The 144,179-nt window shown below is 45.6% G+C and overlaps 2 protein-coding genes across 2 annotated transcripts; one reads left to right on the top strand and one right to left on the bottom strand.

Annotated features, from left to right (window-relative positions):
* Positions 1-116,437: 116,437 nt before the first annotated feature.
* Positions 116,438-117,294, bottom strand: LOC123442272. Its single transcript, XM_045118302.1, has 3 exons — positions 117,141-117,294; positions 116,800-117,053; positions 116,438-116,711 (listed from the first exon to the last, which is right to left on the bottom strand). The coding sequence occupies exons 1-3, from the start codon at positions 117,292-117,294 to the stop codon at positions 116,544-116,546; spliced, it is 576 nt and encodes a 191-aa protein (XP_044974237.1). The 3' UTR covers positions 116,438-116,543.
* An 899-nt stretch (positions 117,295-118,193) lies between these two features.
* Positions 118,194-118,784, top strand: LOC123442273 (protein CONSERVED IN THE GREEN LINEAGE AND DIATOMS 27, chloroplastic-like). The gene has a single exon (XM_045118303.1). It carries the CDS (start codon positions 118,194-118,196, stop codon positions 118,782-118,784), a length of 591 nt encoding a protein of 196 aa, XP_044974238.1.
* The last annotated feature ends 25,395 nt before the right edge of the window (positions 118,785-144,179 follow it).

Here is a 144,179-nt window from a genome sequence, read left to right on the forward strand (position 1 = left end):
ACAGCAAAAACTATAGCTCATGCATCTAGCAGCAAGCCGCACAGCAACAATGCACAACTACCTAGCAAGCACGGCCAAGCAACGAGCAGCAGACTAGCAACGGCGACGCTCAGCAAGACGGACAGCAACAAGAAAAGGCAATAGCAAGCAACAAGATACTAGCGGCGCTTAGCAGACAAGCACACAGCAGCTATCGCACAAGCATTAGCCATGCATCGGCAAAGCAGCAGAAGGAGATTCAACTAGCAGCAATAGCAAGCAAGAGCATCGCCGGCAGAAGCGGCAGAATAAAGAACATAGTAGGAGGTCTTGGCAACAGTAAACAACAAAGACGACACAACAAGCAGCATATGCACAAGAACTAAGCAACCGAAAGCAGCAACACACAAAATGCGGTAGCAGAGCCAACAGCGATAGCAACAAGCGGCGACATCAAGTTCACAGCAGCAGCAAATCGGACACCAACGACAGCAGCGAGGGGAACCGAAGGCGAGCACGAGACCTCCAGGCAGGGCCATGGCGGCGACCGAGGTTGTGGTCGAGAGGGCGCAGTGCGGCGAGGGCAACAGAGGCGACGGGCGCGCGGGGGGAGCATGAGGCCGGCGGCGACCGACGGGAGCGAGGCCATGGCGCGGCGCGGCGAGGCCGAGGAGGGGGGGAGGGGAGGAGCACGGGGAGATGGGGGTCTCACGGGCTGACTGCGCACGGGGAGACGCCAGGAGGATGAGGGGCTGCGCGCGGTTCGCTAGGGCAAGGGCTGGCTGGCCTGGGCCGGCTGGCCTGCTGGGCCTCTCTCCTCTCTTGCTCTCTCTTTCTTAAAAAAATCAGAAATCAACCACAAAAGAAAATGGTTTTAACAAAATAAAATAAATCCAGGTTTTAGGGTTTAGGTGTTCCTCCGTCTCCTTGAGTTTATGAGTTAGCGTCGCTATATGTATTTTATCTGGGTCAATAAACCCAATATTTAGGATGGTCTTACTTTTACAATCCAGAATCTTCATTCTGCATAATAGAGTACAAGTTATATATAGACAATGAATTGAAATAACTAAACAAGTTATATGTAGACAACGAATTAAAAAACTTACAGACAATAGCAACTCATAAGCGATTTGTCGAGGGCGTCGCCATTGTACATCTGGAAGAGTTCATCAAAGTCGATATGGATTTCTTCGAAGCGGCCGTAGTACTCCCGTGGGACACTCAGCACGATCAGCGTTCTCCCATTCTTTGATTCACTTAAGTACCATTGATGCAAGTAACGCATATTTGTTGGGAGATCATCTTTGCTGACCAAAGGCTCTCCCATGACAAACTGTGGCTTAGGGGCTACCACAGCCTTGGGTATCATGTCGTCTTGGGAAGCCAGCAAATCTTCAACCGAGATACCACATTCATCCGCCAACTCCTTTGCTCTTTCAAAAGCTTGCCCCTGCACTGGAGGGGGAACATTCTCGGTTAACACCTTGAGGGGTGGGATCAACTCGCTTGGCCTCGTTGTCCAAGCCGAGGAACGCCTGATTTTTTCTTGCTTGTAGTTGAACTTGATTTGCTCCCACTTGCACTTGCACGTGAGCTGCTCTTTTCACTTCCTTCCGCAATGTGCGTGTATAGTCATCAGCTTATAGTGTAAGTCATACCGTGATGGAAGGGTTATGAAGTCTTTGCCCGAGCTATTTGCTTCCTGTATTCCAGGCGGGTTCGGTTCCTTCTTTTTCATCCGCGCATCATGATGTTCCTTTGCTATCGTGGCGTTTCCTGGGGTACGATCATAAGGTCCGATAGGAAGATTATCATGAGGTACCTTTGGGAGGGGCGACCGCTTGCGCTTTGGGGGCTCCGCGCTTAGGAATCATCGCGAGCGTCTTCTGGTGGCACGCTCGCTTAGTATCCTCTCGCAGCGGCGGCGGAGACGGACGACCCAAGTTCGGCAGCGGTGATCGAGATGGACTCGTGTTGTGCTGGCCGCCGAGGGCTTTGAGGTAATGGAGGTGTAGGTGACCTGCGACGACTAGGAGGCGGTGGAGGGCTTTGAGGTAATGGAGGTGTAGGTGACTCGCGACTAGGAGGCGGTGTTGTCCTTGGGGCCGAGCCTGGAAGCTTGATGTAGTTCTTGTCCCATAGGATGACTCCACCCAGTACTTCTCCGAGTGTCCTCTCATCTTCGGGTCCAGCTATGTCCGGCTCCATATCATGAAACCCCGTCATGATTTCATCCACCCCGACTTTAGCAAAGCCAGCTCGAATCTCACGGCTATGCCAGCGTGCATCAGGGCCAGAAGGTAAAGCTTGTCCGACGGCCACCTTCATGGATATGTTCTTGAATTTCTGATGGAGTTCACATGATGTTGACTCCTTGATTCCATCCACGGGGTAGCCGGGACCGCCCTCTATCATTCTTCGTGCATCATCGGGCAGGGCCTTAGATTCAGCCATGCTGCTTTTCCGCTTAGATGGGGCGTCGGTAATATCAAGTGCAGGATCTTCCTGGCGTGGTACTCCTCTAAGCTCATCAATCTGCTTATGTTGCTCGTTAATCCTGACAAGCAACTGGTTGAACTTGTCATTCTCCTCATCCTACTGCCGCTTTTTTGCTCTCTCTTGGCTTCTGTAAGTGTCTTGGTCTCTGGCAAACCCAAGCCACCACGGGTAAGAAGGACCGAAGCCTCGCGTTCGTCCTTCATGTTCATCATTGCCGAGGACCAGTATGAGCAAATCTTTATCTCTATCTGTAGTGAACTTTCTTTTTCCCTCCTTAATTTCTTTCACTAACCTTTTCCAATTCTCCCTGGGTATCCTAAGACCGTCATTGCAGATGAGGTCCCCTGTTTTTTCGTCGTACGACCCACCATGCGCAAGGAACCAATTTCTTGCTCTCAATTCCCACTCATCATGGAGTGGTTTAGGTACGATGTCTTTATCTAGCAGATCTTGCTCTTTCTTATCCCACTTTGGGATGGCAGTCTCATAGCCCTCTGGCCCCAGCTTGTGGTGATATTTCTTTTTGTCGGCATTTATCTTGTTCTTTTCTGATAATGCCTGGGCATCTTCTGACTCCTTGTACTCTTGAAATGCCTTCCACTGATTCGCCTGCTTGGCTAGATACCCCTCAAATACTCGCACTTTCTTTGTCTTCAGATAGTTTTTCCATAGCTTCTTCTTCCAGCTACGGAACAGTTCGGCCATCTTCTTTAGAGTCCACTGCTTGACTTTAGCCCTCGCTTGTCTCATGCGGCGTCTTCATTCTCACATTCTGGCAGGTTGAAATGTGACATGAGATCATTCCAAAGATTATCTTTGTACCTTTCGGCGACATAGTCACTATCGGCGAACGCTGATCGGGACGTGATCCCTAACGAGAACTCCGCATTGCTTCTTGAATGTGTCAGCAGCATTCTTAGGAAGCTTGGGTTCGCCCGTAGGCAATATTACCTCAAAGGTGTAATGCGTCCGTGCATCCAACTTTCTAGTCGGGCCTCGTTTCGTAGTTTTGCTCGATGTGGAGGCCTAAGAGGGAGAAACATTCGTCAAATGAATGTATATGTATACAATATAGAGCTATCTCCAATATTTTTCACATATTACAAGTGATTGTCGAACTTCATATGTATACCTCGCCGGACTTTATTATTTCTTCACCGGCTTCTCCATGAGTGGAGCTAGCACCTTCTCCGTCATTGGACCTATCTCCTGCCCCATCGGCTTCATCTTCGTGTCGCTCGACCTCCATTCCAACGTCGTGGTTTAGATATGACGACGGAGATTCAGCTGGTTCAACGTCGGGGCCGTCTTTGATTATATCTTCGAGAAGTTCTTCCTCTTTGAGGTTCCTGATATGTGGATCCATAGTTCTGCAAAAAACGGATTCTCTTAACCTTTGTACCAAAAAAGAATTATTCTATCAGGAACTCCGTTCCAAAACAACTTTAGTCCCGGGTCGTGGCAAAACCAAATCGTAAAATAAAGTAGTATTCAAATTAGCATGCATTCAATTATAAGCAAATACATCATCTCTTTTGTCCGTACATCGTCGAATATTATCACTAATACTCCTCGAATACTATCATACATATAGCATCACTGATACATCTAGAACCGTAGCGCCCGACGGGTATCGGCGCGGGCGGTGGACACCCAAAGAGAAGGAACCATCACAAGATCATAGTTCCAGTGAGATCCCCGAAGAACCTGCCAGGTATGCTCGAACCTGCCCTCCAACGCAACCATGTAGCGACTCGACGTGCTCATCCTCCTCGCCGACACGGTGACGTACCACCTCCGCGGTGTCCGAAGCCTCGCACCTCACCGCCCACGCGACCGCCACCAAACAAGGATCGGGTCAACGACGGGCTGGCTCCTCACCAACCTACGCCCGAAGGCAGCACCTCCCAATACCGCCGAGGGAGCCACCTGACAGGGCCCTCTGATCAAGCAGGTGTCCTCCGCCGAGTCGACGACGAGCATGCGGTATAGGCATCGTAAAATGAACTAAAAAAATAAACTAGTTCTATTAACTTTCTTGCTAAAAATAAACTATTAACACTTAAGCATATACAATAGCAAAATTAAACTATTAACACTTAAGCATATACAATAGCAAAATTAAGCAATAATCTAAGAAACACTATTAACACTTCAGCATATACACTATACAATATTTCTTCTTCTTGTAACCCTAAACTAATTTTTCCTCTTCTTCTATTTCTCCTGTTCTTCTACTTCTTCTTCTACTTCTACTTCTCCTCTTCTTCTACTACTTCTCCTCTTCTCTTCTTCGACTTCTCCTCTCCTCCTCTTCTAATTTTTTCTCTTCTTCTACTTCTCCTCTTCTTCTATTTTTCCTCTTCTTCTCCTCTCCTCCTCTTCTTATTCTCTTTTTTCTTATTTTATTCTCCTCCTCTTCTTATTTTCCTTTTTCCTAATTCTAAATATTACTAACCCTAATAATCTAGAACAAACCTAATAACAATAGGAATTAAATGACAAAAAAATATTTTTCTTCTTTTCTTCCCTTTTTCTTCCTTTATTCTCCTTTTTCTTCTTTTCTTCTCCTTTTTCTTCTTTTCTTCTATTGGCCGGAGTGTTGGGGAGGAGGGGGCGGGGGGCTTACCGGCCGGAGGTGTCGACGGCGCGCGGCGAGGAGGACGGCACGACGGCGAGGAGGACGGCGCGGCGGCGAGGAGGACGGCAGGCGGCGGCGAGCAGGACGGCGGGCAGCCTGACGGCGTCGTCGAGTTCGTCGTTGTGTCGCGCCGGGTAGGAGAACGAGAGGAAGAAGAAGAGTAATGGATGATTTGGGTTGGAATTTTTTGAATTCCCGCTTATATAGGTGGATCTTTAGTCCCGGCGCGTGGCTCGAACCGGGACTAAAGACCCCCTTTAGTCCCGGTTGGAGCCACGACCCGGGACTAAAGGCCTCTTTTCGGGCAGACCAGGAGGCGGGAAACAGGGGGTCTTTAGTCCCGGTGCGTGGCTCCAGCCGGGACTAAAGGGGGTCCTTAGTCTCGGGGCGTGGCTCCACCCGGGACTAAAGCCCCTCCTCGGCTGCACGATAAGCTTAGTCCCACCTCGCCCAGCGAGGGGGACTAACACTTGTTTATAAGCCCCGTCGCAGCTTCTCCATCGAGCTCCTCTCTAAAGCAGGCTTACGGGCCTAAACTCACTGAAAATTGAAACTATATTCGAAATTATAGAGAAAATTTAATCAATTCAAAGTGAATTTAGATTGAATTTTCTCTATGAATGATCATATAATTTCAATTTTTTTTCTATTTTCATAATTAATAATTTTGACTATCCAAACTATTATCTATTTTGTTATTTTCAATTAAAACTATGTTTATTAAAAATTCTTTTTGCATATTTGAGACTTTGACAAAACTATGATAATAAAAAGTGTTTTAAATTGAATAAATAATGCAAAAGTATTTTCTATTTTCAAAAGTAATTATTTTGACTATCCAAACTATTAACTATTTTGTTATTTTCAATTAAAAACTATGTTTATTAAAAATTCTTTTTGCATATTTGAGAATTTGACAAAACTATGATAATGAAAAGTGTTTGAAATTGAATAAATAATGCAAAACTATTTTCTATTTTCAAAAGTAATTATTTTGACTATCCAAACTATTAACTTATTTTTTTTTGAGCTAGTTGACCCTGAAATTGAAAAGCACTACAAATGAACTCTGAAAATGTTGAAAGTTGGCATGCTATCATCATTTCACCCACATAGCATGTGTTAAAAAGTTGAGAGGGCTACGACAAAAACTGGATGCACTTCGTGTACAAAACGGACAATCTCTCTCGAAGTATCAGCGTTTCGAACGAGAACTCATCTCTTACAAAGGGATTTCATTTTTTTGAACTTATTTGAACTCCATACTTTTTGTGTGTTCAAAATGCACCATTCAAAGGCACATACCAAATTTTCAGCAATTTCTGACTTCATTTAATATTCTAAGTGCATTTACTTATTATTTTTTTTGAGCTAGTTGACCCTGAAATTGAAAAGCACTACAAATGAACTCTGAAAATGTTGAAAGTTGCCATGCTATCATCATTTCACCCACATAGCATGTGTTAAAAAGTTGAGAGGGCTACGACAAAAACTGGATGCACTTCGTGTACAAAACGGACAATCTCTCTCAAAATATCAGCGTTTTGAACGAGAACTCATCTCTTACAAAGGGATTTCATTTTTTTGAACTTATTTGAACTCCATACTTTTTCTGTGTTTAAAATGCACCATTGAAAGGCACATCCCAAATTTTCAGCAATCTCTCACTTCATTTGGTATTTTTCGTGCATTTACGTATTTGTTTTTGAGCTAGTTGACCCTGAAATTGAAAAGCACTACAAATGAACTCTTAAAATGTTGAAAGTTGGCATGCTATCCTCATTTCACCCACATAGCATGTGTTAAAAAGTTGAGAGGGCTACGACAAAAACTGGATGCACTTCGTGTACAAAACGGACAATCTCTCTCGAAGTATGAGCGTTTCGAACGAGAGGTCATCTCTTACAAAGGGATTTCATTTTTTGAACTTATTTGAACTCCATACTTTTTCTGTGTTCAAAATGCACCATTCAAAGGCACATTCCAATTTTTCAGCAATTTCTGACTTCATTTGGTATTTTTCGTGCATTCACTTATTTTTTTGAGCTAGTTGACCCTGAAATTGAAAAGCACTACAAATGAACTCTGAAAATGTCGAAAGTTGGCATGTTATCATTATTTCATCCACATAGCATGTGTTAAAAAGTTGAGAGGGCTACGACAAAAACTGGATGCACTTCGTGTACAAAACGGACAATCTCTCTCGAAGTATGAGCGTTTCGAACGAGAACTCATCTCTTACAAAGGGATTTCATTTTTTTGAACTTATTTGAACTCCATACTTTTTGTGTGTTCAAAATGCACCATTCAAAGGCACATCCCAAATTTTCAGCAATTTCTGACTTCATTTAATATTCTAAGTGCATTTACTTTTTTTTTTGAGCTAGTTGACCCTGAAATTGAAAAGCACTACAAATGAACTCTGAAAATGTTGAAAGTTGGCATGCTATCATCATTTCACCCACATAGAATGCGTTAAAAAGTTGAGAGGGTTACGACAAAAACTGGATGCACTTCGTGTACAAAACGGACAATATCTCTCGAAGTATTAGCGTTTCGAACGAGAACTCATCTGAACTCTGCCCTGGACTAAGTTGCGGAACTCACGCTTCTTCCGGTCCATGATTCCCTGGGGAATGTATCGAGCACGGAAAGCAGCCTTGAACTCTGCCCAAGTGATGATAGTTCCATCGGGCTGAGAGCGCCTGTGGCTGTCCCACCATTGAGCAGCGGGACCCTTCAGAAAGTAGGCGGCAAAGTTGACATAGCTCGCCAAGGGCACATTGGCAGACTCTAGCTCATAGGAAATGTCACGGAGCCAGTCATCAGCATCTAGAGGCTGAGTTGAGCTGCGGTAGATCGCAGGGTTGAGACGGCAGAAGTCTTGCAGTGTCACGCCTTGTGGTTGGTTCATGTTCGGCCTTTGGAACTGATCCATGAGCCCTTGCATAAACTGGCGGTTCAACTCAAACTGTTGGATCATCCCCGCCATATACTCAGGAGGCGGGGTGGTGCATCGCTGGTAGGCCACGCGGCGGCCAACCTGGTCTAACCATCCTGTTAAATATTTAGCACGGTAGTTTAGCTTAAAGTAATTGAAAGGCATCGCACGCATTCATGACGTAATCAAGCATAATGAAAGGAAATGCGATAGATACTCCATAGTAGTTGAGTTCGACATACGACTCCTACATAAGTTCGTTCACTAACGATTAAAAACTCGAAATTTGGCGATAGCCCGACGCATTTGACGATACCGGACTCACTAGGCGGCGCCAGCACGCGGTGGAAGAGTACCACAACGAGATGTAGCGATAAGGCTACATCAACGTCGGAGAGGACGATCGAATCCTGATCGGCGGTGATAGAAGGTAGGACAGGACCCGTGTCCCGCTGGACTCGGTGAGGGTACCGCATCCGTCGAGCAGCCGAGGTCCAAGTGCGGGGTTCTACCCCAACATCACCCACTCGAGAGCTGATGGTAGCTCGTCCTGCTCGGCTCGCGGATGCGCATAGGCGGAACCCTCGGACAGTGTGATGGCTGCAGCTGTCAACGCGTCGTAAAGACGAGCACGCGTAGCATACAACTCCACAGTCAGAGCTCGGAAAGCACGATCCATTGCCTCAGTGTACTGCACCAGAATCCGCGCGTCGTAGCGACGCGTCACGTAGGGGGCGCAGACAGCGACGTAGGAACGGTCGCTGCGCTCCCGAACGTCAGAAGCGTAGGCAGTGAGATCAGATCCAGTCTCATCCCCAGCAGGAGCATGCGGGATGTATCTGAAGGGGCTCTCCTCCAGGTGAGGGTACGCTCCACGGAGTCGGGTGATGGCGATGTAGGCCGCATCGTGACGGCCATCTCGACCGACACTCCAATACCACGAACACGTGGCGCCGAGGGTCTCGCCGCCCCTGGTCGAAGATGCGAACCTCAGCTGCAGTACTCGGTTATACTCGCGAAATCCTCGAACACAGTGTACTCGGGTACCCGATATCCCACTGGTCGGAGATCGACCAAAATGGCCGGGAACCCGTCGCCTCGTGGCCTCGTGTCGCGCACGTGCTGCCTTGCGGACGATCTGAAAATAAGATTGACGGATGTCAATGACAGGTGCGTAATACATATTCAGGAGAAAAGAGTAGATAGTCCAGCGCTCCGGATTGATGTGATTCGAGAACCTAATGTTAGAGTTAGTAAAATCTTTGACCCGAAAGAGAAGAGAAAGTAGAGCCCAGAGTATAGGAAAGGAGTAAAAGATACTAATACCACCCAATTGAGATGTGGGCCCGTAAGCCACAACATCAGTGTTAGTAAGTTTTTCAAACACTAGACTCAACTTCGGCCAAGGAGTTGGAAAGGGGGCTACCTACAGGCAGTTGGCTCTGATACCAACTTGTGACGCCCTCGGCTTAATCGTACGCTAATCATACACGCAAATGCGTACGATCAAACCCAAGGACTCACGGGGAGATATCACAACACAACTCTAGACACAAATAAAATAACATCAGCTTCATATTACAAGCCAGGGGCCTCGAGGGCTAGAATACGAAAGCTCGATAAACACACGAGTCAGCGGAAGCAACAAAATATCTGAGTACAGACATAAAACATGGGGTGCCTTAGAGAAGGCTAGCACAAAAGATACAACGATCGAACGAGGCGAGGCCTCGTGCCTGGGAACCTCCTAACTACTCCTGATCATCAGCGGCCTCCACGTAGTAGTAGGCACCGTCGGGGTAGCAGTCGTCGGTGGCGGGGACCTCCATCTCCTGGGCTCCATCATCTGGTCGCAGCAAACGGATCAAGGGGACAAGGGGGGAGCAAAGCAGCGGTGAGTACTCATCCGAAGTACTCGCAAGTCTTACATCAGAACTATTTTAATTATGCACCAGTATCAAAGAAGGGGGGGTTATATGTGGACTGACTGCAGCAATGCGAGAATAGAGAGAGAAGGCCTAGTCCTATCGAAGACTAGCATCTTCAGGGTCTTGCAGCAATAGACGAGAGTAGAACAGGGGTAACACATAAATAGTCATATTGTTGCAGCAATATTAAAGTGAGGTCACGCCTAAAGATCCTCCCTCGACTCCCTGCGAGGAAGCAATCCCGAGGCAAACTAATTCCAGTTAAGTAACAATTGTAGTTGTATAAGATCGGGGCACAACTCCAAGTCGTCCTGTAACCGTGGACACGGCTATCCGAATAGTTAATTTTCATCCCTGCAGGGGTGCACCACATGTCCCGTCACGCTCGATAACACTCGGCCGGACATACTTTTCGGTCCTGCCGCCTCGAATATCGACACGCCGCAGCCCCACCTAAGACTAATCGAGAGGCCAGCCCGCCGGTCTAAATCCTAAGCACAAAGGGTTCATGGGCCCAGCCCCTTCACGCTCCGCACGTGGCGTGGGCGGCCGACGCGCCCTAGCATCCCTTAATCACAAGCGCGATGCATCTCGGACCACTCGGGCGCGCGCCGCTACACGCCGGCATCCGAAAGCTTCGGCTGTACCGCGACGCCGAGTACCATAATTCTTCCCGCGTAGCGTTAGTGCGAAAAGGTCTCCGACCAACCCAAATCAAATACCCAAATCCATTAGCATTTTAATTAGGCCACAACACAGTCTCACGGGAATCCACCGTCTTACAACTAATCACCCATGATCCCATGAACATGGTTGAGTAACCGTGTGGTCGTAACATCGGGAATCCGAGGAATCACCCTCGTTGGGTCCCAACGATGTACCCGTCAAGGTGGGCTTAGAGGAATCACCCTCGGGGTCCCACACTCGCGGGTTGCACGACAGGGCGTCATCGGGAATGGTGAAAGAGGAATCACCCTCGATAACCACGACGGACTAGCTATACTACAGAGATATCATCGGAGTACTTAGCGAGGTGTCACCCTCGGTACCGATAGTATCGTTGTAGCGTCGTACCGAAGGGGGTGAATGTGCTCGTGTCGGGTCGGCTCTGCCGATCAAAGATCGAGATTTGGAAACAAGCGTGGCAACGATCTACGGGTCGAGGGGATGACCGCCCCACCTATACTAAGCAGTTAAAGGTACAGGATCGAAAGTAGCAATATCAAAAAAGGCTATGCATCGATATAGGAGCTAACTACAACAGAGCAAAATACTAATGCAAGCGAGGGAAGAAAGACATAGGCGATATAGGAATGATCAAGGGAGTTTGCTTGCCTTGTCGCTCGCGCAAAGGACTGATCGGCAGGGTCGTAGATGTACCCGGCAGCAGCGTCAGTCTCCGGGGTCTACCGGTAAGAAGAGGGGGAAGAAACAATAAATAATAGCACCGATGCAACACAAAGCAAGACATGGAAAGATGCAGGCTAGACATGAGCTAACGCAGCAACATCCGTCATAGACGGGTCGGAAGAATATCTGACGATATTTTCCGGGTCTCGGGCTACTACCGGTTACACTGGAAACGATGGAAAAGTTCCATGTTTGCTATGCTAGGGATGCGTGACAGACGAACGGGCCGTGTATCCGGGTTCGTCTCGCTTTGCTGATCAACTTTCATGTTGAAATTATTTCGATCTGACTTACGGATTATTTTATATTAATTTTCAAAGTTTTATTAATTATTTAAGATTTAAAAACAGATTTAAAAGATTTAATAAAATTTCATTATGACATCATCACGATGTCATGCTGACATCAACGTTTGACCGGTCAACTGACCAGCGGGTCCCGAACGTCATAGGCACAAGTTTTTATTTAAGATTAATTATTTATTAGTCAGATTAATTCAACGAGGGACCCACGTGTCATACTCTAATTATGTTAATTAATTATTTTAACTAAATATCTATTTTTTTATTTATTTTAAGAAAAACATTATTTTTATATTTTTATTTCAACTAACGCGTGGGGCCTCCCTGTCATAGACCCGGGTGCAATGGCCCCACCGGTAAGTGACCTAAGGCCAAATACACATTTTAAATCACAAATAAATAAACATACAAATGTCGTATCTCTCCACATGCCTATATACGCAAATACATACATAATACGGGTATCGAATACATACATACATACATACATACGGCATCTAATACATCAATTGTTTTTATTTCTTTTCTCTCAAAAACTCTCAACACTCATCTCTCTGTTAACACAGAACAACTCTCTGCTAACACAACCTAGAGGAACCAAAAACTCAAATCTTCCTACCGGAGTCTACCGCCGACGGATCGAGGCCCCGCTTGTCGGAACGAACGGGCGGCGAGGAGATCGACACGGTGGGAGGAGCCCGAGGAGGGCTCACCGACGGTGACGTGACGGCCCGGTGAAGCCGGAGTTCGCACGAGTTGACGGGAGACGGACGGGAGGCGGTGACGGCCGATGGTGGTGATGTGCCGACGAGGGGAGCCGGCTGACCCGGCGAGATGATGACGCCTCCTGCCCGGCCCTCCCGACCGAGCGGGAGATGGCCGACGGAGGCCGGGCTCGCCGCGGGAGGAGGAGGCCGAGGGCGGCCGGGCTCGCCGCGGGAAGGAGATGGCGCGCCGGCCGTGAGGGAGGGGGCCGACGGGAAGAAGGCCGCGGGGAGGCGAGGAGGCTGCGGGGCGGGGTCGCCGGGAGGAGAGGAGCCGTGGGGGCGCTCGCCGGCGTGGTGAGGGGACCGAGGGGGCGCCGTGGAGGAGGGGTCGCGACGCAGGAGAGGAGGCGGGTTGGGGAGGGGCGAGATGGGGAGGTCGGTGGGGTGGGAGGGTCACGAGAGGGAGTTACGGACGTGGGGGCTCTCGTGGGGTGGGGGTGGGGTGAGGCCCCGCACGAGGGGGAGGGGCTGGCGCGCACCGGGGAGGGAGGGAGTAGCGAGGGTGGGGGTCCGTCGCGGGGAATTAGGTTTGGCGTTGGGCCCTTTGCCTGCACTGGGCCGGTGCGCTTTTTTGATTTGTTTTGTTTTGTTTTACCTTTTTCCTTTTTATTATTTCTTTCTTTCAGTTTTCTTTCTTTCTTTTATCATTATTATTTCTTTAATACTTTCCTTTTATATATATATCCTTTTAATACTTGTAATGAACCGATAAAGTGCTCCCCTTTGCTTTCAAATCATCGATCCGGACAGACGCGAATCCACGCGGGTCTGAGATGAGAATTCGATGACGTGGCATCATTAGCGGTTGATCACTGTAGCTTAATTACAATCACTACTGTAGCAAAAGTCGAGGATGTCACACTACTCCTACTTCCCCTAGTGCATAACCAATATCTAGCACAAGGAGAAGAAGGAGAAACGACCCCCCACAGCAACAGTCGACATTCTTCTTCTCTCATGTATGATGGACACTCCCTCACCTGATTTTTCGGCCGTCGATGATGGTCACTACTCCTTCTTCCCCTAGTGCATAACAAATATCTAGCACAAAGAGAAGAAGGAGAAGCAACCCCCACAACAACAGTCGGCATTCTTCTTCTCTCATATATGGTGGACACTTCTTTTTGTATATATATGTGGTCGAAATGCATGATACCATGAAGTTAGAAAGGGCTAAACCATTCAAAAGTAGCAAATGAAGTTAGAATGGGCTAAACCATTCAAATTTGGAAACTATAATGGCACAAACAGAAACTAGACATATATAAATTGGTCCAAGAAGTACATGATACTAGTCCAAACAGTACATAATAATAGCTACCATAGATATATATACAAGTGTTCGACGTTGAGAACACTACTCGTCTGAATCGTCTGAATCAGAATGTCCACCTTCCTCGAGGTGACGCTGGCCATAGTTGACGACTCGAATCTTGCGGTACAACTCGTATGAAACGTATGCATCTTTTGCTGCATTCTCAATGTTGATACGATCAAGTGGTCCCTTCTCCCAAAGTTTATGCTGAGACTTTGGGAAACTGGTCTTCATATCACCATATTCCTCGTCGATCAAGGCAACTGCCATATGAGCCATCGAAGTCCTGACATGTCGAAGCCTGAATACTGTTTGGAGATCAATGAGGCAACCAGTTGGTATCTCAATACCGAAGTTGTGCCTCATCTTCAGCTTGTCGTTCCTTATGTCAACGCTAGCACAAGTGATGCCGCTGCGAAGGAAGTCCATGAGTTCTGGACAATGCTTGTCACTTCTGCAACAGAAACAAATTAAAATGGAACAAATGTTACATACTGCTGCAATAAGGAAACATGTTTCACTACAACTAAAGAGAAAATTATCTTTAGGATTCAAATAGAACATATGCAATGGAACCTAGAGAGATCACTATAGCTATCCAATGGAACCTAGAGAGATCACTAGCTATATGCAATTTTCATGACTATGACATATCATATTGCTATCCAATGGAACCTAGAGAGATCACTAGCTATATGCAATTTTCATAACCTTGGATCAAAGAACACCGCATAAAATTGTATCACTACAACTATGATCTCAATGGAACATATTGAACCAATCAGATTTTTTAGATTGTGGAACACTATTCCAATCAGATTGTGTTCCCTTCAACTAATCAAAATTGTTTCACTACAACTATTTGAAGCGAACCAACTATGATTCCAATGGAACATATTAAACACTAGTTGATTATAATACGATTTTTCAGATTATGGAACACTATTCCAATCAGATTGTGTTCCCCTTCAACTAATCAAAATTGTTTCACTACAACTATTTGAAGGGAACCAACTATGATTCCAATGGAACATATTAAACACTAGTTGATTCTAATACGATTTTTCAGATTATGGAACACTATTCCAATTAGATTGTGTTCCCCTTCAACTAATCAAAATTGTTTCACTACAACTATTTGAAGGGAACCAACTATGATTGAAACAAATAAACTTACAATGTCATTATCTTGGATCAAAGAAAGCCTCAAAACTTACCTCGCCCATTGGAAGATCAAGACATGGCGTGCGAAGCATAGTTGGATGACGGCAACACCGCGTTGATCGGTCGTGTACTCCAGATCAAGCCCCAAGAACTTCTCATGATCCATTGCGGCGTCAAGCCATTTTCACTTCAACTGCTCAAGAAAAAATGACACCTCCCTGCTCTCGTTCGTGTACACGACATCGAGCATGGTCGTGCCATGTGTGAGCACCTCTTCAAAGCAAGTTGGCATGGTGGAAGAAGAGAAGGGAAGAAGAGAGGAGAAGAACAGAGAGCAAGAGCGAGAGAGAAGAAGAAACAGAGAAATGGCGACTGTGCTTCGGTTCGTGCTTTTCATCGCCCGAAACGACGCGGGTGCAAACTGTTTGGGCCTTTATTTTGTTTCCCATGCGACGTTCCCCAACAATTACTCGGGTCATCTATTGGAATTTTAAAACACCTAAAATTTTAATAGCCTTTTGAGTAAAAGATATGATTTATTAATAGAGTCGCATACTAAAACGTCTCCTAAATCGTCTCTAGGTTAATTAAAATTATATACTATTTTCTAAATGGCCAATGATAAGCAAAAATTTGTGACGCTCTATAAATGTCTTAAGAAGCGTCTTTAGCTTGATACTGTTCATGTATGTAGAGACGAATACAAATAGCGTCTCAGAAAAAGCAACCATACAAGTCAGTTTTGTTGTAGTGGCAGTCTTGTAGAAAGCTACTAGACCGCTCGTCTCCCCACGATGGCGTGAAAATCGAGAAACTTTGTTACAATGGAACTAGCAAACTCATAACGCTAGGGATTTCGTCGATGACAGGATGGTTGCCGAACAAGAAGGGATGGAGGGACTTGCCTCGCAAGCGGAAGACTTCGACACACAAGATTGTTCGGATATACCTCGCCGTTGGAGGCTAGTCCGGGGGGTACTGAGGGAGCCCTGGTTTAAGGGATCCTCGGATAGCCGACCTGTTTCAGATGGGGCCGGACAATGAGGGCCGCTGGATGAGCATTGTATGATCAAGGGCCACGTCGCCAGGGTGGAAGTTTCAAGGAGCTATTGCATGTCCTCCAAGTTGTCGACAGTAGATAGGCCGGAGGGTTTAAGGTTGTACATGACAGAGAACTCATCTAGGGTTTTAGCTATTCGATCTCGATGTAGATCAATTCTGTAACACCTATACCATCAATATAATCAAGCAGGACGTAGGGTATTACCATCATAGGAAGGCCCGAACCTGGGTAAAACATCATCTTCCTCGTCTCCTGTTTGTTGTGGAACGTTGCATGGGAAACAAAAAATTTCCTACGCACACGAAGACCTATCATGGTGATGTCCATCTACGAGAGGAGATTAGATCTACGTACCCTTGTAGATCGCTAAGCGGGAAGCATTAAGAAATGCGGTTGATGTAGTGGTACAACTTCGTGGTTCAAATCACCGTCGTCACACGATCCGTTCCGATCTAGCGTCGAACGGATGACACCTCCGCGTTCAGCACACGTACAGCTCGATGACGATCTCGGCCTTCTTGATCCAGCAAGAGATACAGAGAAGTAGATTAGTTCTCCAGCAGCGTGACGGCGCTCCGGTGGTGGTGATGATCTCCTCCTGCAGGGCTCTGCCCGAGCTCCACAGAAATCTGATCTAGAAGCAAAACTATGTGGAATATGTTGAGTTGCACGTGGCAAAGTTGTGTCTCAAAACCCCTAAAACCACAAATATATATAGGAGGAGGGGAGGGTCTAGCCTTGGGGCACAAGGGCCCCAAGGGTGCGTCGGGCAAAGGGGGAGGAGGACTCCTCCTCCAATTCGGTTTGGGAAGGATGAGTCCTCCTCTTCCTTCCCACCGCCCTCTTTCCTTTTTTTCCTTTGGTTTTTTCACTTGAGCCATAGCCCTCTTGGCCTGGCTCCACCAGCCCACTAAGGGCTGGTCACTACAAGGAATATGGTAATACATGACGCTATTTTTTCGTCGCTACATCGTCACGATTTTTAATTTACGACGATCTCACGACGAAAAACCAAGCGTCGAAAACGGAGCGTCACAAATGAACAGCAGCAACGTTTTGATCGAAATCGTCGTAACTTTTACGACAATTCCTGGATCGTCGTAACCTTTACGATGATCCTAAATCGTCGTTGGCAATCAAACTCAGTCCTACGTGGCAGTCCTACGTGGCAAAATTACGATGAAATCAAAATGTCATGGTTGAAATCAGCCCAACCCATTTCAATTGATCACATGGGCAATCAATTTTATTTTGGGGCTTTTTCTTATTGGGCTTCTTTTTGGGCCTTAGCCTATTTACACCCACTTTAATATATTTTTAAATTTTTTTGTAACATTATAATTGGGCCCTGACCTTTTAGTTGCCAAATACATTTGGTCCAGTTTCAGTTTTGGCCTTTTTCATTTTTGAATTCAGCAACTTTTTGTTCCAGAACATGGTTTCATTTCTATTTGTTGGGCCTTTTCAACCCAATTATTTGTCCAATATAAAATCCAACACTATTTCATATTCAAATCAAGAAAACTCCAAGTCGAATTAAAATCATCCATCATATAATGTCACATAATACATCTCTCAAGTTTAGATAACACAATACATCTCTCAGGTTCACATAATACATCTCCGAGGTTCACATAATACATCCTCCAGGTTTACATAATACATCCAAACTCCAAGTCGTTGTCCTCCTTGGGCTGGATGGCGCCTGCAACAGCCACCTGCTTCTGCATCTCCTCGGTGATCCTCTTCGGGTGCTCCATGTTGTCAGGTCTGTAACAAATAGACAAATTTTAGAACCATGCTGGTGTTTCTTTAATGCTTCCTATAGTATCTGAACTGGGTGTTTGCCATGTATCTAAACTAAACCAACAAACAGCTAGGCTGGTTGTGCGTGTCTGCTTGTGCATGCATATGACCTGCTAGCTGCCTGTGTGTGTACTCATGCTAGCTGCCTGTGTGTGTACTCAGCTTCTCAACAAGCTCTCTAACTATGTACTCTAAGTACAAGATTATTACATGGAGATGCCGAAGAAGAGATAACAGTATTTTGCCCGCAGTGATAACCATGTACTCCCATTAATTTCATGCATTTTCAAAAAAAAATTCACAAACACCCAAGGACCAGTTGAGTTTGATGAACAAGAATGAATGCACCTGGTTAAGCTCAGATGCATCCAGCAAAAGGGGAAAATTAGTGTACCAAATCAAATAGGCATAAAACACAGGTCAAAGTGCAGAGCATAAGCATGGAATACTTGTATTGAACGATATTGTCGGCACTTAATTATAAAGCAACTCCAACTTGTACTCAACCATATATGCATAGCTCTGTTCAGTATTTGCACCTGGAACGATTCATGGGTGGGGGCATCTAAATTATCAACAAACTGAGAAACACTTATTTGGAGTTGGATATGAATAAGTACTGCTTTCACATATTCATTTCTTAACTGATAGTGATACAAATGATGTAAAATGCCAATAGAAGGGACTACTACAATTAAGAATTACGACAACGATTTGCTAGAGCACACAACTCATACCAGCAAACAAAATTCACCTTTGGGGTTGAGGAACTGGATGACGAGGTCGTCCTTGAAGATGTTGACCTCCTCGATGGTCGGGATGGTGTTGACGCCCACCCTCTTGAGCATGCTCTGCAGCCGCTTGTCGTCCGTGGTTGCCGTCTTGTGCACCGCCTTCTTCTTCCTGCACCGAGAACCACAAACCACATGTAATCCTTTCAGCTAGTGGCAGCAAAAGACATGTGCGCACCATCCTGATCCTGTATCTGTATGTATGTATGAGGAAATGTTAGCATGCCAATCAGCTTGCGTGGGGGTTGCACAATAAATAAGAAAAGGAAAAGGAAATATTGGCAATGTGGTACAATATGTTCTCTCCTGCATGAAAGGATTAACTAAAAGTTGATTCAGTAAAATATCTGCTCAGATGAAATTTCTTGGTCTGATCAAGTGAACCTATATATAAGATTAACTTTGCGAACACCCCATGTCTATAAGTAAATAGACTTCAAGAATTTATAATGTTATCTTTAAGAAATATGGTGTTGGAGGGGTACGAAATTGTTGTTAATATTGGAAATAAGTGATGACACAGAGAACTGCAGTCCTGAAACCACATACCATAGGAATCAAATTGAGAACCCTATATATTAATTTGCAATAGAGTTGTAAGCAAAAGCGCTGAAATAAAAAGGACCAGCTCCAAACCAGAAAATGATAGATGGCCATTAGAATGGCTACACATATTAATAAATCAAAGCTGAAGCTAAACTAATGTCTAATAGGAACAAAAGTATGAAAGAATCATCAAAACAGAGAACCACAGGCAAGCCACATCAAACTGCACCAATTGTTTAATTCTGAATTATAACAACTACTTCTACCATCAAGGGAATGTACACCAATCAGGATAAGGAATTCAACTTAGTTAATATAATAGAATTGGTTAAGTATAAAAAAAAGTATACATCCGAACATGACTTCAATGCTATTTCCAGCATCCTGATTTCTACAATATTTGTTATGTTTTACTGGAATGCATTAGCTGGATATTATTTTATTCTGGGACATTATTTTAACTTGTTATCTTGTGAACAGTAAAGGTATTCTGTAACTGATGATCCTGTGAGCTGGGACAATGATTTAATGGCTCGAGGTCATTTTAACGGCTGTGGTCATGTGCAGTTCTATTTATAATATCATTATTTCCCATGTATCGAATTAAATCAGTACAAAAAAAGCGCCAGCTCCATGGCAGAAGTGTAATGCTGAAAGCTGACTTCAGTATGTTAGTCAAATCTATGTCACTCAGTGCAATGACAAGTATGCAAAATAGATTACATTTCCAAACAGTACTTTCCATAGGATGCTGTGAATGAATGGTAAAATCCCCAGCAGTCATCGTTAAGTTGTGTTCTCTTCAATGTATGTTAAATATGCAAGAGGTAAATATAGTTGTGTTCTCGTCGACGCTTGGTTTTTCGCTTTACTGAAGGAATTTAAGCACTAACACAAGGAGTCAATGACACAATAATTAGCAGACATGTAAGATAATACAAAACAAGCTACTCCACATTATTGTGATAACCAAGTGCAAACCAGGGTGTAAGAACATTACCGTGAGCTATGATCTTAGAAAAATACATTGTAACAAGAAGATTACCGTGAGCCTTGATCTTAGAAAAATACATTTTTAATAAGAATGGTAAGTTAACAACAATACTATCCAAGTGTGCAACAAAGTGTAAGAACAGTACCGTGAGATATAAAATTTAAAGTTGAGCAGAACTAAAAATACAAAGAAACTATATGATACAATCACAGTTATAAAGAAACTATAGTACAACAACAGTTCAGTAGCGTGTGAATTTTTTAACAGATTCCACAAATCTATTGAAATCACACATGCCACCACAAAATCCAGAACATGGACCATACGGACCTGGTGATATACCATCAATATTCTTAGGTCCAAACTCCATGTGATATACCATCCTCGCCGGCGGCCAAACAAACTGCTCGCTCAGGGCAGAAAACAGAGCGACGTTTCAGCACGAACAGAGGAACACATAGGTTTCACGCAACCAATGTCAAATAAAAATGTTTTATTTTTTTCCTTTTCCAACTGAGTAATGGCCACACATGCACAACCCCCTTATTACATGGTCAGGGCCAACTCGACTCTATTAGCTGTTGGTTACACAGCAAACTGACATACAAATTCACTGAATATTAGCTGCCATCTACACAGTGGACTCACACACAAATTCACTGAATCCTGTCAAAAGCAATGACGCCTACAACAAGTTGCAGCATGTGCACACTTGCTCCATCATGTGCATTAACACTAGGATGACATGACATAATTCAACTATGCATCAACCCATCAACGTGGTGACAAATTAACACTTTTACACAATAACAAGGTTAACTTCTGACAGAGGCTAGATATATTTTAAGCTTCTATTATCCAAAAAATACACATTTGTTCTCAGCTTGGGCTAGGAACTAAAATTTAGTTAATAAGGGATTAATACACAACCAGATCAGTGACAGTGCTGCTACAACAGCCATCAAATAGTGTCTACTTTGCATGTGCACACCTCAAGAGAGACCGCCCAAGGACGAAAGAAATCAATAGAAAACTAAGGTGCCAGCAAAGATACATCGATGATCATCACGAGACCAAAGCATTTGATGTGCCATGAGATTTCTGGGCTAAGAAGATTGATGAAACGAACATACGAACCTGGTGTTCGGGCTGCAGTAGTCAAACTGCCTGCCGGCGCCGTCAAAGATGAGGACGCCGAGGTCGGCGGCGCAGAGTCCTCACAGATTGAGGTCCAGATGGCCACAGGTCTGCTACGGACGTCGCTGGTCTGGGAGTGCCGGCTCGATCTGAGGCCCGTCCGTAAGGGTGTGAGCGGCGATTGCGGGAGCCACACTTGCGAGCTCGAACTCTCTTCGGGCAAGGCATTATTCTGTTTGTTAAGTGTCAATTGGTATGCATGTGCATTAAAATGATTCTTGTAGGACTATCATTGAAACAGATAAAACCCAGCAACAAACTGTGCTTACTAAGCATTGTTAGAATAAAACACTAATGCAAGATCATAGACGACACACCGAGGCACGATATTTGTTAACGAGGTTCATCGATATGGCTACATCCCCGGGGCATGACTACGGGCGCTCCTCCTCAAGGTACCGCAACACCGGCCGCCCGGGCGCCGGCACAAGTCGTCGGCTCCCCCGCGTACCTATTGCTATCCGATCGTCATGGCTTACAACGTGTGGTGCCCCTCGATATATAAGAGGCCTAGGATACAACGTGTCCGACTCCTACAGGACTCATACCTATCCACATCAATTACAACTTCAAGTCCACGTAACCCCTTGCGTACGTAATATTTGACACAAATATAACAAACTCCACCTTGACGAATATTCTCCACCACCTAAAAGTCGTCCATGCATCGAGCCTCCATGTACTCCGGACTTGACTTGTCTTCTTTGTAGCTTACTTAGAGCTACCCGACGGGTCTAACCCGCCGCCACCCAGAGACTCCACCGCTACTCCTGCAGCTCCACTCTTCATGACTCCACCTGCAATAGTGCTCCCTTGCAACTTGTAAAGATGCGAAGCCGTCCTCTCTCCTATCATCACGGTCACCCCATCTTCTATGATTTCCATGGTCTTCTTATCCCGATCACAACGGAATTCCATACCACCATCATGAAGAACACCAAGCGAAACTAGATTCCTCCTTAGCCCTGGCACATACCTGACTCCCCGAAGCATCCGCTCAACTCCGTCAAACATCTTGATTTTGATGTCACCTATTCCAGCAACACGATAACCAGTATTATCGCCCACATAGGCGAAACCAAACTCACCAGACTTGTACGAAGAGAACCACTCCCTGTTGGGCGTCGCATGAAAAGAGCAAGCTGAATCCAACATCCACGCTTCAGTTTTAGTTGACCGTCTGTCTGATACTACGAGAGCATCACTACTGTTGTCTGAGTCACCACCATTAGTAGACAGGTTAGCACTAGCCTCACCCTTCAGCTCTGGGCATTCCCTCTTTATATGTCCCCATTCCTTGCACTTGTAGCACTGCACCTTTTTCTTCTTTTTCTTCTCCGCCTCTTGTCCCTTTCTAAGATGATTACCTTTAACTGCCAACCCCAAACCTTGAGTACTATCCCTTTCAGCAGCATTCTTTTGCTTTCTCAACTCATGTCCAAGCAATGCTGCCGTGATTTCCTCATTATTGACGGTTGTCTTTCCATGTGTCAACGTAATGACCAAATGCTCATAGGACGGTGGCAACGAAACAAGAAGAAGTAGTGCCTTGTCCTCGACCTCAATCTTCACATCCAGCCGTGCTAGATCCGTGACCAACTGATTAAAGGCGTTCACATGCTCCACAAGATCAGACCCCTCCCGCATCTTCAGCCCATAGAATTTTTGCTTCAAATACAGCTTATTGGTCGCTGACTTGGACATATAACGACTTGCCAACTTGTCCCAAATTCCCTTAGGAGAATCTTCATCCATGACATGATACATGACCTGGTCTGCAAGGCACAACCGTATGTTGGCGGCTGCCCGCACTTGCATATCCTCCCACGTATCATCGTCAACCTTGGCCGGCTTCGTCTCCTGCAAACCCTTCAAGATTCCCTGCTGCGCCAGAAGATCCCTGACTCTTGTCTGCCATAGACCGAAGTTACCCGTGCCATCGAATTTCTCCACCTCAAATCTGGTGAACCCCGGCGCCATGCCGAGCCGCGATCTAACCGACCTGTTGCCGCCGGTCTGACCGCCCTTGCTTGCCTCTGCGACTTCCTCATGAAAAATATCTTCAATCCCAAATTCTTCATCTGAAGCCACGCTGCAATACGCGATCTACCAAGAACCTTGACTCACACCGTATCCTGTCCGCACGCTGCCAACGGAGACCTGCTGCCGCACGCTAAACACGCATGTCTTCGCGTACGCAGCCCCGCGCTGTCACCTTCCTTTTCTCAATCCGTTCACCTAGGGAAAAACTCGTTGTTGTTTCCGGCAATAGCTCACCTTGTCTGATCTTGGTTCTTCGTCAGTGATCTGCTACTTGCCGTGTCGCGCGTACTCACCCTACGCCAACCCTGCGGCAACACTCGCCACCTCGCGCATCATCCGTGCATGAGTTGTGCCGTACCCTGGCCACCCGCCTTGCTGACACAATCCGTCTGCAGTGCCTCGCCGCCGCCCTTGTACAGCACCAAGCGCATCATCTTGATGCTCTCATACTTCGATCTATCCGGCCGTCCCCCACGTCTGGTCGCCGGTCTGAACGCGAGCCGAATCTGTCGCCTCCGCAACGTCTTCAACAGCCACTACGCCAGTCCGATCGCCACGTCTAGCCGATCCTTACCGACCGCAGCTCATCGAACGGTCCAGGCCTCCTGCCCGAAGTGACCAACACCACCGACCACATCCGCGATCGCCGCCATGCTCCACCTTGCGCCAATCGGACGTTCCCTGGCACCCGTCAAGCATGATCCTCGTACCTCCAGATGATCTTCCACATAGCCTTCTCGCAACCTTGCTCATGATACCACTTGTTAGAATAAAACGCTAATGCAAGATCATAGACAACACAGCGAGGCACGATATTTGTTAACGAGGTTCATCGATATGGCTACATCCCCGGGACATGACTACGGGCGCTCCTCCCCAAGATACCGCAACACCGGCCGCCCGAGCGCCGGCACAAGTCGCCGGCTCCCCCGCGTACCTATTGCTATCCGATCGTCATGGGTTACAACGTGTTGTGCCCCTCGATATATAAGAGGCCTAGGATACAACGTGTCCAACTCCTACACGACTCATATCTATCCACACCAATTACAACTCCAAGTCCACGTAACCCCTTGCATACATAATATTCGACACAAATATAACAGGCATCATTCATAGCACAAGGAACACAGCAGGCTTACCACTTCTGAGCCTGGCCCTTCCAGTTTGTTCCTCACCTAGCATTCAGCTTGTCTTTGACATCCGCAAGGAAATCATATGTCAACCAATTGGGGGCCTACACGGACACACGCGAAGCGATCAGCAAGAAACCTTTTGGTTACGAAAACAAATCCATCCAGCTGCATATTGGGTGGAGAGACACTAGAGATTTACCACTACTTAAGACAGTTGAAATTGACCAATTCATTCCAGCTATGCTTGAAAGTAAATCATGATTATAAGAAAATGTGAAGAAAGTGATGGACTGCCGAGTGCCGACTGACCTCAGCGACAATCTCGGCGGATCTAACACCGGTTTCTTCCCTCCATTCCCTCATGGCAGCTGCTCGCGGCTCTTCCCCTAGGTCTATCCCACCCTGTGGCGACACAGAACACTCGGAAAATTCAGTGGAAGTGACCACGAGAAGGAAGCTACAAGGTTAACATTGACGTTGCTTGGTCTTTAGGAGATACTAGCTGAGTGCCCGCGCGTAGCCACGGAACAATAAAATAATATCGATTGTATTTATCCTCCTTCGACCCTCCTTCCACCTCTCGCCCCCGATCCGTCCACTCCCTCGATCTCGCGAGAAAAATCTCCGCCGCCGCCACCACACGCAGATGAACTGCCCACACCCAAGGTGCCCGCCGCCGAGGCGTGGGAACGCGGCGGCCAGAGGGTAGGTGGCCGCCAGGGCCAGAACCATCGGGAAGGAAAGCGACCGCAACAGCCGGTGTCGTTCATCGTCCTTGATGATCTCGCCTCATCCGCAAATCGGTACACCAACAATGTCATCTCGAGGGAGCCCGGCATGTGCAGCGCGCTCGTCGGTCTCATCAGGAAACCCATGTCAAAAAAATATTCATATCAAATAGAAACATACCTTCTATAAACGCATCGTCATGGTGGCTAGTAGACGCGGTGCATATGTCTAGTCTCCTCTTGGAGACTCAGCATCTCGCCTGTGGTCTTGGTGACATGGAGAGTTGCTACCTTTTTGGGGAGAAAACAAAGGTCATGAATTGATTGATTATTATTGTATTTGTTCGGCGAATATAATTCACAAATTTGTGGTCAAAGATGTAATGATACCTTACACTACTACAAATATCCATGTATCCAACTCCCAGTTGTAACATTGTTGAATCAAATTCAAAACAACAGCAAAATACCGCTGCCTCCTCCCCATCCTTTGTTTGGTTTTGCTGCTGGTCTACATGTGCCTTTCCTGAAAGATTAACAGTATATGGTGGCTAGTAGAAACATACCTTTTATAAACACCAATCAATTCAAGTTATACTCAACTATTTTTTTTCTAATATGCATTTTATTATCATACCCCACCAAACAAACACCGGTCTTCCTTCTCCATTATTTATCTCTGCCCACATCATTGACATGATAAGCTGGTGCTTATGATGCTTTTCACTGCATTTTCACTGATCGATAACACTCGTGTATAGGTGTATCTTTCTTCAATCAATCCGGATTTTGGACTAATGGGATATTAAATTAAGTGGTCCTTATGATTTTTCATATTGTTTTATTGTGCTCACTTGTACTGCTCCTTGACTATGACCAGAACTCATTACTCATTGCCATCCTTGTTTTTATCAAAACACAGAACAAAAGCATACTGATTTTTCAAGAGAATAAATTGCAAAAAAAACAACACCATAATTATGGACCCTAAATAAAAAATCCGCCATCATTCTTTTTTTTTTAAATTCACAGGTATTTAATAATCCTTTTGCACAAAACAGTAATCGATCAATAAGAGGCAGAATCTTTGTAAGCGCTGACATGGCGGTCCAATGTCTTTGACTCATGCGGCAGCGCCAGCCGCGGTGGCTGTGTGCGCCCGCCCGCCCGCCGCTGCAGCTAGGTCCCCATCGCCCGTTGCCTGAGCCTCGCACCACTGTCGGATATGGTGCACCGTACACCGTTGCTCCGCACGATGGTCGTCTTGCCGGCAGCCAACCAGCGCCGGCACTGGACCACAGAGTTCTTGTGCTGCTCCACCTCGTGCAAGTTGTGCATTGTGCACACATGCCTCCTACATGCTTGAATGGATTGGATCATTAGAAGCATCCAGGAAGCCTTCTTTTCGCCATGGTCGAGCTCCCAAAGACCCTCCTCTGTCTTCTTGCATTTGATCGAACACATAGCAGCCATCATAGGAAGAGACGACCGTGTCGCAGTGCACCACTGGGTCTTCAAGGTCCTTGACAACGTCCACTGTCACCTCATGCTCCTCGTCCTCCCCGATTATGGGCATCGCCGTGCTAGCCGCCTACTTCGTCCGAGCCATCGCCGCCGTCGTGCGCTGTCACTGCCGTGTAGTGGCCACCACCGCGCCGCCTCTGTGTTCGAGCCACCTTGCATGTACACTTTACGCCATGCAGGCCTGAGATCCCGGCTCACGGCCTGGCCTTCGTGCTGCTCCGGGCCGCCGTACGCGGGTGAGCGTCGTGCTCGTTCACCATGCGCACGCAGCGCCATCCCAACTCGCTGGCACGTGTGTGCTCTTGGAGGCGGTTAGATCGTTTAATTCATCCGCTAGTATATACGTATCTAGCTAGCCTCCATATGGATCAATCAAGCAGCTTGTGGTGCACACGTATGTATGTATTCGCACGCGAACGGCAACTGGTTCCGACGTGGATGAGACTCACCTCGATGGTTTCGCTCCACTTCTCGGTGTTCATGGTAGCCAAGCTATCGATCTTGCCCAGCTCGGTGCGGCACCCGATGCATCTCCTGAAGACGCAAGGAAGCAAATAACAATATCTATCACGCGGCACAAGATTCAACTTCTTTGACCTCTTACCGTGCCCGTCTCCAAGACTGAGCCATGGCCGGCGCGCGCAAGGAGCAGCGACGTGGTGCGAGCTGGGTAGACGTGGCGGCGCGACGACCCAGGATGGAGGGAGGATGTCGTGAGTTGTGGGTTCTCGCCCATGCGTCGGCGTTTTGGCGGGATCGAGGGTGAGAGGGTTGGGGAAGATTGTAAGACGTGGGTTGTGGGCTAGCATTATGGTTGTGGGCTAGTTTTCCGGATCGTTTTTTCACAGTGCAAGAGGGACGTGGGATCGCTCGGGAGAAATTACGCTAGCGAGGGAATCACGTACGAGCGAGGGCTGGTCGAACCATCATGACGACGGCAGATCCTCCTCTAATAGTAGAGATAACAAGAGACCATGATGGTTCTACTGTAGTGACAGGTAGTACTGGGCATGATTATTTTGCTGATGTATTAACAGCTGAAATTCTTGCCTGTAGAGATGTAGCTAAACTTCTGAAGAATATTAAGCCATCCTATGTAAATCAATGATTGGGGTGGTTGCAGAATGGAAATCAAGGGATCATCATCGAGCCAGTATATTGCCTAATGTAGCCCATGAACTAGCTAAATTTGCTTTTCAATCTGATATGGACTGTGCTAAGAGCCAGTAAAGCAGCTGCTCGAAAGCATCCTGCAGATTGTCGCACAAGATTGTAAGTATGTTGTTTAATTAATGAAAGCTCTTGGTTGATTCTCAAAGAAAAAAATACAAACTACATGACGGGATAAATTTTGGTGATGCAAAAGGACTGGAAAACATGAAACCATACCTGTAACAATTAGGCTATTCAATTCAAGTTCTCGAGCCGTACTGAGAAGAGCAAAACGAAGCAGAGGACTTTTATCAGGAATACGCATACATGATATTCACTGATCGAGGGACAAAACAAAACAACATACCTGAGGTACAGCTGCTTCTAGATGGAGAACTCATCGTATTCGCCCACCTTCTGGTCCTTGTCGCACATCAGCACTTTTGCTAGGACCTGCATAGATGTATTTGCAAAATTAGCATGGGAATGGATGAATACAGATAACAGAGTTACAGGGAGGTGCTACCACCTGAAAGATGTTGTTTTCGGTGTTCCCCATTCCTGAGAGAAGCACTATAGGACTCTTGTGGGTGGAGATGTCGCGGACAAGCTCGGCGACAACCTTCAACTGCCCCGCTGACGGTATTGAGGAGCCATCAAATTTCATCACGACGATCTCTCCTGTCGGAGCCACGGCGGTTGGATCTGCTCTTTTTAAAATTGCCATCCTAGGTGTATTCATGGGTTCGCTCCCGGATGCGCCGTCGCTGATGGCAGCCGGATCGAGGACATAGTCATCGGCTGGCTCGTCCGGTACCGGTCCGCCCCCGGGTGCGCCGCTGCCGCCGATGGCAGCCGGATCGAGGTCATGGGCGCGGATACAAGTCGATCAAGGTCATGCCTAGGTTCGGCTTCCGGCTGCCGCCATGCACGGAGGAGGAGGAGGAGGACATGGCGGCGGTGGCGGCGGCGACGAAGCGGAGGGGCGGGCGGGAGGAGCTGGCGACGGCAGGAGGTGACCTCCTTCTGGCCACAGGAGCTGACCCCATTCTTCTTCGGGGCGACGCCCTCCTCGGCGCCAACGCCGACCCTCTCCAGGGCAGCGCAGTCGTTGCTCTCCGCAGTGGCCACCATGCCACCGGCGTCGTTGCCCTCCTGGGCGACGGCCTCCACACGGACGGCGCAGTCACTCTGCGGGGCGGCACTCCTCTCCGCATCGCCGTCGCGGCCGCCTCGGGTCAGATCACTGCAGCGGCTAGGGTTGGGCGATTCGTATCGGGTGGGAGGGAAGCGGATGGGAGAGGGAATGAAGGGGTGGAGGGGCGGCCGCAGACGGATCAGGGGAGAGAGGGAGCCGGTGGCTAGGGTTCGCGCAGACAGAGGAAGAGGAGGGCACGATGGGTTGGGTGAGGTTTGCTGCAGGTGGATGGTTGGACGGGTGGATGGATGGATGGATGGGTGGATGTTTGCCATGTCAGCGATCCATGTCAAAACTCATTCCACCAGTCAGACTTAAGCTTGTGTAATTTTTGCTTTTTCTTATATTTTTCATCCTCTTATTCGTGGTTGTGACGCCCTCGGCTTAATCGTACGCTAACCATACACGCAAATTCGTACGATCAAACCCAAGGACTCACGGGAAGATATCACAACACAACACTAGACTCAAATAAAATAACATCAGCTTCCTATTACAAGCCAGGGGCCTCGAGGGCTAGAATACGAAAACTCGATAAACACACGAGTCAGCGGAAGCAACAAACATCTGAGTACAGACATAAAACATGGGGTGCCTTAGAGAAGGCTAGCACAAAAAATACAACGATCGAACGAGGCGAGGCCTCCTGTCTGGAAACCTCCTAACTACTCCTGATCATCAGTGGCCTCCACGTAGTAGTAGGCACCGTCGGGGTAGCAGTCGTCGGCGGCGGGGACCTCCATCTCTTGGGCTCCATCATCTGGTCGCAGCAAACGGATCAAGGGGACAAGGGGGGAGCAAAGCAGCGGTGAGTACTCATCCAAAGTACTCGCAAGTCTTACATCAGAACTATTCTAATTATGCATCAGTATCAAAGAAGGGGGTTATATATGGACTGACTGCAGCAATGCGAGAATAGAGAGAGAAGGCCTAGTCCTATCGAAGACTAGCATCTTCAGGGTCTTGCAGCAATAGACGAGAGTAGAACAGGGGTAACACATTAATAGTCATATTGTTGCAGCAATATTAAAGTGAGGTCACGCCTAAAGATCCTCCCTCGACTCCCTGCGAGGAAGCAATCCCGAGGCAAACTAAATTCCAGTTAAGTAACAATTGTAGTTGTAAAAGATCGGGGCACAACTCCAAGTCGTCCTGTAACCGTGGACACGGCTATCCGAATAGTTAATTTTCATCCATGCAGGGGTGCACCACATGTCCCGTCACGCTCGATAACACCCTGGCCGGACATACTTTTCTGGGTCCTGCCCGGCCTCGGAATATCGACACGTCGCAGCCCCACCTAAGACTAATCAGAGAGGCCAGCCCGCCGGTCTAAATCCTAAGCACAAAGGGTTCGTGGGCCCAGTTCCCCTTCACGCTCCTGCACGTGGCGTGGGCGGCCGACGTCAGTCCTAGCATCCCTTAATCACAAGCGCGATGCATCTCAGGACCACTCGGGCGCGCGCCGCTACATTGCTGGCATCTGAAAAGCTTCGGCTGATACGCGACGCCGAGTACCCATAATTCTTCCCGCGTAGCCGGTTAGTGCGAAAAGGTCTCCGACCAACCCAGATCAAATACCCAAATCCATTAGCATTTTAATTAGGCCACCAACACAATCTCACAGGAATCCACCCGTCTTACAACTAATCACCAATGATCCCAGTAACATGGTCGAGTAACTGTGTGGTTGTAACATCAGGGGGAATCCGAGGTATCACCCTCGTTGGATTCCGAACGATGTACCCGTCAAGGTGGGCTTAGAGGAATCACCCTCGGGGGTCCCACACTCGCGGGGTTGCACGACAGGGGCGTCATCGGGAATGGTGAAAGAGTAATCACCCTCGATAACCACGACCGACTAGCTATACTACAGAGATATCATCAGGAGTACTTAGCGAGGTGTCACCCTCGGTACCCGATAGTATCCCTATAGCGCCGTACAACGAAGGGGGTGTATGTGCTGTGTCGGGTCTGGCTCGTCGATCAGAGATCGAGAATTGAAACAAGCGGGGCAACTGAACTACGGGGTCAGAGGGGATGACTGCTCCACCTATACTAAGCAGATTAAAGGTACATGACTGAAAGTAGCAGTTCATCAAAAATAGGCTATGCATCAGATATAGGAGCTAACTACAACAGTAGCAAAATACTAATGCAAGAAGTAGGAAGAAAGACATAGGCGATATAGGAATGATCAAGGGGGGTTTGCTTGCCTTGCTGCTCTGCGGCAAAGGACTGATCGGCAGGGTCGTAGATGTACCCGGCAGTAGCGTCAGTCTCGGGGTCTACCGGTAAGAAGAGGGGGAAGAAACAATAAATAATAGCATCGACGCAACACAAAGCATGACATGGCAAGATGCAGGCTAGACATGAGCTAACGCAGCAACATCCGTCATAGACGGGTCGGAAGAATATCTGACGATATTTTTCCGGGTCTCGGGCTACTACCGGTTATACTGGAAACGATGGAAAAGTTCCATGTTTGCTATGCTAGGGATGCGTGACACACGAATGGACCGTGTATCCGGGTTCGCCTCGATCTGCTGATCAACTTTCATGTTGAAAATAATTTGATCTGACTTACGGATTATTTTATATTAATTTTCAAAGTTTTATTTAATAATTAGGAATTAAAAACAGATTTAATTATTTTAATAAAATCCTATTATGACATCATCGCGATGTCAGGCTGACATCAGCAGTTGACTGGTCAACTGACCAGCGGGTCCCGAACGTCATAGGTACAAGTTTTTATTAAGATTAAATATTAATTAATCAGATTAATTTAGTGGGGGACCCACATGTCATACTCTAATTATGTTAATTAATTATTCTAATTAACAGATTAACATATATATTTATTTAGCTAATTCATTAACTCATTAATTAATTATTATATCTATTTATTTATTTATTTAATAAAAACATTATTTTTATTTTTATTTTAACTATCGCGTTGGGCCTCTCTGTCATAGACAGCGGGTGCATTGGCCCCACCGGTAAGTGACCCTAGGCCAAAAACACAATTTTAATCACAAATACATAACCATACAAATGTCGTATTTCTCCACATGCCTATATACGCAAATACATACATAAATACGGGTATCAAATACATACATACATACATACGGAATACAACATCTGTTTTTATTTATTTTCCCTCAAAACTCTCATCTCCCTCTCTGTTAACACAGAGACACAGAACTCTCTCTCTCCTAACTCAACATAGAAGAACCAAATGTTCAAACCTTCCTACCGGAGTCTACCGTCGACGGATCGGGGTCTCGTTTGCCGGAACGGAACCGGGACGGCGAGGAGAACGACATGGTGGGAGGAGCCCGAGGAGGGGCTCACCGACGTTGACGGGAGGGGCCGGTGAAGCCGGAGTTCGCGGGAAGGGGCGGAGGAGACGCCGTGGAGGCGGACGAGGCGGTGACGGTGACGATGATGCCGGTCACCGAAGAGGTCGTGCCGGCGAGGGGGAGCCGGCCGGATCCGGCGAGGCGAATAAGTCTCCCTGCCCGGTCCCTCCTGGACCGAGCGGGAGGAAGGCCGACGGGGCGGGGTTGTAGGCCGGCGAGGTGGAGGGCCGAGGTGGCCGGGGCCCCTGCCGGCGGGGTGGAGGCCGAGGGGGGGGCTTGCCGGCGGGAGGATGAGGCCGTGGGGGGGGACTCGCCGCCGGAGGAGGAGGAGGCCGTGGGGGGGGCTCGCCGGCGGGAAGGAGGAGGCCGTGGGGGGGCGACGGGGGAGCTCGCCGGCGGGAGGAGGCTCGCCAGCCAGGGGAGGAAGTGGATCTGAGGGGGGGCGAAGGGAGGAGAGGAGGGCTCGTGGGGGAGGGAGTCACGGGAGGTGGGAGTGGGGGGACCGAGAGGGGAAGGAGAGGTGGGGGGGCTGTGTCGGTGGGGGTGGGGCCCCCCACGAGGGAGAGGCTGGCGGCGCTCGGTGGGAGGGGAGGGAGCGAGAGGGGCTCCCTCGCGAGGGGGGGAGGCGCTAGGGTTGAGAGGAAGGGGCGCGGGGGCCTGGCCTGTTGGGCCTCTTGGCCTAGCTAGGCCAGGGGGTGGGGGGTTCTTCTTTTTTTTGTTGTTGTTTTGTTTTGTTTTATTTTGTTTTATTTTTGTTTTCTTCTTATTATTTCTTTCTTTCCTATTTATTTTACTAACTGATTTTTCTTTTTAAATACTTTCTTTTATAATACTTTCTTTTATAATACTTTCTTTTACAATTTATTATACATACTTTTAATTCTCTCTTTCATATACATATTCTTTTAATATTTGTAATGAACTTATAAAGTACCTTTTCTTTTGTTTTCAATTTTTTGGATCCGGACAGACTCGAATCAATGAGGGTCTCAGATGGGAATTCGATGACGTGGCATCATTAGCGGTTCATCACTGTAGCTTAATTACAATAATTACTGTAGCAAAAGTCGAGGATGTCACAATTCTCCCCTACTAACAAGAATTCTCGTCCCGAGAATTAAGAGGTAGAGGGAAAGAGCCCGGGGTATTCATCACGAAGATGATCCTCGCGTTCCCAAGTGGCTTCATCTTCAGAGTGATTTGACCACTGCACCTTAAGGAACTTGGTGACCTTGCGACGAGTCTTGCGTTCAGCTTGGTCGAGAATGCGGACCGAATGCTCTTTATAAGAGAGGTCTTGTTGTAGTTCAAGCATATCGTGATCCACTGCTCGAATAGGGTCCTTGAAGCAGCGACGGAGCTGAGAAACATGGAAGACATCGTGAACCTGAGAAAGGTTCGCCGGCAGTTCCAATTGATAAGCCACTCTTCCACGCCTTCCGAGAACAGTGAAAGGACCAATATAACGAGGAGCTAACTTGCCCTTGATTCCGAAACGGTGTGCACCTCTCATTGGTGTGACACGAAGATAAGCCTTTTCGCCAGGTTGATAGACCATATCTTGATGATGACGGTCATAGTGACTCTTCTGACGAGACTGAGCAGCCTTCAGATTCTCATGAATAATGCGTACTTGATCTTCCGCATGTTGAATAATATCCGGACCGAAGAGTGATCGTTCCCCAGTTTCTGACCAATTCAGAGGAGTTCGACACCTTCGCCCATACAATACTTCGAAAGGGGCCATCTTCAGACTAGATTGATAGCTATTGTTGTAAGAGAACTCGGCATACGGGAGAGATTCCTCCCATTTCTTACCGAAAGAAATGACACAAGCTCGAAGCATGTCCTCGAGAATTTGGTTGACTCGTTCAACTTGTCCCTGGGATTGAGGATGAAATGCAGTGCTGAAGGACAGATGAGTCCCCATAGCCTTCTGAAAACTTTCCCAGAATTTTGAAGTGAACAAGCTGCCACGGTCCGAATTGATTACCAACGGAATACCGTGAAGTGAAACAACTCTTGACATATAAAGATCTGCCAGCTGACTAGCATTAATCGTTTCCTTGACGGCCAGGAAATGTGCAACTTTAGACAGTCGATCAATGACGACAAGAATAGCATCATTACCCTTCTGAGATCTGGGAAAACCAGTGACGAAGTCCATTTCAACATGGTCCCATTTCCACTCAGGAATAGAGATAGGCTGCAGAGTTCCAGCAAGCTTTTGGTGTTCTGCTTTGATACGCCGGCATATATCACATTCTGTCACATAGCGTGCAATGTCTTGTTTTATATTGGGCCACCAGAATCTTTGTCAGATGTCTTGGTACATCTTGGTACTACCCGGGTGAATAGACAGTGGTGTGTCATGAGCTTCTTCCATCACCTTCCGAGTCATCCTGAGATTTTCCTTCTTATTTGGGACGAATAGGCGACCCTTGAAATACAAGGCGCCACCTTCATCAACAGTGAAAAAGGAGGGTTTACCCTTCGCAATATAGCTCTTAATCCTGTCGACATCATCGTCAAAGTCTTGTATATTCTTTATGGAGCTCACAAGATCTGGTTCAACCACTAGGTTACTGAGGGAACCCTGATTAACAACACGAAGGTTCATCTTTTGACACTCTTCAGGAGGGGGAACAAGGTAACCCTGAGGAACAATGTGGAGGTTAAGCTTACGGAATTCCTCTTGCAGACGATCCTGAACCTGATGAACCTGGAGGTGGTTGCAGTATGACTTGCGACTTAAGGCATCAGCCATTACATTAGCCTTGCCAGGGGTATATGATATACTACAGTCAAAATCTGCTATACGCTCCATCCATCTTTGTTGACGCAGGTTCAGCTCCGGTTGTGTGAACAAGTACTTCAGACTTTGATGGTCGGTGTAGATTTCACAGCGATTACCGACAAGGTATTGTCGCCATTCCTTCAATGCATGAATGACTGCGGCAAGCTCGAGGTCATGAACTGGGTAGTTCTCTTCATGAGCACGCAGTTGACGTGAAGCATAAGCGATCACCTTGCAATCCTGCATTAGGACACAACCTATTCCTTGACGAGAAGCATCACAGTATATGACGAAATCCCTTTTCGTATCTGGAGGAGCAAGTACTGGAGCGGACGTCAGTTTGTCCTTGAGCGCCTGGAAACTTTCCTGACATTTATCAGTCCATTCATACTTAACACCTTTGTGAAGCAGGTTGGTTAAGGGCTTCGCAATCTTGGAGAAGTTCTCGACGAATCGACGGCAATAGCTGGCGAGTCCGAGAAAACTTCTGACTTGCTTGACATTCTTCGGGGGAGTCCAGTCAAGAATAGCTTGAATTCGTTCGGGGTTGACCGCAATACCATCCTTGGAAATCACATGACCAAGGTAAGTCACTTCGTCTAGCCAGAACTCACATTTGGAATACTTCGCATAGAGTTTATGCTCCCGAAGCTTATCCAGTACAAGACGAAGATGTTCAGCATGCTCTTCTTTGTTCTTCGAAAACACCAGAATATCATCCAGATATACCACGACAAATTTGTCGAGGTAGTCCATGAATATATAATTCATCAGTCGAGAGAAGGTTGCCGGTGCATTGGTTAAGCCGAAGGACATGACGGTGTACTCGTATGATCCATATCGAGTAACAAAGGCGGTCTTCGGAATATCCTCCTTGCGAACACGGATCTGGTGGTATCCCAATCTCAAGTCGAGCTTAGAGAAAACGGTGGAACCAGCAAGTTGATCATACAAATCATTTATCCGAGGGAGAGGATATTTGTTTTGAATAGTGGCCTGGTTGATAGGACGATAGTCTTGAACCAATCGATTTGTCCCATCCTTCTTCTTAACAAAGAGAGAAGGTGCTCCCCAAGCAGAGGAACTCGGACGGATGAAACCCAGACGGAGCGAGTTATCAATTTCTTGCTTAAGTTCAAGGAGTTCATGTGGTGGCATTTTATAAGGACGCTTGGCAATAGGAGTGGTACCGGGTACCAAGTCAATGGCAAACTCGACAGCTCGAGCAGGGGGAATTCCCGGAAGTTCTTCTGGAAAGACATCTTGAAATTCTCGGACCACTGGTATGTTTTCAATCCCTTCCAGAGGCGACGCATTTAATGCATTCAAAGCATACAGTCGTGCCTCAGCATTACGGACGAGACGCGCATGGTAGCTTATTACTTCATATGAAGGGTGTAGGAGGTGGACGGTCTTGGTGGCACAAACGATCGATGTCGTATGAGCTTTCAACCAGTCCATCCCCAATATGAGATCAATGTTGGATGACTTTAGTAGGATGGGGTTGGCAAGGAATTCTAATCCTTCAATTTCAACTGGAACATGGGGGCAAACCACAGAGGTTCGGCATTCGCCCCCAGGGGTGTTTACCACTATCGGGATGTTCATCTCTTCGCTCCTAATGTCATGCATGTATGCAAAATTTTCCGACATAAAGGAATGCGATGCTCCTGTATCAAACAATACAGAAGCAGGTACTGAGTTAACGAGAAGTATACCCATCACGGTAGCAGGATGGTCTTGAGCTTGACCCATATCAATGTTGTTGGCCTGACCACGAACATAAGCAGGCTTAGTGTTGAAGTTGCAGTTCTAGTTGTTGCCACTGCCAGTTGCGGGAAGTGCCAGCTAATTCGGATTCTGCCTGCAGTCTCTAGCACGGTGACCTGGACGGCCACACTTGAAGCACAGCCCGTCCTCAAGACGGGAAGGAGGAACTCGAGGCGGTGGAGCTGGAAGCCTCGGCTGCCTAGGTGGTGGAGGAGGCAGGCGAGGTGCAGCATAGGACGACCTCGGAGTAGGAGCAGGTGCATGGTACATGTTGTTGGGAATCCAGATCTTCCGCTTCTGTGGAGATGAGCCCGAAGATGAACCCATGTCACGGTTGCGCTTGCTGCTATCTTTGTATTCCTGCAGACCAGTCTCAACCTGAATAGCCTTGTTCACGAGGGTGGCGAAATCAGCATAGTCCTGAACGAGGAGTGTCAGCTTGATATCAGGGTGGAGGCCTTCACGGAACTTCTCCTGCCTGCGTGCATCAGTCGCAATGTCTTCTTCAACATAGCGAGATAATTCCAGAAATTCCCGCTGATAAGCATCCACAGTCTTGTTGCCCTGGACCAAGTTGCGGAACTCACGCTTCTTCCGGTCCATGATTCCCTGGGGAATGTATCGAGCACGGAAAGCAGCCTTGAACTCTGCCCAAGTGATGATAGTTCCATCGGGCTGAGAGCGCCTGTGGCTGTCCCACCATTGAGCAGCGGGACCCTTCAGAAAGTAGGCGGCAAAGTTGACATAGCTCGCCAGGGGCACATTGGCAGACTCCAGCTCATAGGAAATGTCACGGAGCCAGTCATCAGCATCTAGAGGCTGAGTTGAGCTGCGGTAGATCGCAGGGTTGAGACGGCAGAAGTCTTGTAGTGTCACGCCTTGCGTTTGGTTCATTTTCGGCCTTTGGAACTGATCCATGAGTCCTTGCATAAACTGGCGATTCAGCTCAAACTGTTGGATCATCCCCGCCATATACTCAGGAGGCGGGGGTGGTGCATCGTTGGCACGGCCACGCGGGCGGCCAGCTGGTCTAACCATCCTGTTAAATATTTAGCAGGGGTAGTTTAGCTTAAAGTAATTGCAAAGGCATCGCACGCATTTATGAAGTAATCAAGCATAATGAAAGGGAAATGCGATAGATACTCCATAGTAGTTGAGTTCGACATACAGACCCATACATAAGTTCGATTACAGACTAACGATTACAAATTCGAAATTTGGCGATAGCCCGGACGCATTAGATGATACCCTGGACTCACTAGGCGGCGCGCAGGCACGCGGTGGAAGAGTACCACAACGAGATGTAGCGATAAGGCTACATCAACGTTGGAGAGGACGATCGAATCCTGGTAGCTGGCGGTGATAGAAGGTAGGGACAGGACCCTGTGTCCCGTTGTGACTCTGGTGAGGGTACCGCATCCAGTCGAGCAGCTGAGGTCCAAGTGCAGGGGTTCTACCCCCAACATCAGTCCACTCGAGAGCTGATGGTAGCTCTGTCCTGCTCGGCTCGCGGATGCGCATAGGTGGAACCCTCGGACAGTGTGATGGTTGCAGCTCTGTCAACGTGTCGTAAAGACGAGCGCGCATAGCATACATCTCCACAGTCAGAGCTCGGAAAGCACGATCCATTGCCTCAGTGTACTGCACCAGAACCCGCGCGTCGTAGCGACGCGTCACGTAGGGGGCGTAGACAGCGACGTAGGAACGGTCGTTGCGCTCTCGAACATTAGAAGCGTAGGCAGTGAGATCAGATCCAGTCTCATCCCCAGCAGGAGCATGCGGGATGTATCTGAAAGGGCTCTCCTTCAGGTGAGGGTACGCTCCACGGAGACGGGTGATGGCGATGTAGGCCGCATCATGGACGGCCATCTCGACCGACACTCCAATACCACAGAACATGTGGCGCTCGAGGGTCTCGCCGCCACTCTGGTCGAAGATGCGAACCTCAGCCTGGTACTGGTACTGGTTGTACTCGCGGAAATCCTCGAACACAATGTACTCGGGGTACCAGCGATATCCCAGCCTGGTCAGGAGATCGACCAAAATGGCCGGGAACCCAGTCGTCTCAGTGGCCTGTGTCAGGCGCACGTGCTGTCTTGCGGGATGCATCTGAAAATAAGATTGACGGATGTCAATGACAGTGTGTGTAATACATATTCAGGAGAGAAAGAGTAGATAGTCCAGCGCTCCGGATCGATGTGATTCGAGAACCTAATGTTAGAGTTAGTAAAATCTTTGACCCGAAAGAGAAGAGAAAGTAGAGCCCAGAGTATAGGAAAGGAGTAAAAGATACTAATACCACCCAATTGAGATGTGGGCCCGTAAGCGACAACATCAGTGTTAGCAAAGTTTTTCAAACACTAGACTCAACTTCGGCCAAGGAGTTGGAAAGGGGGCTACCTACAGGCAGTCGGCTCTGATACCAACTTGTGACGCCCTCGGCTTAATCGTACGCTAACCATACACGCAAATGCGTACGATCAAACCCAAGGACTCACGGAAAGATATCACAACACAACACTAGACACAAATAAAATAACATCAGCTTCATATTATAAGCCAGGGGCCTCGAGGGCTAGAATACGAAAGCTCGATAAACACACGAGTCAGCGGAAGCAACAAATATCTGAGTACAGACATAAAACATGGGGTGCCTTAGAGAAGGCTAGCACAAAAGATACAACGATCGAACGAGGCGAGGCCTCCTGCCTGGGAACCTCCTAACTACTCCTGATCATCAGCGGCCTCCACGTAGTAGTAGGCACCGTCGGGGTAGCAGTCGTCGGCGGCGGGGACCTCCATCTCTTGGGCTCCATCATCTGGTCGCAGCAAACGGATCAAGGGGACAAGGGGGGAGCAAAGCAGCGGTGAATACTCATCCAAAGTACTCGCAAGTCTTACATCAGAACTATTCTAATTATGCATCAGTATCAAAGAAGGGGGTTATATGTGGACTGACTTTAGCAATGCGAGAATAGAGAGAGAAGGCCTAGTCCTATCGAAGACTAGCATCTTCAGGGTCTTGCAGCAATAGACGAGAGTAGAACAGGGGTAACACATTAATAGTCATATTGTTGCAGCAATATTAAAGTGAGGTCACGCCTAAAGATCCTCCCTCGACTCCCTGCGAGGAAGCAATCCTGAGGCAAACTAAATTCCAGTTAAGTAACAATTGTAGTTGTAAAAGATCGGGGCACAACTCCAAGTCGTCCTGTAACCGTGGACACGGCTATCCGAAGAGTTAATTTTCATCCCTGCAGGGGTGCACCACATGTCCCGTCACGCTCGATAACACTCTGGCCGGACATACTTTTCTGGGTCCTGCCCGGCCTCGGAATATCGACACGTCGCAGCCCCAACTAAGACTAATCAGAGAGGCCAGCCCGCCGGTCTAAATCCTAAGCACAAAGGGTTCGGTGGGCCAGTTCCCCTTCACGCTCCTGCACGTGGCGTGGGCGGCCGGCGTCAGTCCTAGCATCCCTTAATCACAAGCGCGATGCATCTCGGGACCACTCGGGCACGCGCCGCTACATTGCTGGCATCTGAAAAGCTTCGGCTGATACCTCGACACCGAGTACCCATAATTCTTCCCGCGTAGCCGGTTAGTGCGAAAAGGTCTCCGACCAACCTAGATCAAATACCCAAATCCATTAGCATTTTAATTAGGCCACCAACACAATCTCACGGGAATCCACCCGTCTTACAACTAATCACCAATGATCCCAGTAACATGGTCGAGTAACTGTGTGGTTGTAACATCGGGGGGAATCCGAGGTATCACCCTCGTTGGATTCCGAACGATGTACCCGTCAAGGTGGGCTTAGAGGAATCACCCTTGGGGGTCCCACACTCGCGGGGTTGCACGACAGGGGCGTCATCGGGAATGGTGAAAGAGGAATCACCCTCGATAACCACGACCGACTAGCTATACTACAGAGATATCATCAGGAGTACTTAGCGAGGTGTCACCCTCGGTACCCGATAGTATCCCTATAGCGCCGTACAACGAAGGGGGTGTATGTGCTGTGTCGGGTCTGGCTCGTCGATCAGAGATCAAGAATTGAAACAAGCGGGGCAACTGAACTACGGGGTCAGAGGGGATGACTGCTCCACCTATACTAAGCAGATTAAAGGTACATGACTGAAAGTAGCAGTTCATCAAAAATAGGCTATGCATCAGATATAGGAGCTAACTACAACAGTAGCAAAATACTAATGCAAGAAGTAGGAAGAAAGACATAGGCGATATAGGAATGATCAAGGGGGGTTTGCTTGCCTTGCTGCTCTGCGGAAAAGGACTGATCGACAGGGTCGTAGATGTACCCGGCAGCAGCGTCAGTCTTGGGGTCTACCGGTAAGGAGAGGGGGAAGAAACAATAAATAATAGCACCGACGCAACACAAAGGATGACATGGCAAGATGCAGGCTAGACATGAGCTAACGCAGCAACATCCGTCATAGACGGGTCGGAAGAATATCTGACGATATTTTTCCGGGTCTCGGGCTACTACCGGTTATACTGGAAACGATGGAAAAGTTCCATGTTTGCTATGCTAAAGACGCGTGACAGACGAATGGACCGTGTATCCGGGTTCGTCTCGATCTGCTGATCAACTTTCATGTTGAAAATAGTTTGATCTGACTTACGGATTATTTTATATTAATTTTCAAAGTTTTATTTAATAATTAGGAATTAAAAACAGATTTAATTATTTTAATAAAATCCTATTATGACATCATCGCGATGTCAGGCTGACATCCGTAGTTGACTGGTCAACTGACCAGCGGGTCCTGAACGTCATAGGCACAAGTTTTCATTAAGATTAAATATTAATTAATCAGATTAATTTAATGGGGGACCCACGTGTCATACTCTAATTATGTTAATTAATTATTCTAATTAACAGATTAACATATATATTTATTTAGGTAATTCATTAACTCATTAATTAATTATTATATCTATTTATTTATTTATTTAATAAAAACATTATTTTTATTTTTATTTTAACTATCGCGTGGGCCTCCCTGTCATAGACAGCGGGTGCATTGGCCCCACCGGTAAGTGATCCTAGGCCAAAAACACATTTTTAATCACAAATACATAACCATACAAATGTCGTATTTCTTCACATGCCTATATACGCAAATACATACATAAATACGGGTATCAAATACATACATACATACATACGGAATACAACATCTGTTTTTATTTATTTTCCCTCAAAACTCTCATCTCCCTCTCTGTTAACAAAGAGACACAGAACTCTCTCTCTGCTAACTCAACATAGAAGAACCAAATGTTCAAACCTTCCTACCGGAGTCTATCGTCGACGGATCGGGGTCCCGTTTGCCGGAACGGAACCGGGACGGCGAGGAGAACGACATGGTGGGAGGAGCCCGAGGAGGGGCTCACCGACGTTGACGGGAGGGGCCGGTGAAGCCAGAGTTCGCGGGAAGGGGCGGAGGAGACGGCGTGAAGGCGGACGTGGCGGTGACGGTGACGATGATGCCGGTCACCGGAGAGGTCGTGCCGGCGAGGGGGAGCCGGCCGGATCCGGCGAGGCGAAGAAGTCTCCCTGCCCGGTCCCTCCTGGACCGAGCGGGAGGAAGGCCGACGGGGCGGGGTTGTAGGCCGGCGAGGTGGAGGGCCGAGGTGGCCGGGGCCCCTGCCGGCGGGGTGGAGGCCGAGGGGGGGCTCGCCGGCGGGAGGATGAGGCCGTGGGGGGGGAACTCGCCGCCGGAGGAGGAGGAGGCCGTGGGGGGGGGGCTCGCCGGTGGGAAGGAGGAGGCCGTGGGGGGGGCGACGGGGGAGCTCGTCGGCGGGACGAGGCTCGCCGGCCAGGGGAGGAAGTGGATCTGAGGGGGGGCGAAGGGAGGAGAGGAGGGCTCGTGGGGGAGGGAGTCACGGGAGGTGGGAGTGGGGGGACCGAGAGGGCAAGGAGAGGTGGGGGGGCTGTGTCGGTGGGGGTGGGGCCCCCCACGAGGGAGAGGCTGGCGGCGCTCGGTGGGAGGGGAGGGAGCGAGAGGGGCTCCCTCGCCAGGGGGAGGCGCTAGGGTTGAGAGGAAGGGGCGCGGGGGCTTGACCGGTTGGGCCTCTTGGCCCAGCCAGGCCAGGGGGGTGGGGGGGTTTCTTCTTCTTTTTTGTTGTTGTTTTGTTTTGTTTTATTTTGTTTTCTTTTTTTTCTTCTTATTATTACTTTCTTTCCTATTTATTTTACTAACTGATTTTTCTTTTTAAATACTTTCTTTTATTATACTTTCTTTTACAATTTATTATACATAATTTTAATTCTCTCTTTCATATACATATTCTTTTAATATTTGTAATGAACTTATAAAGTACTTTTCTTTTGTTTTCAAATTTTTGGATCCGGACAGACTCGAATCAACGCGGGTCTGAGATGAGAATTCGATGACGTGGCATCATTAGCGGTTCATCACTGTAGCTTAATTACAATAATTACTGTAGCAAAAGTCGAGGATGTCACAGTGGTAAACATATAGTTTGTCATAATTAACCAATGTTATGCATATGTGTCTACTTTGGGATGACAAACAATGTGATTTGGGATATTTTCAATTTCTTATAATTTCTATGAAAACAGTTTGTCAGAATTCAACTTTTTTTAAGAACCTATCAAATCTTTCTTACAAATTTGAACCGCATCATTTTTCAAAAATATTAAACCATAATTTTTGCGCAATTGGCCAAATGGTTACATGTCAAAAGTGAGTTTATTATTTCCTTTCAAAAAAAATTCATTTTTCATTTTTCGGTTGCCCAAAAATGATTAATCTTATGGCCAAATTAATGACATAGTTTGTTCAAATGATCTCATATTCTTTGGATGGAAAATTCATTTTTCATTTTCTTTGGACAGAAAATTCATTTTCCATTTTTCGAGTACCCCAAATGAGTTTTTTTGTGAAGGACCTACCATATATTTGTTGCAAAATTGGACCAACCTAATTTTCTAAAATAGTAGGCCACATTTAGTGTATTCTGAACAAAATAGGAAAATGAGTATTGCTGAATTATTTTTAAACCATGGAAGGAAGGGTTTTCACATATTTGAGGAATTTATGACCCAAAGTATTTATGAGAATTTTTTAAGATTTTTTTAAATGACAGAATAGTAGGTTGCTTTACAAACTAGGATGAGGTGGGATGGAGTGGACCCACGAGCGACATGTCAACATAGTAGAAACATGTTACAACATATTTATAATCGTCGTAAAAGTTATGACGATCTCATCTTATGCGGTTACGACGTTTTTGACTCACATCGTCCTAATTTATATGTAGATTTGATCCCCTCAAACGGTTTACGACAATCTCGAATGAAATCATCATAAATTTATGACGAATTCATCAACGACATCTTAAAAAACGTCATGTAGTGGTTGCGCCACCCTAGGGTTACTAGGCTCACTCCCGGGTGGGTGGGCCCCTCCAGGTGAACACCCGGAACCCATTCGTCACTCCCAGTACACTGCCGGAAATGTCCTAAACTTTCCGGTGACCAAATGAAACCATCCTATATATCAATCTTCGTTTCCGGACCATTTCGGAAACCCTCGTGACGTGTGTGATCTCATCCGGGACTCCGAACAACATTCGGTAACCACACGTATAACTCAACTATACTAAAACATCATCGAACCTTAAGTGTGCAGACCCTGCGGGTTCAAGAACTATGTAGACATGACCCAAGACACTCCTCGGGAAATATCCAATAGCAGGACCTGGATGACCATATTGAATCTTACATATTCTCCGAAGATCTTATCGGTTGAACCTCAGTGCCAAGGATTCATATAATCCCGTATGTCATTCCCTTTGTCCTTCGGTATGTTACTTGCTCGAGATTCGATCATCGGTATCCGCATACCTAGTTCAATCTCGTTACCGGCAAGTCTCTTTACTCGTTCCTTAATACAAGATCACATGACTTACACTTAGTCACATTGCTTGCAAGGCTTGTTCGTGGTGTTGTATTACCGAGTGGGCCCCGAGATACCTCTCCGTCACACGGAGTGACAAATCCCAGTCTTGATCCATACTAACTCAATGGACACCTTCGGAGATACCTGTAGAGCACCTTTATAGTCACCCAGTTACGTTGCGACGTTTGATACACACAAGGTATTCCTCCAGTGCCAGAGAGTTATATGATCTCATCGTCATAGGAATAAATAGTTGATACGCAGAAAACAATAACAACCAAATGAGACGATCACATGCTACGTTCATAGTTTGGGTCTAGTCCATCACATGATTCTTCTAATGATGTGATCCAGTTATCATGTGACAACACTTGCATATAGTCAGAAAACCTTGACTATCCTTGATCAACTGGCTAGCCAAATAGAGGCTTGCTAGGGACATTGTTTTGTCTATGTATCCACACATGTATCTATGTTTTCATTCAATACAATTATAGCATGGATAATAAACGGTTATCTTGAAACAGGAAATATAATAATAACTATTTTATCATTGCCTGTAGGGCATATTTCCAACACTGTTACCATCGATTCTAGTCTCACAACTCGGGAGTCCCTACCCGAGATCCGCCGGTTTTGACACCGACAGTGAGCTCGTGGATCTTCCCATTGGACATAGTGCCATAGAGCTCAAGTGGGTGTACAAAGTCAAGAAAGATGTCGAAGGAGAGTTGGTGAAGCATAAGGCAATGCTCGTGGCTAAAGGATTTGCGCAAGAGCAAGGTGTGGACTTCAAGGAAGTGTTTGCTCCTGTCACAAAGATGGACTCGGTGAGGCTACTTATAGTTCTCGCGGCTCAAGAATCTTGGAAGATACATGATTTTGATGTGAACTCCGTGTTTTTGACTCGGGAGTTAGAAGAAGAGTTGCATATGAAGCAACCACCAGGGTACATCAAAGAAGGAGAGGAAAACAAGGTACTGAAGCTACACAAGGCGTTGTACGGGATACGACAAGCTCCTCGGGCGTGGAACATCAAGCTTGATAGTACATTGATTTCTCTTGGATTTGAGAAGAGTCCACTGAAGCATACGATGTATAAGCGAGTTAAAGGCAAGGATCGTCTCTTAGTAGGCATCTATGTGCATGATCTTTTGATAACTGGAGTAGACGAAGAGGTAATTACAAACTTCAAGCTACAAATTAATGATCTATTCAAGATGGCGGATCTAGGGATCTTGAGTTACTACCTTGGGATCAAGGTACAACAAAAACAGGAGGAGATCACATTATGCCAAGAGGCATACGCAAAGAAGTTACTCAAAAGTCGTGGCTTTAAAGGTTGCAATCCAAGTCATGTTCCGATGAAGCCTCCTCATATACTAAGCAAGAAATGTGAAGCACCTGTGGTGCAATGGAGTATAGAAGTGTGGTCCGAAGGTTGATGTATCTCACAAACACAAGACCAGATTTAGCCTATTCCATTGACTTAGTGAGTAGCTTTATGGAAGCACCCACGACGGAACATTGGACAACTATGGAAAATATACTCAGGTACATCAAAGGGGCAACAAACTTCGGTTGTGTCAATTTGAGAGAGAAAAAGGGGATGGTGGAGCTACTTGGCTACAGTGATAGAGACATGTCATGTATGTGGACAACCGTAAGAGTACCTTGGGCGTGGCATATTTCTTGGGAGGAAGCATAGTAAGTTGGCTATCACAAAAACAGAAGGTGGTCGCATTATCATCACGTGAAGCAGAGTATATTGCAGCTGCAACCGTGGTGTGTTAATGTGTGTGCCTAGGAAGGCTACTCGGTGACCTCATAGGTAAGAAACCGAAAAGAGTGGTGCTCAACACTGACGACAAGTCTACCATCTCTATATGGAAGAATCCAGTGTGTCATCATAGACACAAGCACATCGATACGAGGTATCGGTACCTACGGAAATGCGTGAAAGAAAGCAAAATTGACGTTAACTACGTTTGCACCGATGACCGGCTTGCAGATATCCTAATCAGATCTTTAGAACGGCAGAAGTTCGTGAAGATGCGGCAAAGGATCAACGTCCAAGTTGTAAAGTGAGGACATCAAGTTTAGGGGGTGATTGTTGGAATTAAACACAATCTCCTGGTACGGCTCGGACCAGGATTCAATCACCGATTAGGACATGTATAGGCAATGACACAGTAGTATATACTTCCTCCGTTTTTAAATATAAGTCTCTGTAGAGATTTTACTTGTGAACTACATACGGATGTATATACATATTTTGAAGTATTGATTTTTTCATTTTGCTTCGTATATAGATTTCTAATAAGATCTTTTTAAAAACTTATATTTAGAAACGAAGGGAGTATATGCAACGTACCCTTGTAATGTGAACGTACCGTGAGCTATAGATCAAAGCAATACATAGTATTGACGGGAGCGACATGCTCCCGTGGCCATCATCTTGACGTGTCCGAGTATTCGCGTGTGTTTCAATCGTTCAAGCCAGCGGCCGGGTTGCTAAGCGTTGTAGGTACGTATGTTTGGCCAAAGCATTGGCCAGTCGGTACTCAACGGAAAGTACTCATCGGCGTCCGTACGTTCGGATTTAAGCTAACACTATGACCCGTTTGCGTGCGCATCATCCTGTCCTCCTTTCTCATATCTTGTCATCGCGTTGTCGTCTGATCATTCCAGTGCACGCTTCAACGCCGTTTTTGGTCACGCGTGTTGGCTCGATGAACCCATTCCCGTGCACAAAACCGTGCTATGGCTTTAACTTCCCGTCCGGCACGGCGAAATCCTCAATGCTTGTCGGCCTGTTATATAAATCCTCACGGTCGGCGACTCCACATTGCCATCATCCCCTCCCTTGCCGTAGCTTATCTAGTGTACTTCTCCCCCAATCGCAAATGGCACCAGCCGTTCATCGTAGCTCAGCTATTGTAGCAACCTGATCCAAAAAGATCGGAGTCTCTGTGCATACCGTACTTGTCCTTGAATCAACTTGCTAGAACACACAATACTCGATGAAATAATACAGAGTTCAATCACACACTTTATTACATTGCGGTCCTCAAAAGAGAATTTATTACAATAATATGGCTGAAAGCCATCTATATAAAATAATTGCGGAAGATTCGAAGGTAAATGAGTCCATCAACTCCACTGGCAAAAACTGAGCGTTGAGCAGCAGCCTATCGCACCTTATTTCTTGTCGAAAAAGTCTGCAACATGAGACATTGCAGCCGTGTAGGTCACACGTGGAATATGCCGGCAAAGTCACAGAGAGAACAGAATAAAAATACTATAATCACTATATGCAATATGGTTGTTGGTGGCTCTAAATTGAAGTTTTTGCATAAAATTTTCCCTACACGAAAGGAATCAAATTATTTACGACAAAGTTGATATAATTAATGAGATGGTTCCGTCAATCAAATTCTCATATCGCAAAGTATAATTAAAACCCAAGTCAAATTAAATTAATTGTGTTGAGAGTTCCTGATAGTTCCAATCCCAGAGGCTCAAGTTGTTCGTAACCGATGACACGGCTAATCGATTAGGTTGACACTCCCTTCATTTATGTCCTCGCACTGCCTGGTGTTTGAGAACCGGATGGCTAAAATATGGTATTTCAGGGACTTCCTCGTAACCACCGCTAGTGCCCATCTAATCCTACCGTTCTTCTACATCTCGTAGCACTTGACCGGTCAGAGTTACTACGATGATCAACCAAGCGAGAGCCGGTATTAACTTTTGGTTGCACGGGTAAGCTTCTGGTCTTGAAGTATTCATTCGTCCCTTCGTGCCTGGGTGGAACTTTCCGCGTGATTGACCGACGCTTCTCCAGCAACACCTAGGCTAACAACTTTGGAAAGTCTTGAATCTTGTAGACTTGAAGTTGTCATCATTGAATAAGTCCATCACTCTCACAACTTTCATGAACAGGCAACCAATCCCTCTACTTAGCATAGCAATTGGAAATAAATGTACCCCGGGGCTTAGTGACAAGGGGCATGGGTGCCTACCTCATGATGCTACAAAAAGAGCCAAGTTTTCAAATTACCTACTTGAGCATGCATGGTGGAAAAAGGATTTCTAATGCAATAAAACATAGGTAATAAATACATGATCAAAGTGACTTGCCTTGCTCAAAGTTGTAGTCAAACGATTGATAGTATTCTGCCTCGCACTCCGGATAATCTAGCATAACAAACAAAGAGCATACAATAAGCAATCATGATCACACACAAGCAAACAATAACATATGCAAAACAACATCCAAAAGAAAAGTCGAAAGTCAAGAAATTTATCAACACAACTTTCTGGACAGAAACTAATATTAACAGAAGAAAATATTATAAATTCTGGATTAACAGAAATTATTTGCCAAGAGTTTTAATTAGCAAAAAGAATCAATTAAAAAGGGTTTATAAAACAAAAGTTATGTCCTATTTAAGATAGATCTTAAATCTGTCCAGATTCAGTTTATATATATATATAATTATTTTTATTAGTTCTCTGGATACATATAACATGCAGAAATTAGTAGAAAAAAGAATTGATCAAAATCCATTTATTATATAAAAGTTATGCCTAAAATAGTGTTTATAACAAATCTGTTTGAATTCGAAATTTAAAAAGTTCAAAAAATATTTGGTTGGTTTTTCTGGAAGATGGGATTTTTGTGAATCCGCCGCAAAAAGAATCATTGAAATCGGAGTTGTAAAACTAAATATAAAATAAAAACTAATTTGAGATCCAATCTGAAAAACTGATTCTTTGAAAATGATAAATAATGGCCAGTGGCCACATGGCGATCTCTGGATGGCTGGAAGGTGTTTGCTGCGGGGCTACGGAGTGCACGGCCTCTATCTAAAGGTTTCGGTAGCAATGGCTTATTAACAGAAAACAAAACTACTAAACCGAACCATTTCGGTCTATACAACGAAAGTCGATCTATAAGAATAAAACCGACAATTCGATCTATAGTAACAAAAGAGAAAAACGAACGGATGGAGCACTCGCTTATAGAGACGTCACGGCCGTGGGCAGGGACGAGGGCGGCGGCGAGGTGGCTGCTTCGGTCGTCGGCGAGGACGACGATGATGTCCAGGCGTTGCATAGAGGCGAGGGCGTCCGATTTTTGTTGATGGTGAGGAGAGTAGACGTCGGGGTCAAGCGCGGCGTCGAGGTGAACTTCGTGAACTGCGGCGGTGTTGTGAGCTCGAGGCGGTGGCTCCAGTGCTTCCTGGACGTCTAAACACTGTCAAAGAGGTTCACAATGACGAGGTATAATAGCCTATGGAAGGAGGAGTTTCGAAGATTCTTACACGCGTCGGGATCGACCGGTGAACTGCGCGAACTCCGGCGAGATCCAAACGACTAGAGCACGGAGTAAAGGTGGTTTGTGGCGATGTTGCTTGGGGGAATCAGCCGAGGTCGGCAGTGGGTATTTATAGTACAGCCATGTTGGAGGAGGGCGGCGGCGAGACGGGTGGGAGGGAGGGGGGCAAGTGGACGCGCTAGGGTTTCTTCCCCTGAGCCGCCAGAGCGAGGCGACGCGGGATCGGGCGAACAGGTGCCTTTCACTTGTTTGAGGGTGACTCCTACGTAACATACAACTTTTTAGATCACTAAAATTGGGCCAACTTTTCCGAGCCGAAAGCACCACTCCAAACAACAGAATTGGATCTGACAATTCCAGATTGGCAATTCCAAGCTTATTTTCCTATATCAAAACAGGATGTAAAGTTATTATAAAATTGAAACATTTACTTAAGACGAATGGAGTATATAAGTAGGACCTATCCCACCTTATATATGAATCATCAAAGCCTGGAGTCCTGAACCACTTTATTCCAGTAGAAGTGAAGGGATTAAAATCGGACAAGAAATACAAAGTACCCCCTCCATCCAAAAATACTTGTCGGAAAAATATATGCAGCTGACATATTTTAATAATTATAGATACATCCATTTTTATGCATTTCTTCGACAGCAAGTATTTCAGGGCGAAATTAATGAGTAACATACAACTTTTTAGATCACTAGTAGAGAGTGTCCTGTAAAAGTAACGAATATTCCTTTTGGCTCCCGAGCTTACTGAAGGCCTTTAAATTCAAACTTTAAATTTAGTGAAAATTTGTATTTTAATATTTTAAAAAATTCTGAAAAATAAATATAGATACATGAAGGTATAGTACACAAGTGTGTAAATTTTCAGAACAAAATACGTTGAAATAAGGGCTGTGCAAAAAAGACAAATCTGAAATCTTTTAACATATGTTACTATTCATCATTTCAGACCATGAATTTGTCTTTTTTGTACGGATCGCGTTCAAAGTATTTCGACCTGAAATTTTACACGCACACGAATCACATCCTTGTTTAGTTGTATATTTGTTTTAGATGTTTTGGAACTAAAATTTTCGAATTTTGAATTTTTCAAATATTTCGGCCTCCATGGCTCCCGGTAGCCAAAACACCATTCTAGTAAAAGTAGTACAATTAATATTCCGACTGCAAAGCGTCCACGAACGGAAGAGCAAAGGATAACTGAGCTGAGCTCTGGTACGTACTACAAGCTTGCTTCGCCCACGAGCGCGAACTGTTGGATGGACGAGCTGCCATTCCCGAACTTGCCTTTCCTCGAATCCATGAACTCAGCCATGGTGGAACTCCGGTACCGTCGGGGCTTGTCTGGCGTCACTAGCTCTGGGAGAGGCTCGATAATGTGGGTGTCGCCGGGATTGAAGAAGACGCCGATGGATACTCTTGATTCCTTGGTGGACTTGACCCTCACCCTGTGATCTATGCTAATGTACTCATCATTCGAAAACACCTGCATGCGCAATTACATGGTGTGGGCTCGTAAGTTGGTGAAGCAGAACAATCGAGACTCATGCTTACTTAGCTTACCTTGAGCAATTCTGCGATGTTTACTAAGAGCGTTCGAGCCACCGGCGGCACATCGATCCACTCCCCACTGCCGCAGCCGTCGACATGCACATGGACCACGAGCCCTCCCACGGCGTCCTGCGCCAGCACCGTGAACAGGTATGGCTCGGTGTGGTCCATACCGCCGATCACCTTGGCACGCTCCGGGCATGGAGGATAGTAGTGGCTCGACATATCCGCAGCCTCCATCTGCATAGTCTTCTGGAGCCGCTCTGCACCGACACCGAGCGCCTCTGACAGCAGCGCCCCGATCTTCTTCTTTCCGAACTCCGCCATGACTCGGTGATACTCAAGCAACGGTTCCCGGCAGCTCGCGGGGAAGTGGCCCATGTCGGGACCCGGCGGGGCAAGGCTGATAGTGAGGCTGTCGCGCCAAGGCAGGACAGGTATGGCGTCTGGCCTGGCAGCCTGCCGTGGCCGGTCGTTACGGTACGTGCTAAGACGTTCGAATAAGTGAGGTGACTTAAAACCAATGACTTATAAGTCATCCCTATTTGGTTGTCACCTGACTTATAAGTCACCTGACCACCTTTTTATTCGGTTTTTTTTCCGCCATTCTTCTATTCCCGCCATTTCATTTTACGAATCCATTTTAAATATGCGTACAAATACAAATACAAATCCATTTCAAATATGCGTACAAATACAAATACAAATACAAATCCATTTCAAATATGCGTACAAATACAAATACAAATACAAATTACATTGTTCGACACTAGAACAAATACCAATTACTGCCTACTATGCAGTCCTTCCGCTATCCAATCACGAAAAACGTTCATGTTATGATCATCACGCGAGTTTTGCCCCTGAGATTGAGTTGCACGGCTTCGTCATTGGCGTCGTAGGCGACTAGGCTCATCCACCATTGGAATGAACTCCTCATCATCATCACACTCTCCAAAATCTCTATCCTCCAATTTACTCTCTCTAATGAAATTGTGTAAAGCTATGCATGATGAAATAATTTTACTTTGCTTTGGTGGTGGATAAGAGGGCATGTGCAACAAAATCCTCCACTTGTTCTTCAGTACTCCAAAGCATCGCTCTATTGCATTGCGAATTTGGGAATGTCTATGATTAAATGTTTGTTTTTTTACCTCTTGGCGGTGGACCTTGATTGTACTCTTGAAAATGGTACTTCGTTCCTTTGTACGGTGCAAGATAACTAGGTTGGTTAGAGAATCCCGAGTCCACCACATAAAACTTCCCTACAATGTTAAACTGTTAGATAAACATCAATCATCGGGCTGATCAAAGAAATGTGTACCGCAATCTAAATGTACCTTGGGGAGGATGTGGGAAGTGGCTGCCAAATTTGTCTAGTGTTGCCTTGAACACCCTCATGTCATGAACCGACCCAGGCCACCCAGTAACGATGAAGGTGAATCTCAAGTCAAAATCACAAATTGCTAGCACATTCTGAGTAGTAGTTGATTTTCGGTTCATGTGTGTGATGAGGTCTGTCTTTGGCACAACCACCTCTATATGTGTTCCATCAATGGCTCCAATGTAATTGTCGAAGAACGGAGCAAACATTGGATTTTGAACTCTTGGATGAGGTGTCCTAAACTGTGGATCTAGTGGATGAATTATGTCTCCTGCCAACTTAACCAAACATTCCAAGACTTTATCAAACTTCCTATGAAGTGTCTCCGTTGATCGAACAAAACAATTTTCAGCCTGCCGCATAGATTGGGGAGCACCAACCTTCCATAAGAACATGGCTAAAGATTCCACAGATGTCATCCTCCTAGTAGACTTCAATCCATATGACTCTACTAGCAAATTGTGCAGGCTGTCAAACACCTCTCTATCCATTCTAAACATGTTGAAACATTGTGTCTGATGCTGTAATGTCCTCATGACCCACCCATATCCAGTTTCTTTAGGTTGGCGATACATATTTTTATTTCCCATGTTCTCAAGGTGGTACGTACCAATGATTTGTGCAGCGCCGAATATTATGTTCTTCCTCCTCTCTGTTACTGCAGCTTCTTGTTCCTCCTCTTCTTCGTCCTCCTCTGCCCACTGATTCATGGTGGCAGCCATCCATTGCTACAAAAATATATGAATCAAGTTACAAAAAATGCTTCAAAATTATATTCCAGAAGCATTACTGCTACAGTCTACTGCTACAGTCTACTTCACATAATTATAACACGGCATACACTTCACATATTTACTCCAGAATTACAAAAACAGAATTATAAATACTCCAGGAATGCAAAAACAGAATTATAAATACTCCAGAATTACAAAAACAGAATTATAAATACTCCAGAAATACGAAAACAGAATTATAAATACTCCAGAATTACAAAAACAGAATTATAAATACTCCAGAATTACAAAAACAGAATTATAAATACTCCAGAAATACGAAAACAGAATTATAAATACTCCAGAAATGCAAAAACAGATTTATAAATACTCCAGAAATGCGAAAACAGAATTATAAATACTCCAGAATTACAAAAACAGAATTATAAATACTGCAGAAATACAAAAACAGAATTATAAATACTTCAGAAATACAAAAACAGAATTATAAATACTCCAGAAATAACACGGCATAACATGATTCAAGTTCACATAACACGGCATAACATGATTCAAGTTCACATAACACAGCATAACACGGCATACACTTCACATAACATGACATAACATTACCGCTACAGTCTACTTCTTGGTCACAATTCCTCTCTGCTCGCAGTGCATCTGGATCCACGCAAGCCTTGCTTCAAGAGTCTGCATAGCTCTGAAAAAGGCCCTCTTGTTAGCATCCATGAACAACTCCGAAGCCACCCACATTTCCACAGATGCTTCAGCTGCCCCACACTCTTTAGCAAGAGCTACACACTGATCCATCTCTTCTTGAATTGCTTGGTGTTTTTGCACCATGATCTGTGCTTGTGCATTTACCATTGCCCTGGACCGAGCCTCCTCCCTCTTGGCATAATTGTCCTCCTTTTTCTTCCTTTCCTCTCTGTCAATCTTGATTTCATTCACCAGCCCCCTAAGAGCTTTAACCATAGGACTCTTGGTTTTCTTGGAAGGGCTCTCTCCTGTACATCCAATGCTGCTCGCCCTCTTGCTGCTACTGCTAGCCCTCTTGTTGGCACTGCCCATGGGACTGCATGTGTCGTCTTCTCGAGTCCCATCACAAAGATCTGCTGCAACACCATTGCTTGGCTGGTTGTCTTCCTCATCAAATCCTGGACAAAATGCAGATGCTCCATCCACTGTCACATTATCGAAGATCAGCATCAAATCATCTAGATAGAGGGGCACTCGATCCTTGAATACTCTGTAGCACTCAGTTCTCCCCTTGGTATTAGCTTGCCACCATGACTCGCTTGCCAGGATTTCACCATTTGGACCTCGGCCTAGTCCACTGGACTTCACCTGCACCTCTTTCCAGAAAGTTGCCAAGACCTTTGCTTGGGTATACCTATTCTTCATAGCCTTCACGATATATTTCTGTCCACAAGATCTACGAAAATCTCTGCATATGTTCTTCCACCCAATATGATCCATTTGATTGTTTGGGCGGTTCCCGTCACTAATCTCGCGAATGACTAATTTTAAAAAGAGTTCTAGCCTTGGTTCATTCCATTTAGCATTATCAAAGCCACGCTGTCATGCATTGCAACTCGATTACAAAACGATACCATGTGATACTTTGCAATTGTGAAACACATGAGCACTGCAAATGTTACCTCATCCGAGTCGTCTTCTTCCTCGTCGGAGTTCTGGAGCATGTTGAAGTTGGTACAGTAGAAGCCGTCATCGTCGTCGTCCAGGTCAATGTGGCCTCCAGTCTGAGCGCTTGCGGCATTGGTCAGGGACCTGCCGCGCTTGACTACACCACCACCGCGACCAGCCCCTGACCTTGCTGGACGAGGAGGCATGCCGGCGCTGGATGAGGTTCGTCGGCCACCTGCGCCTCGGCCCGCACCTCGACCGCATCCAGCCGTGGCCACCACATGCTTGCCGCTGCGTCGACGGGGAGGGGCCTCCTGGGGCTGCAGAACATGTTGATACTCCGACAGTGCCGCCGCCTCGGAGTTCAGGTCCAGTCCCCCCAGCGCTGGCGGATCGAGGAAGGTCGGGGCCGCACCTAGGCCTCCAGTCGACGCGCCTAGACCTCCAGTCGCCGCCGCGCCCAGGCCTCCAGTCGCCGCCGTCCCAGGCCTCCAGTCGCCGCGCCCAGGCCACCCACGCGCGGAGAGAAGCCTCCAGTCGCCGGAGCACGAAACGGAGCAGCAGCCGCACGAATCGGTGGGGAGTAGTTGCTGACCTGGGAGCCGTCAGCAAACAAGTCCTCTTCCTCGTCGGCGCCTTGGGAATCTTGGAAAAGGGCGGCGAAGCTCCTACCGGCCATGGTGGAAACCGGGCGGCGAGCGGAGTAGGCGAGCGGATCCGGGCGGAGGCGAGCGGATCCGGCCGGGGCAAGCTCGCGAGGGAGGCCGGCGGCGGCGAGCTCGCGATGGAGGGCGGCGGCGGCGAGCTCGCGATGGGGTGCGCGGGTGCCTGGAACGATGGGGAGGCGTGGGGTGCGCGGTGGGGTGCGCGGTGCCTGGGCGTGGGGAGGCGTGGTCACAGGTGGGCTGGCTGAAAAAGTGGTGGGACCCACCCAAAAGTAAGTAACTTATAAGTTTTAAGTTGGGGTGGAGCAACTTATGACTTATAAGTTGGGGTGACTTATAAGTTGGACCTGTTTGGCAAAATAAGTCATTTTTTGCACTTTTTTACTTATAAGTTGGTGACTTATTTGGAACCAAACAGGGTCTAAAGCTGACGCCACCGACGGGTGCGAGCGTGTAGAACGCCGAGCGGACGGCGGGAGGCAGCTCGTGGAAGGCGCGGACTGGGATCCAGTGACTTGTCTCTAGCAAGTCACGTTGTAACTGGCCCCTTCTAATCTGCCGTTCAAACAACATCTAAGGGACAGCAGTGAACCAAAGCAAACAAAGCCTCCACGCTTATTTTCCATCGACACATCCTGTACAAAATCCTGGCGGGGAAAGGACGGCTTGGCGCGAGAGTCTCCTGCTCTCGCGCGCCAGCTCGAAGCAGCCGCCGCGGAATAGCAGCGTCGTGCGGCCGTGAGGACGAGGGAGGAGCGCCCTGGCTGGCCGGGGATCTGCTGCTGCGAAGCATCGGGGTCGAGGTGGCGCACCACCGCAGATCGAGGAGAAACGCCGCCCGGACCGAGCTTCTCACGCCGCTGCGGATCGAGGAGGGCCGTCGCCCCGACCGAGCTGCTTGCTCACCGCCTGGACTGAGCTCCTCACGCCGCCGCGGATCGAGGAGGGCCGCCGCCCCGACCGAGCTGCTTTCTCGCCGCCCGGACCAAGCTCCTCAGGCCACCGTGGATCAAGGAGGGCCGCCGGCCCGACCGAGCTGCTTGCTCGCCGCCCGGACCTTCCGTTTCTCTCCGACGCCGGAGCGCTAGCCGCTAGCACCAGGTACCCAATCCAATCTCGTCCCACGGCAATCCCTCGTATTAGTTGTTGGTTGGCTTCTTAGTTCCTGAAGTGTGTACGCTTCTGAACTTGAGTGTTCATGCTTCGAAGTTTCAGTGAGAAGTAGCATCCTAAGACTATTTATACATGTACTGATTCTACTGGGTGCTAATAATTTCAGTGAGAAGTAGCATTTGTGGAAGTGTTGTGCAATGGCAGAAATTAACAAGAGAATGCCTCAAGTTGGTATGAGATTCAGAGATTCAGATGAGGCTTGGGTGTTTTGGGTAGAATATGGAGGTCATATAGGTTTTGATGTGAGGAAAAGATGCACCAACTTAAGTAAATTTGATGGAAAAGCGACTTCATGCAGATTTGTTTGTTCCAATGAGGGCATTAGAAGGAAAGGGCAAACCGACCGTGAGCCAAAGCGTTTTAGAGCTGAAATAAGAACTAATTGTAGAGTTCAAATGGTTATTAGATTGGATCGAGCTGCAGAAAATTATGAAATTACCGACTTGAGCTGGAACACAACCACTACCTTCAATTGCCACAAACCCGTCACTTGTTGGCATCACAAAGGAAGATTTCAGAACAACAAGCCTTCGAGATAGAAACAGCTGATGATTCTGGAATAATGCCAAAAGCTTCACATGAGTTTGCTTGTCGTAAAGTTGGTGGGCCGCTGAACCTTGGTTACACTTGTCGTGACCAAAAGAATTATTTGCGAAGCAAGCGACAGAGAGAGTTGGCTTATGGACAAGCCGGTAGTATGTTGAAGTTTTTCCATGACAAAATAGCCGAAAATCCATCATTCCAATATGCTTTGCAGTTGGATTGTGAGGAGAATATAGCCAACATATTCTGGGTTGATACAAAAATGCTACTTGACTTTGCACACTTTGGTGATGTTGTCACATTTGACACCACATTTGGCACAAACAAAGAGTATAGGCCATTTGGTATTTTTCTCGGGCTCAACCAGTTTAGAGAAACAACCATTTTTGGTGCTGCGTTGATGTTTGATGAAACACGTGACTCATTTATATGGCTCTTCGAGACATTTCTAGCTGCGCATAATGGAAGGCATCCTAAGACTATTTATACAGATCAAGATGTAGCAATGGGGAAAGCCATAGAGAGAGTTTTCACGGAATCATATCATGGATTATGCACCTTTCACATAATGCAAAATTCTTGCAAACATTTATCTCCAGTGAAGGATGACGAGAAAGATGAAGTGGAAGAGAGAGATCAAGTCGAGGAAGAAGAAGAAGAGTCTCATATTCTCACTGATTTTAGTGCTTGTATGTATGGCTATGAGGACAAGGCAGCGTTTCAAGAAGCGTTTGACAATATGAGGCTAAAAGTGCATAAGCAAACTTGGTTGGATAGTATCTACAAGGTGAAAGAAAAATGGGCAGAATGTTATATGAGAGATGTATTTAGTTTGGGAGTGAGAAGCACACAATTAAGTGAGAGCTTCAACAATGCATTGAAGAATCATTTGAAATCAGATTTTCATATTGTTCGATTCTTGATGCATTTTGAGAGGACGGTAGAAGTAAAAAGAACAAAGGAGTTGGATTCAGAATTCGACGCGAGGAAGAAGTTGCCAAGAATTAAGAAGTGCACCCCTATGTTGGTTGAAGCAAGCAAAGTGTACACTCCAATTATTTTTGAAGCTTTCCAAGGTGAGTATGAAAGATCCATGGCTGCATGTTCTAGAGTATTGGACGGAAATAACAAATTTGCTATTGCCATTGGGAGTTTGCATGGTGATTTGCAGTTTGAGGAGGAGCGCATAGTGATAGGTGATCCGTTGACCCAAATGGTAACTTGTAGTTGTGGAATGTTTAATAGGACAGGGATATTATGTGGACATGGTCTAAAAGTTCTTGACTTGATGAACATAAAGACATTGCCAAAACATTATGTCTTAAAGAGATGGACTAGGGAAGCACGCAATGGAAGTATACAAGATAGGCAAGGAAGGAATGTGATAGAAAATTCAAAATTGGAAGCTCAACTTCGATACAAGGACCTATCTTATAAGTTTCACAATATGGCACACAAATCAGCCAACTCTCCGGAATGTTGTGTGCTACTGGAAAGTGCACTTGATTCCATTGCTCCACACATTGAGGATTTACTCAATGCAGCCACTAGTGCTATGAGTGAACCATATAAAGGCAAAGAAAATATTGACCCAAAAGTGCAGCAAATAGATAAGTTGCTTAGTTCTGCACGGCTGAAGAAAAAAGAGATTCACTCATCAAACTTAAGGAGAAAGAAAACTTGGATTGATAAGTTACTCAAAGGGAGGCGCAAATGAACTAAAGCTACCACATCAACAAAAAAAGAAGCAAAGGTATGTTGCAAACAGTACATCATGTGTTGTATTGTTCATTTGTAAACTAATTACTATTATTATCATTGACAGCAACAAAAGAAAAGGGAAGGGAAAGCTCCAAACAAAAAGGATGGCGTACAGCCTCAAGTACAAGTGAAGAGGTATGAAAAGAACAAAGAAACGAATTTGGAGCTTCAAGAATGGAATGGCATCGTCAGTTTCACCAAACAGCTCTTGTTGGCTCCACCTTGTGATGATGCTGATATGTTCTAGCATGAAAGTTCGTTAGATCGTATTTTGGATATGGTTAACAATAGTATTTTGGGGGCTAACCATAGTATTTTGTGGCCAAATTATACAAGTAAAATGGCCAAATTTCTACACTTGAATCCTTGTTTCAGTAGTACCACTTGGTTCCAAAAATTGTACTAGAGCTTATGAATTTTAATGACAAGTGGCTGTTGCTCTTATTATCTAGTGACTGAACAATCAAGTCTGAAGATTTCTTTGTGTTGCTTTGTTAGATGGATGTCCAGGAATAGTATAAATGTGTTTTTTGCTTCACTCAAGTTACAAGGGACTTGTTACTGTCCGTTGGATGATGTTTGAAGGGCTGATGAGAGCAGCCAGGTGACTTGCTAGAGACAAGTCACTGGATCCCAGTCCGGAAGGCGCGGACGGCGGACAGGGCGGAGTCGATGGTGTGGGCAGGGACGCCGTGGTTGGTGACGTAGAAGATGCCGCACGTGCGCGCGGCGGCATGGACGAGCGGCACGATGGCCGAGCGTGGGAGGGAGAGGTCGATGGTTGGGATAACGAAGCTCGTCGCCCCGAGCGGCGGTGGAGGCGGGCTGTTTGGCGCGAGGAAGAGCGGTGGCACGATGGTGACGCCTGACTCGACCAGGCCGCAGACGCCTGTACGGGATGCGTAGAACTCGTCCAGCGCAGCCGTGGCGTCGTAGTCGTCTCTTGTCCCGGCCATCCTTGGGCGCGTTAACGAGATCTGATGAGATGTAAGATGTAGATGTAGTCTTCCCACTTAGCTAGCTAATCCAGGTGGTGGTACTACCATATATACGGGGCACGGCTTGTCTTCTTGCAGCGGCCTGGGTTGCTCTCGGAATATGCCTGCATGCTACCCTAATATATATCCTTGAGGAGTAGCTTGTTGAAGGGAGGCAGAAGCCTGGCTCTTGGGAACCCTAATCGGCACCAACCACATAACTATACTAATTATTAAGAGGACTGGTCTGGGGTACAGCCGTCTGAAAAATAGTAGCTACTCGTACACTAAGTCTCAGCCTATGTATTTTTGTATTTGTGTGTTTTTTCTTGGCCTAACAACCAATAATGACGTCTAGTGCTGCCTTGGTGGGTCCACCACGCGCGAAACACTAAGGGGCGATTGCCTGGCGATCTCCTGCCGGCGCTAGGGTTAGGGTTTTGACGGCGGGGGTGATGTGTCTACAGTGGTGTCCAGGGTGGCGACTGCGCCTCCCTCGACGCGGACTGGTGTAGCCTCTCTACTCCGCGGGGCGGTGCTATGGTGGACAAGGCGAAGGAGAAAACAACAGTGACCTCGGCGGCGAAGGCAATCTCGGCGGCGACAGCGACCCCGGGAAAAGCAGCAAGTGGGGGCTCTTCAAAGTCCTAGATCATGAGCAAGACGCCGGATCCCACTGCGAGCCTCTCGGCGAGACTGGGAGGCATGGTGTTGTTAGATAAGGAGGCGGAGGGTTTCGCCTTTAAGGAACCAGATCAGATCTTGCCCAAGAACATTAAGTGGTCGGCGGTGGGGAAGGCCTTCTCCCCGCGTCCCCTCAACAAGATGGTTCTAGAGAGAACGATCCAGAGGGCTTGGGGGCTTCACCATGAGGCAAGGTTCCGGGACATGGGCGACAACATCTTCGTTGTCCACTTTGAGAGTGTAGGGAATTGTAGACATGCAATGAACAACGGACCATGGCAATATGATTTGAATGTGCTCGCACTGAAGGAGTATGACAGCAATGTAAGGCCATCGGAGATGGTCTTCGATAAGACAGATGTGTGGGTCAGAGTCACGGATCTCCCACCGGGAAAGAGAATGGATGCGTTCGGCAAAGCCCTGGGCAATTGGCTTGGTGAAGTTATAAAAGTGGATGTGGATAAAGATGGTATGGCCAGAGGAAACCAGCTGCGAGTTGGAGCTAGGATATCGCTCTTTGAGCCTCTGGTTCGTGGGTTCTTCCTCAAGACCTCTCAGGAGGATAAGATGGGCATTTGGTTTAACTTTCATTCTGAAAAGATTCCACACTTCTGCTTTGAGTGTGGACGGTTGGTGCTTGTGGATGGGTGATGTGATCCTCCTGTAGACAAATCGGCGCAGTGGGGCGGCTGGCTGAGAGCCTCGCCAGGGAGGAGCACTGGCTCCAAGAACGAGGTCAAGGGAGGGAAGAACAACAATACCAACAGCAGCAGTTTTATGAGCTCACAATCTGTCTGCAATAACAGAGAGGAGGACAGCCATGCTCGTGTTCGGGACGTCCCAGCGATGCGCAATCTGAATGCAGAGTTTGATCGACTGGAGAACTCCCGCACCGGGGGGCAGAGCTGATCAGAAAAAGGGGTCGTTAATAGCCCTAGCAAGGAGATGTATAGAGGTGTATGGCCAAAGGCAAGAAACCTCAGACACGAGATAGAGAGGAAGAAAGAGAGGGATCTACGGGAACAGCTCAAGGCGCAGCAGAGACAGAGGGAGTACAAGCGCGAGCAGTATGAGTCGAGGGGCCATAGGTATAAGGGTTTTACTAGCATAGATGGAGATGGGAAATATGGATACCTCCCACCCAATCCCTCGGAGGAGGAGAGGTTACTATTTCACGAAGCCTCGGTAGGATCATGAGTAGAGTAGGAGGAGGGGAGATAGCTCACATGTCACTCCTAACTCTAGGAAAAGACGGCCGAGACAGATGTGGGTTCCTAAGGGGGAGGGTGATAAGCACGAGGGGGGTGAATATTTTATCCGGGACACTGGACAGATGACTTCCAAGGTGTTTGATCGTATCGACGAGCATGAAGGTATAACTGCGGAGCCTGCTAGGGAGCAGGGCCGTCGGGAGCAACGATCATTCTAGCTTGGAACTGCCGAGGGTTGGGGTTGGACTAGGCAGTTGGCGAACTTCGGGACCTGGTTAGGTCATACAACCCAGTGGTGGTGTTCTTATCAGTAACTAAAAAGAGATCGGGTACAATGGATAGACTCAAGTGGAGCTAGGGTTTCAACAAAGGTGTAGTGGTGGATCGACAAGAGTGGAGGATTAGTACTTTGGTGGAGGGACCATGTTGAGGTTACTGTGAGGCCTGGTGCAAATATTACATTGATGCGGCTATTGTAAATGATGGGGTTTCCTTTAGGTTCACTGGGATCTATGGAGAGCCATTCATCGAGAAGAGATCAAAGACTTGGGAGGTTCTATGCTATCTTCGTGCCCAAGACAATCTCCCGTGGCTATGTATGGATGACTTCAACGAAGCCCTCCGCCGGGATGAGCAACAAGGAGGTAAACCAAGGTGAAGGAGACAAATGGAACTATTCGACGACTGCCTCTCCGACTGCGGGCTGGCGAATCCCGGCTACTCGGGTTACCCGTTTACATGGGATAATAAGAGGGATGATGGGGACAATATTCAAGTGCGGCTGGACCAAGAGACTTCCAACGGAGAGTTTGCGCAGCTTTTCCCGGCGGTCGGAGTGCAACATGTGATGACGGAAGAGTCTGACCATCAAGCGCTAATAATAAAAGCGTTGATGATGGCGGGGGAGACTCGCGCGCGCGGATAGCGACCATTTATGTACGAGGCAGCGTGGACGCGGCATGAGGAATAGGAGGCCATGGTGGCCGCTGCATGGGAGGAGGATCATGCAGCCAATCAGCAGCAGGGCGGCTCGCGACAGCGTGTAGCAGCCTGAGGGTGGTGACGAGGACCATGCAAGAGTGGAGTCGAAGAGCGTTTGGCTCTATCAAGAGGCAAGTAGCGCATCTCAAAACACAGCTGCTGGATGCATAGGAGCGGGCCGCCCGGACGGGGTATAGATAGGAGATTAAGGAGATTGAGGACCAGCTACATGAGCTCTATGAGAGAGAGGAGGTGTATTATAAGCAGCGCTCTCGAGTAGACTGGCTCATAGAGGGAGACCAGAATACACAGTACTTTCAAAATCGTGCCTCACACCAGAGAAGAAAGAATACAATCAAGGCGATGCAGAGAGAGGACATGTCGAAGTGTACGGACGATGATGGGATGAGAATGATGGCTGCTCAGTTCTGTGATCATCTGTTTGCTTCTGAGGGCGCGAGGAATGGGGAGACGGTTCTGCAACATATTGAGGGAGCTGTGACCGACGAAATGAATGCAAAGTTGGGCGCTCCTTTCACAGATGATGAGACGAGCTGGCCCTCTTCCAGATGGGGCCTACAAAGGTGTCGGGCCCGGACGGCCTCCCGGGCATGTTCTACCAACGCCACCGGGTGCTGGTTAAGGATGATGTGTCTAGTGCGGTACGTGAGCTCCTAACGGTTTCAACGACAATATTATTGTGATGATTCCTAAAGTAAATTCTCCAGAGTTACTGTCGCAATTCCGTCCTATCAGTCTGTGTAATGTACTTTATAAGATTGCGGCAAAGGAACTGGCAAACCGCCTGAAGGTGGTACTTCCCTTCGTGATTTCAGAGGAGCAGAGTGCGTTTGTGCCAGGCGGCTGGCTTATAACTGATAATGTTCTGGTGGCTTATGAGTGTGTGCATGCCGTTAGGAAAACGAACCGGAGGAAGCCTATATGTGCGGTTAAGTTGGACATGATGAAGGCTTATGACCGAGTCTAGTGGGACTTTCTAGAACAAATGTGTTGGGGAACGTTGCATGGAAAAAAATCTACGCACACGGCGCCAGAAAAAGGTCTTGATAACCCACAAGTATAGGAGATCAATTGTAGCCTTTCTCGATAAGTAAGAGTGTCGAACCCAACGAGGAGCTAAAGATAGGACAAATATTCCCTCAAGTTCTATCGACCACAGATACAACTCTACGCACACTTTACGTTCGCTTTACCTAGAACAAGTATGAAACTAGAAGTACTTTGTAGGAGTGATAGGATAAGCTTGCAAGAAAGTAAAGAACACGTAAATAAAACTAGGGGCTGGTTAGAAAAATAAACAAATACGTTAGTCTAACGAGTGTGAAAAAGTGGTGGTAGGAGTTGTGGAATTGTCCCTAAGCAATTGACTACGTTACTAGATCGATAGCAAGTATCATGTGGGAGAGGCCTCTGCTAGCATGTCATCCCTTACTTGGATTTCTATGCACTTATGATTGGAACTATTAGCAAGCGTCCGCAACTACTAACGTTCATTAAGGTAAAACCCAACCATAGCAATAAGATATATTGGTCCCCCTTCAATCCCATATGCATCAATTTCTATGCTAGGTTTGAAGCTTCTGTCACTCTAGCCTGCCAATACATAGTCCTATCAACATACAACTAACCCTATGGTGTGAACCACGCGCGCGATCATATGATAGGCACCAAAGGACAGCAACATAACCACAAGCAAATTAAACCAATCATAGCAATTCATCAATCACCGATAGGACAACGATAATCTACTCAGACATCATAGGATAGCAACACATCATTGGATAATAATATGTAGCATAAAGCACCATGTTCAAGTAGAGGGTACAGCGGGTTGCGGGAGAGTGGACCGCTGAATATAGATGGGGGACGGTGATGAAGATGTTGGTGAAAATGACGGAGGTGTTGGTGTAGATCGCCGTCACACGATGATGTCCCGGGCGGTGTTCCGGCAACGCCGGGAGAGAGGGGGAGAGCCCCCCTCCTCCTTCTTCTTCCTTGAACTCCTCCCTAGATGGGAGAAGGATTTCCCCTCTGGTCCATGGTCTCCATGGCGGCGGAGGGGCGAGAGCCCCTCCGAGATTGGATCTCTCTCTCTGTGTGTCCTTCTGTTTCTGCGCTCCCAGATTCTACGTTTCACCGTTTCTTAAATTACCGGAGATCCGTAACTCCGATTGGGCTGAAATTTTAACACGATTTTCTTTCGTATATTATCTTTCTTGCGACGAAATAAGGGCTCCAACCGCCTTAAGGAGTGGTCACAAGCCTGCCAGCCTCCACCGTACCTCCTCGTGGCGGCTAAAGGGCTTGTGGGCCCTCCGTGCATCGCCTCGCGTTGATTCTTCTTCCCAAAAATCATAAATATTCCAAAAAAAATCCCCGTAAGTTTTTATTACGTTTGGACTTCGTTTGGTATGGATATTCTGCGAAACAAAAAACATGCAACAAACAGGAACTGGCACTGGGCACTGGATCAATATGTTAGTCCCAAAAATAGTATAAAAAGTTGCCAAAAGTATATGAAAGTTGTAGAATATTGGCATGAAACAATCAAAAATTATAGATACGACGGAGACGTATCACTTGCCCATTTTGTCGAGCTCCAGGTGGCCCTTGTTCTTCCTTTGATTCTGGTGCGTTTGTATTCACTGTTGTGCTGGATCATCAATGTTCAAGGCGTGTTGTAAGATTATATATCTTGTTTATCTGACTGTGCCATATGGTTGATGTTGTTTTGGTTGGAATATATGTGAATGCCTTTGTTTATATGATTATGATGTTTGCTTCCATTCTTGTTGTAGTATGTTCCGTGCAGTGTTAGATCACATCTTGCTCGGTACATTGAGGAGTGGAGAGCTTTAGCTATTCGCAGGGGTGACACGGATATTGATCTTGCTCTTCACAACAGTGAGGGTAACCTATACCATGTTCTTTTAGACATAGTCGGATTAGCAGTAAATTCCATAGTTCTTCGTGGGAGGAACTTGTGAATGAGTATGGTCTCCGTCATCGTGACATGATGACTGTTAGGCTTGAGCACTATGGAACTATGATTGGTGTCGATTTTCAGCGGGATGGTGTTATGTTGTTCCCTTTACCCTCTGTTGGTAACCTATACGTTTTGCTGTTCTGCTCTGTCTGTGAAATAATTTTTTGTAGCTCTTGAGGATTTGAGTGAAACTCACAGGGAACTAGTTGGCAGTTGTTTTTATAGTCGTGGCGTCCCTCTGGATTATCATCAAATGTATGTCATGTCGCGACAGCTCTTTGATGACAACTACATATTGTGTACTCCTTTTGTTCGTAGGATGGATTCCACGAATGCTATTTCTCAACATATGGTGAGCTTTGGTTTCGTGTACTTTTTTATTTGTTTGTTCTTTGTTGTAGCATACTGTTTTAAATTTGTAAGCTGAATACCATATAAGTTGATGTTTTTGTCAGGTTATTCCTAGCATGATCGTGAGCAGTTTGAAGGAATTTGTGTCAATTCCTAGGACTGGTTCTTTAACTCTTGAAATTACTTTCGATTCTGAAGACGATGATATATCCGTGAGCATTCCTTGTTCCTACTTTATTGGCTTGGGTGGTAGAATGGTGTTGAAGAAGGAAGTTTTCGATAATTTTCTTCTCGCATCGTCTATTGAAGTCAACAATTTGCTGATCATAACCTTCAAAGCGCGTGGACATGAACTAGCTGTTGTTTTCAGCAATCTGCCATAGTGATCGTACTGTCTCGTCATTTTCTTTCCCCCCATACTCTGCCGCCACTTTCTTTCCTGCCATTCTTTACCGCCATTCTCTGCCGCCACTTTCTTTCCCGCCAGTTTATGCCCCCTAATTTCCCGCCAATTTATCCCCCCTACTTTCCGGCCAAATTTTCCGCACCCCCTTTCCCGCCTAATTTTTCCCGCCTCAATTCCGTTCTCGTTTTCCCGCCATCGCCCTTGTTATCCGAGTCTATAAAAGGAGGCATTGGACTGCCATCCTCCATCATCCAGTCACACTTGAAAACACTACCGCTTTAGTCATTATGAGTTTGCCTTGCTCGGATCAAAGCATAAGGCCTAAGAAAATGAAGAGTGCGAGTTTGCTTCGGGGGGTGGAAGCAGTTCGTTGTTGGTGCGGTGACCTCTGCAAGGTGAAGGAGGTGACGGATTTTTCAGATTGGTTGGGCATGAAGTTTTTCATGTGCGCCAAATATGAGGAAGATCCACTCGTTGCTCCTTCACCGTACATCAGTCCTCCGGTATGCTTCTGTCATCAAGAATAAACACGTTGTAGACATTATTGTTAGCTTGATATATATATTTCTTTTTTTTGTTGTAGTATCCTCCTCCTCTGTGCATGTACTATCCTTGGATCGACACGGAAATGCCGGACTGGGCAGTGACCAAGATTTGTGAAAGAGTCATCGTGCATGGGCTAGTTTGGACTTGGAAGAGCGCCGAGCGAAGGCTGAAGCATAGGAGAAAGCAAAGGAGAAGAGAGAGTGGGAAAAGTCATGTGTGGAGCAGAGGGATTTTCTTCATGAGATGATCAGGCAAAGCGAAGAAGAGAAACTTCGACCGGCAGAGGTTTACAAACAGCGGCACGAGGCCCGTGATGCTGAGAGGGAGAGAAAGAAAGAAAGGGCTCGTGCAGTCAAGGCAGCAGAAGAAGCTGGTGATGGAAAAGGAAAATATCCACGTTGGACTCAGTAGATTTATTTTATTGTATCCTAAAATTGTTTAATCTTAATTTCAGCAAATTGTATCTTAATTTCAGCATGTTGTATCTTAATTTCAGCAAGTTGTATTCTAATTTCAGCAAGTTGTATCAGCACGTTGTATCTTAATTTCAGCAAATTGTATCAGCATGTTGTATCTTACTTTGAACATGTTATGTTTTCCGGCCATATCTTTCCGGTCATATCTTTCCTGTCATTTCTTTCCCACTATTTCAATAGAACATACATTAATATGTTAAGTTTTCAATAGAACATGAAATAGAACATACATGAATATGTCTCATACATAAAATATGTCTCATACATGAATATGTCTCATACATAATTAGATAGTCATATCTCATACATAGATAACTATATCACTCCTGGAGACGGCGACGAATCTTGGGCTTCCTCGGACGCGGACCGGTAGGCGATAAGCGCTCAGTCGATGGACGATGCTCATGATGACCACGACCATATACCACCTCGTCCATCAGTGTCTGTCTTCTATGTCGATGGTGGTGGTGGAGTGACAAGAACTGACTCCAAGAAATCATACGTGTTTGCACCTCGGTCATCGTCGTCATCGTCACCGGGTAAGTACGAACCAGTAAACACAAGTGACCGGACTGAAGCCATGAACGGTTGCGACTGGCTGCCCACTGTGGTAAAGTAAAACATGTAAAATTGATTTACGAGCATACAATTTTTAAAAGAATGTGCAAAGTAGTGTTACCTATGTCCATCTGATTAAGCCAAGTAGATCCCCCAGGTTGTGAATGAGGTGGCTGCTGAAAGAAATAGCTCCCTGGTTGTGAAGGATGTGTTTGTTACCAGGGTTGCGAAGGAGGTGTCTGCTGCCAGGAGGAGCTCCCTGGTTGTGAAGGAGGTGCCTGCAGCCAGGGTTGTGAAGTAGGAGTCCGGTGCCAGGAGGAGCTCCCTGGTTGTGAAGGAGGTGTCTGCTGCGAAGAGTAGCTTCCTGGGTGTGAATGAGCTGTCTGCTGCTAGGAGGAGGTCCCTGGGTGTGAGGTTCGAGGTTCTGAACAGTGCACAGAGGTTCGAGGTTCTGAACGCTTCAGAGAGGGGCATGGCGGACGATGGGATGCACGAGTGTTAACAACATCCGAAGATCGTCTACATGTAACAGGTGCGTAAATCTCGCGCAGCTTAGCAAGATGACCCTTCAACCATTTGACCTGCTCTTGCGGTGGGATATTTTCTCATCTCTCAAAGCGTTGTACTAAAGCGGAAACCTCATCTACCACCTTAGATGTCAATTCGCCCTATGAACTCGAAGTTAACCAATTGTATATATTCAGATTAAGGGAAAAATAACATGTGAGCAACATAGCACATACCGCGTGGTGTCTGGTTCCCACAAGTGAGGCAGTTGGGAACAGATCGGGTTGTAGATTTTCTAGACTTCAACTAGAAAGCTTTGCAGAGGCCTATATACGTAGCCGCTAACACACCAAAACCAAAACTCCTCTGCACAATGTCTCCGGGCAATGTGCATTAGCTATCTCTCGTGCAATACCGATGAGTCGTGCATCGACAGTGGTCATGTGGTTCTCCGTGAACATCGTCTTGCCGAACAACCACACAATGTATGCCTCTAGGGATCGGTCAATCTGTGCCTCTGACAACTGAACGTTGGGATATCCTAAGAAGAAAATCTGAAACTGGCTCAACCACCTAAAAAGAGGCCCGTGGCGATCGTTGTCTAGCACCGTAATTTTTGGCACCACAGCCAGAAAACGGTCGTGCATCGATGCTAACCAACAAGTTTCTGCCGCTAAAGGACCTATGGCAGTACCGGCCAGAGGTAATCACAACAAGTAAGACACATCCTATAAAGTTGGCGCCATCTCTTCCTAGAAAAAGTGAAATGTATGCGTCTTTGGTCTCCATCTATCTACTAAGCAGGTAAGGAGTGACCTATCGTTAGAGAAACGTGTAACTTGCCTATTGTGAAACTCCATTGGTTCACCTGCCTCATCCAATTCCGGATGATGAACCTACTCATCCAATGTACCCTCAACTAGCCGTGCCAATGGTAAATGTCCAGCCCAACTTAACCTACAAAATAAATAGAATGTAGCATACGGTTAGCGGCTACCAAAAGGATGTCAAACATAGTAAGTTATTATACCGTCACATACCTATCAACCCATGAAGGGTGTATCATCCAGTTGAACTTTGGGGTGCGAGTGATCAACACGTCTAAGTTCGTGCCAGATTCCTTAAATACGCCTCGATATTAGTATTAAGAAACAGATACGAAGCCATATCTGCAATTACAACATTTTCACATATATTAAAATTAACCTACATTAAATATAACACTAAAAAAATAGACCTCTACACTAAAATAATCCTATAGTAAAGAAAACCTACACTAAAATAATCTTATACTAAAAAAGCCTACACTAAAATAATCCCTATAGTAAAAAAACCTACACTAAATAGAACCTGCACTAAAATAATCTACACTAAAATAATCTACGTACATTAAAATGATTACACTACATAAACTTATTTTACGTACAATAAAAAACTAACAAAAACTAAAAAAAAGTCTGCATACCTTCGACGCGTGTATCCCCTACTTCTTCCTCTCCACCTTCTTCTTCCTCTCTTCTTCCTCTCCACCACACCACCTCCTTAGCATCCACACCTACAACACCCCACCAAACGAACAAAAAACTGTCAAATGACAAAAAACGAGACCGTATGCCGGTAAAGATGGGTACGATCTATTGTTTGATCGGATCGAATCGCAAAACGGGTGGACAAAGAAGGAGATCGGAGGGGAAAATTTTGGTTTTTTGCAAAGAGAGAAAGAGAAAGGAGGAGAGGAGGAAGAAGGAGGCTGGTCGGCCTTATCCAGGGCACTTCGGCCTCCTGGTGGCCGACGGCTCTCTTTGGCCGCCACGTGGCCGACGGGCGGCTCTTCGGCCTCTGGCTGACCGACCAGCCCATTTCGGCCTCCGGCTGGTCCACGGGTATTGTTTTGCTATTTGTTTTATCGACAGGTTCTTTTTTAATTTGTGGTAAATTTAATTGTAGTTTTGAAAAAAAAACTTAATATAGGCCAGCGGGCTAGTTTTACATGAGGATTACAAGATGGTTAGGTTGTTGGATTGATCTACAAGCCATATCTCAACAACCTAATACAACTACAAGTCATATACTGGTTTATCTGTACACCGGATATGTTCCAATGTTTAACAAAGCTACCTCAGGCTCGCCGCGCGCGCCCATCGACCGCGTCCGCTTTGCCGCTGTGTGCACGGCATGGCGTGCCGTTGCGTCGATGCACCTGGCAGGTGGCGGTTTTCCATGGCTGATACTTGACCCAAGCGGCAGCCACCACACGAATTATGCCTACTGTCCAGAAGAGGGCATGGTCCTGCCGCGGCTCTCTCTGCGCAGCGAGGCTGCAGCCCATCGGTGCTTTGTGGGCAGTCACGATGGCGGCTGGGTCGCCTCATCCGAGTTGATCGTTAACCTCTTCACCGGTGCTGCGACGATACTGTCCACCCGCGCAAGTTCACACGTGATCAGTTTGTGCTGCGAAAGATCGTTTTCTCTGGGCAGCCAACCTTGTCCGGTTGTATCCTCGCCGACATCACCAACAAGCACGAGTTTGCATTCTACAAGGTTGGCTGCCCGGAGGCCGGCTGGAAAACGTCTGCTACTCACAGGACAAGGTTGGCTGTGAGCAGATGTCCTGTGAGTATGTTTGTTACTCACAGGACATCTGTATTATTACTCACAAAACGTTACATTATCCACACGGGAGGAAATAAATCTTGAGGAACATCTAGCCAAACAAAAGCTTCGTGATCAGCACTGATGAAAGCAATATTGTGAGCTACACCGCCGCTGTTCCTAGATTTTCTTCTTCTCAATGCAATAAATTAATCGATTGAAAGCACATAACACATTCATCGATTTGCAGCACCATAACACCATCTCGGGTAACCCAGTAGAAGCACTCTGCAAACATTAACCGCGCTTTCCCCAGCATGTTTCTCTAGACCTGCGCAGCGTCCAGGCTTCGTCCCCGGGCTTGGCAATGGCAATCAAGTAGTTCCTGCTGAGGCACAACACCACCATAAAATCATTGTCGGCAAGACCGAAGCCCCATGCTCGTTATTTGACATGCAATTGGCTGCTAGATCCGAACAACATGGGAAAAAAATCGCGAAGACATTGCTCAGACTTGGTTACGTTGTGGGATTGGTGACACTAAAACCTAAATAGAAGAATTCATTAGCAAACTCCAAATGATATAATGCAACTATGTTTCAACATTTAAGCTCTTCACTTATGAAAGTATACATTTCAAAATTATCAAATAAATGTGAATTTATAAAGAATAAAAAACAAAAATTTCGGATAGGTTATGTAAATATGTCATGACCCCGAGATGTCATTTTTATTACCACAATCCACAACAAGACTACGAGCCCATACTAGGAGTTTTCTTCTAGGCTACCTTTTTTTCATTTTCTTCCAGGCAATAGTAAAACATAATTCATATATAATGGATTCTATTAGCATTATGCGTTTTTCCATCTTGCAAAAGATGGGTATCTGCTTACTGAAAAAGGAGAACTAAAAGGAGTGCCAACAGAATCACCTCTCCGCAAGTCACCCTTCAGTTTTTATACCAGCAGTAGCTAATGTTTCCAAATCTGATGTATGCTGGACATAAACATGAAGCGCGGATCTGTTACCGTCTCTGTTTCTCAGTCCATGGGGAAGTGCTCAAGCGGTAGGCTCGGGACATGCTGTATATGTTCAAATGGATATTGTTATGGCCTTCTTTTCAGGATCAATGGGTGTTCAAATATAGTCTTTATTGAGCAAGACATTTTTTGATGTGAATTTTCTAGGTTTTTCGCTAACCGGTTAACTTATGATCTTCTCCATCAAGGAGGAACATTATCACTTAATTAGAAGATCCAACATCTTTGCTATTTCTCTGTCTTTCTGTAGTCAACAAATATTTACCAGTCCCAAGCAATAGTCTTTATTAACTAGGAATTTGCTGAAGAGCTAAACTGCCTTCGGCAAAATCTGAATCCAATGTACAACTAGAAAGAAAGTTTCCAATTCACATGAGCATCTTCGTAAGGAGAAATCGCATTGGATCTTTAGACGAAGGATTTAGAAAACTCTGGTACTGTATGTACCAGGTAATCACTGATGGAGAAAGTTCCACACTGATATATTGTAAGTCTAATAAATGGGTCACAGCCATACCGATGAAACAAGATAGCCTTCTACTATCAACCTCATCAATATTAGGATATGCATAATATCTATGTATGTGAAATAAAAATAAAAATTACACTCCAACACTTCAACCATAAATACACTCCATATGTTAAATGCCGTGTTAAGCTGAATGTATAAAAGAAACAAGAATAAATAGTGCAGTATCTAACTTATTTAGTTATTTTAACAAATTACGAGCTTGCCTCAAGCAACAAAACCCCGGGATCATGTGTTGGATGATGGAAATGGTAAGAAACATTCATATCACTACAAGAGCTCAGGAACTACTAGACATAAATAAATATTTATTGTCAACAACGGCAGGAATTTTGTAGTTGAATAAGTCATTAGACTGAGAAGGGAAATCAAGCACCGTAGAAAACAAAGAGTATTCCATATGTTGCAAACCTGAATACGTATCTCTGAGACAGAAACTCATGGTTGATGTGCAGTAAATAAAACGTTAATATACAAACAGAAACTCATGGTTGACAAAAAATGTTCAATTTAAACAAAAAACCACATGGTCTGATGTCCCAAGGAAGTTTTCAAATTACATTGATAATTTTGACAACCTTAATATAAAAACACACAGTCAAAATCTGCAATTGTGCAGCTTCAAACGAAACTCAGCAACAAAGTCATTCTTACATAAAAGATAACCAACAGGAATAGAAGAGTACACACTTATGTATACATGGATGCTAGACATCAAGGAATTAAATGGGATAGCTCATCAGATACTATACTCGAGAGTATTTGAGAAAGATAGGCAGTCAACGAGAGTATACGGCCGTGGCACCAGGCCTCCCCAACGTCGGCTGTTACGTCCAAGGCATCCAGATGTGAGATGATATGCTCCAACATTTGCATACTCCGTCTCGCCAAAGTCAAAGCTCAGGTAGATGGTGTCAGCACTAACAGAGCCGGCGGGGAAACTCTCTATTGAAACCGAGAAAGAACAGTACATGCCCATGAACACAGCACGCCCTTTGCCGCCAAAGCTCTTGACCGGGATTAGTGTCCGGGAATCCAAATCCACCCGATACGTGTCGTACCTCCTTCTCCACATATTAAATTTATTTGTGGGGTTCGAATGTTTGTCACGCCGTTGACGGTGCACCAGCATTAGCTCCCCACAATTGTCCACGAGGTGCATGTAATCCACAGACAGCAAGACATCCATATTCAGGTTGGCAGCCACTTCGAGCCGTGGTGGGTGACCTTCATCGATTTGCAGCACCATGACACCATCTTGAGTAACGCAGTAGAAGCGGCCTGCAAACATTATGTTTGCTTTCCCCAGCATGTTGTCTCTGAGCCTAAGCAGCGACCAGCGGTCGTCCCCGGGTTTGGCAATGCCAATCAAGTGGTGATTTCTGAGGTACAGCACCACGGTCGAGCCATCGTCGGCAAGACCCGAGCCCCATGCTGTCATAATCCTTGCGAAATCATCGTCGTCGCGCTGTTGGTAGTGCGCTATATGAGGCAGCAGCGTGTTGAACGGCGGGAGCTCCGTGAGTTGGCCGGTGAAGGGATTGAGCAAGCGGACGGCGGTACGCTGCGGCTTGTCGAGCAAAAGGAGGAGGCCCTCGGGGGTGAGGGCAAGCGCGTGGTGGTCAAGGAGCTGGGGGATCTTCACCTGGACGCACTCGCCGGTGGAGGTGTTGAGGAAGGAGCGGCGGGTGGGCACGGCGTGCTCCTCCCGAAGCATCGTCCATCGCCGGGGATGGAACCGGCGGTCCAGGCTGCCGTGCGCGCGTGGATCCACGGAGCATCGCTGCCAAGCGGGGCAGGCGGCACGGAAGCGGAGGCAGTCGACGACGTCGTAGGCGAGGACGCGCTCGGCGATGAGTCCCGTCGGCTCGTCCGGCAGATCAGCCCAGTTCCGAGATCCGGCCATCAGATCGGGATCGAATCCAAGTTGCGGCGGCACCTTGAGATGATGGGATCTGGCCGGGATGAATCAGATCGCGCCGCCGCCGGCACCGTGGGAAGAGTTTAGAATTGGATGGGGGCCGAGTTGCTCAGAGCGCAGCGCTCGAGTGGTGATTGGTGAACGACACGGTGGGTGGAGTCCGTGTCTTTGATTCGGGCAGGTGGGTGCGAGTCCATCCAAATTCTATTGACCGATGTCTTATTTCCAAAGCTGTATATGTCCACTCTCACAGCATCTTCAACAGCCGCAAATTTACCGTGCGTAATCGGCAGAGTGTCTTCAACGGGCGCGCACGGCATACAGAGTTGGACGTGTGGTCCGAATCGTCATCGCGCGATGCGTAGTTGGGGCGTCCGCTTCCGCGCGCGGCACACACGAGCGCTCGCGCCTCACTCTCTCCCACCCCGCCACCTTCGCCCCGCACGCGCCGACGTTGGCGAACTGACCCGATGGACGCGCGCCCCGGCTCCCACCTCACCCCACCTACAGCCGCGAACCCTCCGTTGTCGCCGCCGCCACCGTCGCCGCCGCCGCAAACCCTAGCGCTGGGAGCGTTGGCCTCACCTCTGCCTCCGTCGGAGCTCCTCCGACCATCAGCCTCGCGCGCGGCCTCTTCATGCCGCCGCGGATGACCTCGGCGGCTGGCATTGTCGCGCCGGCGCCCGCCATGATGAAGCCCTCGAACCTCCCAAATGCGGCGCGGCCGAAGAAGGGCAAGACATCCGCGAAGAAGAACAAGGCGACGGGAGCCTCCGGCACCTCGAAGTCGTCGGGGAAGAAGCTTGCAGGGCGTGTGAGGGCAGAGGCGGCTACCGAAGCGCCGACGAGCTCACTTGTTGAGCCGGCGGCCGACGCGCACAGTGTGTTTGACGATATGCCCCAAAGGTAGAAAATTTCCCCAAGTTTTCTTTCTTGTTCTTTTTTGAATGCATACATATAGATACTTATTTGCATTGTTCTATATACTTTATAGTGTCAACGACGATGCATACATGTCAACTATGGGTGTTGGCTGGAACAATTCGCATTGGTCTCAAACTAATGACATGCATTTGGAAGACCATGAGTTCGAGGTGGACGAGGATGGCGAGAGCATTGTCGGCGCACCGAAAGGAAGAGGAGGCAACTACACCAACGAAGAAGACGTCGTGTTATGCAAAACTTGGTTGGATGTGTCGAGGGATCCGCTCGTTGGAGGTCATAAAAGTAGAGAAGCTTATTGGCTCCGTATGAAAGAACACTTTGATCTTTGCAACGTGAGTGGAATTGACCGTTCCACACGATCGCTTCGCTCCCGGTGATCGACCATCAACAAGGATTTTCAACAATGGCAGCCGCACAAAAAGCGGTTGACAAGTTGAACCCAAGTGACACCAATGATAACGATAGGGTAAGTGTCATTTCATCATTCCTCATGTTCATCATCATGCTTGTTGTTGGTCTTCCTTGTGCTAAATATTGCAAAAACTTGTTTTGTTTTCATGTAGTTAAATATTGCACAAAACTTGTTCAAAGGAGAGGACAAGAAACCAAGAAGGGAAAGATAAAGAAAGGAATGACATTTACCTTGCCTCATTGCTACAAAGTATTGAAGGATGATGAGAAATCGAAGAAGCGTGAAGATATTGATGATTTGGATTTGAGCAAAAGATGCAAACAAACAATTGATTTGGAAGATGATGAGGAGGCGGATGCATCAAGTGAAGAAGGAAAGCGAAGCCGCACACCAAACTCGGTTTCATACTCGAAGCCCAAACGACCGGTTGGCACCAAGAAAGACGCAAAACAAAAGAAGAAGAGGAAAGGAGATGATGAGCTCAAAAATGCTATGGAAGCAATTGTCAACGCAAGAAAAGAAGCCAACGAGGTGAGGAAAATGGCAAGGAACCAAGATGCCGCGGTCGAGGAGAGGAGGTTGGCGGACGAGGAGAGGAGCGTGGAGGCGGAGGAGAGGAAAGTGGCATTGGAGGAGAGGAAGGTGGCCATGGAGGAGCAATCTAAATTGTTGGAATGGGAGAAGCACTTGTGCTTCTTGGACACATCTTTGTTCAATGGGTAGCTTTAGAGCTACCATGGCTCTTTTTTGGATCAAGACTTGTTCACGGGCAAGATTGACATACTCCTTTTGCCATGTGTTTTGTATTGAATGAAATGTGTGAAATTTGTGTTCAAAATGAAGAAATGTGAGGCGTTGGCTGCGTACGGGCTGTGCATTTTAGCGCGCTGCTGGAGTTGTGCGCCCGCGCTGCATTTCGGCGCCGCTGCTGGAGCCAACGCTGCACGCCCCGCCAAACCTGACGATAAACGCGTTGTAAATCAGTTTTTTGGACGCCGGGCGAAGCGCGTCTGTTTGGAGATCATGAAAACTACTTTTAGCCACCAGGGAAAGAATATCTAAGGGGCAGATCCCTTGTTATACTAAAAGTATCATCGTTCCGTAGCTAGCAGATCCGTTATAATTTTTCTCCCTAAGCGCATCTCCAACAAAAAATGCAAATTTAAAGATGTAAAAATAGAATTTGTAAAATTTAGATCTTCAGAAATATACTTTTTACATCTGCAAAAAAGGACCAACTCCAATAGATGATATAAACTGAGATGTAAATGGACAATTCCAATAGATGATGCAAATGGAGATGTAAATTAGACGATCGGCTGATGAATAGCTTTGGGATAATTTCGTCAAACACCTTGCGGCGACATGGAAAGACTCGGCCGTCGGAGGAATGGAAAGCCATTTGGTGTAGCTCGACCAATCGGCGACGACAGGGGCACAAGAGACGGCCGCAACCCTACAGAAAGCGGCCAGAGTTTGAAGATGCCGACGAGGGAGCTTCGGGCGGCCGTAATAGTGGCGGAGGCGGGCGGCCTTCGGGCATTCAGCTAGCTGCACCTTCCCTACCTTCGGCGGTGGTTGGAGGCTAGAGACTAGGCCAGCTCTCCCAAGACCACCCCGTCGAAGCCATGGGAGCAGCCGGAGCTCAGGCGATGCTTCAATTCAAACCAGCGGCCGAAACCAATTCGGCGGCTCCGAGGGCCAGTCATTGCTTGTGCAGCAAAGCAGATGACGGGGCACAGGCGGGCGGAGTCGCGATGGAATCAGAGGTTGGCGGACAGGTGAACGGCGGCAGTGAGGGGCGAGCGGGCGAGAGGCGGGCGAACTGAAAGGGAATGAAAGTGGTTGGCTGGTTGGCGTGCAACCGGCTGTTTCATATCTAATACCTCGAGATGTATGTTTACATCTTGTGGCTCTGTATTTTACATCTTTGAAAGATGGAGTTGTAATTTTTTGGTCTCTATATCAGCTGTTGGAGATGCATTTTTCGCATCAAAGATGCAAAAGTTAGGTATTTTTGCATTTTTCAGCCTCTAAAAGCATGTTCAATAGAACATGTAGATACAAAATTAATTAACTTATAAATCTTCGAGGTTCAAAAACCCCGGCTCCAACCGATGATGTGGATCCAAACAAAAATTACATATTAATGCCTAGAAAATGTAAAATACAACATATGGAGATGCAAATTTGCATCTCCAACTCTGGGAGATGTGAAACTGGTGGCCGCACGCCAACCACCAAACGGTTTTTATTTTCCTTTCTTCCGCTCGCATGCCACCCGTCTGCTACCTATGGATCGCCACGCCCGGGCCATGGCCGACTATGACGACCCCATCACCTCATGTGCCGCAACCACTCACCCCGGGGCGGCCTTTGCCGGCACGACTACCATCCCCAATCCCGCCACTACCATTCCACCACCCTGGTTTTTCCCCACCCGGTCCGGTTTGCATCACGGCTACGCCGCCGGCGAGGAAGCAGCGGGCCGCCAATCACTACAGTGGAGGTGTGAAGCGGCCGGCGAGGCGCAACCCGATGACGAACTCATCTCGGGTGGCCAAAAAGTTAAAGGTGACCGCGGTTGCGTCGGCCGATTCGATGTGGCCTGCAGCTCTGGATTCCGCATACTGTCAAGGAACCCTTACTCCTGCTCCACTATCGTCGCGATAGGTGGCCCTAGAGGAAGACCCGGTTACGCCAATGGCCACCGCATACGACGTGTTTTACGAAATGTCGCGAGGCCATTGGCCAATTTTACATTTCCACTTTGCATCATCTATTGAAGTTGCACTTTTATATCACGAATATACACCAAATGTCGGAGTTGCCTCTTTTTTGAGATGTAGAATGCTCTTTTTGGTGATGTAAATTAGCCATCTCCTAGTTTCAATGTTGGGGATATCAATTATCGGGATCTTATCGGTAGACCTAGGATAAGGTGTAAATTGCCCAGTTTATCCGCATATCGACCTATTTATCATATGGGCAGACACCGGTAAGCGCTAAAGCAACCGATTTATCGGCATATCGGAGAGGGGTATCTTGAACAATGCCTAGTTTTACATCTCCAAATTTGCATCATCTATTGGAGATGCTCTAAGGGCATCTCCAACGCCGACCCTCAAACCGCCTGTATACGTCCGGACCGTGGAAGCCATCCAATGCGGGCTTGTATTTGTCCAACAGGCGATCCAGACGTGTTTTTTCATGCAAACTAGACACAAACGTGGGGAGAGTTTCTAGGTGCCCGGACCACTGCCCCGCTCATTTCTGAGTGCCTTGGCCCACAAAAAATCCCACCCGACTCACCCACGATTTTGACTGAATGCCCGCGCCACTTGTCGCTTGACATTTGTGTAGGCCCAAGCCATGCAGCGGCCGACATTGATGCCCATGATTTGCCCATACGGGGTTGGCGGTGCTGATGCAAGCGATCTCTAGGGTGTCGCCGCTTCAATGCGGATGCCACATCCCAAGAAACCAAATCTGGTCGTTGTGCCTCGTTGAAATGGGCTGACCACCTCTATGCATGGCATGCCTGCGGCTATATATGTTGTACTCCGATGATGCACATAGCCGGACTCCCCCTCCCTCCAGCATCATCCTCTTCCCTATCCCCGACCCCGAGCTCAATGGCGATGATGAGGTCCTGGTTCTCCTTGCCAACAGGCGGCACCGAAGGAAGTTCATCCTCAGGCAGATCGTGGCACCGCCGCCCTTCTCCGAGGCCATCGGCATCGACGGTGTCGGGCTCCTTGGGAAAGGAGGAGATAATCATCTCCACCATGTTGGAAATATACACTAGGGGTAATAATATTCTATTATTATATTTTATGTTTATAATTAAAAGTTTATATTCTATGTTGCACATACGGAATAGTAAATGATAAAATAAGATACCTTGTCCCGACTCTAAAATTAGGTCACGTGTTATTAGTGATCATGTTTTCCGCATTTTAGGATACCGTTAAGTAGTATTCTTCTCTACTTGGCAATATAACTACTCCCTCTGTTCCTAAATATAAGTTTTTTTTAAAGGTTTCACTAAGGGACTGCATACAAATGTATATAGACATACTTTAGATTGTAGATACATTCATTTTGCATCATATGTAATCCCCTAGTGAAAACTCTAAAAACACTTATATTTAGGAACAAAGGGAGTATGTTGCTAAATTTTTAATATACCAGTATTATGTTATTCAAGTCAAACATCTATCGCTGCAAAATACACATGCCATGCTAAATTTCTATTGCATCTTCCAGCACACTTCCTTTATGAGTCTGCCCCCGCACAGATTAAACATGACTCCTTCAAATGTGAGAAAAATAACGAGAACTCAATAATTTGTGTTTGGTTATTAATTTATGGGACCTAAATAAATTACAGCATATAACGTGCGAGTTTGTGTATATTTTAATATCCATAAATATCTCAACACAGATATGCAAAACATCTCATCGGATAGCCTATTAGTCTCACAACATAGGCATTTGGGAAGAAGCTTCACGCCACATCCTCGCCTTACTAGTACATTTTAGTCACAAAGTATGACAGTGCACAAGACTTCTTACCTGATGGATGGATCCACTACTGAAGAATAAAACTGCTGCCCAAATGACAAGCTCATGTGTCAAGTCTGGACTGTTTCGATGACGACTTGCATTGTAGGCACCAAGTTCGACAAAATTCAGTTCATACCACATCTTCCCTATACTTGCTATTATGGAAGACTGAAAATTAATTATGCACATCCCTGAATTTAGTTGAGTTTACAAGAAATAATATGCACTCACAAATCAGGAATAATTTATGTCGTGCACATCTTATCTTGATCACAACTAACTTGTATACCCCAAGATGTACTAGTTAATTTGAAAGCCCCGCACCCACATTCATCACATTAGACTGGCTTAGAACACCACATTCATCATCCCGGCACCCACAATTGTGGAACAAGCAGAGCAGGGCCTGATGCACATGACCGAAGTCACAACTCCAAATAAAGCATGCAACTTTCAACTTGTGCCAACCAGCACCTATACACAATACACATCAAGCGCAGAGATATTACAAAGCATATATAGCTCAATCTGCATTATAAATCACAGTCATGCAATAACAGAATTTTGCTACAAAGAAATTTCAGGGATGTTACACAACTAAAGTAGAAAGCATCAAATAAAGCACAATAACTCTTGTACTCAAGCAAAAGTATGTGACAAGAGGCTGGCAAGTATATTTAGAAAATAACCAACAAAAGGCAGAACACCTTAATTGAGTACATCTACCAAACAAATTCCCTTGACAGTGTATACATGAATGCTAAACCTATACCGAGAAACTGAAAGCATGTACAATCGTACAATAGGAATATGTATCGAACAGAGAAAAGTAATTAAAGCGTACATATGCAGTTAGTCTAGGCGTGCAAATACGCAGATCACCCGGTTTACCTTTGAGAATGTAGTGAAGGGGACTAGGTGCAGTAATTAACTGAAACCATCTTAAAAAATGGAGAGCGGGACATTTTACGTTTTGCAGACCAGACATGTAATCTTGAAGTCATATGGACATTCATTGGAAGTCAGGGTTGCCATTGTTGAATCCACCGTCAAAATCACTTCATTTTGAAACTGCACTAATAAGAAATCTGTGATAAGAATGACGAGTGATAAGAATGAGAAGTGATTCAGGGCCAGTAAAATCCAGTTCGTAATTCATATAAAATCATTCTGATGCTCGCTGTTATGGAAGATCAATGAATTAATACAACACCTCCCTCGATTTGGTTCATAGTATAAGACATAATATGCAGTCGCAAAGTGACATTAGTTAATGGTGTGCACGTTTGTTCTCGGTCAGCACCAACTTTTATACCACAATATGTACTAGTTAATTTGTAAGCTCAAGCGCGCTTGGCTTGCTTAGAGCACCACCTCCATCACCTACACACCCACCGTTATGCAACAAGAAGATCATGCCCTAATATATGACCAGAGTCACAACCTATACGCAATACTCATCAAACACATAGATATTACAAAAGATATATATTGCGCAGGCAGCTGCTTTGTTTACACAGGCAAACAGTAATAGATTTTTGCTGCAAACGAGTAAATAAAATTCAGAGATGTTACACAACCAAAGAAACAAAGGAGCAAACAAAAACACATCCACTCTTCTACTGAAGCAACCAAATGTGACAGGACGTTGCACTACTTGAATCGCCATAATTACCTAGTTCCAAAGAAACTCGAACAGAGCCTAAACTCGGCGAAATTTTTGCCAACTGTCAAACTCGATGGAACACACCCGGCTCGACGACCAATGGCAATCATAATACCACCGAGTTGTTTCTATCGTGAATTCACTGAACGTATGCTACAATGTTTGTCGAGTTTGTGACGGGACAAACTCGGCAAACCACATGGTCAAAGGGGACGGACCGTTAACGGAAGTGCCATGTGGCGCAACTTTTTGCCGAGTTTCGGCACCCAAAATATGGGACCGTTTGGTCAATAGAAATAATCCACGTGCCAACACAAATTGCCGAGTGCAAAGTATCTGTCGAGGTGGGACTAAACCACTAGATATATTTGCCGAGCTTATTCTATCGGGGACTCGACAAAGATGTGACCCATGGAATTCTGATTAAAAATAAAATAAAAGTTACCGAGTTTCTATTGGATGTAACACGGCAAACAAAGGTCGCCACTGCATAGCATGGCCCATCTGTCGGGCTTTACCGAGTATTTTCCGTCTGGAACTCAGAGAAGTAAATATTCTGCCAACTTGTTTTTGTTCGCCAAATCATTTTTTGTTGGGACCAGGCTGAGCCAGTACTCTCCCGAGTTGCTTATCAATGCCGAGTTGCTTATCAATGCCGAGTTGCTTATCACTTATGGATAAAATGAACTCGGCGAAGTATTGAAACTCGGGACGAAACGCGATTCAGTAGTGCTAGTAAATAGAAATAGGAAATAACTCACAATAGGCAAACCACCTTGAGTACACCAGCACAATTAATTCCCGTGAAAAATCCAGCATATTTCATGGTGCTATTCTGATGCAGATTGAGGATCAGATAAGGTATCATCGCAAGGTCCAATTAGAAGGCGGCAGGAAGGAGTCACCTGCCAGAAAATCATTACATTACGAAGGTCAATTAAACCAGGGTAAGCTAAAAACAATGTTTGTCTTTCAACAAGGCAACTTCTCAAGATCTCGCATTGTCCGTAACCCAAGCAGAAAATAACCTTTAACAGATCAATGTAAACAGGCTTGAATTTCAAGAAAATATTTCATCGATGGAAAAAGGTTGCTTTCCTTCTAACCATGACCACTAAAAATGACAGCTCACAAGACTGCCTACCTGATGCTGAATCCACATGCCAAGAACCATCTACTCAAGAATAAAATTGCTTCGAGAATCACAAGCTCATGTGTCTAGTCTAGTCTGGACCATTTGTGTATGATGACCTGCAGTGTAGGCACAAAGTTCTGCAACATTCAGTTCCTATCACATCTTCCCGATAATCTCTGTTGTGGCAGACCGAAGAATTAATACTGCAGCTCCCTTAATTTCGTTGAGATTACAAGAAATAATATGTACTTGCAAATCGGTATTAATTTATGTTGTGCACATCATATCTTGAATGGAACCAACTTGTATACAACATGATTTACTAGTAAATTTGTAAGCTCAAGCGTGTTAGGCTGGCTTACAACACCAGCTCCATTGCGCAGACACCCACTATTATGGAACTAGCCGAGCATGGCCTAATGCATGACCAAATTCACAACTCCAACTAAAGGAAGCAACTTTCTAGCTGTGCCGATCAGCACATATACAATAGACATTAATAGCCCAGACTGGCTTATTCCAATCACAGGTATAGAATAACAGACTTTTGCTACGAAGGAGTAAAACACATCGACTGTTCTGCTCAACCAACCCAGTGTGACAAGAGGCGGGAAAATAGACTTAGGAAATACTCCCTTCATTCCTAAATATAAGTCTTTTTAGAGGTTTCACTAATAAAATACATACAGATGTATATAAACATATTTTAAAGTGTACATTCAATCATTTTGCTCCGTATGTAGACCCCTAGTAAAATAGTTTAAAAGACTTATATTTAGGGACGGAGGGAGTAGCTCACAATAGAAAAAGAGCCTTGAGTATATCCGCACAGCAAATTTACATGAGAAATCTAACATATTTGATGGTGCTCTTAGGATAACGATCTGGTTATTAGGCATCATCTCAAGGTCCAGTTGGAATGAGGTGGGAAGGAGTCACTTACCGGAAAATCCATTTCATTACAAAGGTCAAACAAACCAGGGTAAAGATGACAAAGATGTGTCTTTCAGCGAGGAAACTTCCCAAGATCTCACTGTCCGCAACCCCAGCTAAGGATTTTTTTTATTCTTTTTTAGAAAAGGAGGATGACCCCCGGTCTCTGCATCTGGGAGATGCATACGACCATTTTATTGATTATTTTCGAGGACTTTACAAAGTAATACAACAATATATCTGAATCCGTCATCTTGGCAACATTTGCCGCTACTCCTATCCATATGATGAAGGGGTGCAAGCTGAGCCAAATACCCAGACCTCTCACCTAAGCCTAACATCTAAAGCCGGAGGCCCCGACCGAGCCACATACCGGGTCAGGGGCACAAACCAGTCTGACGCACTCACATGTGTCGCCGCCACCATCTTTCACTGGTTCATCTACAGAGCAGATTGAGGTACCAGCCTTGGTAGGTGCCTCCGTCATCGATGCAACCATGACGCCAAACGACGACCTCCACCTACGCGAGTCCATCTCCAAGTAGCGGACGTAGATCCATGCTAGGATAGGGCCGCACCACCGCCGTCGCCCACCACCCACCACCCACAAGCATTACCCAGCCCCCAGGTTCCCAAAGTGGCGCCTTCAAGAAGGGTACGACGCCGTGAGCGCCGTCGCCGCCCAACAAAGTTAGGGCTTTCGCCCGGGAGACCTAGGGGAAGGGGAAGTGAGGGGATCAGTCCATACCGACGCCTCCAAGGAGGGGAACGACTCCCTCAGGCGTCGCCATCGTTGCAGCCGGCCATGGCCGGCCAGGGATTGCGCCCGAACTAGATCCCGTCACCAGCAGCGCCTCCTGTACAGAACCGGCGACCCAAGGAAGCGTGGCCCGACCAGGCTACCCCGCACGCCGAACATGGGAGGATGGGATGCGCCAGATCGCGCGCACCGACCACCGCAGAAGCTGCCGCCGGCCGCCAACGACCACTGGATCCCGCCACCCGCGCGGCTCGGACGCCAGATCCACCGCTCGCACGGCTGCTGGCTTGTTGTGCCTCGTCTATGAAGCCGCCGCTCCAGAGCCGGAGTTCCCCATGCAAAGGCAGGGCAGCCAAGGCCCCATCGCCACGATCCTTGGCGCCCAGGGCTTGCCCGGTAGCTGCCTCACGTGGCGGCGGGGAAGAGAGGGGGAGGGAGTTGGGCGGCTAGGGTTGTGAGGGGGAGGGAGGGGGGGTCCAACCCCAGCTAGGGATGTTGGCGGGCATCCCGCGTAAGCCCGCATAATATAATATTAGTTCAAACTAAGGTAAATCTGGCAAAAAAATTATAACTAACCTGAGATATTTTGACTTGGAAGCGGGGCGGATAGGGTGCCGCTCTATATCCCTAACCCCAGCGCAAAATAACCTTTCATGCCACCAATGGCTTGGCTCTCAACAAAAATTTCCGTCAAATGAAAAAAATGATTTTCTTTTAACCATAGCCACAAAATGATAAACTGATTAGGCAAGTAGTTGGACCATTGTACGGGAGTATACCACACTTATTTTCAAGACTAGATGTACCTTCAAGTGAAACTCAACAACAAAGTATGCAAAACGTGACGAATTATTCATTCATATATAACTCTAGCTAACCACCTGGGATAATGGCAGAGTATATATTGTGTACACTTGAATGCTAAACAGCAATTAAATAGGATAGCTCTCCAAACAGCTAACTTCACAGTATTGGCAAAAGACAGTCAGTCAACAAGGTTATGCAGCCGTTGCACCTAGCCACCCCAGGGTCTGCTGGAAAATCCCATGCATTGAAGCGTGAGATAATATGATCCAAATAAGCAACATTATACTTGTCATTTCAAGATTTAATGATTTATAGCTAAATCTTCTTTGTTTAATCACAGCCAAACAATACCAATTTTTGCTACGAAGGAGTAAATAAGATTCAGGGATGTTAGACAACCAAAGCAGAAAATAAAAACACATAGACTATTCTTGTCAAGCAACCTAATGTGACAGGAGGCTGGAAAATAGTTTCAGGAAATAACTCACAACAGGCAAAGCATCTTGATTACACCTGCCCAAAAAATCCCCATGGTAAAGCTAGTATATTTTATGGTGCTTTTCTGATAAAGATTGAGAACTAGGTTAGGCATCATCTCAAATTCCAATTAGAAGAAGCACGAATGAGTCACCTACCATAAAATCATTTCATTACAAAGGCCAAATAAACAAGGCTAACCTCAAACAAAGGTTTGTCGTTCAATAAGGCAACTTCCCAAGATGTGCACACCATACCACACCATTATGCCATCATTGTAGACAGGATTGGCTGTTAACAAAGACTTCCATCAAAGCAAAAAATGTAGCTGTGCTCTTAGCGCTAGGCACGAATTGATTAGGAAGTACTTGTACCACTGTAAGGGAAGTATTGTCAAGACTAGTTATATATGCATACAAATCTGCATACCTTCAAGCATTCCTCGACAGAAGAGTATTCAAAACACGACCAATTATTCATCATATATAACTCTGGCTAACCACATGGGATAATAAAATAGTACACATTGTGTGTACATGACTCTCTTTAAGAGTAAGAGGAAATAAGATAGCTCCTCAAACAATATACATGACAGTATTGGCAAAAGACAGGCAGTCAACAAGAGTATGGGGGCGTGGCACCGAGCCATCCCAGCGTCTGCTGGCACGTCCCATGCATCCGAACTTGAGATGATATGATCCAATGTTTAAAAACTCCCTCTCGCCAAAGTCAAAGCTCAAGTAGATTGTGTCAGAACGAATTGAGCCCGAGGGGAAAACCTCTAGAGACACCGACAACGAGCCATCCATGCCCATGAACACCGCACGCCCTGCACCGCTGCCCAAGCTATTGACTCGGAATAGCCCCTTGGTGTCCAAATCTACTCGATATGTGTCGTACTTCTCCCTCCAAGTACTGTTGGAATTAAACACGAAAGAACGTGGCCATGTCGGATTCAATACATGCATGTACGTATCCGGCTAGGTTTCGAAGCAATGACCGTATAGGAGTAGTATTAGCAGGCTAGCTAATATATATACGCGTGCACCTCACCCCTTGTAATCAGATCGAGATAGAGCAATAAAGAAAACTAACAGGCACGATACGTGCCTGAGGCAATACGCCAAGTGTCTCGCGTTTTGTGTGTTGCTTCTACCGTAGTTGATCGATCAAGGCTAGCTTTACACACAGGGTGGGTCGATCTACTTCTTTGCACTGCGCTGCATCGTGTATCTCGGTGTAAAGTATCTCGTCGAGTTCGTCAGCGAGCTTCGTTCGTCATCGTCGTTCGTCGTCGGTCGTCGCGTGTCGTCGGAAAGTACTCGACGACACGGTCTGGGCCAACAATTGGTATCTAGAGCAAGGTTGATCTTCTAGTAACGGAAGATCATGTCGAAGGACGACAAGGATAAGCAGCTGGCGACGTACTCCGGTGCGGCTAAAGTATTTGCTGCTCCAGCGAGTTCGTCGTACCCACGATTTGACCGCGAGAACTTCGGGGTCTGGAAGGCACTGATGGAGTGTGGTCTCCGCGCCAACGTGTTGTGGGACGCAGTCGATCCAGGAGGCGACGCTTTCAAGAAGGGGGGAGCCGAGCACTGGAAGGATCGGCAGGCGGCATCGGCGATTTACTCGGTGATGTCGATGGATGTCCTCCAACACCTGATCGCCAAAGAAACGGCGAAGGAGGTGTGGGATACCTTGAAGCTCATGTTCGAGGGACACGACCGCGTCAAGCAAGCCAATCTCCAAACTCTCTTAAGGAACTATGAGACTTTGGTCATGGGCGACAATGAGTCCGTGGACGCGTTCGCTTCACGCGTTGCTACTCTCGTCAATCGGATCCGCGCACTTGGAGAAAACCTCACGGAGGCCTCGGTTGTCCGTCGGTTCTTGCGCGCGGCTCCTCCCCGGTACCTGCAAATTGTCACGGCGATCGAGCAGTGCGTCGATCTCGCGACACTCTCCATTGATGATCTCGTCGGACGCTACAAGGCTCACGACGAGCGTATGCGGTATAGTCTCGGGGACGGGAAGAATGATGAGCATGTCATGCTCACGCGGGCTCAGTGGCAAGCGTTGGACTCAAGGAAAGGAGGTGAGATCTCAAGCAAAAACACTCGCCAAGATCGTGCGCCAAACGAACAAATTCAGAAGAACGCCAGTGACGACGCTCCGAAGAAGAAAAAGAAGTTCGACAAGCGCAAGATCAAGTGTCACAACTGTGGCATAATGGGGCACTTCAAGTCGGAGTGCAAGAAACCACCGAAGGAGAAAGCTTTCATGGCCAAGGAAGGCGATGATGGCGACATGATGCTCATGGTCGAAGTATGCGAGCTAATGGACGAGGATAGTCCAACTCCTAAGGCGCCAGCTACGGAGGTTGTTACGCTCATAGAGGAGGCAGTTTTTCTTCATGACAAGAAGAGGATAAACTCGGCGAGGCACGTGTGGTACCTCGACACGGGAGCTAGCAACCACATGACCGGCGACAAGGACCAGTTTTCTGAGCTCAGACTTTCGGTGGGAGGCACGGTTCGGTTCGGCGATGGACGGACCGTTGACATCGCAGGGCGAGGTACTGTCCTGTTTGAGGTGAAGAATGGCGGCCACAAGGTACTCACGGATGTTTACTATATTCCCAAGCTAAAGAGTAGCATCATAAGTCTTGGCCAGCTCGAGGAGCGTGGTTGCAAGATTGTGCTCGAAGATGGCTATCTATGGGGGTATGATCGTCAGAGGATGCTAATTATGAAGGTGCAGAGGTCACCGAACAGACTTTACATCCTCAACTTGTCTCGTGTGGATCCAGTATGTCTCTTGTCGAGCATGGATGACTCGGCATGGAAGTGGCACGCACGCTACGGACATCTAAATTTCCAGGCTCTTCGGCAACTTGGACAAAAAGAGATGGTACGTGGTCTACCATGCATCGAACATGTCGACCAAGTGTGCGACGGTTGTCTTATTGGGAAACAAAGGAGGGCCCCGTTCCCAAGAGAGGGAAACTTTAGAGCGAGTAAAGTTCTTGAGTTGGTCCACGGAGATTTGTGCGGGCCGATTACACCGGCCACCCCTGCCGGAAATAGATATTTCCTGCTCATCGTCGACGACTTCAGCAGATACATGTGGATTGTGTTGTTGAAGACGAAGGATCAAGCTTTGGAAGCCTTCAAGATAGTAAAGATGGCGGCCGAAGTGGAATCCGAAGCCAAGATGAAGGCCCTCCGTACCGATCGAGGGGGTGAGTTCAAGTCTCGTGAATTCACAAGATTCTGCGAAACACACGGGATCAAGCGGTATCTTACGGCTCCATATTCACCACAGCAAAATGGTGTTGTGGAGCGGAGGAACCAAACTGTGGTGGCGATGGCACGGAGCATGTTAAAGAGTAAAGGCATGCCAGGGAAGTATTGGGGTGAGGCGGTCAATACGGCCGTTTATTTGCTGAACCGGGCTCCAACCAAGAGTGTGGTTGGAATGACGCCATACGAAGCATGGTACGGACACAAGCCCGCGGTTGATCATCTTCGTACTTTCGGGTGCGTGGCGCATGTGAAGACAGTGGCGGGGCATACTAGCAAATTGGCGGATCGGAGTACTCCAATGATAATGGTTGGCTATGAAGCGGGCACAAAGGCGTACCGTGCGTGCAACCCGTCGAACAACAAGGTGGTTGTGACGCGTGATGTGGTCTTTGAAGAAGCGAGGTCATGGAATTGGAACTCCACCGAGCAAGTATACCCGTCATCAGATGACATTTTTAATGTCGTTTACGACGAACCTGAACATACAGAAGCTGACGATCAACTGAAGAGGTCGTCGGGACAGAGCGATCCTCCGAACGCAGGTGCTACTGAAAACACGCCAGCTAGGTCGGCCGTGTCGCTTGAGCCCGCGATCAGCACGTCCTCTAGCGATGCTGGGTCTACATGCAGCCACCGAGGCAAGGGAGCCATACAAGCTGCAGCCTGCAGCACGCCTGACAGTGTTCCCCGTAGCGCTGGTAGCCCAGGCCGTGGCACCTCTCCTGGAGGTTCACGTGATGGTGGTATGACCCACAGTACACCAAGCCACGTGCATGGGGCTGATGGTTCTCTTGTACGTGCACCAGTTTCACCTGGTTCACCTCGTGGATGTGTAGCCAGCCCAGGGGTGCTCCAATCGCCAGAAATCGGAAGTGTGGCAACTTCAGCAGAAAATTCTTTGTCTTCGACGAAAGAGGAGACGAGGGAACGCCCGCCAACACCAGTACGTCTGCGATCAGTGGTGGATTTATATCCGAAGGAAACATTTCAAACTATAAATCCGGTGAAAATTAAGAGAAGAGGACGACAATGTTTGCTTAGTGTCGAGGAACCGACAAAGTTTGAAGAAGCAAACACGGAGGAGTGTTGGCGTCGTGCTATGGATGAGGAGTTGGGGTCGATCCGAGACAATAAAACATGGGAGCTCGTGGATCCTCCCAGCGGCCATAAAATTATAGGGCTCAAGTGGGTGTACAAGGTCAAAAGGGATGCCGATGGAAATCTTGTGAAATACAAAGCAAGGCTCGTAGCTAAGGGATACGTGCAAGAGCAAGGTGTGGATTTCGAAGAAGTGTTTGCTCCAGTTACAAGGATGGAATCGGTGAGGCTAGTTATAGCTCTTGCGGTTCAAGAATCTTGGAGGCTACATCACATGGATGTAAAATCCGCGTTTTTGAACGGGGAGTTGGAAGAAGAAGTTTATGTCAAGCAACCACCGGGGTACATCAAAGATGGAGAGGAACACAAGGTGCTGAAACTACACAAGGCATTGTACGGGCTATGTCAAGCTCCTCGGGCATGGAACATCAAGCTTGACCGTACACTGGTTTCTCTTGGTTTTGAGAAAAGTCCACTCGAGCATGCTATGTATAAGCGAGGCAAAGGCAAGGATCGTCTCTTAGTGAGCATCTATGTCGACGATCTTTTGATAACCGGAGCACATGAGGAGGAGATTGCTAGATTCAAGCTACAAATGAAGGAGCTATTCAAGATGAGTGATCTAGGGCTCTTGAGTTACTATCTCGGGATTGAGGTACAACAAAAGCCTGAGGGGATCACACTATGCCAGGAGGCATATGCAAAGAAGATTCTTGAAAGTTGTGGCATGGAGGACTGCAAACCAACTTTTGTTCCGATGGAGCCTCGTCTTAAACTTAGCAAGAGAAGCAAAGCACCCGTGGTTGATGCAACGGAGTATAGGAGTGTGGTCGGAAGCCTAAGGTATCTTGTGAATACACGACCAGACTTGGCCTATTCCGTTGGCATAGTGAGTCGCTTCATGGAAGCACCCACGAAGGAACATTGGGCAGCTGTGAAACATATACTCAGATACATAAAAGGGACAACAAACTTCGGTTGTGTCTATTTGAGAGGGAAGAAGAAGGAGATGGTGGAGCTACTTGGCTATAGTGATAGTGACCTGGCAGGAGATGTGGACGACCGTAAAAGTACCTCGGGAGTGGCATATTTCTTGGGCGGGAGCATAGTGAGTTGGCTATCACAAAAGCAGAAGGTGGTCGCATTATCATCCTGTGAAGCGGAGTATATTGCAGCTGCAACCGCGGCGTGTCAAGGTGTGTTTTTAGAAAGGCTACTCGGTGACCTCACACACAAGGAACCGAAAGAAATGGTGCTCTATGTTGACAACAAGTCTGCGATTGCTCTATGTAAGAATCCAGTGCATCATGACAGGAGCAAGCACATTGATACGAGGTATCACTACATACGGCAGTGCGTGGAAGAAGGCAAGATTAAAGTCAACTACGTTTGCACCGATGATCAGCTTCAAGATATCCTGACCAAGTCTTTGGGACGACAGAAGTTTACAGAGATGCGGAGAAGGATCGGCGTCCAAGCTGTGAAGTGAGGACATCGTGTTTAGGGGGGTGATTGTTGGAATTAAACACGAAAGAACGTGGCCATGTCGGATTCAATACATGCATGTACGTATCCGGCTAGGTTTCGAAGCAATGACCGTATAGGAGTAGTATTAGCAGGCTAGCTAATATATATACGCGTGCACCTCACCCCTTGTAATCAGATCGAGATAGAGCAATAAAGAAAACTAACAGGCACGATACGTGCCTGAGGCAATACGCCAAGTGTCTCGCGTTTTGTGTGTTGCTTCTACCGTAGTTGATCGATCAAGGCTAGCTTTACACACAGGGTGGGTCGATCTACTTCTTTGCACTGCGCTGCATCGTGTATCTCGGTGTAAAGTATCTCGTCGAGTTCGTCAGCGAGCTTCGTTCGTCATCGTCGTTCGTCGTCGGTCGTCGCGTGTCGTCGGAAAGTACTCGACGACACGGTCTGGGCCAACAAGTACTACTCCCGGATGTGTCTGTCACTCTTTGACGGTGGATCAGCAATAGCTCCCCACAATTGTTCAGCAGGTGCATGCAATCCGCAAATGGCCGGGGTGGCATATTCAGGTTGGCGGCCACAACAAACTGAGGTGGCTCGCCTGCACCCATTTCCAACACCATGACGCCCTTTACCGTAACACAATAGAAGCGGCCTGCCAACATCACGGGTGATGTACCCAGAGAATACTCGTTGTAGTAGACCGGCGTCCAGTGGTCGTCGCCGGGCCTGGCCGTGCCAAGCATGCCGAGCCGGTTGAAGCTGAGCACCACTGTTGAATCATCACCGGCGATGCCGGAGCCCCAGGCCGTGCACTGTCCGTAGACGTCGAAGAAATAACTGAAAAGGCCTACTCCGGGAGGCAACAGCGTGGTGATGGGCGGGAGATCTGCAAGGAGATGGCGGGTGAGAGGGTTGAGCAGGCAGACGTCTGCGTACCGAGGCCTGTGGAGCAGAACAAGGAGGCCCTCGGCGGTGACTGCGAGCACTTCATGGTCGCGGAGCTCGGGGACGTCCACCTGGATGCACTCGCCGGTGGAGGTGTTGAGGAAGGAGCGGCGGCTGGGCGTGGTGTGTTCCTCCCGGAGCATCGTCCACCGCCAGGGGTGGAACCGGCGGTCCATCACGCCGTGCGCGTGTGGGTCAACGGAGCACTGCCGCCAGGGGCAGCACACGGCGCGGAAACGGACGTAATCAGCGACGTCGTAGGACAGGACGCGGTCGGCGATGATCCCCATCGGCCCTGCCGCGAGGCCCGCCCAGTCCCGGGATCCGGTCATCAGATTCAGATCCGAATGCTCTGCCATACCGGCGGTGGAGGAGCAGGCAGGCAGGGGCTTTGCACAACCAGAGGTGGAGTGGGGAACGGGGTGGAGAACTGCGTAGTAGCAGCAACCGTTGTGGAGATCCGCCGGCCAGGTTCACCGGCTGGGAGGAGGAAGCACGCAGCCCATGCCCATCAATCCCGCCGCCGGCAGCAGTTGCAGGTGAGGTTGTGAGTCGTGGGTCAAAATGGGAAAGTCGTGGGTTGTAGGCTTATAGCACTGTCGTCCTGTTTTTTTTCAGGGCTGTCGTTGGTTGTCCTGGCTGTACTCCGTCTATTTTTTTTTTATTATAAAAGGCACTTTATTATCTTATATAAAATGTAGTATCAAGCGGATACAAAAATATTATGAGTAACATCCGGCCTCTGCATAACTAGGATGCACACAGCCAAACACCAATAACATCCGGCCTCTGCATAATTAAGTAACAAAGTAAAAGTAACAAAAGATAACATGGCAACAATAGAGTCCTATAGACCAACACTATGCCTATGTCGAAGATGAAGGTGGATCGATCCGAAGATTATGCTGCCACCCATGCATGTTGGAAAAAAAAACACCGTAGTCGTCTGCTCCAACCGCGTACACACCACCTTGAACAGCGGTTGGTGCTCCGGTCGTTGTAGCGTAGACCACATATGAAGTACTCCCTCTGTTCCTAAATATAAGTCTTTTAAGCAATTTCACTAGATGTCTACATACGAAGGAAAATGATTGAATGTATACTCTAAAGTATGTCTATATACATCTGTATGTAATTCACTAGTGAAATCTCTACAAAGACTTATATTTAGGAACGGAGGTAGTAAGTGCGTACATCGAAAAATAACCTGCAGAGGAGAATATTTTTGTAATTAAAAATTAAATCATTTCTACATAGCCAAAGCGACCAAAGTAAGGCATACGATCCCACCCTTAATAGCGTTTTGAACCTATCTCGGATACCGTCCAACCAATGACCAAATATATTGACAACACTTGTGGGCGGATATAAATTTGACACTATTTAGATGACTGACCATGTAGAACGTGCAAACTTGCATTGGAAAAAAAGTGTTTGATTGTCTCCTCATGAGAACAAAAGCAACACTGCTTACTACCTGGCCAATTACGCCGTGCAAGCTTGTCTTTGGTTAGCACAAGTCCCCTCCGAAGATACCACATGAATATTTTAACTTTTAATGGAATCTTCGACTTCCAAATTTCCTTGTACACTACAAGAAATAAGGTCAATTATGACTCCCTATATTGGTCATTGTTTCGTCATTGTTGTTGTTTATTGACTTTTTTTGACCAAATTTACAAGGTCAACAGTTGGCCGTCAAGAATGAACAAACTTGACCTTTCTAAAATTTTGGTCATAGAGCTCTATTGATCAAAATTTTGGTTTGGTCATTACCCATTTGTGCGAGCCACGTAGGATCTGACGTGGCTGTGCTGACATGGCATTGCTAGTGACCAAATGAAATCATCATAAATTTCACAACCCATTTCAATAAACTTGTCTACATGGGCCTCCACCAATACTATTTTATTATTAAAAATGTATAAATTCTTTAGCTGATGCATTATTTTGCCAAAAGCATGTATATCTCAGGATAGGCCCATTAAAAACAAGTACAAAAGAATAAAAGATTGCAAATTAGTTGTATATATTTCATTTCAGTAACACATCACATGAATTACAATACATCATCCATCGACTCCTCTACGCATAAAGATTTCAGGCCCAACAAGTGCACAACAAAATAGTTCTACAAGTGCACAACAAATTAGATGAGAAGCACAAGTTTTTATTAATCACACATAACATCAATGATAAATGAAGCTTCTTGTTCCCTCCTCCTGACCTGTCCTCTACTTCTTCTAGGTGCTTTAGATGATCCTGGTAATTCAAATAATCAAACAAAAGAAATCATACAAAATAATCAAATATTATAATGTACAAGTAATAAAGAAATTAGAACTATTTCATCCTCCAACAGTGGTAGTGTATTGAGCTCTGACTACGCGTATGTTTGCATGTACTAGAGGCAGGGGCGCCACCTGGTGGCGCCACCTAGGTGGGCCTATGCGCATTTATCTTATTTTCGCATATTCAGCTGTTACATCTAATAGCACCAATAACACATGATTGATCTAGTATTTTTGCTCCTATCAGTTCTACTTTTGAAGACACATACACATGATTGATAGCTAACACTAGAGAATTTATCCTTGGGACTGAAGCGTAGCAGATGATATGATCATTTCCGAGAGAAGGATAGCACTCGTTCTATCAATACGCAGCCCTTCACGACAGGCAAGCATTTTGTTCTATTTGATAGCCATTAAAAACTTAAAATCCAGCATAATGAACCTGTCAAAACTGAACATGGACACCATTACTAAGCCCTGTAGCATGCAATACAAAAAAGGGCAGCCCTGTAGCCTATCACAGAATACAGTAATATAAATGTAAAATATTGTCTACTACATACTTCCTAATTATATTACGTGTTAAAGAAAGCCACCAAAAAAAGATGCAACTGCAAGAAGAACAGCATGCGCATTAAGCGGACTAGTTTTCCAAATTCCTCATAATCATGCAATATATGAGCTGGCCGGAGGCAGCTCAAGTTTCCAACAGACTTTAAAAGCTTCTACTTGACAAGGATTTAAGCTTAGGGGACTTAAGGTACTAGGTCTTGTAAAACTAAGAAATCCAAGGCAGTATTACGTTTTGGCTAACTCACCGCGTCCATAAGATCACGAATATCAATATCTTTCAATGTGGAGCCATACTTTCTCAAGCCTTCTTTAAGCTCATCATATCATATGTAATTGCACCACTGTTATCAGCGTCCATAGTCTGGAACATTTCCTTCAACCCTGCAATTTCCTCCTCTGAGAGGCTCTCAGCTATTACCTGGTATAATAATCACGAAATGTCAGCTAACGCACAATTCACTAAGTACGCTTCATCACAGAAAGGCATATTTCAGAATTCAATACAGTTTGTTTTGACAACTCTCCTTCATGTCATACAAAGGAAGTATGGAGACATATCATCAATCATTTCGCTCATATAATTAGTGCAAGATAATGTGAATCCATTCAGGTAAGCCTTTGATCAGTAGGTTACAGGCTGACAGCCCAATAAAAATCGTAGATAGCCTGAACAGATTCAATGGAACAGCCAAAGTACTATTTCGCATACAAGATCATTTAGAAAATAAACAACTGGCAAAGCACAAGGCAAGGCAGTGTATAACCAGGTATTAAGTAGCATTAATGAGCTTTACCGTTCCAAGAGTTAGCAAGCTTTTATTGATATAAGATCCTTCTTTTCGGCGTACTCCAGTTGTTTTTGCCCCTGAGCTCTCTGAACCAGCCAGATCGATGAGGTTCTACAAAAAAGGAGAGAGAATTGAAGAATCAATATATACACCGGAAGTATGGATCAAGACATGACAAATCTTTATAGAAAAAAGTGAAGCAAAGGAGTTAGTAAATTTTAGAGGTATGAAAAACCGCAGGATCCAAACCCACCAGCTGTGAGAAGGTGACTGCTTCCCTTCATTAGAGTCACCGTAAGAGCTGCTATCTATTGTCTGACATATAATAAGGAAAAACATAAGGAGTATTTCCAGACATCAAGTGAATCTCTTTCACTAATATAAAAGTACATGTTGCAGACCGGTCAAATGGTAGCCTTGCATACTACAAACATATAAATTTCCATGCCTCATTACGAGTGTAAAAATTGTATGACTTCTACTACTTAGTAGATTGAAGTTAGTGGATCCAACATGTCTATGCTCTGCATTAGAATGAACACACTGATTAGCAAATAAACCGAATATCCTGGTCCACAATTGCGAAAATAAAATTCAACCAAAAAACAGTAGAAATATAGCTAATTCAGAACTAAGGGCAGATATATAACGAGCACATCTGCACTACTGGAAATTCAAAGTGGATACATTTTATAAAATGAGAAATAGAGATAATGCGATCTGAACATAATATACATCTTGTATATCGCTACAAAAGAGAAGCATTTGGTGAACTAAGACCAACTTTTTAACTTTTCTGTAATGCTGAAATTGTCTTTCTACAACTCTGTTAGTTAGCTGCTGGAAGGGCCAGCGATCCAGAATACAGTCAATGGAGAGGGTCCAGAGGGGCGCGGAGCAGGGGCACCTCCGGAGCTGCGCGGGCACGGGCGCCGGCGCGGCCATGGCGAGGGAGTGGACGAGCCGCCTCAGCCTGCCCCCGCCTCCACTGCCAAGCCCTCCCGCTCCCCCACCGCCGCAACCGAAGCCGCCGTAGGGCGCCGTGTTGGGCAACCGCGGCTACGAGCAGGCCGCGGCGCACGCGAGCATCAACGGGCTGGCCGGAGAGAGAAGCCGTGGCTGGAACAACGGCGGCGCTGGCGGCGAGCGAGAGGAAGTGGAGGGGAGGATAGGGGGCGGGAGTTTGGGGGTCGCCGGTGAAAGGACCACGATGACGCCTAGAGGGGGGTGAATAGGCTATTTAAAAACTTCTTCGGATTTTGCTTAAACCTAATGCGGAAATAAACTAAAAGGATATTTTTCAAGCACAAATCCTAAATGCAATAGGCACCGCAACGTGCACCAACAAACACGATCTATCAAGATGGACACACCACGATTACTAACAAGCACAAGTAAGTTACATAAACTTACTTGAGCTATATCACATGACAAGTAGGTGAACGACACAAGATACTAAATCACACAATAGCACACGATATATCAAAAGCTGCAAGTGTGGACGTGTGGATATAGAGGGTATGCTTGAACGATTAATCTTGTACAAAGAAATAGCCAACACAATATAATGAGCACAAACAATATGCAATGTATGTATGCTCAAGTAACACAAGTAAACCACAAGTAAGGAGTTAGGGTTAAGGATAACCAAGGTCACTGAGACAAAGATGTATCCCGATGTTCACTTCCTTGGAGAGATCTAGTCACCGTTAGAGAGGTGGATGTTACCACGAAGGCACACCAACGCCACGAAGGCTCACCCTATTCCCCCTTTGAGATAATACCATGAATGCGTTTCTCAACCACTAGTGGTAAGCCTTTGAGGTGGCTTCCAAACCCTCACAAACTTTTCCGGGGAAAATCACACGGATTGATTCGTCTCCGAAGAACTCCTACCGCCTAGGAGTCTCCAACCTCCAAGAGTAACAAGATCACGGGGAATGCTCAAAACTTGCTCAAATCTCAAATAGCTTGGGTTAAGAGGACGAGAGGGAGACGATCTATCTTTTGATTGGAACAACTCTCAAAGGGGCTCACAAATGCTCTTGGGATCTAAGATTTTGTGTGAGCAAATGTGTGTGAGGTAGAAATGTGTTCTTATGAGGATATGGATGTGTTGGGCCCCCTCTCACGAACTGGGAGGGGGGTATTTATAGTGGAGAAGGGAAAGTGACCTTTAGGGTCACTTAAGTCTGACAGTGGCCGGACATCCGGCAGTTCTCGGATGTCCGGACTCCCACAAGGGGTCGGACGTCCGACAGGGGTCGGTCGTCTGAGGGATGTAAATATATCAGGAACCACTGTGTAGTCGAACAGGGACCGGACGTCCGGAGGAAGGTCGGACGTCCGGCCCTCGGATGACAGGAGGAGGCCGGAAGTCCGAGTTATTTGACTCAAATTTCTCTGGTACAAGGTTCCGGTTTTCCGAAGGGTGTCGGACGTCCGGCCCTCGGACGTCTGGAGAGAGCCGGAAGTCCGAGTTATTTGACTCTGGATTTCTCTGGTATAAGGTTCCGGATTTCCGAAGTGGTCGGGCGTCCGGAGGAAGCCGGATGTCCGTGGCATTGGTTCTGTTTTCAGATAACAGCAGAGCAGTGGAGATGTGGTATGAGCAGAAAAGTAGAGATGTAGTTTTGAGCAAGTTCATCGCAAAACCTGTGATCCCCTCTTAATAGTGCGGGATCCCTAAAGACTCAAGAATCATAAAAGGGTACTAATGATCCATACTTGAGTGTATACTTTTGTTCGCTGATCATCACTCCGCACCACTAACGTCAAAGGAACTGATACCTTTGAGTTAGCCCTTTCACTTGAGCTTGATGTTGTTGTTCCTTCTTGGCTCAAGTTGAAATCAAGACATGATGAAGTCTTCAAGTAGCTCTCCCAAACACAATGTGGAAAGCCTAGCTTATGTATTCATCTTCATTTGTCCACCATGTGAACATCCACAAGAATCAAGCATGTAGTGCTCAGGAATGCTTATCTTGATCTTGTCCTTGTTAGCACACGAGCTTGTCCTTATCAACACATGATCATTAACAATAGTTTCAATGATATATTCGTGCTGATCCACTTGAACTTGCACACCACAATCTTGATGACGATCACCACTTGACGTCATCCTTCATGGGTTGTATGAGATCTTCCTTTTGACGCAAGCCCATGGAAGCACACCTAACCCCCACATAGGACTCTCACAAAGACCATGGGTTAGTATACAAACACGTAATGGACAATGCTTACCATACCATGGGATCACTTGATCCCTCTCGGTACATCTTATACGTTTTGTGTGTTGATCATCTTGATTTACTCTTTGTCTGAGATCTTGATCAACCTAGTGTTTCTATGACCATTCTGTGGATAATACGTTGAATACCATCTTGGTCATCATATAAACTCCGTGAACCCAACAGATGGACTTCAAGAAGTGCCTATGGACAAATCCTATAAATATAACTTAAGGCAACCATTAGTCTATCGGAATTGTCATCAATTACCAAAACCACATATGGAGATATATGCTCTAACAATCTCCCCCATTTTGATAATTAATGACAACCACTTCAAGAGAGTTTATATAAGGAAATAAGCATAACCAAGCGCACACATACAAAGCAATAATGCATGCGTGCAAGATGTAAATGCTTACGCAATAAAAGCAAAACCCAATGCATGCGTGCAAGATGTAAATGCTTACGCAATAAAAGCAAAACCCTCTAAACATATCCAAAGTAAACTCTCTAAACTTCTCCCCCATTGTCATCGATTGCCAAAATGGACGAAAAGTTTAGAAAGCCAATATAGTAGGTGGTCCTCCAAAAAGTGTGTACTTCTCAGCAAATGAGTGCAGAGAAATACACAAATACAATGATAAGTAGTTGGAGGAAAGCAAACTATATTGAGGACCAAAAGATTGCAAATAAAAGGATCGTATGCCACAAAGACATACAAAAATAGATGCAAGCAATCAAAAGATTCCAGATGGAACAAACAATCATATGATCCTTCGAACCACATGAATAAAAGATATTATGATAAAGGCAACAGAGTGTTTTATCAAAAACTAGAGAAGCTCCCCATGATTTGTGCACTAATGCGAGATTTTTGTATTTGATACAGGTACACAAAATATGATCGTTGCTCCCCCAAAATTAATAAAAACACACAACGAGTGCAAGAAGATAGATGAGACAATAAGCATATCAATTGCACAAAACAAATGGTTGAGCAACATGTAAAAGAAGCAACTTAAGAATAGGCTCAACCAAAGTAATGTGTGTGAGTCATGGCAAAGCACTTGAGAAGACTAAGATAATGATGATCATTACTCATCAACATAGTCTTGATGAAATGAGATACAAAGTGCAAGACATATTATTCCCACACACACATACTAGAAAATGGGTTCACAAGCTTACTAATAAACAAAATAAGAACCAACGCTTGTGACAACCCATTGTGAAGATAGGAAGTAAGAACCTTGTCAAGAGGAGGGATACTAATTGAAATGGCAAAACCCTCATCAAGACAAGCATGAGGAAAAATAATATTCACGGTAAAAGAGTGCATCAAGATGTAGGAAAATAAGATACACACTCCAAACAAATCCTTTCACGAAGCCACAAAAAACTGAAAAAGGAAATGCAACGGTGGACGTGAAAGAAAAGAGGATATCAGTTAGAGATGTATCTTCTCTCATGTGTAAAAGATTCTAAGTAGAAGACAATCATGATGATATATATCCACAAAGATGGATGTACACACGAAATGGTTACAAGAAGGAACAAACTAGATATCCAAAAGGAAGTCATAAATATATCAATGAGATCTTTTGCTTGGAAGCAGCACATGGCCTAATATTTTCTTATTGTACAATACGAACTTCCAACATACGAACATCAAAGACATCCCAACTAGTAGTAAGACATCATCGTTCGGATGCTTTGAGAAAGCAAACAAGTACTACAAGAACGAATCAAGACATTCATACCATGATGCAACCTGGAAAGAAAAGACAGGTTGGGGCCTTTGCAAGAAAAGAATGCATGAAGTGGATACTTGTTACCGAGACAACATTGGATTGATGTAGTAGATAGTTGTTCTTTGATCATCCTAACTTGGATCCAATAATCACATGGTCTCAACACCTTCCTTATAGGTGAGCCGAGTATCCAATGCATCTCCAGTTATTCCTGGAACAACAAAACAAACAAAGTGGTGCCCAAACTCATTGGGACCAAAGAGTTAGAAAACCAGCAATACATAGGACAAACTCCACATACATATGTGCATATAGATATGAATTTGAATTTCATGCACACTTTAGCCAATTTATGACAAGGTGGAGTTTCCCCTATATATTGGGTCAAAGAGGGAAAGCAATCAAAAGAAGTTGTATAGGGTAGATTTGCATGCTCAAGACTCTCAAGAATCAACTCAACACAAAGTTGATAAGTCACCAAAAGACAAGGTATCAAGTGATAATAAGATCCCAAACAAAAAAGAACTATCACTTGAAGGATATCAATTAAAAGATACCTCAAGGAATGAGATATCCATTGACACATGCCAAATAAAAGGAAACAAGAAACCAATTGAAGGAAAACAAACACGAGGTATCTAATTTCCAAAAGAGAGCTAGGTTCCAACAAACCAAGCCCTCGACAAATTTTCATGATGGCACAAAGCATCATAAAGGGCAAGACTTGCATCCCATCAACACACACTTGATGGGGATCAACATATTTTATGATGGGTGAATAAAGAGAGTGTTCCAAAGAAAATAGGATAGCTCCCCCAAGGGACGTGCATTATATAGAATTTGCATTTAAATACAAACTGCACATGATGGGATCATCACTTTCTCTATATCTATAAAAACACTAGACATGTTAAAATAGATCCATAAGAGGCAAGGAAGACAAACGAAACACAAAATCGAATGTAAAGATGATTAGCAATTCCTATCACATGATGGGAATACCAATTGTCAAGGACAAGAAGTATTTTGGAAGTAATACTCATTGGTAGATCACAAATATATCCAAGATCATCTTTACCTATAAAACGCGCAAGCAAATGACACTTGTAGAGCTAACATGCCACCTAGGAACAAGATAATTTACAATATCAACACTAAGTGGCAACACCTCAAATGTACACATTTTCTAGGTTTGTAATATGCACATAGCATATTACTTCCCCATAATGTGATAAACCAACAATATTAACAAGTGGCAAATTAAAACCAACAAGAGATAATTAATGGACCATTATAGAATTTGAATTTCTCATGAGTAAGACATACCACATAGAAACTAGATAATCTTGAAATATCAAAAACTAAGTGGTATTCCCCATGTATACACATTTATAGGATTGTGAGGTGTGCAAAGCACATCACTCCCCCACAATGGGATAATCCATTAATCTCTCACAAGAGCCAACAAAAATACAAACAAGATGCAAAAAGGCTCAATACAAGACTCACATGTACATGATATGCAAACCAACATACACATACTCGATTACTCAAGATAAACAAGTTGGAAACACAACATATACAAACGCATGCAAGGTACAAAACCACAACCACTACAAGGATTTCGGTCTATTGCAACGAAATCGTTCGTCGCAATACATGACGATTTGTGGCGATAAGTACCTATTTCCACAAAACGACATTCGTTGGTACCCGTTGCGACTGGACGCATGGTAATAGGTTATTGCCACAAAAAATCAATCGTGGCAATAAAGTGTTCTATTGCAACATCCATTGCGGGAAGTTGCCACATGTTCCCCGTCGCAATACTCACCTGATGCCACAATTTGATCTGTGGAGATAGCTTTAATGCAACATGCCACAAATCGTTGCGCCTGATAGTTCGTGGCGATAGGCATTTGTGGCAAGAACCTATAACAACGACGATCATTTCATGGCGCATACACTTTCGTGGCAATAGTAAATTGTGGCAACAAACTATGGCAACAATTCTTATTTTCGTGGCATTAGGAATTTTGCCACGAACCACTACACTTGTGGCATTAACATATCCCAACAAATATTCCATTCGTCGAAACGGGAAATTGCAACAAAATCATGTTGGTGGTGATAAAAAGGTATCGCAGCGGATGAAATGTTTGCAGCGAGAAACTATTGCGACAATTTACACATTTCGTGGTGATACTGTATTTCAACAAAACTTAGCTTGGTGGCACCAAATAGTTATCGCAACGTCAACATGTCTGTAGCGAGAAGCTACCGCCACAATGTAAACTTTTCGTAGTGATACTCTATTTCAACAAAACTTGCTTTTGTTGCGCCACACAGTTATTGCGTCATGCGGAAAAATTGTGGTGCCAAAGCTATTGCGATAATATAAAGTGCTCTATTGCAACACTGTAATTTTCGTTGTGCAAACATGTGACAACCAAAAGTGGGTCGTGGTAAGAGCCTATTGCAACCATAAAAAAAAATATGGCATTCAATTACACTATTCAAAACCGTACATATAATAGATTCATAAAACTCATAATTCTCCTAGCAAACCATCAAATGAAACTGGCCCAACCATAGACTAAATTGTGTATGGTCTAGAGTCTAGTCCAGGTAGTTTTTTGGATCCTCCGTCATCTCGAGTCTAGTCCAGCTAGTTATTTGGATCCTGCAATCAAGAAATCAAAAAAAAACATCCAGTTAAGGTGTATGTGTTGGGGAACGTCGCATGGGAAATAAAATTTTCCTACGCGCACGAAGACCTATCATGGTGATGTCCATCTACGAGAGGGGATGAGTGATCTACGTACCCTTGTAGATCATACAACAGAAGCGTTAGAGAACGCGGTTGATGTAGTGGAACGTCCTCACGTCCCTCGATCCGCTCCGCGAACAGTCCCGCGATCAGTCCCACGATCTAGTACCGAACGGACGGCACCTCCGCGTTCAGCACACGTACAGCTCGACGACGATGATCCAGCAAGAGAGACGGAGAGGTAGAAGAGTTCTCCGGCAGCGTGACGGCGCTCCGGAGGTTGGTGATGACCTTGTCTCAGCAGGGCTCCGCCCGAGCTCCGCAGAAACGCGATCTAGAGGAAAAACCGTGGAGGTATGTGGTCGGGCAGCCGTGAGAAAGTCGTCTCAAATCAGCCCTAAAACCTCCGTATATATAGGTGGGAGGGAGGGGGGCCTTGCCTTGGGGTCCAAGGACCCCCAAGGAGTCGGCCGAGCCAAGGGGGGGAGGACTCCCCCCCCCCAAACCGAGTTGGACTTGGTTTGGTGGGAGGAGTCCCCCTTCCTTCCCACCTCCTTCCTTTTTTTTTTCTTTCCTCTTGATTTTTCTTCTCTTGGCGCATTGGGCACTTGTGGGCTGTCCCACCAGCCCACTAAGGGCTGGTGTGGCTCCCCCAATGCCTATGGGCTTCCCCGGGGTGGGTTGCCCCCCCGGTGAACTCCCGGAACCCATTCGTCATTCCCGGTACATTCCCGGTAACTCCGAAAACCTTCCGGTAATCAAATGAGGTCATCCTATATATCAATCTTCGTTTCCGGACCATTCCGGAAACCCTCGTGACGTCCGTGATCTCATCCGGGACTCCGAACAACATTCGGTAACCAACCATATAACTCAAATACGCATAAAACAACGTCGAACCTTAAGTGTGCAGACCCTGCGGGTTCGAGAACTATGTAGACATGACCCGAGAGACTCCTCGGTCAATATCCAATAGCGGGACCTGGATGCCCATATTGGATACTACATATTCTACGAAGATCTTATCGTTTGAACCTCAGTGCCAAGGATTCGTATAATCCCGTATGTCATTCCCTTTGTCCTTCGGTATGTTACTTGCCCGAGATTCGATCGTCAGTATCCGCATACTTATTTCAATCTCGTTTTACCGGCAAGTCTCTTTACTCGTTCCGTAATACAAGATCCGGCAATTTACACTAAGTTACATTGCTTGCAAGGCTTGTGTGTGATGTTGTATTACCGAGTGGGCCCCGAGATACCTCTCCGTCACACGGAGTGACAAATCCCAGTCTTGATCCATACTAACTCAACTAACACCTTCGGAGATACCTGTAGAGCATCTTTATAGTCACCCAGTTACGTTGCGACATTTGATACACACAAAGCATTCCTCCGGTGTCAATGAGTTATATGATCTCATGGTCATAGGAACAAATACTTGACACGCAGAAAACAGTAGCAACAAAATGACACGATCAACATGCTACGTCTATTAGTTTGGGTCTAGTCCATCACGTGATTCTCCCAATGACGTGATCCAGTTATCAAGCAACAACACCTTGTTCATAATCAGAAGACACTGACTATCATTGATCAACTGGCTAGCCAACTAGAGGCATGCTAGGGACGGTGTTTTGTCTATGTATCCACACATGTAAATGAGTCTTCATTCAATACAATTATAGCATGGATAATAAACTAGTATCTTGATACAGGAATTATAATAACAACTATACATTTATTATTGCCTCTAGGGCATAATTCCAACAGTCTCCCACTTGCACTAGAGTCAATAATCTAGTCCTCACATCACCATGTGAATTACATTGTAATAAATCTAACACCCATACAGTTCTGGTGTTGATCATGCTTTGGCCGTGGAAGAGGTTTAGTCAGCGGGTCTGCTACATTCAGATCCGTGTGCACTTTGCATATATTCACGTCCTCTCCCTCGACGTAGTCGCGGATGAGGTTGAAGCGTCGTTTGATGTGTCTGGTCTTCTTGTGAAACTGTGGTTCCTTTGCTAAGGCAATGGCACCAGTGTTGTCACAGAACAAGGTTATTGGATTCAGTGCGCTTGGCACCACTCCAAGATCCGTCATGAACTGCTTCATCCAGACACCCTCCTTAGCCGCCTCCGAGGCAGCCATGTACTCCGCTTCACATGTAGAATCTGCTACGACGCTTTGCTTGGAACTGCACCAGCTTACTGCACCCCCATTAAGAATAAATACGTATCCGGTTTGCGACTTGGAGTCGTCCGGATCTGTGTCAAAGTTTGCATCGACGTAACCTTTTACGGCGAGCTCTTCGTCACCTCCATACACGAGAAACATCTCCTTAGTCCTTTTCAGGTACTTCAGGATATTTTTGACCGCTGTCCAGTGATCCACTCCTGGATTACTCTGGAACCTACCTGCCATACTTATGGCGAGGCTAACATCCGGTCTAGTGCACAGCATCGCATACATGATAGAACCTATGGCTGAAGCATAGGGGACGGAGCGCATATGCTCTCTATCTTCATCAGTTGCTGGGCACTGAGTCTTACTCAATCTCATACCTTGTAAAACTGGCAAGAACCCTTTCTTGGACTGTTCCATTTTGAACCTCTTCAAAACTTTATCAAGGTATGTGCTTTGTGAAAGTCCTATCAGGCGTTTTGATCTATCCCTATAGATCTTAATGCCTAGTATGTAAGCAGCTTCTCCTAGGTCCTTCATAGAGAAACTTTTATTCAAGTAACCTTTTATGCTCTTCAAAAGCTCTACATTGTTTCCAATCAGTAATATGTCATCCACATATAATATTAGAAACGCCACAGAGCTCCCACTCACTTTCTTGTAAATACAAGATTCTCCAACCACTTGTATAAACCCAAATGCTTTGATCACCTCATCAAAGCGTTTGTTCCAACTCCGAGATGCTTGCACCAGTCCATAAATGGATCGCTGGAGCTTGCATACCTTGTCAGCATTTTTAGGATCGACAAAACCTTCGGGTTGCATCATATACAACTCTTCCTTAAGGAAACCGTTAAGGAACGCCGTTTTGACATCCATCTGCCAGATTTCATAATCGAAAAATGCAGCTATTGCTAACATGATTCTGACGGACTTAAGCATCGCTACGGGTGAGAAAGTCTCATCGTAGTCAACTCCTGGAACTTGTGAAAAACCCTTTGCCACAAGTCGAGCTTTATAAAATGTCACATTACCGTCAGCGTCCGTCTTCTTCTTAAAGACCCATTTGTTCTGAATAGCCTTGCGGCCCTCAGGTAGTATCTCCAAAGTCCACACTTTGTTCTCATACATGGATCCTATCTCGGATTTCATGGCTTCTAGCCATTTGTTGGAATCTGGGCCCACCATCGCTTCTTCATAATTTGCAGGTTCATTGTTGTCTAACAACATGATTGATAAGACGGGATTACCGTACCACTCTGGAGCAGCGCGTGATCTCGTCGACCTGCGTGGTTCAACAGAAACTTGAACTGGAGTTTCATGATCATCATCATTAGCTTCCTCCTCAACCGGCGTCGCAACGACAGAGGTTTCCCCTTGCTCTGCGCCACCATACAGAGGGATGAGAGGTTCGACAACCTCGTCAAGTTCTATCTTCCTCCCACTCAATTCTCTCGAGAGAAACTCCTTCTCGAGAAAAGCTCTGTTTTTAGCAACAAACACTTTGCCCTCGGATTTGAGATAGAAGGTGTACCCAACTGTCTCTTTTGGGTAACCTATGAAGACGCACCTTTCCGCTTTGGGTTCCAGCTTTTCAGGCTGAAGCTTGTTGACATAATCATCACATCCCCAAACTTTAAGAAACGACAACTTTGGCCTCTTGCCATACCACAGTTCGTATGGTGTCGTCTCAACGGATTTTGATGGTGCCCTATTTAAAGTGAATGCAGCTGTTTCTAATGCATAACCCCAAAATGATAACGGCAAATCAGTAAGAGACATCATAGATCGCACCATCTCTAACAAATTACGATTACGACGTTCGGACACACCATTACGCTGTGGTGTTCCAGGCGGTGTTAACTGCGAAACAATTCCACATTGTCTTAAGTGAGCACCAAACTCGAAACTCAGATATTCACCCCCACGATCAGACCATAGGAACTTGATCTTCTTGTTACGATGATTTTCCAGTTCACTCTGAAATTGCTTGAACTTTTCAAATGTTTCAGACTTGTGCTTCATCAAGTAGACATAACCATATCTACTTAAATCGTCAGTGAAGGTGAGAAAATAACGATATCCGCCGCGTGCCTCTACGCTCATTGGACCACACACATCGGTATGTATGATTTCCAACAAGTCACTTGCACGCTCCATTGTTCCGGAGAACGGAGTCTTAGTCATCTTGCCCATGAGGCATGGTTTGCACGTGTCAAGTGAATCAAAGTCAAGTGACTCCAAAAGTCCATCAGCATGGAGTTTCTTCATGCGCTTTACACCAATATGACCCAAGCGGCAGTGCCACAAAAATATGGCGCTATCATTGTTTACTCTAACTCTTTTGGTCTCAATGTTATGTATATGCGTATCGCTATCAAGATTCAATATGAACAATCCTCTCACATTCGGTGCATGACCATAAAAGATGTTACTCATAGAAATAGAACAACCATTATTCTCAGACTTAAAAGAGTAACCGTCTCGCAATAAACAAGATCCAGATATAATGTTCATGCTCAACGCAGGCACTAAATAACAATGTTAAGTTCATCACTAATCCCGATGGTAGCTGAAGTGACACTGTGCCGACGGCGATTGCATCAACCTTGGAACCATTTCCTACGCGCATCGTCACTTCGTCTTTCGCCAGCCTTCGTCTATTCCGCAGTTCCTGTTTCGAGTTGCAAATGTGAGCAACAGAACCGGTATCGAATACCGAGGCACTACTACGAGAGCCGGTTAAGTACACATCAATAACATGTATATCAAATATACCTGATTTTTCTTTGCCCGCCTTCTTATCTGCCAGATACTTGGGGCAATTGCGCTTCCAGTGACCCATACCCTTGCAATATAAGCACTCTGTTTCAGGCTTAGGTCCAGCCTTGGGTTTCGGCGGATTGGCAACAGGCTTGCCGCTCTTCTTCGAATTTCCCTTCTTGCCTTTGCCGTTTCTCTTGAAACTAGTGGTCTTGCTCACCATCAACACTTGATGCTCTTTACGGAGTTCAGACTCTGCGACTTTCAGCATCGCAAACAACTCGCCGGGAGACTTGTTCATCCCTTGCATGTTGTAGTTCAACACAAAGCCTTTATAGCTTGGCGGCAGTGATTGAAGGATTCTGTCAGTGATAGCCTCTTTCGGAAGTTCAATCCCCAGCTCAGCTAGACGGTTTGAGTACCCAGACATTTTGAGCACATGTTCACTGACAGACGAGTTTTCCTCCATCTTGCAAGCATAGAATTTATCGGAGGTCTCATACCTCTCGATCCGGGCGTTCTTCTGAAAGATAAACTTCAACTCCTGGAACATCTCAAATGCTCCATGACGCTCAAAGCGATGTTGAAGTCCCGGTTCTAAGCCATACAAGACTGCACATTGAACTATTGAGTAGTCCTCCTTACGCGCTAACCAAGCGTTCTTAACATCCTGATCAGCCGCAGCGGGTGGTTCATCTCCTAGCGCAGCATTAAGGACATAATCCTTCTTCCCAGCTTGTAAGATTAGCTTAAGATTACGAACCCAGTCTACAAAGTTGCTTCCATCATCTTTCAACTTAGCTTTCTCTAGGAACGTATTAAAATTCAGGATGACACTCGCGTGAGCCATGATCTACAACACAAATATATTCAAAGTGGACTTAGACTATGTTCAAGATAATTAGAGTTCAACTTAATCAAATTATATGCTAAACTCCACTCAAAAAGTACATCTCTCTAGTCATTTGAGTGGTTCATGATCCACCTACACTATCCCAAGTCCGATCATCACGTGAGTTGAGTATAGTTTCAGTGGTAAGCATCCCTATGCTAATCATATCAACTATATGATTCATGATCGACCTTTCGGTCTCATGTGTTCCGAGGCCATGTCTGCACATGCTAGGCTCGTCAAGCTTAACCCGAGTGTTCCGCGTGCGCAACTGTTTTGCACCCGTTGTATGTGAACGTTGAGTCTATCACACCCGATCATCACGTGGTGTCTCGAAACGACGAACTATAGCAACGGTGCACAGTCGGGGAGAACACAATTTCGTCTTGAAATTTTAGTGAGAGATCACCTCATAATGCTACCGTCGTTCTAAGCAAAATAAGGTGCATAAAAGGATTAACATCACATGCAATTCATAAGTGACATGATATGGCCATCATCACGTGCTTCTTGATCTCCATCACCAAAGCACCGGCACGATCTTCTTGTCACCGGCGCCACACCATGATCATCCATCAACGTGTTGCCATCGGGGTTGTCGTGCTACTTATGCTATTACTACTAAAGCTACATCCTAGCAAAATAGTAAACGCATCTGCAAGCACAAACGTTAGTATAAAGACAACCCTATGGCTCCTGCCGGTTGCCGTACCATCGACGTGCAAGTCGATATTTCTATTACAACATGATCATCTCATACATCCAATATATCACATCACATCATTGGCCATATCACATCACAATCATACCCTGCAAAAACAAGTTAGACGTCCTCTAATTTTGTTGTTGCATGTTTTACGTGGTGACCAAGGGTATCTAGTAGGATCGCATCTTACTTACGCAAACACCACAACGGAGATATATGAGTTGCTATTTAACCTCATCCAAGGACCTCCTCGGTCAAATCCGATTCAACTAAAGTTGGAGAAACCGTCACTTGCCAGTCATCTTTGAGCAAAGGGGGTTACTCGTAACGATGAAACCAGTCTCTCGTAAGCGTACGAGTAATGTCGGTCCAAGCCGCTTCAATCCAACAATACCGCGGAATCAAGAAAAGACTAAGGAGGGCAGCAAAACGCACATCACCGCCCACAAAAACTTTTGTGTTCTACTCGAGAAGACATCTACGCATGAACCTAGCTCATGATGCCACTGTTGGGGAACGTCGCATGGGAAACAAATTTTCCTACGCGCACGAAGACCTATCATGGTGATGTCCATCTACGAGAGGGGATGAGTGATCTATGTACCCTTGTAGATCGTACAGCAGAAGCGTTAGAGAACGCGGTTGATGTAGTGGAACGTCCTCACGTCCCTCGATCCGCCCCGCGAACAGTCCCGCAATCAGTCCCACGATCTAGTACCGAACGGACGGCACCTCCGCGTTCAGCACACGTACAGCTCGACGATGATCTCGGCCTTCTTGATCCAGCAATAGAGACGGAGAGGTAGAAGAGTTCTCCGGCAGCGTGACGGTGCTCCGGAGGTTGGTGATGACCTTGTCTCAGCAGGGCTCCGCCCGAGCTCCGCAGAAACGCGATCTAGAGGAAAAACCGTGGAGGTATGTGGTCGGGCAGCCGTGAGAAAGTCGTCTCAAATCAGCCCTAAAACCTCCATATATATAGGTGGGAGGGAGGGGCGGCCTTGCCTTGGGGTCCAAGGACCCCCAAGGAGTCGGCCGAGCCAAGGGGGGGGGAGGACTCCCCCCCCAAACCGAGTTGGACTTGGTTTGGTGGGAGGAGTCCCCCTTCCTTCCCACCTCCTTCCTTTTTTTTTCTTTCCTCTTGATTTTTCTTCTCTTGGCGCATTGGGCACTTGTGGGCTGTCCCACCAGCCCACTAAGGGCTGGTGTGGCTCCCCCAATGCCTATGGGCTTCCCCGGGGTGGGTTGCCCCCCCCCCTGGTGAACTCCCGGAACCCATTCGTCATTCCCGGTACATTCCCGGTAACTCCGAAAACCTTCCGGTAATCAAATGAGGTCATCCTATATATCAATCTTCGTTTTCGGACCATTCCGGAAACCATCATGACGTCCGTGATCTCATCCGGGACTCCGAACAACATTCGGTAACCAACCATATAACTCAAATACGCATAAAACAACGTCGAACCTTAAGTGTGCAGACCCTGCGGGTTCGAGAACTATGTAGACATGACCCGAGAGACTCCTCGGTCAATATCCAATAGCGGGACCTGGATGCCCATATTGGATCCTACATATTCTATGAAGATCTTATCGTTTGAACCTCAGTGCCAAGGATTCGTATAATCCCGTATGTCATTCCCTTTGTCCTTCGGTATGTTACTTGCCCGAGATTCGATCGTCAGTATCCGCATACTTATTTCAATCTCGTTTTACCGGCAAGTCTCTTTACTCGTTCCGTAATACAAGATCCCGCAATTTAGACTAAGTTACATTGCTTGCAAGGCTTGTGTGTTATGTTGTATTACCGAGTGGGCCCCGAGATACCTCTCCGTCACACGGAGTGACAAATCCCAATCTTGATCCATACTAACTCAACTAACACCTTCGGAGATACCTGTAGAGCATCTTTATAGTCACCCAGTTACGTTGCGACGTCTGATACACACAAAGCATTCCTCCGGTGTCAGTGAGTTATATGATCTCATGGTCATAGGAACAAATACTTGACACGCAGAAAACAGTAGCAACAAAATGACACGATCAACATGCTACGTCTATTAGTTTGGGTCTAGTCCATCACGTGATTCTCCCAATGACGTGATCCAGTTATCAAGCAACAACACCTTGTTCATAATCAGAAGACACTGACTATCATTGATCAACTGGCTAGCCAACTAGAGGCATGCTAGGGACGGTGTTTTGTCTATGTATCCACACATGTAAATGAGTCTTCATTCAATACAATTATAGCATGGATAATAAACTATTAGCTTGATATAGGAATTATAATAACAACTATACATTTATTATTGCCTGTAGGGCATAATTCCAACAGTATGTATAATTCTTATCTTTACCGAATGGCATACCATGATTTTACATTAACTTTTTTTAGAACAACCTAGCTAGAAAGTGATCACTGATATGCTGCATGGGGATATTGTGAATGCTCACATTTCACATTTACCCAGAATACTTGCTAAGACATGTTAATACAGGAAAGTAAACCTGTATAGCTTTGAATGATGGAAATCATGTATGGAGTTGCAAACCTTTATAGCTTTGAATCTCCACATGCTTTTGAATCTGATGGTAATTATTTTTTTCTTATGCAATCTGATGGACTGATATTCTTGATGGGAAAAAAGCTGGGCCAATAGTCTTCACACAAATATTTTTGGGCTTGTTGTCCCAGCTAACATGGCCAGCTATGTTATTCTTTTCTTTCCTAGTATTGGAATTCCAATCGGAACCAGCTACACATCAATCCCTTCGGAAAACAAACCCTTTTAAAAAAAACTGCAACGTCCCTTGTCCCCCTAAAAAAGAAAACTGAGCATCCCTAGTTTATAGTTTACACGTGTCCTTCTCTTATACACAAACCTGATTGCAAATTTTCATTGTACAAAAAAAGGCGACAAACGTGCATGTCCAAAAGAATATATGCATGCACCCATACATATCAGTACCATCATGCGGGCTTTAAAAGGTAATTTTTAAAGTAGGTATCCTAATTAATATCCATCATTAAAATATCTATGGCTTTCATTGTTCAATCTTCACCGTTCCTTTTCTATTGTCTTAATAATATAATAGATAGATAACGTTGTAGGTGAAAATGAAGAGAAAGCAAAGTTGTGACTTACAATTGCTTTAAACATTCGAGAATTTCTTGTTGAAGCATGTATGAGCGCATTTGAAGAAATAACAGTAGGCCTTGCACCTGCAGCCTTATTAGGACTAGGTCTCTGTAAAAGAGTTTTTTGGAAGTTTGGATTACTATTTTCTTTGTCAATCCTGTTCGTAAACACCTGTATATAGAAGTGCACTTTTAACAATGCAAGTAACCAACATACATCTTAAGAGGTTTGAAGCATATGCATGTAATCACCTGTTGGGTTCCCATCTGTTTGCTGAATTCTGCAAACTTTGCCATCATGTTTTTTTTCAAATTTCAATCTTGATGTTTTCGCTCCGCTTCCAACAATCTTTCCCTTTCAGCACGCTCTTCTTTTAACTTCCCCTCAAGTTGTTCTCTCTCAGCGCGCTCCAAGTTAATAATCTCTTGTGTGTTTGCACGCTCCGCTTGTAGTTGATCTTGTAAATCATTGATCTGGTGGCTGAGCTCAGAGTTTCGCTGCTGGAAGGCTGCTGTAGCACGAGCTTGCTCTTTAATCTGGATACGAATCCTTTCAGAACCAGTTGATGGTTTGGCCATGTATCCGTACCCACGAGGCTGCGATGACTTGCATTGCAGAGTGCCTTTGTAAGTGGTCTGGAAAATATTGTGTCTTTGCTCATCTGAAAGTGGACCTTGAGTTTCAATCTCTTTGTTTTTAACCTCTTCACATGCTTTGTCCTGAAAATGGAAAGAACAGTTATAAATATGGCATTATTTTAACATTGTAAAAGATGAAACAAGAACAACACGGTCCAATGCATGAATAACCCCAGCTGATGATGAAGCATGTCGAATGCACATCATTGAATAACTATAGAATATCAAAAGTCAGTGTACTCACATAAACATCCAGTGACTCTGTGTTAGACCATGTTCCATTCTTCGTGTGGGTGAGTTCCCACAGAGTAATACAATCTGGCTCTTCTCCAGTTTCCGGGTTTCTCTGCAAGTTATATAACAATGAGAAGATTGAAACATGAAACCATGTTTAGCAACGAGGCATAAATAATTAGTTAGACTCATACCTTCTCAAAACTTACTTGCGAGTAAGATTTTGATCCAATTATGTGTTTTATCTTTTGTTTCTTACGGTTATCGGTGTTCTTTTGGCTGCGTTCCTATCAATTCATGAAAACCAAATATAACGAGTCAAACAAGCCATTTCATCTTAACACATAGTAGACAAATTGTGTTCTTAGAGATAACCTGGAATTTTAAATCAGTGCCAAAGTACTCAATCATCCATTCTCATTCTTCTGGTTGTAAATCTTCCGGTAGATTAGCCAATCTAGCTGCATCTGTTTTGTATGCCTTGTAAGTGGAGCTTAGAGTTGATTGCCAGCCTCTGTACTGCTCTTTCGCAATTGTGAGTACCTTTTCTTCTGTGTCAGGTGTATCTTCCAGATCCCATCTATCCTGTAAAGCATACAACAAATGAACATACATAAGCACTACATTATAGATAGTAAAGTAAGATAACACATATGAAAAAGATTGTACGCACTATCATATCTGCAACAATGAGTCGATGTATGGTAGGGTTAATGTCCGACCACCTCCTTACTCCAATGAGTGGTAACTTTCTTTTCATTATGACTACCACGTCATCCTTGAATGAACGATAGTTCATTCCTACTGTACCACCCAATTTTTCAGAGAATGCAATATTTAGCTTTGCAGATCCATTGGCAAAACGCTTCTTAGATGCTTTAAAACCTTTTAGAACACCTCGCCCTTTCTTCTTCTGTCCACCAGCTTCTACATCCCACATCATACAAGAACTATTGTATTACTGGGTAGTAGATTGTAAGAAATGATGACACAAATATAAACTAAAGCAAGTACCATCCTGTAGTTGCGCACGGTTGCGGCGAGCATGGGATGGCCATTCTTCTAGTGCACACATGTCATTAGCAGACACTGGAGTGTCAGATTGGTCTTGAGTTCCTGTATAATGTTTAATATTTTTCAAGATTAAGCAATCCAGGATTTTCGGCATTGTAGCAAATGTTACAGATAGCTTAAATGCCATAAAAATTTCACCGGATCTCCGCTGTCCATGTTGGTTTTTATAAGTTGTTATACTTTCCATCCTTCTTAGCAGAACATATCCTTTCTTCACTGAACACAAAAAAAAAAAATAAGGGACTTAGCATTATCAATGTGCACCATTCAGATAAGTGATTAAGAATTAAGGATGTCGTGTACCTTGCAGAAAGGAGTCATGTGCATCATCTCTTTCCTCTGAAGTGTGAACATTACCTGACGCATCCCTAACTGCATGTTAATCCAAAATGTTAATTACCTACTCTGATATGGCATAAATTGAAGTGAATATAAATGTTATTACCAAGTTGTCGTTGTATTGTACTCGATCTCCTACCAGCAGGATCTTGTGTTGAATTCATCATTGTGTCATTCTGTAAGCAATATCATAATTTGAAAAAATATCGAAAGAAACACAAAACTTAAAGTAGGCATAAAAAATGATCGAAAAAATATCGATGATGGTCTTCTTTTGATCCTAGATGCTAGCTTGCGTAATCTATAGAGCAATCCACATTGACGCTACGTCCGCCTGATTAAGACGTACTACAATCATCAGTTAGCAAAATTGATTACATTCTCACATGCGAAGGATGTACCATTTGCTAGTATATAAATAGGTTTATCGACCTCCTGCTCCAGCTGGGAAACAAATATAAATAGGTTCATCGATTTGCTAGTAATTAAAGCATGAAGCACCACAATCCTGCTATTGCTATATTGGAGATAGTCTATAACAAATCACGTCAGATGTAGCACAGGAAAAAACAGAGGAAAGCAGCCTCTGTCAACAGGTCCAAGTAGCACAGGAAAAAACAGAGGAAACCTGCACTGCATCTCCCCTCCTTCCCCATGGCCGCCTCGCCCTCCCTCCACGCCCCCCGCCTCCTCCCGCTCCTCCGAACCCCGTCCCGAGCCTCGCCCTCCCTCCACGCCCCCCGCCTCCTCCCGCTCCTCCCGAACCCCGCCCCGAGCCTCGCCGGGCCCCGGCGCTGGCCGCGGAGGCGCCTCGCGACGACGAAGGCGCAGGCGGTGCCGTCGTCACGGAACGGCAGCTCAGCGGGTACGGACTGGTGCCCGGTGCCCCCGGAGCAGCGGCCCGAGAACGAGTACGAGGCGCTGGCCGCGTCACTGCCCTTCTCCTGGGCGGCGGGGGACCTGGTGCTCTACTGCTCCCGCCTCGCCTTCACGGGGGCCGCCTTCGCGCTCTTCGTCGGCCTCCCCGTCGCGGCTTTCGGCGGCCGCGGGGGCGCCGGCGGCGACGCCCTGCACCTCGTGCTCGGGGCCACCGGCTCCGGCATCCTCGCCGTCACACTCGCCGTCGTGCGGATGTACCTCGGCTGGGCCTACGTCGGGAACCGCACGTGCTGGCTGTCGCTGGTGGTGGAGGCGGAGACAAAGATACATCCGCCCTATAATGGTGATTGGATTTCTGTTCTATAATGGGAACCTCTGGTGGTTGAGGCGGAGACAGAGGTGATTGGATTTCTGTTCTATAATGGGAGGAGCTCGGGGGAAAGAACAACCTGAGACATTCCCCCTGCGGTTGACTCCGACGTGGTTCGCTGTGTTGACGCCGTCATGACGCCGTCGGAGGAGAGCTCAGATCCAATCATCAGTAAGACGCGGTTTAGAATAATAATCAGGGTAATAATCTTTTACGAATGTATTTAGCGGGAGGGTTAAATATAGGCTATTTTTTTGGTGGGAACTTTTAGCGGAAGCTAAATTTTTTTGACGCAAACTACACTACACCTAAATTAAGTGGTGGTAGAGTAATTTTATTGTTTTGAAAAAAGTAATTATTTTTAGAGGGAATGTTCTAGTTCAGCTACATCCATATTTTGATAAATCTGAGAAACCTACTTTTTAGGGTTAAGAAATCTATGTTGAGACACAAGGAATACTATTTTTTTTATAAAAGGTTATATCGTTGTAAAAAAAACACCAAATCAGAGAATCATGGAGGGGGACACGGTATAACGTACGAACCCGTATAATTCCGGTGTGTATACGGGCTCGATTCAATTTTCTGGACAGAACAGAGCCTGTATGCTTGTCCGACCCATAATCTTTTTACCGTGGCCCGCAAACCTCATCCTCAAAGCCGTATATTTACGGGTTTACGAGGCAGATACGGGTCGAAACCCTATCCCCCGCCGCCGCCACGGGTTTGCGAGACGGACGAGTACGACCGCTGGCACGAGGCGTCGTCGGGCCCGAAGAATACGCGGGTGACGATGTCGACGCGGTCGACGCCGCCATTGCCGAACGGAGCTTGCGCGAGGAGGCAGAACACCGCTGCCAGGACGAGGAGCTCGAAGACAATCCGTGAAGGGTTCCACCGCGCTAGAGTCAGTCCAACATAAGTATGTCGCTTTTGTTTAAATGAAAACCATAAAGATTCAACTATTTAAATTAACAACAAGACTAAATTAGTTTTGAGATTTTTTTATGTTAGAAACGCGTTTTTTCATCAAAGCAGCAAAAATTTGATCGGTTTTAAATTACGGCTCGGAGAAACCTCATGCAACCCTCACTTTAAAACTACTAGGTTATACTATTGCCTTGAAACATAAGTGCAAATGGGATGGGTTGATCAGACGGTCGATCTATGTCACTTTCGATCCCACATTTCTGTGTTGAGATGGGGTGATCTCAACATGTTTCATCTTATCGGGCAGTCCACGGAGGGTTCCTCCACGCTAGAGTAGCTCCAATATAATCATGTTGTATTTGTTTTAACGATAACCATAGATTCAACTATGTAAATTAACAAAAGGATTGGTGCCATTCGTCCGTAGTAGCTGCAGCACTTTCATTCGTCCCTACTAGGTTATACTTATTGGTCCGACGCATTTTGGAGGAAATTGGAGAAGAAGAAAAAGAAGGTTTCCTATCACGCGGCTGCAGCAAGACCTCTCCGATGGCAGATTGACAAATGCCGGATCGACAAAGAACCCACACGTTCTAGCCGATGCCTCATCACCGGCGGAATCAGAGGATGCGGAGGATGTCGACGCTAGTGGGTCGATGAAGCATCGTCTTGCCCTCTCCGCTGGCGGATCAAGGAACCGCCAAGATGTCGAGAAAGCGCCGTCATGCCGACTCTGGTGGCGGATCGGGAAACCGGCAACATGTTGTCATTGCTGTTGGGTCGAGGAAATATCGTCACAGATCGAGGAAGCGCCAAGACGCCGTCGAAGCTGTCAGATCGACGAAGTGCCAAATGTCGTCTCCGCTAGCATGTCGAGAAAGCGTCATCATGCCGACTCCAACGGCGGATCGGGAAACCGGCAAGACGATGTTATCGTTGTTGGGTCGAGGAAGCGTTGTCACGGATCCTAGAATGCAAGAGACTAAATTGTTCGATGTGTAACTCTAGTTCTTATTCCTGCATAAACTACAACTATGATCTAGCCCCAAAGGTTGAATATGTAAATTTGCAAAATCAGCCTTACAATCTGAAAAGTGTGTCAAACATGTGAAGAGTAAAAGTAGAGAAAGAGCAAATAATGAAATCGTTGTCTCATTGATTGAAGATGTGGGTATATATACCCCAGTACAAAGGCGGTTACAAGGAGCAATTGCTAAACTAAAGAAACCGACATAGCAGGGATTATCCCTTAATTAATGTATTTAATTAATTCCTAAAAAAACAGACCCCCTTAGCCCCGTCTTCTTCCTTTACTCGTTGCCTGCGCGTTGCCACGGCCAGCGTCTGTCAGCCGCGACCCTCTCTAATCGCGATTTCTTATGGGCGTCGATGCCATCGCCGCGAAGAACTGCTTCGTCGTTGCCTCCCACACCTAAGCCGTCGCGACCCTTTCCCGCCGCCCAGACCTGCCGTGTCGCCGCCACCCAGACCTGCCGTGTCGCCGCCGCCCAGACCCGCTCTTCCGTCGCTGTGCAGACCTGCTGTGTCGCCGCAGCCCAGACCCACCCGCCCGGTGTTCACCACCTCCTCGTCCACGGCCTGCTCTCCGCCTACGACGACCTCCGCGAGCTCCTCTCCGCCTCCTGGCCGGCCCCGCTCTTCACCTCCAAACCTAGGTAATAACGCCTAACTCCTCGCCACCGTCAGGTCCTCACCACTGCCAGGTTCCCTTCCCTTCTCTTCTCTTCTCCTCGCATTGGTGGTTGATGCAATTCGAATCTGAATCAATTTGAGGAACTGGTTAATATCTAGGATAAGGTAAATCTTGATTGATAATAAGAAAGCAAGACCGAGCGAATGTCATTATCTGAATTTTTGACTGAAAAAGAAGGTGGTCTGAACCAAGTAGTAGTAGTAGTAATTTTTTGTTGTATGTCATTATCTGAATTTTTAGTTCTCACTATCCACAGGCAAATAAGTAGTTCTTCCAATCTAATACTACACTTGCAAATACTAGCTATGAAGGATTATCTCGTTGTCTATTCTTGTGTTATATGACAGGTTACTTGCGTTCCTGTGATATACAGTCTCAAGAACACCTTCAGGCTGGATTCAGGATCAGCTTAGTAACTTTAACACCATGCTTCATATTTCATTTGTCAGGGACAGAATCATTTTGATTTCTTGGGCCATATGGAACACTCATAGCGAGTTCATTTTCAGAGATATCGCTCCCAGTCTATATGCTTGCAGAAATAGATTCAAAGTGCAGAAGCTCTCCCCTGGTCAGCCGTCCATCTCGTGAGAGCAGCAAAGTGCAGCATCAGAGTAAGCAAAGTGTAGCATATTCAGAGTATTCCCCTCCCTGTTTCCCTCTATACTATTTTTCATTGCAAGTGCAGCAAATTTAGATTTTGCTATGTTTATGAATAGCCGTATATCTTTTGTTAAGTAGATTGTATCGTATGGTTGAAATCAAACCTTTTTTCGCCCTTTATGGCTGTAAAAAATTTCTTTGCTAATTCAGGCTACTGTAAAAATTTGCTTTGCTTTGCTACTGTAAAAATTTATAAATGATTCAGGCTACTATAAAAATTGCTTTGCTACTGTAAAAATTTATTTAGAGAAATTATACATTGCAGCTTCATTATGCATTGTACCGTATAAATGATTCAGGCTTCAACACTTGTGATTTTAAGCAGGCTATAACGTTATTGTCTTGTGTGAGACATTGAAGATAACAGAAAACAATTAAGGTTGTTTGCTCCTTCTGTTTTAAATGGTGTAGGCCTTGATGAAGCTGTTGAAGACGATGAAGGTGGTGAGGCAGATGTAATGGATGTCATAGATGCAGAAATTACAGTGCCAAAGATTACACTACCTGAAGAGATCACTAGTTGGAGTAGAAATGATGACGAAGGATCAAGCGTTGATGTTTCAGTCATAACAAATATAAAACCTGTTGAGTTTGAAGATGTTCAATTCGAATCTGATGATGATACGGATGATGATGAGGCTTATGTAAATGATGGCCACGCTGCTCCTTTGGGAGAAGAAGAATTGGATGATGACGAGGGGTTCTTTGTGTAGACTTAAATCTCTTGGTAAGGTGCTTTTCACATGTTTAAGCCATGAATATGAATTCCTGAACTTTTTTTATGGTTACCTACGAGTGGTATCTCTCCTGAAGTTTGTACTTTTTTTATGGCCAATATACATTAATACAATACATGAGAGAAGGGATTTTTTTATTGGTGCCTCACTGTTGTCTTAGTTGCTGTTGTTATATATTTAATGAGTAGGAGTACATGATTGCTGATAGTTCTCAAAATGTCTAAGCAAAAGAAGAGAAGGACCAGTCTGTAACTAATGCCAACTGTACAATATGTGATAAGTGTGTACATAAGAGCCGGATAATCAGCAGAGATGGAAAGTATAGCATAGACAATAACATGAGAAAGGGATCATTTTTTTATTGTCTCACTCTTGTTTTAGTCACTGTTGCTACTTGGTCCAAATAGTTTACATGATTGTTGGCAGTCTTCAAATTATATAAACAAAAGAAGAAAAGGGCTAGAATGTACCTAAAGCGGACTACATAATATGTATGAAAAGAGTATGGATGCATGAAGAAAAAATATTCAAGAGATTATAAATTGATATCTTTAGTCAACAACACAAATATTTGACAGGACTCTAAAATGTGTTGAAAGCACTCATAAAATATGTATGAGAAAATTTGTTGACGTATATGTATGAGAAAATTTGTCAAAATATATCTATAGCGCTTTTAGGCCTATATGTTCATTAGTATAGTGTAGTTTGGTCAAGTTAGGATGATTTTGTCACAAAGAAGTGAGGGACAGAGAAAGAAAAGGCCAAGAACTTTCTATTACCTTTTAATTAAGTGTGCTAGCTTTTTTATTTGATCCAAAGACAGTATATGACTGCTAACAATTCCAGAACTGCATGAAAAATGAAGAAAACGAAAGATGTTCAGCATCCGTTTCAGTCGACTATTTGCAGCTGATGGCTTGAAAAAAGAAGATGATGTATACAGAAAGATGCAAGAGAATGCAAAATCAAAGAAGATCAGTGGCCAACTGGCCATCAGTTTGTAACCTCGGAACAAAATAAAGTATACACATAAACTGGAACCATAGTTAGCCAATATATGTAGGCAAAGATCCGAAAACCTGAATCTTTTATCTATTGTATCATTAGTGCCGCTTGTTCGAACAGCAGAACAGTCTGCTCTGGTTCATAGAAGATATCCATGAAAGAGTTAGGAAGACCTGGAAGAATATAAGATTGACAGGTACAAATGGGCTCAATCTAAATTCATCACCTGAATTTTTGTACGCAATGCTGAGAGATGATGAACTATTGGACCATTCTAACTTATGATGTACCAAAATGAAGCTGTTGTACTGAAACTTTGAACATCTGCATTTCGTTGACAACAGGTTCTCCTACAACAAATAAGAATTCCAATCATTTAATACATTGTGATAGAAAATAGAAGCGGTAAGTAAAAATACTTATGATGTAAAATGAGGAAGATTATACTGTAAGAATCCCAACTAATTACAAATACAATAGGGAAAAAGATATGTGTTGTAAAGTGAGGAAGATTATCTTTTACCTCTGCACATCAGTGTCAGGCATCAAGATGGGAAAACTGAATCAGAAATGAGGAACACAGGTAATTGGGGGGAGAGGGCTAGGAACCTGCATCTAAGAGCCACGTGCCCATCACTTCTCTGGTCAGGCTCCAGCAAACCGGTTGAGCAGGCCACTGCTCACCGTGCCCATCCCTGACAACTCCGAAACCAAGGATGGCAATGGAAGGGAGGCCTCATAGGTGGCCCGTGCCAGTGCTGGTGATGAACGTCTCCAGCAGGCAGAGCCAAGGAAGCCGCAGGAGCTCATCCATGTCGTCCCAGAAAGGTGCCTCCGCCAGATCTCCCACGGAGCCGGCTGCCGATGACCATCGCCCCTGCTACTACTGGTTCTCCTGGACAGCGCCTCATCCCCTAGCTTGTACGAAATCACCGCTGATGCGCCGCCCTGCTACCGCCGTCCCATGGCTTGAGAGAAAGAGAGAGAGAACGAGAGATAGGAGAGGGATTTGGAGAGGAGGATGTGGCTACAGGAGAAATTGGCCAGTGGTTTTCTAGAAGTGTCGAAGCAGGTGATACGTGGAAAAAATTAAGGGGCAGAGAAGCACGTCATAGGTCAAACCGGTGGGCCTATCAGAAAAATTGAAACGGATCGAAAACGCCTCTTTGTTTTTGATTTCTGTCCCACAAGTCCTTGTTTTTGGGATAAAACACCCTAGATTCAAAATAAAATATGCATTCCTATCAGAAAAATAAAATTGGTATTTTTAACAGAAAATGTGTTATATCCATTTGTAAACTTTGTTCATTGTTTTGGTTAATTAAAATGTATGCAATTAATAAATACTTTTATTCCTCCTTAAAACTTGCAAAAATCTTCACTTAATATCTATAAATCCGAATATTAATTATATGTCTATAATTAAGACGAAAATGCAAAGATGTTCTATTGCTCCTTTTTGCATCACTAGGGGATTGTTGCAACATGTTGTAGATATTACCATGATTGCACAATTTGTCGCAATATATAATAGTTATTGCAACACAATGAAGGTGAGGCAAAACGCAGTCCTATTACAACCAATACATGTTTTGTCGCAATACGAAGCCATTTTTTTGCAACAATGTCTATGTCTAGTGCCTCACTTTGAAATTGTTGCAATATGCGCCAGAATATTACCACAAAGATTTACTTTGTTGCATTACCTAAGCCTCTATCGCAACAAAATGACTAATTCCCGCAACAAAACTTATATGTTGCAATATCACTGCCATATTACGACGGTGATCCAGTTTGTGGCAATACACGATTTCTATTGCAACAAAACGGAGTACCTAGAGCGACAAAACTAAAAAGTGGCAATATGTAGGGCATATTACCACGAACTGAAAGTTTGTGGTAATATAGCGTTTTATTGCCACGAAAGATTGTTGTAGAAATAAATTTTGTTGCAATAGACCGTATTCCTTGTAGTGAACATGCCAGGGGGCAAGCACCTAACAATGTAAACAGTTTAAGTACAAGTTACCGTAAGGAGGCACATTGAATATAAGATAGAAACTCGATAATCCAAATGACTTGGCTTGAGATAATATGAATGATGAAGACCCCTTAATTCTTCATTATGTATCCAAGTCTCTTATGTCCTCCATAGTCACCTATTGATCAAGTTTGAGCTTGTTGGTCCCCAACTTCGTTGGGTCCTAAGAGGTTAATCATAATAGGCTTGACAACCCAAATGGTTCTTTTCTTGACACCATTTTGAGTACCAACAAACTTGGCAAACACATTGCCAACCTTATCCTTCCCAAGGGAATAGATATCATCAACACTGATTGGGTTGGATAAGTTACCTCTTGTGCAAGACGAAGCGACGTGACCCTTCTCACGACATAAGTAGCAACATCTACCCTTTGCTTTCTTCCCAGTTGATTTCTCACCTCGGGGAGTGTTGGCTTGGGTCTTATTGGGAACATGCCTTCCTTCAACTTGTAGCTGAATATGTGATTGAGTTTGTGGCCGCTTCCCTTGTTGCTTGTGACTTTGAGACTTCGTCTTTAGAGGGCAAGATCTAACATGGTGCCCTTTAGCTTTGCACTTGAAGCAAATGATTTTGGCCGAATTCTTGACTTGTTCTAGGCCCCTCTTGTTCTTGTTTGAGTTTACTCCAACATCATTTTTGTCATTCGGAGATGTTTGCTCACACAGGACGTTGTTGAGTGTGGACATCCCTTCATGACACTGTTCCAAGTCTTTCTTCAAAGAAGTGACTTGGGCCTTGAGCTCTTCGATTTCCTCTACACGGTTAGTATCAATGCAAGTATTAGAGGAAGTGTAAGCTTCAATGTTAGAGCAACAAGGCAAGGAAAGTAATTCATCACACGAGGTAGAAACATTATGAGTAGACGAATTACGAGGACTAGCACATGGAAATATAGTACTTTGACTAGAAGTAGTGCCATTGTCCACATGAGGCTCACTTGATGTTACCTTGGTGATGATAGCCTCATGAGCTAACTTTTGCACATTATAGGATGTTAGAAGATCGGCATGAGAGCTTGTGAGCATTACATGGTTCTCTTCCAACTTACCATAATTGCTAGTTAGTAAATCAAGTTGAGCACGTAGCTCAATATTCTGCTTCAATGTTGATACTTCAAATGAGGTAGAGTTAGATGTACAGGTATCATCAACAATAAGAGAGGAGTAAGTAGCAAATAGAGACTTCTCATGAGTATATTGAAGCTCCTCATAGATCTTAGAGGTTTTTATGAGCTCTATCTTGACATTATTGCATTCAAGGAGAAGGACCTCAAAATCATTTTTAAGTTTATCATGAGCAACTTCAATCTCTCCTTTTGAAGATCTTAAGTCTCTACATGCTTGATGACTCTTCTCAAGTTCATGTTCAAGTTGTTCACTTTTAGCTTGTTCATGATTAAGTGAATCATTACAATTTTCAAAGTAAGCAAGAACATCTTGGAATCTTTGAAGAGCGTTATTTTTAGCTTTATGAAGAATTTTTCTGATCACATAGATATTTTCAGTCAAGTCATCATCATCATCCTCATTGCAAATATCATTGTTATTGCACAGGGAAGATGATACCTCATTATTACCTCTTGCCATGAGGCACATGTGAACTGGAGGAGTTGATGATGATTCTTTTGGTGAATCAGATTCTTCATTAGTCAAAAGTACTTCATATTTCTTGATTTCTCCTAAATGATTAGTCATAGAGCAACTAGGGAGAAACAAGATATTTTGATCAAGAGGACACAGGAAAGCAGGCATATCACCACAGACATTTGTCGAGGGATCTTTAGGTGAAATGCATGACCTATCAGCACAATAATTTACACTATGTGTGGTGCTAGATATGCTCATGTCCATAGAGGCTATGACATTTTCATCAACATATATTTCTTCACTCACCATGTCATTACCTTGTGAGATTGAAGATGCTGAGGTGTGCGAGCAATCGGATATGGAAGTAGTGGTGGACTCTTTATGATCGAAAAGAGTGAAGAGCTCATGCACCAACTCCTTCATCATAATATCGTCTTCATCAAGATTGGACCCACCATATATATCTTCAAGTTTAGTCCAAACTTCATGAGCTGACTTGCAAGTCGAGATAGACTTAAACAATTCAGGACTTATGGTTCGATGAATGGCAAGAAAAGCCTCACAATCAAGATACATTTCATTAGTAGATGAAGATGCATCATCCTTTTTGTCGGCAATCCCTACAAGAACAATTCGTAAAGTATTTGGGCCCATGGCCCGAAAGTGATGAAGCATACGAATTCTCCATAGGGTATAATTTGTGGCATCAAAGTCAAAGGTGTCATTGTGCACTAACCCAATAGTCGACATCGATACTCTCTAGGTCATGAAACCTAATTAAAGAGAGACCTTGCTCTGATACCAATTGAAAGGACCACGATGACGCCTAGAGGGGGGGTGAATAGGCTATTTAAAAACTTCTTCGGATTTGGCTTAAACCTAATGCGGAAATAAACTAAGAGGATACTTTTCAAGCACAAATCCTAAATGCAATAGGCACCGCAACGTGCGCCAACAACACGATCTACCAAGATGGACACAACACGGTTACTAACAAGCACAAGTAAGTTGCACAAACTTACTTGAGCTATATCACACGACAAGTAGGTGAACGACACAAGATACTAGATCACACAATAGCACACGATATATCAAAAGCTGCAAGTGTGAACGTGTGGATATAGAGGGTATGCTTGAACGATTAACCTTGTACAAAGAAATAGCCAACACAATATAATGAGCACAAACAATATGCAATGTATGTATGCTCAAGTAACACAAGTAAACCACAAGTCAGGAGTTAGGGTTAAGGATAACCAAGGTCACTGAGACAAAGATGTATCCCGATGTTCACTTCCTTGGAGGGAAGCTAGTCACCGTTACAGAGGTGGATGTTACCACGAAGGCACACCAACGCCACGAAGGCTCACCCTATTCTCCCTTTGAGATAACACCACGAAGGCGTTTCTCAACCACTAGTGGTAAGCCTTTGAGGTGGCTTCCAAACCCTCACAAACTTTTCCGGGGGAAATCTCACGGATTGATTCCTCTCCGAAGAACTCCTACCGCCTAGGAGTCTCCAACCTCCAAGAGTAACAAGATCACGGGGAATGCTCAAAACTTGCTCAAATCTCAAATAGCTTGGGTTGAGAGGAGGAGAGGGAGACGATCTATCTTTTGATTGGAACAACTCTCAAAGGGGCTCACAAATGCTCTTGGGATCTAAGATTTGGTGTGAGAAAATGTGTGTGAGGTAGAAATGTGTTCTTATGAGGATATGGCTGTGTTGGGCCCCCTCGCACGAAGTGCGAGGGGGTATTTATAGTGGAGAAGGGAAAGTGACCATTAGGGTCACTTAAGTTTGACATTGGCCGGACATCCGGCAGTTCTCGGATGTCCGGACTCCCACAAGTGGTAGGACGTCCGACAGGGGTCGGTCGTCCGAGGGATGTAAATATATCAAGAACCACTGTGTTGTCGAACAGGGACCGGACGTCCGGAGGAAGGTCGGACGTTCGGCCCTCGGACGACAGGAGGAGGCCGGAAGTCCGAGTTATTTGACTCAAATTTCTCTCGGGCAAGGTTCCGATTTTCCGAAGGGTGTCAGAAGTCCGGCCCTCGGACGTCCGGAGAGAGCCGGACGTCCGGCCCTCGGACGTCCGGAGAGAGCCGGAAGTCCGAGTTATTTGACTCTGGATTTCTCTGGTATAAGATTCCGGATTTCCAAAGTGATCGAGCGTCCGTCCCTCGGACGTCTGGAGGAAGCCGGATGTCCGAGGCATTGGTTGTGTTTTCATATAACAGCAGAGCACTGGAGATGTGATATGAGCAGAAAAGTAGAGATGTAGTTTTGAGCAAGTTCATCGCAAAACCCGTGATCCCCTCTTAATAGTGCGGGATCCCTAAAGACTCAAGAATCATAAAAGGGTACTGATGATCCATACTTGAGTGTATACTTTTATTCTCTGATCATCACTCTGCACCACTAACGTCAAAGGAACTGATACCTTTGAGTTAGCCCTTTCACTTGAGCTTGATGTTGTTGTTCCTTCTTGGCTCAAGTTGAAAGAAAGACATGATGAAGTCTTCAAGTAGCTCTCCCAAACACAATGTGGAAAGCCTAGCTTATGTATTCATCTTCATTTGTCCACCATGTGAACATCCACAAGAATCAAGCATGTAGTGCTCAGGAATGCTTATCTTGATCTTGTCCTTGTTAGCACACGAGCTTGTCCTTATCAACACATGATCATTAACAATAGTCTCAATGATACATTCGTGCTGATCCACTTGAACTTGCACACCACAATCTTGATGACGATCACCACTTGACGTCATCCTTCATGGGTTGTATGAGATCTTCCTTTTGACGCAAGCCCATGGAAGCACACCTAACCCCCACATAGGACTCTCACAAAGACCATGGGTTAGTACACAAACACGTAATGGACAATGCTTACCATACCATGGGATCACTTGATCCCTCTCGGTACATCTTATACGCTTTGTGTGTTGATCATCTTGATTTACTCTTTGTCTGAGATCTTGATCAACCTAGTGTCTTTATGACCATTCTTTGGATAATACCTTGAATACCATCTTGGTCATCATATAAACTCCCTGAACCCAACATATGGACTTCAAGAAGTGCCTATGGACAAATCCTATAAATATAACTTAAGGCAACCATTAGTCCATAGGAATTGTCATCAATTACCAAAGCCACATATGGAGATATATGCTCTAACGGCCGGGGCGTGGGATGTCGGGGGCAAGGCCAGGGCGCGGGGGCACGGAGTCGGTGTCGCCAGGGCTTGGGGTTGGGGGCGCCGGCGGCGAGGATGAAGCGGGAAGAGGCAGGGGGCGGGGTGCTCTGGGTCTGGTGCGTGCGAGAGAGAGACGTGATCTACATCTCGATCTGAATAAAGATTCAGCCAATGACATGCGATCCCACGGATCCCTCCCCAGAAATAGATCCTAGCCATCCACTCCTCCTACATCCAACGCTTCAAAACCCTCCCCTCATACAACACACCTCTATCACTTTTTTCTACTTTGTTTTCAATGGGTATCACTTAATGACCAATTTGTGCAATAGTATCATGACCTAATGGACGCAAAAGGTCATAACGTTATGGGCTTTGGACCCTCTTAGACTTCCCATGACTAATTTCGGAATTTTGGTCATGGATCAATGACCAATTAAACCACCGTCATTTTTTTGTCATAATTGAGCATTTTTCTTGTAGTGGTATTACTCACTGGTACCTCAGAATGCATTAACGCACGATACATAGAGTTTACTGTGAAAGACCGCGATGTAGTAAGGTTCCAGCGAAAAGCATCTCGGTCTTGTGTCAAATTAATCGAATCCACACGGGATAAAAGATTATACAATGAAAAAAGTTAGGGGCCAACCAAAACCTGCCTGAACGAAATAATCGGAGGGGATGAACTAGCACATGCGCAATAGTATTATTTTTATAGCGAGCAATGGCGTATAAGACTGGGTATTGTTCTCGGAGACTGGCATTGCCTAGCCATATGTCTTCCTAGAAACAAATTTCCGACTCGTCCTTTATCGCAGAAGACCCAAACTAAAAGAGATTTTTCTTTGCCGCCATTAGGCCAGCCCAAAAGTGTGAGTCACCAGGTATCCAATAGACCCGAGCCACTGCCTTTTGGTCTAGATACTTGTTGCGCAACATGGTTTGTCAAACACCATCCTCAATAAGAAGTTTGAACAACCATTTACTAAGTAGGGCCAGATTCTTGACCTCTAGGTCATGAATTCCAAGGCCACCTTGGTCTTTTGCTCCATTTGGTCAACCAGTATTTTTTCTTTTCACCATCTCCTTGTCAAAAGAATCCGGAGCTAAAATAGTCCAGTCTTTGCATCACCCTTTTTGGGAGTTGGAAAAAAGAAAGCATATAGAGAACCATATTGTTGAGGACAGAGATAATCAAAACCAACTGTCCTCGCATCTTGCCTTTCCAGCTGCTCAATCATTTCTCTAAACGCTCCTCTACATGTTTCCACCCCGCAATAGTGAGACGCCGATAGTAAATCGATATTTCCAGATATTTAATAGGGAATTGGCCATGTGCACAACCAAACAGGTCACATAATCGGCAGCCGCCTCAGCAACATCTCCAAAGCAGAAAAAATGTCGCTTTTATGGAAGTTGATTTTGATACCCGAGATTTGCTCAAACGATGAAAGTAAAAGTTTCAGGTTTCGAGCCTTGTCCAGGTCATGTTCCATAAAAAGAATTGTGTCATCGACATACTACAGAATAGAGAGGTCACCATCCACAAGGTGTGACACAGCTCCTACAATCTGGCCATCCTGCTTGGCGCACTCAATTAGTGTAATCCGTGTATTACTACATGACTCTGTTGATAATACCGCGTTGAAGGTGATTATGTCAGCGATAGGCAGAAAGATGATATTTGGACCGCGCTGAAGGCAAATTTTATCCTACCGCCAGAGGAGGATCCGAACCAGTTATAGAGCCACTGGTCAAGGCGTGTGCTCGTAAGAAGATGACACATCTATTCAGGAGGTGGAAGAATGAGCTGAAATCAATGTTTGTCGACAAAGGAAGACTCCAGAATTCATCAGCCGATTTGAGAAGATAAGAGATCACTGGCCCGCATTTGTGGCCTACAAGACATCGGACAAGAGTAAGAAAATGTCAGAGGCAAATAAGAACAATGCCGCAAAGAAGCAGTTCCACCATCACACGGGGTTAGGTGGCTACCTCAAAGCCCGGCTGTTTGTGGGACAAAGCTGAGAATGATCTGATTGCGAAAGGGGTCGAACCATAGACATTTAACTAGCTAGACCGTTCAAGGACTTGGTTCTTCAGGGTTGGGGAAACTTTGGACCCTGAAATAGGGAACTGTCGTTGGACGGACGAGCAACTTGCAATACCCATCAACAAGATTTAGAAGTATATCACCGCAGCACCGCAAGAAGGGACGTTCATTCCCGACAGAGAGAAGGACGAGCTGACTGAGGCCCTAGGGAATGCTGAGCACCCTGGACGAACACGAGGCACACTAGGCTCCGTTCCATGGAAGGTTGGGTTTCCCGATGCACGCTATTACAGAAGCCGGGAGAGAAAGAGGAAAGCGGAGTTGAGCGACATGCAGAAGATCAATGCATGACTACAAAATCTTGAGGAACTTGAGAGTTAGCAAGGTGCCGACCAACCTTCTCAGCGGCACGAAGCTACCCCAGAAGGTACCCCGCCATCTCAGCAAAGAATAGCGTGGCTTCCACGGATCCCGTTCAGCATGACTTCACGGCACCTAGCTACACCGTGGATACTATCACGGATGCTCAACATTGCGAGCCTATGATGAAATGCCGGAACCTCACTTTCAAGGCGGCTGTCGGCTCTGTTGCACCTCCTCAACCCAACGGAAGATTTCACTGCCTTCCGATTTCACATGGCTATGCTGTTGTGATGGTGGATCAGGTAATGGAGGGATTTGAGGAGCTCGAGCTTGACCACCCTACAGGTGAAGGGCAGAATCAGTTGGTTCGTGCTCTGAGGAGTACATGTCTATGGCAGAAGGAGTTCATAAAGCTTCCAAACTGGACGCCTCCGCCTCCTTCTCCTCCTTCGGCGAGTCAGGGAACTCCGCCTCCTCCGGCGAGTGATAGGGGCAGTCCGCCTCCTTTTCCGGCTCCTCCGACGCGTGAGGGCACTTCGCCTCCTCCTTCGCCTACTCCTTCGCCTACTCTGGTGCGTCGGAGCAGTCCGCCTCCGCCTCGTCGGCAACATCGGAAGAAAAACACTGCCACTCTGGCTCCGCCGACGCGTCATATTTGTCCTTCTCCTCTGCCTCGTCAGCAACAACGGAAGAGAGACGCCGCCGCTCCAGCGGCTAGCAGTACAGGTTGATGCGGGAGGCAATTGAGATACGGTCCATCTCTCAACCCTCTGGAAAAGTTACCATATGAGAGGACCAAGGAGGAAAACGAGGAAATATGTCATGCCCAATTGAGGGACCATTTTGCAAAGAAAAATCCACCTCCGAAGGAGAAGCTAGATCCGGTCAAAGTGGCCCACACAATCAATGCCCTGAAGCGACCACCCTCTCCCCCGCTGGATTCCAACTATGACTGCATTCTTAAAAAGACACATGCAACAGCGCGGCGGTCGGGAACTACTTCCAGTGATGCAAGGTTAGCATAACGAAGAAGTGGGAAAACAATTCACCAGCTCGGCAAATAGGAGAAGCAATCGTGCCCCCCGCTCAAGGTGTCTACCGAGTCGCTAATCCTCCGGGGTTGGTGCCTCGTACCAATCCTGGTAATTACTTGGGGGATGATGTAAGTTTTCAAATGGCTGAGGTAACAAAAGAACAATATAAATACGTGCACGGGAAGCCTCTCGCCCCCTTGATCCTCCTCCTCTAATAACGATGATGCACAAATTTTATGAGTGGTACATGAAAACCTGTAGGGAGTCTGGGAAAGAAACTCTGTATGTGGCAGTGAAACCAGAGCACGAATTCATTGGAGCTCAAGTGATGCCTATTAAATTTGTGGAGTTATTTCAGTTATACAATCAACTGGAACTCGATAAACAACTCGTGACTTCCTACTGTCTGTAAGTATTACTTCTATAGTTAAGTCTCTAGCTCAGCTCGTTCATTGCGTGTATATATAATTATCCTCACTATATTATGTAGATTGAAGATCGTCGAATGAAAACAAGCAAGAATCTTCGACGTTGGGTTCATTGCCCAGATGTCGTAAATGAATGATCGGTACGAAACAATACCAAAGAGACTGAGGAAAACTTGCTAAAGTCGTTACTTATATATCAAAAGAAAAAGGAAACAATCTTTCCTTACAACTTCAAGTGAATGTTGTTGTCTTCTCTGTATACTCGGTTTCCCTTACCCGAGGTTAACTAATGTAATTGATGAGTTATATATGCGTGTGCAGTTTCCACTTTATTCTGCTATACATTAAGATTGACGAGGCATTAGTAATTGTCTTAGAGTCGAGACGTAAAAATCCCGAGGATTATGACGACATTACTACAATGCTTAAGAAGTAAGTCCAGTCAATACCGGGACCATATCGACATGCAACTTTCGTTAATTTCCTGATATCAAGTAATCATTTTCTTTGCCTGGCAGGGTCTGGAAGATGTTCACCAAAAAGGTTCCCGGTCTAAACAAAGAGTTGCGATTTACGCACGCCAAAGTAAGTAGTACTAGCTAGTTCCGTGCATCTCTAATTGATTCAAATTTTCATCAATATATCATTAACATGCTTGTTTATCAGTTTGATTGAACTCTATTCTCGTAAAGTGCATGTACCAACAAGGTGGAACTGTTTTATGTGCATACTACGTATGCGAGTTAATTCGCCTCTCGACCTCTGAGTGGGGCTTCTGTGAGAAACAATTTCAAGTACGTAAATAATATTCATTATTTTATTTTATATATTACCATCAATTGTATTGAGTTTTATTCATATATATGCATGTATTGACCCCCTTCTTTAAATTAGATCTGACAGATGCGGGACGAATTCCTACCACATGATCGCATACGAGCAATTCAAGAGGAATTGGCGGGATTCTTTGTTTGACCACGCCATACCTAAAGACGGAGCATACCATGTGGATTTATCATTGGATCTTAGGTGGATGATGTTAGAGATTAATTGTAAAAGATGTTATTGTATATATGTAATAGCGTCGGATAGGTATACGAAAACTTGTTGTTCGACCAAGCACGGAGAAAGAGAGGAACTTCTCTCTATGAGCTAGCTAACACAATATGAAACCCCTAAATTAACCCACCAAAACCCCCCAAACCCCCCCCCCCCATTCAAAAAAAAAAACTCAGCTCCAGCCAGATACTGACGCGTGTGACCAACCGGGACTAGAGGCCCTCCTGTCTGGGCTCCCTGCAGAGGGCACGTGGAGGCCCGTCTGTACCGGTTGGTAAGAGAACTGGGACTAAAGATTTTGTGCTTTCGTCCCGACCCTTTAGTCTCGGCTCTGAAAACGGAACAAATGGACCATTTTCTAATAGTGGGAATAGGGAGAGGGTCGGAGGGGTTACAGTTTAGGTGGGCTTTCATGGGCTTATAGGCCAGTGGCGGACACAAGACACAGACCGCCACTGCTATTTTGGGGAAGAATTGCCGCTGGATAAAAGAAATAGCTGCAGTGGGCAACAGCGGTCCGCCACTAGTAGCTCAGCTACTAGTGATCAGCTACTAGTGATGGGTCAAATTTTATGCCTACTATAGGTAACATTTGCCCCATCACAAATCTGGCCAGCTGTCAGCAGCGAAGGATGCAAACTGAAGCTTGCCATTGCTATGCAAATAGCAGTGGTGGGTGGATTTTGTTTGCCGCCACTCCTACTAGGAGTGGCGGCAAACAAAATCCTATATTTCAATACCTGTCACTACTAGTACGATTTCCGTCGTATTTTTATATTTCAATATTTTAGATGTGTATAGTTTCTTGTATAAACTTGGTATTTTTTTTAGGAAATATGGAGATGAAATTTTTTGAGGAAATATTGAGATTTTTTATTTTGGAAATTAGTTGATACGGCGTAGTACACTCTCTGGGTCCACAACACGGCGTACCACACTCTCGTAGTAGTACAACAAGGCTGTAAGAAAATTGAATAGCAGATCACGAGCGGCAGACTGAAAACACACGACTCCCGTGTTTCCTCTCAACAGCTGCCGGCGGCGGGGTTGGATGGGCTCCGCGCTCCCTCCTCCAGGCGGCTGAACCGGCCGGCGAATCTCCACAACAGCAGCTGCTAGCCTGGTACTAGACAGATCCGATCCACATCCACATCCCCTCCCCCTCTCCGCCTCTCGAGGTGCAAGCCTGCTCCTTCATCGCCGGTGCTCCGATCTGCATCTGATGGACGGATCTCGGGACTGGGCGGGCCTCGCGGAGGGGCCGCTGGGAATCATCGCCGGCCGAGTCCTCTCCAACGACGTCGCCGATTGCGTCCGTTTCCGTGCCGTGTGCCGCCCCTGGCGGCAGTCCTCCGCCGATCCACGCGCGCACGGCGTGATGGACCGCCGGTTCCACCCGTGGCGGTGGACGATGCTCCGGGAGGAGCACGGCGCGCCCAGCCGCCGCTCCTTCCTCAACACCTCCACCGGCGAGTGCATCCAGGTGGACATCCCCGAGCTCCTGGACCATGATGTGATCGCGGTCACCGCCGAGGGCCTCCTCGTTCTGCTCCACAGGCCTCAGGGCACCGACGTGTGCCTGCTCAACCCGCTCACCCGCCATCTCCTTGCAGATCTCCCGCCGATCACCAGTCTGCTACCTCCAGGGAGAAGCTTTTTCAATTATTATTTTGACATCTATAAACAGTGCACGGCCTGGGGTTCCGGCATCGCCGGTGATGATTCGACAGTGGTGCTCAGCTTGAACCGGCTCGGCGTGGTTGGCACCGCCAAGCCCGGTGACGACCACTGGACGCCGGTATACTACAACGAGTATTCTCTGGGTACAGCACCCGTGATGATGGCAGGCCGATTCTATTGTGTTACCGTAGAGGGCGTCATGGTGTTGGAAATGGGTGCAGATGAGTCACCTCGGTTGGTGGTGGCTGCAAACCTGAATATGCCTGCCCGGCCATTTCACGATTGCATGCACCTGGTGAACAATTGTGGAGACCTATTGCTGATCCACCGTCAAAGAGTCGCAGAGCTATGTGGGAGTAGTATTTGGAGGGAGAGGTACGACACGTATCGAGTCGATTTGGACAACGAGCGGCTACTCCGAGTCAAGACCTTGGGCTGTGGCGCAGGCCGTGCGGTGTTCATGGGCACCGATGGATCGTTGTCGGTGTCTCTACAGGTTTTCCCCTCTGGCTCAATTCGTTCTGACACAATCTACTTGAGCTTTGACTTTGGCGAGAGGGAGCTTCTAAACATTGGATCATATCATCTCACCTTTGGATGCATGGGACGTGCCAGCAGACGCTGGGGTGGCTTGGTGCCACGCCCCCATACTCTTGTCGACTGCCTGTCTTTTGCCAATACTGTCCAGTATACTGTTTGAGGAGCTATCCTATTTCCTTGCCGTTTAAGAGTCATGTATACACAATGTGTACTCTTTTATTATCCTATGTGGTTAGACAGAGTTACATATGAATGAATAATTGGACGTCTTTTGAATACATATATAATTGGACATATTATCCTATGTTGTTGAGTTTTGCTTGAAGGTATGCAGATTTGTATGCATATATAACTAGTCTTGACAATGATTGTGTGGGACTCCCTTACAGCACAGCAACAGCAACATTTTTGCTTTGATGGAAGTCTTTGTTGACAGCCAATCCTGTCTACATTTTTTGCTTTGATGGAAGTCTTTGCATAATGGTGTGGTATGCTGAACATCTTGCGAACTTTTGCCTAATTGAACGACAGCCCTTTCTTTAGGTTAGCCCTTGTTTATTTGGTATTTGTAATGAAATGATTTATTGTAGGTGACTCATTCCTGCCTTCTTCTAATTGGAATTTGAGATATTGCCTAACCTATTTCTCAATCTTTATCAGAAGAGCACCATAAAATATACTAGATTTATCATGGGATTTTTTGTGCAGATGTACTCAAGATGCTTTGACTGTTGTGAGTTATTTCCTGAAACTATTTTCTAGCCTCCTGTCACATTGGGTTGCTTGAGTACAATAGTTGATGTGTTTTATTTGATGCTTTGGTTGTGTAACATCTATGAAAATCTGGTATTGTTTGCCTGGGATTAAACAAACCAGATTTGAGCAAAAATCTTGAAATTAAATATCGCTGTGTTTGATGGATATTGTGTATAGGTGCTGGTTGGCACAAGTTGACAGTTGCTTATTTGGATCAGATCATCTCATGCTTTGATGCAAAGGACGTGCCAGCAGATGTTTGGGAGGCTTGGTGCCACCGCATACCCTGGTTGACTGCCTATCTTTGGCCAGTACTGTCAAGTATACTGTTTGAGGAGCTATCCTAATTACTTTCTGTTTAGCATTCATGTATACACAATATGTATATTTCTCAAGGGTATTGATTGGCTAGATGTACTCAATTAAGGTGTTTTGCCTGTTGTGAGTTATTTACTAAACGCCTCCTTTTGTTGCTTGAGTAGAAGAGTCAATGTGTTGTATTTGATGCTTTTCTGCTTTAGTTGTGTTACATCCCATAAATTTATCTATTCCTTCATAGCAATAGACTTTTATTGCATTTCTGTGTTTTAAATGAAGCAGGTTTATGCTTTCTAATATCTCTGCGTTTGATGTGTATTGTGTGTAGGTGCTCATGGGCACAAGTTGAAAGCTGATTGCTTGATGTGGAGTTGTATATTAGGCCCTGCTCTGCTTGTTCCATAATAGTATAGGTGCCTGGGTAATGGATGTGGTGCTCTAAGCCAGCCTAACGTGCTTGAGCTTTCAAATTAACTAGTACATCTGGGAGAATACAATTTAGTTCTGATAAAGATCAGATGTGCACCACATAAATTAATATGATCTGCGAGTGCATATTATTTCTTGTAAGCTCAGTTAATTTAAATAGGTGTGTTGTTAATTCTCCAGTCTTCAACAATAGCAAGTATCAGGAAGATGTGCTATAATCTGAATTTTTAAGACTTGGTGCCTACACTGCAAGTCGTCATGAAAATAGTCCAGACTCGACACATGACCTTGTCGTTTTGGCAGCAATTTTATTCTTGAGTATATGTTTCTTCGCATGTGAATTCAGCCATCAGGTAAGAAGTCTTGTGCACGGTCATTTTTGTGAATAAAATGTAGTAGTCTGTTTGCTTGCCCAGAATCACTCACCATTCTTAGTGTAGATTTGTTATTAGTGCAGTTTGAATTTTTGTGCGTATAGATTTCTATGGTGGATTTAACAATTAGAGACATCAGGTGAATGACTATATATATTACTTCTTCATTGGAAAAGTATGATATTGTAGGGGCTGTGATTAAAATAAAGAAGATTGAGCTATATGTGCTTTGTCTCTGCTTTTGATGTGCATTGTGTGCATAGGTGCTGGTTGGCAGAAGTTGAAAGATGGAAATGTTGTAATTTACATCTCTTTCCATTAGATCTGTACCAAAATACCAAGACTGAGGAGATTTGCACATCTTGTAATTTCTCAGTCATTGGTTGTCAACATAAAGAAATGTGCAAGGAAAAATATATTTTAAATAATAACGTTAAACTTAGTAATGTTGATTATAAAATACATTGCAAGTTTCGAGGATGGAAGTGATGTCGCACAGAATAATAGACCCACTACTCTATCTCCGTCCTAGTGTGGATGTCATGGAAGATATGGCGGACACCAGGTAGCATATGGTGTTTTGTTCTCGAGGATAATCGGCTCATGGGCACAAGTTGAAAGCTGATTGCTTGATTTGGAGTTGTATATTAGGCCCTGCTCTGCTTGTTCCATAGTAGTAGGTGCCTGGGTAATGGATGTAGTGCTCTAAGCCAGCCTAACGTGCTTGAGCTTTCAAATTAACTAGTACATCTGGGAGAATACAATTTAGTTCTGATAAAGATCAGATGTGCACCACATAAATTAATATGATTTGCGAGTGCATATTATTTCTTGTAAGCTCAGTTAATTTAAAGAGGTGCGTTGTTAATTCTTCAGTCTTCAAAAATAGCAAGTATCAGGAAGACGTGATATGATCTGAATTTTTCAGACTTGGTGACTACACTGCAAGTCGTCATGAAAATAGTCCAGACTCAACACATGAGCTTGTCATTTTGGCAGCAATTTTATTCTTGAGGATACGGTTCTTCACATGTGAATTCAGCCATCAGGTAAGAAGTCTTCTGCACGGTCATTTTTGTGAAGAAATTGTAGTCGTATATTTGCTTGCCCAGAATCACTCACCATTCTTAGTATAGATTTGTTATTAGTGGAGTTTGAATTTTTGTGCGTATAGATTTGTACGGTGGATTTAACAATTAGAAGACATCAGGTGAATGACTATATTACTTCTTCATAGGAAAAGTATGATATTGTATGGCTGTGATTAAAATAAAGAAGATTGAGCTATATATGCTTTATTTGTCTCTGTGTTTAATGTGTATTGTGTGTATGGTGCTGGTTGGCAGAAGTTGAAAGTATATTGGTTGATTTGGAGTTGTGACTTTGGTCATGCATTAGGCCCTGCTCTGCTTGTTCGATATTATTTGGTCCCTGCGCGATTGATGTGGTGCTGTAAGCCAGCCTAAAATGCTTGAGCTTTCAAATTAATAAGTATATCTTGGGCTTTACCAGTACTGCGATCTCTTGGGAAGTCGCTTTGTCGAAAGACAAACCTTTTTCAGCTTTACCATGGTTATTTGACCTTTCTAATGAAATGATTTTCTGGTACATGACCCTTACCCGCCGTCTTCTAAGTGGACCTTGATATGATGCTTAACCTGGTCCTCAATCCTCATAACAAAAGAACCTTGAACTATACTCGATTTCTCAAGGGAACTGGTTGTGCAGATATACCCATGGTGCTTTGCCTTTTTGTGAGTTATTTCCTAATTCTATTTACCATCCGCCTTTCACACTGGGTTGCTTGAGCAGAAGAGTCGATGTTTTTTATTTGATGCTTTGGTCGTGTGACGTCCCTGAATTTATTTAGTCATTTCTTAACAAAAACTGTAATTGTTTGCCAATGACTTAAACAAACCAGATTGAGCTATATATGTTTTATTATTATCTCTCCTTCTGATATGTATTGTGTATAGGTGCTCGTTGGAACGAGCTGAAAGTTATTTTCTTTAGTTGGAGTTGTGACTTTGGTCATGCATTAGGCCCTGCTTTCATTGTTCTATAATAGTTGGTCTATGGGTGATGGATGTGTGGTATACAAGTTCGTGCTGATAAATATAAGATGTGAACAACATAAATTAATACCGAGTTGCCATTTCATATTATAGCTCTTAATCTCTAGTAAATTCAGGGAGATGTACTTGACAACAGTAAGTATCAGCAAGTCGTCATCAGAACTCATGAGCTTTCAATTTTGGAAGCAATTTTATTATTGAGTAAATGGTTCTTAGCATGTGGATTCTGTTAGGAAAGCAACTTATCTGTATTGAAGGCCCAAGGACCATATATATATTACACAAGACTTGAGGTGCAAGGAAAATAAACATAGACTAATAAGGGCTCCTACATTAGTACTATATACTAATACTAATACTTCCTAACACCCTCCCCCCCCCCCCTCAAATGCAAAGCGTATGCAATAGCATTGCATTTGAAGAAGTGCAATACTAAAAAAATGAGAATCCAAATCCGCGTTTTGAGAGTGTCGTCGTAGCATGAAGAGTCTTCAAAACTTGTCGAGTATTCGAAGGAGATAACGAAGAGATGGCACATCAGAGGTAGACACCGCATCACTTGAAGATATAAGATAAGTATCAAGAGAAGATGGGTTGTCAAAAGAAGATGGCACATCAAGAGAGTAAAGCATTGCGCAGAAAATCATAGTGCACGACAACCGTCGGCGAAAGAAGCTCGGCGGATAAGGTATGATGGACGTAGATCGTCAATGCAAAAGAAGTCCAGGAAATCCTATAGAAAACAACAAAGGGCAAATAGGCCACAAAAGTTGCATAGAAAGGATCAGGACCAAAGAAAAGGCTGACGGGCTAAGGTATGGTGGACTCGTATGGCATGAGAAAACACAAAATATCAATGTATTTGGTGAACGAGGCGGAAAACAAGGAAGCTAAAAGCTAGGACGCATACACGACACAAAGATGCAAAATCCATCGTTTATGCAGAAGACACTGTACTTTTCTTTATTGTTGTTGAAATCAAAATAGGAACGGAGCAGAAGCTAGCACGCCGCCAGCCACGTACGTGACGAAAGGCAGCAGCTAGAATGCATGAGCGAACGCAACACCACGCAGCAAGAGGAAGCAGGTAGCAGCAGGTACACCGGACGAAGATCATCAGGCAGCAGCGACCAAACCTAGACGAATCAACACGGGTACGGGATCCAGCGGACAGGCCGGGAAGGAGCCGGCGTATCGATCATTAAGGCGCAGCTGCAGTCCAGGGCGGCCGAGGCGGCCAAGCACGGGGACACGCTGCGGTCCGAGGCGGCAAGCTTGGCGTCCAAGCACGGGGGCGTGCTGCAGTCCAAGGTGTCCGAGGCGGCCACCTTCGGGGCCAACCATGGGGCCACGCTGCAGTCCAAGGCGTCCGAGGCGGCGAGCTTCGCTGCAAGCATGGGGCAACGCTGCAGTCCAAGGCGTCCGAGGCGGCGAGCAACGCGGCTGTTGGCGGAATAGAAGATTGTAGAGATGCGGCTGGTGAAGTCGATTGGGAGCGCCTCGACCTGCCAGATGCGATCTGGCGAGAGGGGATGGAGCCGCCTCGATTGGGAGCCGCCTTGACCCGAGATTGGAGCGACGCGTCAACCTGCCAGATGCGAGCAGCCTCGATCGACGAGTGGGTCCAGCGGATCTCGCGATCTCGAGCAGGAGCTAGCGATCAGATCGGGCCGGCTGGGGAGCGAGGCCGAGGCTGCGAGCGGGACGAAGGCGAGGGAATAGAAGATTGGATCGTGAGGGTGAGTTGCGGCGCCCGAAAAAAATAACCTAAGCTCTAATACCATGTTAGGAAAGCAACTTATCTGTATTGAAGGCTCAAGGGGCATATATATATTACACATGACTTGAGGTGCAAGGAAAATAAACATGGACTAATAAGGACTCCTAGACTAATACTAGTAGACCAATAAAGACTCCTAGACTCATACTAATACTTGCTAACAAATTCAGCCATTAGGTAGGACGAAGGCACACAACTATATACAGGTGCACTGTCATTTTTCATGACTAAAATGTAGCAGTCTATTTACTGGGCCCGAAGCACTCACCATTCTTAGTAGTATGAATTTGTTATTAGTGCAGTTTGTTAATTTGTTGCCCCTATGCATTTCTGCAGTGGATTTAACATTGACAAGACATCCAGTTAATGGATATATTACTTCAGGACTACTTGTCCAGTCAGCAAAAAATGTAAAATGTCCTGCACTCCATTTTTTAAGGTTCCTTTATTTACTGCACCTAATCCTCTTTCCTTTTCAAAGGCAAATATTCATTTGTCAGTTGAGGACTTGTGTCCGTGTGGTTGTCTAATGTCTATACTTCGTTTAGTAGCTGAGTAGACTCGCTTGTAGGTCAGGTATATGTGTTTAAAAGCATAGTCAGGCTGTAAGA

The sequence above is a fragment of the Hordeum vulgare genome, chromosome 3H (assembly GCF_904849725.1).
Source record: "Hordeum vulgare subsp. vulgare chromosome 3H, MorexV3_pseudomolecules_assembly, whole genome shotgun sequence".
In the NCBI taxonomy this organism is placed as follows: domain Eukaryota; kingdom Viridiplantae; phylum Streptophyta; class Magnoliopsida; order Poales; family Poaceae; genus Hordeum; species Hordeum vulgare.

What these genes read in the sequence shown, in the direction of transcription:
- LOC123442273 (XM_045118303.1), top strand. Translation starts at nt 118,194, where the DNA reads ATGGCCGCCTCGCCCTCCCTCCACGCCCCCCGCCTCCTCCCGCTCCTC.
- LOC123442272 (XM_045118302.1), bottom strand. Translation starts at nt 117,294, where the DNA reads ATGCCGAAAATCCTGGATTGCTTAATCTTGAAAAATATTAAACATTAT. An exon ending in CCGTGCGCAACTACAGGATG is followed by an intron (nt 117,054 to 117,140) that starts GTACTTGCTTTA and finishes TGTGGGATGTAG; the next exon opens with AAGCTGGTGGACAGAAGAAG. An exon ending in TCATTGTTGCAGATATGATA is followed by an intron (nt 116,712 to 116,799) that starts GTGCGTACAATC and finishes TATGCTTTACAG; the next exon opens with GATAGATGGGATCTGGAAGA.